The sequence below is a fragment of the Sander lucioperca genome, chromosome 20, assembly GCF_008315115.2.
Source record: "Sander lucioperca isolate FBNREF2018 chromosome 20, SLUC_FBN_1.2, whole genome shotgun sequence".
NCBI lineage: Eukaryota > Metazoa > Chordata > Actinopteri > Perciformes > Percidae > Sander > Sander lucioperca.
The window spans coordinates 14,630,491-14,752,386 of NC_050192.1; the positions used below are offsets into that span (position 1 = coordinate 14,630,491).

Here is a 121,896-nt window from a genome sequence, read left to right on the forward strand (position 1 = left end):
CACCATGACACTACTAGTAGGGCATTATCGTGTGGAATAAACACCTAGAGAGTTTCAATACACTATTGCAGAGACATGAATACACAGGGACAGAAGCCATAGTCTCGCTTTGCCAGACTATCCACACACTGCGGAGCGGAGGAGGGTCTGGCTACTCCACACAGCATTCCGGGATGGGAGAAAAACGTGCTCTGGTTTTATTGGCATTTCTTTAAACCAATCACAATAGTCACAGGCGGTGCTAAGCTCCGCACGGAGCCGCTGTAAAATAGTTGTGTAAGAGAAAACTCAGATTGGACAAATTATAAAAAAAATGTATGTGTCCCATTCTGACAATCTCTTGGCCAGCAGAGAAGGCCTTGCTGGCCCTGATGACCCACCTCTGGTTTCAACATGTCACGTGTCAGTCTTCAAATAAAGATACCACCATTTCTGGCTGATAACAGACACCATGGTAGACATACTGTACTATATGCTAAGGTCACATGAGGTAGCTGGACCTCATTTTGATAAATGTGGGAAAGGGGAAGTGGTTGGGCTGTGTGTTATCTTATCTATGTACTGTCCAAGCCACTGTCTGTGCCATGTCCTGGGAGTGACAAGCACAGTTGTCTGTGTGGTAGCTGGCAGCAGCCTTGGGCTGTCTCTCTTTACTACAGGGTGAGTTTGATAGAAAGTACAGAGGTTTTAGCTAATTCTCCCCAGGATGTCCCACTACACTGTGAGTTGATATGTACAAAACTGTCTGGAGAGAGAAGAAAATGTTGTAAAGGAAAGTACAGTGTAATTGCACTTAGCTCATAAGCTCGCATTTGGATAAAGAGCAAACCGAAGATATTTGATCACTACAGGCCAGAGACATTTAATTAAATCCTCTAAATGACATATGGGTCAATTTGGCGGCAATAACCCTTGAACATTTTGTTCCAAAATGAGATATCCATTATTTGAAAAAGGTGAAACTTCGTCTTGCCAAACAGTGCACAATGAAATAGTGAAAAAACGTCCATTGACAAAACACTTCTACATGTTGGATTCTCTTTATTTTAGAAACAGTGATTAATGATCTTCCACAAAAGTCTTTCCCCCCTCTAAAATAAATGTATTGCATCTTGGAAATGGACCATTTTCTGCTGCTGCAAAGGCAACATTTCCACTCTGGCCAAACCTTTTCAACATTGGACTTTAGTTTGAACAAGTTGATTGATTGACTCATGGACTCTGGCCAGTGTGTCCTCATTTGAACTGTCTGAATCAGGAAGGCTTCCACTGTGGTGGGAGATAAACTCAGCTCTCTCCAAAACCGCAGCAGGTGGCCTGTGTTTGGGTCGTACACTCGCTCCGTATCAAGTTACTTTCTCATACACATGTTATCAATTAGTATAGATCCTCAGTGTGTTGGAGCCGATTGCTCATAGCTTTCTGTCTTCTTTCTTCCAAACAAAAAGATATGAAGAGAGACAACAACAGAACCTGGCCCGACCTGCAAAAATGCAGTTTACATTTCAGCAGCTTTCGTAATCAATTAGGTGTTGGAATTTTAAATAAACCTGGGAGCGGGTGGTCTAGTTGTTGAAGCTTCATTGGTTGCATCAAAAATGTAATAGCATCTATGACTGCCACGATCATAGATGTCCATTAGTGATGAATTGACTATGCATGAATGTTTACATCCAGGCAAGAGGAACTGTAGGAAATAATGCAAGGCCACAGGTGTAGCACAGTAGAGGAATTCCTGAGAAGTGAGTCAGGCGTCTGAAGACCCTGGAATCTGGCTGGACCCTTCAGAGTGGAAAAAAATCGTCTGTCACTTAGTCTCATTCAGAAATATGTCTGGGACTGGTCCTATGTGAAACACTTGTACAAACACAGACTCTGTCCTTTTATACGTCTTGGCTGTCGGTGGCTGAGAGAGCTGCCTCCGGGGAAGAGTCTCCTTCCAGTCAGTTTCCACTCAGAGGGAACCAAAATACATCCTGACCTGGCTATGGAGACTGTGACATTTCAGACATGTGTGTATGCAAGAGAGACAGATGCACAAGCAGAAAACCAATGTGTAAGCCTTTATTTCAAAAATATAGGTAGTAGTAAAAGACATCAATACCTGACGCGGAAATGAAATAGTGAATGTTGTTTGAGCTCAAACAACTTCTGCTTTGTATAATTGAGATCCTCTTGCATTCCTGTGTGTGGCATTACAATAAAGGAGTTCCTGGTCTACTTAGATATGTGACCACAACTGAAAAATACTCTTCCAAAAACTGTTCCAGGTCAGGTCACTTTCAGTTTCTGTCCTTCCAGAAACCAGAAGTGCACAACAATCAAATCAAATCATCAGTCAACTGCAACATTATGTATCGTGTGTGCAGATGATTATTAAAGGTCGGTGTGCAGCATTGCCTTTACTCTTTTAGGTATTTCATGACTTTGTCAGACATGTCAAAAGTGTTCTAAGGGATCCTTTATTTAGGCGAGCAATATAAGTAGAATAATTGCCTGGATCATCAAACTTAAGCCCCTGATAACCATCTGACATCTGACTTGTCCACACCCAAGTCATTGCAAAGCAAACAGAAGAAATGTCAATTTACTGGTCAAGTGTCAACAAACTTGAACAGCAGAGTCCAACACAGCCTTGGCATTTTCTTCACTGCTAATGCTGCTGTCCACATCATATGTGAGGCGCCCTCTTTAACTTTGCCAGCTTGTCGTTGCTTTGGCACCATCTGTACAAATTCTGGCACATTTTTTTGTTATCGTGCCCCAACTCGTTCTTATTCCCAAACTCATGGTATGGACAAGCCAATTTGCCAAGTTGGCAACACCTGTAGTCTCATCTAGCTGTAGTGGAAAGCACCCGCTCATATCAATGCTTTCTAGCAGCACTTGTTATCTGCCATTTTAATAATCCTAAATAAAACAAAGTGGCACTAAGTCAGCTGTATTTCTGCGTACGGAATAGTTTGTTTGTTCTTTGACACGCATGAGGTGCAACAGAAGTATGCAGTGAATGCATGGAAAACGTTTACCTTGCCTGCCAGCTAGATTCTTGCAATATCACAAGATCACATCGAAATCCATCTTGTAAAGGCAAGGTCACACGTACCATTCACTTCCATTCCATGCGAGCGAAAGGGCGAATAAAACATTTGCTTTTGGTGGCAAAGCAAATTAGTGTGGAGTTTGCTCTCATTGAAAGAACAGCAAAGAATGGCACTGAAGGCTTTTCTTAATAGATTTAAGATAATAGATTATTAATTAATTAATTAATAGATTCATTTCTGTGTATTAAACCATCTGGTGCGTCAGATAAGGGATAAATTGCATTTGAATGAAAAGAAAATAATAGGGGGAGGGGGAACAGAAAAACGATTTGATAATGAAAAAATATATTCCTTATTTGTAATCAAAATGCCCAAATAATAGACTTTACATAACTGGAGGCACTTCACGTACCACCTGTGGTGGTACTGCATATGTACTGTATAACAGTTGGAGAACCGCTGCAGAAGATAAATGAAGCAATTGAGCACTGCAACCCTTAATTTTTTGGAGCCAATTTGCTAATAAAAAGGAGTTGGATTGGCCAAACCTAATACAGGCGTAAATAACGGTCGCACAAATTGTGTTTAATTGCCATTAAATCCAGATGTTGGGTTATGGGAGCATTTGGGGTAACAGGTACTGTAGGGCCTGTAGCCTCGTCAGGAACTCTCTAAATCCCTCAGCTCTCGGCGCTGGTCCTGATACAGCTCATTAAACTGTGATTATGCTGCTCCCAAGGGTTTGGGCCCAGGACTAGCTCATTATTAAGGCAACAGAAAACAGAGCTCGCAGAATGAAACGTAATAATGCCTCCAATCACTATTATTTGCTATACTAGTTTGTCTCAAAACAAAAAGCTTCACATTGAATTTTAAGAAATGCGTGAGCTGATGTTGTGTGTAAAGAAACTTAATTAGAAAAATTGAAAAGGAAACTAAAGCTTTACCTAAGAAAATAAACCTGTGCCATTGGGTGCTACAGGCTATTACCATCAGAATTAGCGGTTGGCTGACCTCACACGCCTTCCAACCACACTGCTTCCGAGCTAATGGTGTGCTCCACCTCTCACATATTGCAGGCAATTACAGGGGATCATGGTAGAGCAGTCAAATTAACCTGACCCCATCAAGAACAGATTTTAAATGCAGGTGTTTGAGAGGAAATGCCAGGGAGGTCCAGTTCTCACATGAGTCTGTTAATCAGCTTCACCACTTGTTGGCAAAAATTACACTCAAAGGCGCTTATTAAGGTAATTTCATACAAAGCTGAACAGTTATTCATTTATACTCAATGTTCTGCCTAAGTTGAGACACCCATGTTAATTCTATATAAACATATCACACTTCCAAATTACCTTGTAAAACTATGTACAGTGCTAGTTGTTAACTCTTATTTGATTGTCTGTCATTGTTATTTATATTATAACTTTTTTGCATTTTGTTGCTCTTTAAAGGAATACTTTTTGGGAAGTACACTTTCTTGCTGAGAATTAGGTGAAAAGAGCAATACCACTGTCAATAGAAGCAACAAAATAAACAAAGAAACAAAATAAAAATAAACACTGAACAAAAATGACATTAAACACAATTGATCTGTTAAAGATGGAAAGACATATATGAGATGTAAAGTATATAGAAGTCACTCAAACACATTACTCCGGCTCTGTTTCTCTACTCTACATGTTGCAGTGAAACCACTTCACTGTTATTAATCATCATCATTTCAACAATCTCTCTCTCTCTCTGTATCTGTACCTCTGTTTACCTACTTCGGCTTTGGTATTTCAGGTAGGCAAAGATTAGAAGTGGTGTCAAGTATTTGGCTCTACGTCTGGTGATGCAACCTCCCTCCCATGTTCTGACAGTCATTAATGAGTGTGCATAATGCAATGACGGAGAGTGTTAAAGCCTCTAATGGAGAGCACCTCCAAATGTATGCCAGAACAAGCATTCTTTGTGAAGAGAGGACAGGATGTTACTGTAATACCTTTGACTGGTGCCAGACTGTGGGGATTGGTGTCGATGATAGTTAAGTGTGGTGGATGCCAGGCTGAATACTAAGACAGTGAATTGACAGACGACCCTGACTGAGGAAACAAGGGCTTTAAACAAATACCAATAAAACCTTGAAAAACCCTCTTTTCAATGGAGATGCTACACTACATTATACATGTAATTACACCCTCTGTAGCTGGTGGCCAGTCATTTGTTGTCTTATCTTTTGTTTTTCTGGCTTTTCATCTCAAACCATCATCTCAAAAAGATTTACATGAATTTAATCTAAAAAGCTAATGCAAGCTAACAAGATAATGAACATGGTCAACCTTATGTTTGCTAAACTTAGTATATTAGTATTGTCATTATGAGTTTTGCTGCCTTAAAGTGGGATCGTATTTACAAGAAGTGTTCACAAGAAGAGTCCGTAAGAATGGTCCCCTTCCCGACCTGAAAATTGAAAAGTTGAAATTAAAATGTTCTGAAAGCTCCAAGTTCATGAGTTGTGATGTGTTTGCTGACATTTTCAGAAATGGCGGAGGCCATAGAAGTTCATTTATGGATGGTAAGTTAATATGTTGTAATGTTAGTCGTATAGAGTTTTTCTTCTTAATTTTATTTTGTCTGAGGAAATTGTTGATATCAGGGGTTGATGCATAGATTGTATAAGTGAAGCCAAAACATCTTGATCACCCCCTGGTGGCTGGCTGCAGTATAGGTCGTCAATCCCGCCCCCTCCATGTTAGCGGATGGGCCATGGACTAAAAAAACAAAGTACACGTCAAATAAATTTTGCCCAAAGATCGTTTCTGTCATTTTAGGCGGTTCTGATCACGCTGATGAAGTGTTCGTGTTTTCGATAAAATTTGATAAAATGTTTTTTATTAGTTATTTGATGCTAAAACAGGGTGAAACGTCATGATTGACAGCCATGATTAATTTTTTTTCTTTGATACCGCGGCTCCACAGCCCAATCACTACAACACAGACTCTGGCTCCAAAATCACTTTTGTACAGTGGGAGGAAGTGTCGTCCCTCTTTATATAGTCTATGGTTGATATTCCCAACAGCCTCTTTTTCCTCTGTCATTACACCTTTGCATTTACTGCATTATGTTACCTGCTCGCTAGCTTGCTAAACTGTCAGCCTCGTTGGCTTCGAGATGCTGACAGTAACGTTAAGGAGGAGTCTTTTGGCGTCCATTTTGCCGTTGCCTTACTGTGGTATTCTCACAATGTAACCACTTGAACGCCAAGCATATCGTGTACACGACTTCCCAACCACAAGCTCACGAGTTCCATTTGAAGGCAGCATATGTTAGCATACTGACGTTAGCATTTAGCTAACCATTTAGTCTCATAGCCCACTAGCATGCCTGTAGACTCTGTCTTGTTCAAAGTAAGAAAACCAAATCCTCAAATTGTATTGAATTAGCCTACTAGCCTTTAGTTAGTTTTATCTAAAATTGCTAAAAAATATATTCACTACATAACCAACTGGTTTATTCTGATTCAGGTGTTCCATCCAAGGACTTCAGTAGGTTACAGTATGACCCCAAATGCAGCATTTCCTGCCTTCTGATTTTCTGTAAATTGATAGTCAGGTCTGCTGATCATTTTCCAGAGTATTTTTATTAATGTATTTCTGCACTACAGCGAGACAGGAAGAGGAGAAAATGGAGGGGCATGACATGGGCCAGATTTAAATCACACACACTGCGGCCACATACCATACATGCCAGCCTGCTTGAGTAACCAGGACACCAGGGCCTTAAAAATAAAAGTTGTTTTTAACTGAGACAGAGTGAAAGAATGAAGGATACTGTAGAGCTGAGATGCAGGACAGAAGCTCTGAGCCGCACTCCACCTCGTTCTGGAGAGAGCTCATGTGTCATGTTCTCCGGGCCTTGACTCAAGTGCTATATGCTGGATGTACACCATGAAAGGGTGGTAACTGTTGTCCTGTTAACAAAACCGAGTCTGTGCACCGGATGTGTTTATTTTAAAATCTCCAGTAATTACTTAACTATGCCTTAAAGATACGCTCGACAGATGAAGAATGCTGTGTGTATATTTAGAGTAAATGGTGGGATAGTTACAGTCAAAACATTATATAGCAGCGCTAATACACCACTGACATTAAAATGAACGGCTTCCTGGCACTAATGTGCTGGAAAGTCATTCAAGGGAGACCTCGCCACTCATTTTCTATTAACATTACACAGAACATTTTCAAATCAACGCTGTTGAGAGCTGCGGTTGGTGTGCCATCGGGTGAGCTTTCAAACAATGGACAGAAGGGGTTTCCGTTGCTTTATGATGTAGAACCTGAGCTGTGGCTGCCTGCCATCCACAGCGTACGGGCCGCAGTTAAGAGGAAGGAGCTGGCATCAAACGCAGAAATGTGAGGGCACACGCTCAGATGCCAAGGCACACACAACACTTTAATCTTCAAAGTAGTTTGATGTTCTTGCTGAAAAGACAAAATAATCTGGTCCTGTGGTGTGTTTTGTCCATTAGAGGCAAGGCCAGGGAGATGACTATAACAGTGAAGATGGCTACATAGACAAAAAAACAAAAATGACAAAAACATTGATGTTCGTTGCAGTTAATCATGAATCTTTATTTTAAAGGAAATCTCAGTAACAAACTAACACTGTACGTAAACAAAACCTAATAGCTAACATTTCTTTTGAAATTTGTGGTGAGACGACTTCCTCTCTCTCTCTCTCTCTCTCTCTCTCTCTCTCTCTCTCTCTCTCTCTCTCTCTCAAATTCAAATGGCTTTATTGGCATGAATGTCAGAAATAACAATTTTGCCAAAGCATCAAGGATAATAATGTGAGAAGAAAAGAAAAAAAGAAAAACAGGAAAGCAACAACAGTATATCAATATACAGTAAAATCGCTAGTGTCAAATGTAAGAAAAAACAAAGACAAAAGCAAACAAACAAACAAAAAACATGAAAAACACATGAAGTAGAGGACTAAATGAAAAGGCAGAGTAAACTGTGGTGAGACGAACTACAGATGTTACGTGTTGTTGTGCTGGTTGTCTCTCAGGCTGTGACATGCACTCACATATTTCGCTGCTTCTACAGTGCTCACACTATTTTCTCCAAGTAGATGTTGCATTTTTGTCTGGTCAGAGAGTGTATCAAAATCTGGGAGTTTTCATTTAATTTTCGTAAAGAACTGAGTTCTGATGTCATTGTATGTGCTACAGTGAAGCAGGAAGTGTTGCTCTGTCTCCACTTGCTCTGTGGACAGAGCTGACACAGCCTGTCTTCCCGGGGCAGCCAGGTCCGTCTGTGGCGGCCGGTTTCCACAGCCAGACTGTGTCCACTCAGCCTGGACCTGCTCAGAGTCTGTGGTCATGTATGGTGCTCAAGTATTCAGCTACTGTGTATTCTCGGTTTGGGGCTAGGTTACAATCCATTTTGCTTTGACGTTTAGTAGTGTCTTTCCAATAGGTCATGTATTTCTGTTTTTGTCTGCAGATGATTTGGTTGGGCCAGATGGTTTGGAGTGTTTGGTGTTTGGTGTCCTGAGGTTCTGGGGGCTGTGAGGCGAGGGAGCTGAGGGACAGGACTAGCTGACTGAGGGGACTTTTCTCTGTTTCTCTCTTGGTATTGTAGTGCTTTGTAGTGGAAACTATGGGGGGTCGCTCAGGTGGTTGTAGAATTTGATGGATTTTTTTTTCAATTGTAATTTGGAGGGGATATTGGCCTAGTTCTGCTTGGCAGGCGTTATTTGGGACGTGTCTTGGTAGGTGTAGAAGCTTTCTACAAAATTCTACATGGAATTTCTCAATTGGGTGATTGTCCCAGTCAGTACATTTTTAATGTCTACTGAGCGGGCCCCATATTTCGCTGCAATACAGAGTGATGGGTTCTATTACTGATTTAAAGATTTTTAACCAAGTTTTAACTGGAATGTCTGTTTTGATATTTCTTTTAATTGCATAAAATGCTCTTCTTGATTTGTCTCTCAGCTCATTCACACCCAATTGAAAACTCTGTCTTTCTCTCTCCCTCTCTCTCTCTCGCACACACACACACACACACACACACACACACACACACACTTGAGGGAAGCTTGTTTTTTTGCAATATTGTCACTGACTTTATCACGGGAGGTCCAGACTTCTGCCATATGCCGAGCCTGGAGGTGCAGGAAGCTGACAGCTCTAAACACTGGGCACATTTGTATCTATCACACGCCGCCTTTTGATACTTGACCCAAAGTGTGTTGACTTAAAAGGCTTGTTGCATTGTCTGTGAAGTTTTTTAAGCATTCAGTAAAGCATTCAATTGAACAGGAGCCAATTACTTTCCACCAGCCACATGTCTGTGTAACCAAACAGCAGCAAGGGTTAGTGGGTTTAGATAGTGTCATTTTTGATTCTTCACTCTATGAATGCACTGTAAAAAAAATACTTCCCAGCACATTCATTTCACATCTTTTAATAAAGTATAAATTTAAAACTGGCCGAGATGTTAATTTTTTCCGTGTGGTCCACAATTGCTCTCAAATCCAGATTGCTTGCATCTTTCCTCTCCACTGGGCTGACATGTGAAGTGGAGGCTCTTCATGTCAAAGTCTCAAAGAATACTGAAAGAAAATTATTTGAACCATATGATGTGAATCAAAAATCAATACATGTTTTTTTCACTCTCTGCACAGCTGTGCATGCTGATTAAAAACACTTTGAACATTTTTAGAGTGATTAAAAACATGAAAGGACTTTTCACTGGAATCTTAAGGTTGAATCTGAAACCCCATCTCTGAGAAGAAGAAAAAAAGTGGAGGCTGCAGAATGTAATGAACAGTAAAGGTTTGAAACAAGGCTACCCTGACAAATATTGTCTTTGGAGGGCAGCCAGATTCTTGTGCCGATGACTCTGTGCCAAAGAGGCAAAACTCATCCAAGCCCAGAGTACTCTCAAGTGGGCCTGAGTGTTGTTTTGGAGTTTGAGGCAAAAAAGAATAGGCCAATGGCTCCCTGTGAAATAAACTATTATAATCCACTCTACACACAAACACATAACAGTCCAGATCTGTGTTTCTTAAAAAATGTACACTAAACAGACACAAGACAGATCAGGCTTTTTTTAATCTTGATAGGCTGTATATGAGTAGTTACTTGTGTTATGTCCGCATGCAGGTAATCCTACTTTAGCCCAAACTCATCTAGCTTGGCTTAGTCATTTATGTTCAGTGTGCTGCCCCATTGTTGCACTATATCCTGGCCTTTGTGTACGCTTCAACTTTCACCAGAAGGGACTTTTTGGGTACTTTGTGTGTGTGTGTGTGTGTGTGTGTGTGTGTGTGTGTGTGTGTGTGTGTGTGTGCGCGCCAGAGTGTCTGGTGGCTTTCATACCATGCATAGTTGCATTTAGAAAGTTCGGGAAGTACCATACTTTTACCAGTGCATGCATACTTTTTTGCTTACTTAAAATGGGAGTCTTGTCTTGTCTGTACCTTTAATCTTCAATTGAATGGTATATAAATCTGAAAGTGATAAGAATACATTCATGAGCTATCCTTTAGATCATAGCCTATTAAAGGAACAGTTTGACATTTTGGGAAATACATGTACCATGATTCGCTTTCTTGCTGAGAGTTGGATGAAAAGATGTCACGTCTGTGTGCTAAATATGTAGCTGGGGCCATCAAACTGAAAGGGGGGAAACGGCTAGCCTGGGTTTGTGGTTTTACAAGGCGTTCTTGGTCAGGAGCAGTGATTTACCTGGAGTCTCCGTTGGCTTCCTGGCAACCTCATGTTGATGACAAGACTCCAAACAGTATAGAATGTGTTAATAAGTGACCTTTAGAGATGCTGGTAGGCAGATTTGTTACCCTTGGAAAGAGCCAGGCTAGCTGTTTTCCCTTTAACAGTCTTCGCACTAAGCTAAGCTAATCAGCTGCTGACCGTAACTTCATATTTAATGTACAGACGTGAGAATGGTATTGATCATTGCAATCTGCAAACTCACGGCAAGACATGTCCCAAAATGTCAAACACTGTTTTGTGGCAGTGTTGTGTTGATAACTATAACTGCAGTAATGTAACTTAATGAACCCATTATAGTAAAAGGTGTGTGTGTGTGTGTGTGTGTGTGTGTGTGTAGTACAGCCCGAGGCCTTTGTCATCTTTCCCATGCCCCACTGTCATACAAGCACACAGTCACGTCTCAAGCTAAGGTATTTCCTCTGTCATTATTATCATTATTAATAATATTTCTTTTCATAGCAACCTGGTAAAGGACCCTTGTGCTCGGCTGCATAGCTTGCATTTTTACACACAAGCTGTTTATACAGCTGCGTATCCTTTGGAGCCCCGTTTGGGCCTAGTTGGGTAACGCAGATGTCTGGGTTCTGCCTGGTGTCATCTGGTAGCTCTGGCTTCCAGCAGAACTCAGCTTGACGTGGATTTCACGGTTGAGGTTGACGGCGGAAGGTAGATATGGTGTCAGAGAGATGAGAAGTGTACAGTGTGGGAAATGCCAGAAGAATAACAGGAGAAACCAGGGAAGAGAGAGGAAAGGAAGACAAAAGAGTGATGAGCTGAGAAAATGAAAGGGGGCATTAGCTAAGAATTGATAGAGGAGAAGAGGGATGTAGGTGTGTAAGGAGGCAGTAAGTGGGTATAGGGAAGCAGAGGCAGTTGCATGGAGGGGAGGAAAAGTTGTAGTAGGGGGAGAGATGAAGGGGTGGATGGTGGGAACTTAGCGTGTGAAACTGTGGGCATTAGGAAGCAGGAAACAGCAGGTCGAGGGGGACACAGTGCAAGTGTTACACTCAGTGTTCTGGTAAAAAAAATAACTCACACATAATAATCATTTTATTACTGACTTGAAAGATGACAGGATTTACTGTATGGTGAGTAAGATTTATAATGCATGCTTGATTGAAAACCATTAAACATGCATGGTATAACTTTCAGAATGCAAGTATCAAAAAAACAGCGACAACTTTGTTAGTACACCAAACCATACTTTAAGATGTGGGTTATTTATCAACAATATTTGCATCATTCCAGCCGAATCAGTTTCCATTCCACTGTAGTCAATCTATAACACTACTCTACAGCCATGCTAGCAGCTCAGGGAGGCTGTACTTAGACACAACAGTGCTCTGAGATACATTCTAATGTCAGCATGCTAACATGTTCACAGTGACAATGCTAACACGCTGATGTTTAGCAGGTAAAATGTTTGCCATGTTCACTAACTTAACTCAGAATCAAGCAAAGAGTTTTGTTGATCCAACCCCTGAGAAGAGCCGGCTTCCAAGAATAAAGAAAAAAAAAGTTATCCAAGTCAGACTCAAGGTCATGACCTCAGTTTAAAGATTGTAATCTATGGGAGGTGCGAAATTATCCTCAAAATGTTTGAAATAATAAATGATAAATTATCAAAATGTACAGTAACGTTGGCTACTTACTTTGGAGATCGCCTATGTAGTTTTATGAAAAATTAAATGATGTAATTTGTGCTTGGGTATAGTTGTGCTTAATGCCAGACACACTACACTGGTGTTGGACTGCAATCTTAGAACCCATCGGCAATTGGTCTGATGACGATTAGGATTCGTATGCTGATATCTATTTATAACAATTACTGTAATCACATGCACGCATGCATGCACGCACGCACGCACACAAAATGTAAACTTTTATGCTAAAACATAAACTTTTCAACCCTTTTAAAGATAAAAACAAATTCTTAACTGCTCTTGACTCATGAACTTTTACATCAGTGAACAAAATAAATTGCCAGAATCGTCACTGATCTGAGAACTGTTCTTCCTCATATTGAAAAGATTATACATTTTGATTGCAAACATATTCGCAGGAGGTTTTTGTTGAGTGAATTAGTCAGTCAATCATCAAGGCTGTGTACAGCTGTATCATGTTGAAAGAGGGTCAAAACTATGAAACATCTGGACAATTACTGCTCTCCAGGCTTTTGAACAACAATCATGTGACTTTGGCACGGAGAGGTCCGTGCCATCTGACTTATCCTACTTGTCTGAGGGTTCCATCTGGATAAAAAAATTACAGAAAAACATGATTATGCTGCATACAGTGCTTAGGAATAGGTAATCAGCATAGGACGCCCTGTTGGCTTCAGCTCTTGTGATTTTCTGACAAAATCCATCAGAATAGTCCAGCAACACCTCAGCTTTCTCTTCTTTTAACTGATTATTTTCTCATATTTTGTCATAATAAAACCCATGCAGGGATCCCTATCACAGCACATACCAACTCTGTCCTTGAACCTTTTAAAATGAGTTTGATTTCCTACCAGACGACAACTGGCCCAGATGAGGAAATGGAGGTTACCGCGACAGACATGTTAAAATGCCATATTGGCCTACTCTTTTTAAAAGTCTATGTACTGTCTGCGGCTCGTAGCCTCGGGCCACGTCAGTCCCTCTCTCCTTGCTGCCTTTCCTGTCTATGCCCCTGCCACTCTTTGATTCAGCTCAGCTGTAATAACAATAAATCAGAGGTTTACAGGTTGTTTAGGGGGGAGGGAAAGGAGTGGAAGGAACGGGGGAGAAGAACTTTATTCCATTTAACCTTCCTTTTTGCCCTCCTTTTTAAGAGAAAAGAGTGTAAAATAAACTACAATGAACATTAAAAGACAATAATAAATATTTCAAACGCAAAAATAAGCAAAATTAAAATTAAAGGAAAGACAACTCATGTTGATGAAGCAGAGTCTGGACGTAGGAGTGTGAGCGGGAAGTTATCCTCCCAGACGAGGGTGCAGTTTTATTAGAGGAGAACGACACACCTAGTACAGTACAGTAGAAGCTCATCCTGTAGGATCCCCCTTAACAGTTTTTTCACAGCCCCATGGGAAAAAATGGCCATGCTATAACCTGCAAGGTGTTGAAAGGGTTGATGATAAATACCAGTGACACAACTATTGTGTTGGCCAAGCGTTGACATTAATGGCTTTGAGAAGTCACGATCCAGGTTGTGTTTCGGTCCATGTTTTTCATTCCCTTGGCCTTTCATGACTCTGATCAACTGCACGCTACCTGGAAGCCCACATTTTTTACTTCCAGATACCCCTGGACTTAAAATTATGAGAGGCCGAGGGAGGCTTTCCCAGAGCTGGTATTTGGTTAGCCTCAAATTGTTAGTTCTGGTAAAGCTGGTTGAATCAACAGAGAATGCACTTTCACATGGCCTTGTGCGATTGGGAGCTTTACCAAAAACGGTTGATAGGAATTTAAACCTCTCCAGGGAGGAGGAATCAAACGTGGTGTAAAGGTGTGATTTGTCCTAATCAAACAGATGCAACCAAGCTAACACTTGAGTGAAGGAGATGCCAATTAGTCTGTAGACACTCAAGACGTCTGTGGTACACATGTGCGTGTACCACAGGTGTGCAGGGCCTTTTAACTCTCAGTAGATTCGATTTTCTTATATCCTGTGTAGTAATCAAATGTGAAAATGTTTATGTTTTATTCACATCCTTACGCTTAGTTTGCCACTAAGTTGACACTATATGCTTATTATCCAACTACTTATCTACTTATCCTTATCCATGTATGATTTCATGTTCATATTAGGTACAAACAAATATAGATGTCTCATTCAGTATGTGTGTGAGAATGTTGTGCAAACAAATGCTGTTGTGATGTGGTGTTTATTTTGCAGTTACTGATTTGGCTTTCAAACTCAGCAAGAAATACATATGTAAATATATATATGATTTATGTACATTAAAATGTACATCAAGAATACACTTTTAGGAGAATAAGTAACTAACAAGATGTTTACTTCAGATATCCTCGCAATGTTTAAACCTTTGTTGGTAGTCCACTAGGGGGCAGTGAATTCAAGTCTGTCTGCCTACTGGTGCACAGTAACATGAGGTCAAGTGAAAAGGCCTCCACTTACTATTTGAAGACAAGTTACATAACATCTACTCCACAACACATGAGGATAATGTGGAATAAAGGAAGTTCTTTACTCATTTGTATGTATTTGTAGCCATGATGAGGATTGGATTGATATATGTTTGTGTTGTAAATGTCTGCAGTCAGACAGGCCTATTTATCTAACATTGTGTCATCTCTGCAAACAGAAGCTCTGAACTGAACCCAGCCTCAGTCATAGTGCAACACTGAATTTAAATAGGCCACCCCTTCTGTGTGTGTGTGTGTGTGTGTGCGTAGAACTGGAGTCATGTTTGGGTTGAAAATGTGTTACAAAAGTCTGAGAATATCCAGGAAACTCACATCAAACTTGTTCTCTTTTATAACAGTTTTGCATCTCAATGTGAATTAAAAAGACAGCCCACAACTTTGAGCTTGGACTTGTTTTTCACGTCACAACAAAAAAAGTGCAGGATCAAAACATCTCTCTCTTTCTCCCACTCTGTCTTGCCACAGACAGTTAACGTTTTACTCCTTCTCTTCTCACAGAATCCCAAAACAATTCATCCCATAAAATCCAGACTCGGTTTGCCATATGTGAAAATGTATGGCTCCCACGGGTGCCCTGAAGGAAAATTACTGGCTGCAAGACAGCGATAGAAGATCCTTGTTTTCTTGCTTTCCTCTCTGGAAAAAAAGTGTGCATGTACTCAGTAGGACTGGATGTAGTTTGGCTATGGCTGGGTGGTGCTAGTCAGGCCTCGTTATCCATTGTGTCCTTCAGACGGTAAACCTGTCAGAATCGGGGAAGCATGTCACACTGTTCCTGCCAATCGTGACTACATGTCTTTCAGGACATGTTAAAAATGCTTCTTTTTCAAACTGGGAAGTGGATGCTTGAGAGAAACACCATTTTACACTTTTATTATTGAATATTTCCTAAACTGTAAAGTATAAAACTTCATTGGAGCTAAACATCCATCAGTTTGTCCTTTTGGTTACATTAGATATGGGTCGGTGGAAATACTGCAAACACGGCTCAGAAAAGAAGTTTAAGTAATCTATAGTAATCTTGACTGATGACGCTGCATTATGGGATAATCTTTTTAGCTCTGTTAGCTGTCTCATGCTATTTTAAAAGCTCTCACACTGTTCTGGTTGCCAGGCCTCTTTTATACCTCATGGTGGTAATTGGCCCTAATATGAGCCACCTTTGTAGCAGTAATTAGGTTCCTTCAGAGTAAAAGTCCTAATCCACTTAGATCACATTATAGGTGCAGTGTCCGTACATTCAGTATGACAGGTATTTAGTTACTTTTCAGTTTATGAAGTGTTTTTCAAAAAAGAACAGAGAGAGAAGAAGAAAGTCTAAGAGTGACTTTTGACTCTTGTTTGATTGTTGCACTGTGTGCCATCTGTCTGTCATTCAGCCCGAGGCAGCCTGACATCACTAACTCAATACTTGTCCTGTTCTACTGAATCATTTCAGTCAGTACGCTGGAAGTAAATATAGAGTTATTTCCCCTTCAGATAGTGAGCTCATACAAGAAAAAGGTCATTTGATTTCACACTTTGTTCTAATATTGTTTTTACCATATGCAGAGTGAAACCATACTGTGACTAACTTAAAAGTGTTACTTTCTTCACCACAAAACAAAGAAAAAAAGAAACCAGAAGTAAAGGGTGCAGGCTTATTGCTATTATCTGTGTTCATCATTCAACAGTTTTCGCATCTGAGGTTGTAATCTTGGCATTTTTTTTTTCACAGCAATGTAATGGAAAGAAACATTTACAAACTCATAACTTGCACATTTGCATGTTTTCTATACACTGTATGGAAGCACAAGCATTTATGATGTGAACACATATACAATACAAACAGGCATGCACACTTCAGTGAGCCATTCAAACTCAGCTGTAATTGATCACCACTGTCATTTGTTATTAAAGTTTTGTTCTCTGGGAGGTCAAAGTTCAAGGGAGCAGTTGGATGTGGTGGGTGTAGATTTCACATATCATTGACGGGGATGTTTGAGCATTTGGACTTATGGGACAGTTGATGTTCTGTTGTTACCAGTGACAAGGAAGTGTCAATAGTGTACATGCATTTACTACAATTAAATAATTGGAATAGAAAAATGTGTTTTCAATGCAATATTTACCCACATATGTTAACTGTCAGCTGTGTACATTTACAACTGGAGCTTATATATGTTAATCATAGGCATTATCAAAGGGACTTAATGGAGACTTAAGCATTATTTTTCTTGTCACTATTGCTGTTATGTTCAGCTCATTTGCAAACAATGTCTTCACAACACGTGCAAATCTCAGGCTTCAATTTTGTTCTCTAGTGGAAAATGTGAATGTTCAAAATGATGGGAAACTTTTACTACACCAACATGTAAACTTTGAAGAAACTAATTGTGTGTCATTATGCCTGCTACATTGCTCTGTTACTCCTCTGTGTTTATTTAACTGAAAGCAAACCCCAAAAGCTCGACTCTAATTGTGTGGTTGGTTTATTTTATTTGTATGAAGCAGCGATATGTTCCTCCAAGCTTTGGATCATGTTCTGTGATATCTCCCCATGCACCACTTTGTGCACTGACTACTTAGCATGTCTCTGTGTAAAACATTTGGATCACAAAGTAGTATTGTTTTTCCATTTGAGCCAACCCACCAATGCCCTCTCTTGCCATAAATTCCTGGTCTAACATTTGGATCTGAGTGGTAATACGTGCTACCACATTTATGTTTATAATATAGGTCAGTCCATATTGCATTTGAACATGTGCCATATGCTTCAAATTGTTCAACCAGCTTGTTGTGACCAAGCTGAACCATGAAAATGAAATGGTCCGTGTATCAACAAGTAGGCCGCAAGCATGCTGGGCCTGCAAACAAGCACACATACACGCATCACCTGTGTCTGTTTATTGTCATGCAGGGACTGGCATGATGGCATGGGTTTTGGTTCTGCAGTTGGGATGAGTGCTGAAAGACAGTCTCTTTTTATCTAACCGAGAGAGGGGCGATGTGGCAAACCTGGATTTCATAAGCGGCCCCACTCTCTGACTCAGACCGTTAGTGTGTGGTAAGGCTGCATGTCTGTAGGGAAGAGGCAGAAAGAGGAGTGATCGTGTGGTATGACCAGCAAGCAAAGCATGGAGGAACCCAATGACCTCAAAATCCCTCTTCTTCTATTCAAGCTTCTGCCATTTCTTTCACCACGTCTGTCATGTACCCACTTTTAATAATAGACTAGAGAATGTGAGTCATGTGTTAAGAAGCATAAATACAGGATGTATGTATGTGTGTTTGTGGTGTGCATGTATAATAATAATAATAATAATAATAATAACTTTTATTCATATAGCGCCTTTCAAGAAACCCAAGGACACTTTACAGAATAACTGTGGCTAAGCTAAAGGAGACTGTAGGCTGTGGTAAACAGGTGGTGTTTCAGGATTTTTTTTTTAAATGTTCAGGGATGTAGCATTTCGGATATCTGCAGGGAGGGTGTTCCAGAGGGATGGGGCTGCAACACTAAAGGTTCTGTCGCCAAAGGTACAGAGTCTGGTGTGGGGAATGGAGAGCAGGCCAGCGTCTGAGGACCGCATGATCAGGTGATGTAGAAAGGGCTGGTCAGGACAAGTTGAATGATGCAATCGCTCCACACACTTCTGTCTCTTTTTGGCTTTTCTAACCCAACTTTTCTGTCATTATATTTGAAAACCAGCTGTGAAGTAATTCACATCATTCTCATCTAATAAATCTACGTTATGCTGCGAGGGATTCTACCTAAAACCAACTGATGAAATCTTTACATTCTACGCGGGTTAGGGTTTTACGGTTTTCAATGTTGTGCGTGTTGGAGGGCCTGAAGTTGACAGTTATAGTTCCTCATTATTCAGACCTCAGCCGTGGTTTCACAGCCCTGTGCGGTTTGCTACACCAGACAGCAGTTATCAACAGTCTATCTCTCTCTGTGTCACAAATCCCCCCCCCACCCACTCTCTGTCGTGCAAACACAGCCCACTCAAGACGCAAACAATATTAAATGTTATCTTGGGTATTTATATATTTTATGTGAAATATTTGCAGATGCATGGGTTAAAATTTGTCAGGTTATCAGCAGTGCTTTGTCCGCTAAATTTATTAGCAGGCCACAGAACAACAAAATTCAAATGCCAAGGTTTCAGTTTAAGTAAAAAAAAATCATCATTATCAGTTCTTTGGGCAACATAGGTTATAAATCTGTCACAGCTGTGCTAAGTCACTCCTCTCTGGCCCTGTCCAGTGTGCAACTCATTAATGGCTGTCTTTGATCATCGCTCTGTGTGTACTCTACATGCTTGTGTGTGTATGCAAACAGTGTGTCCCAAATTCACGCTGTACATTCTAAATATACACTATTATTGGCTAATCTTCATGGTAAAATGTTTTTGCAATTAGCATACATGAAATTAATGCACTTTGCTGTTTTGTGCTGTCAGGAAATGTTACAAGACTTGCTGACCAACATTGATCAGGCTGCAACTTTGGAGAGCTACTGCCAATTTCACATTTATCAATGCACCAAACCAAAAACAAAGATGCAATAACATATTTTTTGTTTTCCAAGATCCTCCCGGCGCAGTCTCACCACTGTCCATGATTTGTCTTAATTATTTCCAGATGCTGTGAGTTTCTTTTCCATTTCTGTTGTGCATTGCATTTTAGAACAATAGTGTCCATCAACAGCACATTCAAAAATCAAGTTAGTTCACTTTGCATTCTGACATCTTTAAAAGTGTCCTATGGAGTTTTCTTGTTAACAAAGGAAAGTTATGTTTATACTCTTTTTTTTTTTATTTTACCAAAGTGCGTTGTGGGCGTCCTTGATGTCGAATGCATTTTCTCTCTTATAAAACCATGTATAGCATAGTCTAAATACTGCATTGTTTACATCTGTGTTTGCATGCTATCAGTTTTCTTCTTCACTGCCTTTATTGGCACATTGCTACACTTCTTTGCAAGTTTCCCCCACCAACTGTTGATCAGGGTTGAAACCATGGCAGTGATGCATGTTGTGTTACCGGTGTGTGTTGCCGATACTAGTGGCCAAAAACTCCACATATACCTTAAAGTAGACTTCAAGAGGCACGCCACACATTTTATACATTGAGATTAGTTTACTTAGCACAAGGAGTACTACTCAAAGACAGTTGTATAATGTCTTCTGTGGCTCTGGAAGGAGCTTTCTAAAATCTGAAAAAAGAACTCTTTCAGAATATCAAAACATTTCAGATTGGGCTTGTTACATTTTTAACAGTATAAGTCTATGACAAAAACTAGGGGTGTGGATTTTGAAAGATCTGGACATTTTCCAGACAAGTGGGGTCTAAGGAAATATGCAGTTGAATTGCATTATGGTAATGATCCACCATTTTAAGGATTAAAGATCAGGATATCTGAGCCTCTCAAGTCCCCCAACTTTAAGAAAGTTAAAAACTAAATCACTGGGGTCCCCCTTAACTATGTTTTTCTTTAACCTTCGCACCCGGCATGTTTGTTATTGTGTCTAACCAAGTCTTGCTCAAGGAGAAGTCTCGTTCCGAAATCTTGTGTGGCCTCTTCCACATTGTCGAAATCAGCTAAATATTCAGCCATGACATTGAACATCTTTTAGATAACATCAAGCTATGCTTTCTGTTCTCCAATGCAAAAATTCTTCCTGGGACTCCTCTCTCCAACTTTCACTCACGTTTCCACTGTTGTCCGGCAACAAGTCACCTCTTGCGAGATGACTCGTTCTGAAATCTTGTGAGAGGTGAATTGAAAAACAAGCACTTTTAGTGGACTTACAATGACGGTGTGTAATTGCCCCATAGGATTACAGCGCTCTCGCTCAATTTAAAAAAAATGGTTCGACACATTAGTAACTTAGGCACAAAAACTTTAAGAGACCTCAAAGAGTTTCCCTTTAAGAGGGATACGGTGAAAGGGAAGGCAAGCGGGATGAATGGTTTGTGGCAGACAGCTTAATCATAAACATGTTCTTTAGAACATAAAAGAAAGAAAGAAAGAAAAACAGACAGACACACATATAGACAGATAGACAGAAAGAAAATAAATAAAGTAACAAAAACAGCAAAACAATCACTAACATAAGTCAGAGGGACATATTTTGTGACTTGACTGTGTCGTGTCCCTGGGTGCACACCAAGGACAGCGGCAACTGCGCTCAGATGTGCGGGAGGCCTGGCAGTGTTCAAACTCTGTAGCTTTGCATCATGTCTCACGAGAGATGAGAGGATGCAGAGTCTGGCCAGAGGTCAAAGGCCAAGATTGCGCTCTCTCTGAGCTCTGATCGAATTACAGACGTCTGAACCCACTGACACATCGGCGTGTGATGAAAGGCTTTGCTGACTCATTTCAAACCCCAAGGAGAGGTTATTTATTTGTCAATGTCAGGCTTTTAAAATTAGAACAAAGAGAAGAAGGAGGAAGAGGACATCAGTGAGGCTCATATTTGCTCGTGAGTCATGCAAGGAGTTGTGGAAACAGCATGTTAGTGCTTCTGCCTTTTCTTGTGGTTGATAGCATAAGTATTGTCTGTGATACAATATTTCCATGAAGCATCACATAATTAAACAGTATTTTAATTTCATTTTAGTAACAACGGTGGCATTAAAAGGATTTTGTGAACATGCAGATGAAAAATTGTAGGCACCTATCTGTTCTGCGTTAACATTTTACACCATCAAAGTAACACAAGACACGCCTGCAATATGAGACAAGATTACTGAGCTGCTTGTTATTTGGCCCGGGTCAAGAACTCTCACTTTCATCTGCCTTCACCCGTCCACACTTTCATTCCTACAGATCCTTCTATTGTCTGTAACTGCCGTTTGTCATGTACATCACACCTGACCCCGACACCCGTTGACCCTGCTGGTCTTTTGAAAGAGACACACCGGTGACAGATAGATGACTTTTTCTGAGACTGTGGTCAATTCCTACAACTGCCTGATAACCCCACAGGGCCAAAACCAGTTCCTGACAGTGAGCATTCTAAACATTCCTGCAGCAGGAATGTTCAGTTTTCAGACTTTAGGGGATATAGTGACATCAGCATGCATCATATCCTGGTAGCAGAAACAAAGTCTCCTCCTTAGGGGGTCTTTTGAAGTCCAAAAAATGCAGGAAGTTTCTGAGCAAAGGTCATTGTGATGATGCATCGTACCTGAGCTGTTGATGTATGTAATGGTTTCTGTGGCCTCTTATCTGAAACAGTTTACCTTTGCTTTCAAGTAAAAACTTCTGTTGCAAATTGACCTGTTAAAACCCTCCCCGAAACAGTTATTGTCCAATCATAGCTTAGCAACCATTACTAGGCTCAGGAGGCCTATCAAGCATAGGATTTTTCTACATGCTGAAGCAACGTGCATTAGTACAGTGTAAGAATGAAATTCGCTGTTTAAAGAGTTTGTAGTGTCTAAGGAATGGATTACAGCGTGTTTGTTCTAAAGTAGGGCGTAATCATTAGCATTTCCAGCTTACTACCTACAGCAAAACAAGGTTATTATAGAAGGGTCTGATCTTACATTTTTCATTATCATATTTAGCTCTAGCCACAAAGCTAACTTTAGCTTTATTAGCTAGCTAGCTACAGCTGATAAAAAAATGCCAGTGGCAGTTGCCGGCAAAATGGATGGTCGCTAAGGGGAGCGAGGATTAGCGAATGGTCAATTAAGACATTTGAACAAATTGTGACACAGAGACAGTCAATGGCAATAAATAACTACAAAATCTGTTTTAATAATGTTAAAATAGAAGTTCAGATGTTTATTGAACCAAAATTGTCATATTGTGTTTTCTTTACATTTTTTCTTCTTGCAAAAAGACAAAGCAATGGTGTGACATAACCACTTCCCACACACACACACACACACACACACACACACACACACACACACACACACACACACACACACTCATTCACCTACACATAGAAATATAATGTTGTCCCTAAATCCCCCCCCCCTAATTCAATGGCTTTCACACATCAAACCCAGACATGGTTTTGTAACACTATAATGCTTTAGGACAGGAAGGTGTCTGTTTTAATAGCTCTTAGCTGATCAAGTGATGAGATGGTGAAAAGCTCAGTCAGCACCTTGGTGAGTGAGGTTGAGAAAAAGGAAGTTTTATCTGACACCTAAGAGTAAAGAGAGAAAAACACTGCAGGGATGATTTAAAGTAAGAGACACGTGTCTATGTTGTTGTATCATTTTTCTACTTTTTGAAGTGTTTGTCTTCAATTAATATCACCACTTTCTGTTATCCAAAGGTATCTATTTCGATCTGCTCCAAGTCATTTAACCGGGGCAGATGTTCGTCAACCTATTATTAGTCTAGACTATGATTCAATCAGTGGAGTAATGACACACACACACACACACACACACACACACACACACACACACACACACACACACACACACACACACACATACACACTTTTAACAGAGGTGGAGCAGCTCCATCATGGCAGGTTCAGACACATAAAGCAATATGCTGATTGTCAGTCAAAGGGGGGAGAAGAGGGAGATTTAGGGTGTGGCAGGGAGAGACTGGCTGAGACACGGGGATGTCTGTACAATCCTTGGAGCAATTATTTTTCTCTTCGCTGACTCCGTTTTATCGAGTCTTGTGTGACTTTCTCGCTTTTCTTTCTCTTTCTCTCTCTAAGTTCTCCATTGGTGACCCAGCCCAGCTTGTCTTCCCGTAATAAGTTTTGTTTTATATCTTTTACATATAGGTCCTTTAGGATTTAAAATCGTAAATATCATATTTACAATTCGAAATCGGGGAGACTCCGATCCATCGGTAACAAAATGATTCTGTCTGTGAACCCCTCAAACTAAGATCATTTGGGCAGATCATTTGTTCAGACCAGCCTCGAATTGGGAACATCCCGGCAATTTTCGGGAAGTGCGACTCTAGTCTTGTATTGCCAGACCTATCTCCACAGCCCTGTGTCAGCACTGGAGAAGGCTGGGTCTGGCTACACCACCTAACAATTCAGGGATAGAGGAAAAAAAACTCTGGTTTGTATTTCTTTAAACCAATTACATTCGTCTTGGGTGGCGCTAAGCTCCCGATGCAGCGACGGTGCCCCTTGCAAAAAAGATAGCCTGATGCGCCAGATGTCAGTCCCAGCAATGTACATTCGGTGAGCCAGAATAGTCTGAATCAGCCCAGTAATCTGCCAATTTTCCTCTAGTGTGGGGCCATCATAACTCAGTAGCACTTTATGACTTTGGTGATGTAACAAATGCTATGCTTTGGTGTCATTTTAAGCTAAAAAATATGACAAAATCTAAATTTAACACAACAAATGTAGCGTTTTGTTATGGTATAATATTTGTATGTACATGTAGTGTTGTAGGAGACAATGCTATCTTCGCTTCAGTAATGAATTCATGTTTACTATGTTCACTAACAATTCTTGCCAACGCACCTGATATAATATTTGGATGTGCATAACATCCCCGTACTTCACATTACACATTAGGAGGAACAACTTCAGAACAGCAACACTAGATTCCGTCATTTTTAGCTGTTGATGCTCATTTCTGCATGCCCCACCTCAGTACATCAGCTACTGTCGTTATCACCCACCAGTCATACGGACAATTAGTCATTCAGCAGTGCAACTAAACAGTTAATTAGAGACCGAATCAGTCAGCAGCAAGGGAGCTGCTCAGTCTGTCAGGCAATGTTTAATGTTCATAATATCCCTGTTGGTTAGGTTTCAATTTTCACTTTGTCTTGACTCTTAAGACTTTTTCGCTAAATTAAATCATTTTGCAGCTTTTTTGTTTGGATGCAGCTACAATTTGGGAACAGATTCTTTGAGATGTCAACATGAAGCAAAAACAGAGCTCTGCAGTCTCATATTGCTTTGAAAACTCACATTTAGAGCAGATTGCCAGACTTCTTTTATAACTGTCAAAAATTATCATTTAGTTAGGTTTTCCATGAGGTGTTTCAAGCATCTGTCATCTGTTGAAACGTCAAGTCAGTTCATCACTCAGCCAGTCCACAAGGGAAGGGATTCATTCCTAAATTTGATATCTGTTTATAAAGCTCTCTCACAAACTGACTGCTGCAATATTACTGTGTAATATTTTGGTGACTGTCAATAATAAAGTACTTTAATTTGAAAGGATATAATCATCTTCAATGTGGTGAGTATTCTACATGTGGTGACAATGTGCATGCAAAACAGATGCACAGTGTGTTGCAGTCACACTGACTTGTCCGGCAGCCAGCCAGGCACTCAGTCCGTGTTCCTCATCTCCAGTCCTCACCCCTCAGGGACAGTGGCTGGCAGGACGCCCTGTGTTTTTGTCTCAGACACGCTATGCCTGTCTGCCTTTCACGGTTCCTCTCGCTGCAGTTTTCCCGCCTCAGCCAATCACGGTGCGGCTCAGGTCGCCACAGAGGCCAGACAGGGCGGTGTCCCCTCTGAGGCACGCAGGCGGAGTGGGAGAGGAGCTCACGTGAGACCTGTTTATTTGTCAGCGGAGAGATAGAGAGAGGGAAAGATAAAGGAAAATGAAAGAGAGGGAGAAAAAGAGAAAGAGAAAGAGAGGGAGAAATAGAAAGAAAGAGAAATAGAGCATACCTGTGAAATGAAGTTGAGAACATTTCATTTGGCGGGAAAGCAGAAATGGAGAGGAGGAGGGATACAGGGAGGGGAGCAGAGGGGAGTAAAGGGAGGAGGAGGGAAGTAACACACAGCAATGGACTCTGCTTTTGTGCTATAGACATTTCCACTCAGCTGTTAGTCATTGCTTTGGCTCATAAGCTGCACACATTACTCGACATGACCAATTACTTTATCCAACCAGTGACTTTATTTGATTATACTGGTTGGCCTTTCTGACTTTTAAGGAAAATCTGGTGATTCAATTACATTGTTCAGTTTTCCAAGATAGATGATATACCTTTTGGAGGAGAGGGGGGGGCAATTCCAGCCATGAATTTTAAGGTATCCATCCCTGATCAAAGTTTCTCTTACTTCTCTATGTCTAAAATTTGAAACAATACACATAACTTCCTATAAACCTAGATGCTGTTCAATAAAATACACAGTTGTGGGTAGGCTATATAAGGAGGACTGATTTCTTAACCTGTTCTGCCCTTCTTCAGGTTAAGAGTCAGTCAACAGTTTCCCGCCTGCATTTAAATTTACTACGACAGGTGTTACAAATTAGGGCAATCAACTTGAGAGGCCACTCCAAGAAAGACCTGAAAAAACATGTCTACGTAATCAAGCAACTGAGTTTTTTTTTGGTACATTTTGAAACAAGAACAATGTATGAATGCATAAATGACACATTAATGACGTATTGATGCATATATAGATAATACATATTAGGTTTCTACTACATTGATGACAGTGACCTGTGACCTCTGTAACCACATTGTAGTTGATATTTGTATTCACTGAATGTGTAGGGGATTGATGTTGGTTGTATAGCTTCATGCTCTGCCAGCAGCACCTGTCTTGTTTCCATTTGTGTCAGTATACACCTCTTGAGAACCACATAAAGAACGAGTAGCACATGTTGACCTTTTTGAAGAAATGTAAATCTGAAAAAAATCTTTGTGAATGACTTTTAATTTCCTTCAAAGTGGAAAGAGATGCAACAATTTCAAATAAAATATGACTTATTTTTTTAATAAAAAAAACTTGTGCCAGCAACTGTCCAAACAGCCAGTGCAATCCAGAAAACAACTTCAAGAGCCAGAAAACAGATTTTCATTGAAAAATAAAGCTTGCCAAGCTCCACATTGCTGTTATAAATCAGCCTCAGCATACATGTCCTGTGTGGATAATATCCCAACTGTCTTTGCAGCGGCTCCCCTGCCCCTGTTTTCTCTGCTCAGAGTCTTGGTCAACCTCCAACCCTTTTCACTGGCTCCCTTCACATTTCCATCACTATCACTTCGCCATTTGGATCTGCTGCGGGCCTCATTTCTCTCTTTCCCATCCAAGAGGTCAATATGTGGTCATACAGTGATAATTGAAAAAATGTGGGATGAAATGAAGGCAAATCGTATAAATATTGTGAAAACACAGAGGAAGAGCGGCCTCTTTTGATGACAAATTGACCAGCTGAGTGTTATTTTTTTTTACTCACATTGCTAAAAACAAAACAAATGATGTTGTTCCCCTTTTTTAATAAAGCAGCCAAACTCTATTGGTTATTACATCAGCAGCATTGTACTGCAATTGAAATTACTTCACTCACTTTGAAGGTTTCCCTAAGCCAACTTGGATGCCAAAAGAAAAAAAGCCTAGTTTTCTTCACCCATCTGTGACCCAGGTCTGATGTCTTTTCCATGTTTAGCCTTTAATGCATATATCACATAAAGTTCATTGCTGCTTCTGTAGAAAGCCAGACATCAAGGCATGGCACAGTCATTTTCATTGGCTTCCATTGATTAAACTAACCATCAGTGCTGGTTCCTTTGCTGACAGAGAGGCCTAGGTCTTTCTAAGTGCCTCTTTAATGAGTTGGTAGACTCTAAATTACTGATTTACTATCTAACTACCTCATTTATGCTGTAATCTTCCATCACTATTCTTTCTTTTTATTGTGTACCTTGACTACAAACAAAAGTGCAGTACGATCTTAAAAGGCCATTAACTAAGATTTTATTCCCCTGTATAAAGGACCATATATATGTAGAAGTACGTTAAGTTCGTTAATCAGTGCCAGGATCTCAAGCATTATTTTTCCAGGTGCTGCTGGCTATGTGCTGCTTTTAAAAATGTACGAGTACAGTCTGTTCTCTCTGTTTACGAACTAAATAACCCCACCCACAGGGACACACCCAATCAACCAGCCAGGCAAAACATTTACGATAAAAGCATAATGAGTCTCGATCTTAAACCTGAAATAATACAAAGAGAAAGTACTGTGGAAGTGTAGCTTTTTTGTTTTTGTCAGTTAATGTACTTAAGTATTTCAATTTCCATTCTGCTACCTTAAAACTACTACTACTGCTACTACTACTACTACTGATTCTTCTACTTCACTACATTTCAGACGGCAGTAGTTCTCCACTACATTTATTTGACGCCTACTGTTGTTAGTTACGTTGCAGGTTAAAATTTTACAAAAAACATACGATTCATTTATAGAATGTTTAAGTTTTATAAATTCAACTAAATGAGAGTATATAAAGTAGTTTAAATTAGCTCAACCTTGACCAGCAACAACATTTAAATGTTTCTTACATATTTATGCATCAGCAAATAATGTTAGAAATGTTAGAATAAAGCATAATGTTATGATATATAGGCCTAATAATGCAACAGCTGTTTAGCTGCATAATTAATACTTGTGATATTAGTACATTTAGGAGATAATACTTTTGTATTGGAGTAGTTTTGCCTTAAAGTATTACTGCTTTTACTTACACTAAGTAAAGGATCTGAATACTTCTTCCACCACTGGTAACAGATTACTTATCTTAGATTATTATTTAGAAAACGTGTTATATAAGTGTGGGCAGCTCATTCTAATGGGAAAACAGATACCCTTATTATACTATCTTGTTACATCATTACAGTAACATCGTCAAAAATGTAAATCTAGCATGAAAAGGTGGCCTGAAGTGTTCTGGCATGCCCTTAGCATCAGCTTTACCATCACCATAACGATGAGATAATCAAATAAACTTCATCTACAGCATTCTTCTGCGGTGATTAATGTGATCTTGTGACGTTCACCTGCTGCTGTTAATTTACTGACAGTGCATATGATACATTTTTCATTGTTGGGCGTGGACGATATGAACTCTACTTACCAACTCATGTTTACTATTAACACAGACAAAACACCACCACGATACAAATCAAACTAATCTTTATCTGAGTTATGTCTTGCAAAACAACACATTAAAGCAAAGCCAATGCATGTTGTTGTCTTGTCAAACAAGAGTCATGTTGTGTGGCAATGATACAGTAGATTAATGTAATGCAGGCGTGTGCACAACACACACCCATCTCTTTCTGTCAGTGTACAAGAGCAACACACCTTCTTCTAACATATGTTTAATCCCATAATGGTCTCTTATGGGAACTACAAATATTTGCTCACGCAATCTCTATAAGTACCAGAATATTCTTTTTCCACTTTAGGCCTGCGTACAGAGCGTGCAGCCAGCGTTGGAAAAGCTTTCAAATGGAATTATATTAGCCACCTGTTCCTGATCCGGAGGCATTAATAGACGAGTGGAAGTCGCGTGTGTTGCCTGCGGTTCAGACATGGTAAAGACATAGACAGAGACGTATACCCCTCTCCTCGGGCACATAAAACAGAGACGAGTCTTGGCACGACAGAGAGGGGGAGAGGGGAGGAGGGGAGGATGTGTGTGATGGTGAGAGTCTTGAAGTAAAAGAAAGCATATAGAATACAAAGTATAGATGATGAGTGAGGGAGGAAGGTTTTTTTTAAAATCTGTTGAGGTCATTCAGACAAAACAGAGAAGAAGTTTGTCAGCCTAGTAGTAGATGACTTTGATATCAGTACTTGAATACAAAAAATGTAGGTAATATTCCCTTGCATCAGTTCCTTTTGACTGTGTTAAAAAACTGTATTAACTAGGTGTGGTAAAGTCCTTCTCCTTACCTCTCCCTCCGTCTCTCTGTCCCTTTGTGTGTTCTGAGTGAGAGGTAATTGGTTTTTCAAATGTCCAGCTTGAGAGTTGTTAGCCAAAGATCACTGCAAGACATGGTATGAATAGTTGCCTAACTTAAATGATAAAACTGATGTTATTATATACTTCCTTATTGTCAGCAAATGCCATGAAAACATGAAATGAACACATTAGTCTGCATTCTTTTAATACTTTCTGACTTCTCTCACTTGACACACTGCCCATTTATTCCCAACATGTAAGTCTTCAAAAACAGGTCATAAAAAAGGCTCAGTAAATTCCTAAAACAGCTGGGCACTGTACGTTTTAGCAAACATAACTCAGACAAGAGTACATTTTGCATTTGGTGGGGACTATTTTCAGCTGCGGATTAATACACATTTGATGCCTTAGTGAGTATTTACTACAGCAGAATGAAGGTTTGTGGGACTGAAAAAATAAACTCCATGTCCATGTTTATTGTAATGACGGAACATGTCACCCAGTGCAACAGTGTGGCTCATTGATGTGTTTTTAACAGTTTTTGGACAACAATGGAGTGCTATGAGCACAGAGGAATACACTATATTAGGCTTTGGCTACTTGTTGGTAGGATCAATTCATTGGTTTAATTAGATTTGCTGACAACAAGAAAAACACAGAATATTAGCAGACTATACTTTAACCCTAGGGGATGCACACATACTAATACAATGCATGTGTACCATGCATTCTAGAGTTACAGCTATACTGTCAAAGCTGTTCTGTTCTCTTGTACATCAACAACACTGTAGCCACAAGTGATAAACTACTTTAATTGTGCTTTCTCATCTCTGTTAATTGCTTTTTGGTAAAAAAAAACAAACAGGACAAAGGCTCTTGGTTAAAACCTCTGGCGCTCCACCCAGTGGATTGTACGGTCAAGAAGCCACGGACGGGTATAATAACAAATGACAGGCCTTGTCCAAAATGGCTTCCTCAGCTCACCTCTCCTTTGTAATTATCTGGACTGAAATTAAGTAATAAAAATTAAATGAAATTATTTCGAAGTCTGGCATATATTTTTTACGAGATTTGAGTATGTTTTTATTGTTTATTTATTGTACACATACAGTTTCAAGTAAAAAAGGTGTGGCTTTTATCCTAGGCTGGACATATGTTGTGGCTTCAGCTGCTAACTGGCCACTTCCTCCTTATTTATGACAAACTAACCACTGTTGCGATTTTCAGGAAAATTCAAGAATTGCTGAAGCTTCCAATAATAATAAAAAAAGAAGAAGATAAATGAGCCCAGATGAGTCAGAATTCAAAGAGGAGTGTTTTCTTTACCTGATGACCTCACCACAGCGTAGTAGGCAAAGAGGGCACAGATCTGTGTGTGGACTTGTGTGCACCACAGCAGTGTTTGCTCACGGTTATTTCTTCAAGCTGAGTTTCGGTGACATCATTTATCAAACAGGACTTTTGCTTGCTCAGACTGCAGAACTGAGACACACCAAGTCTTGTGTTTGGTTAGTTTATCGCCTGCTGGTTGGTATTTGCGACAGGATGAGTTCTCTTCCCATCTTAAGTTAAATGCTGCAGGCTACAGACTTATGACTTCCTTGTGTGTGTGTGTGTGTGTGTGTGTGTGTGTGTGTGTGTGTGTGTGTGTGTGTGTGTGTGTGCATTTATTTAAGCTGTTCTAGGGTTATGGTTACCTTTAGGGTTTTCTGTGACTACACTTTTACACTTTTTTGGGCATATTTTGGTTCAGTAAAGGATTTCTTGTCATTTTTCATTTTCATGCAAGTTTTTTTTCTTCTATTTTATCTTTTTAAATTCAATTTATTTAATTATCAATTATTGGAGTCACATGGTGTATGGTCAGCTTTGTCAGAACTGTCTGAAATGTATGTATAGAGTATGACAACTTATAGGCCATTGTACACAATGATGATCAATGGTAAAATTAATTGAATCATCATTAATTGAATAACTGTTACAATTATTGTATAATTATAACACTACTACACATGCACAACAGGAACATTATTTTCTGAAGCCCTAGGCTCTGTATGGGAGCTAATTGGAATTTGACCCAGGGTACGAAGTGTAGTCCAGGTACATGTGCACACCTGGGGGTGTATAAATGGTGCAAGTATCTATTATCATACTAAATTATCAGTGGGTGTGTTAAGTGTTGCTGACAGTCATGGCTAATCATATTGGCTCCTATGATACCCTTTAACAATAGTGCTCTCACCACCCTGAAGGTTTGTAATGAAGGAGTTATTATGTGAGATACATCTGCAAATGTACAAAACAGAAGCACAAATATAGTGCCATGGTCAAATGATTATTCTTTTCTATTCACATTTTTAAATTCCTGGGGGGGGTCAACATGTTTTTTCATGAGCAGTTTAATGATCCATTAAATAATATATTGTCGATTTTAAATAACAATGTTGTACATTAATAAAATAAAAGGTGCAGTGTTTTGCAGTTTTTTTTTAACTTCATTGTGCCGGACCGACAGAAAGAGCAGCATTAATTCTGGTCTACTACATCATGTGTAGTGCATGCTGAGTCACTGGACTACCAAAGAGGCATAGGTGAGAAAAAAAAACCCACAGCTCAGAAAAAGTTGCACTAAACACATGAAAATAAACCCTAAATGATTAGTTTTAAAATGTATGTGCAGATTAAACATAAATGTTTATCTACGGACGCCCCTGTGGAGAAAAACTGTAGAAAAAAACATTGTGTGCTTTTCTCAGCTTTCTCAGCTCAGTTTTGATTGCAGTGCAAACATGAATTACTGCAGGTTTGTGAATTTTGCAACATAACCCGCCTCTTCAAAAAACGTGTGCTAAAAATCAGCTGGACCAGTTGAAAAGGGCAACAGTGGAAAGGCAAACCCTATATAATATTTTACAGAATTTCCTCTTTTTTTACCTACATGCAGAGTGTGGCAGGTGTTGGGCAGCGGTGCAGGCCACCCTGGCTACAGAATACAAAGTGTGAAGTGTAAACTCGCTCTCTTGGGAAAGGCTGCTGCATAACCTCATCAGCGCTGATGAGTGATTGAGTACATAAGCCTGCTCACAAGCCACATCTCAAACAAGCCTGCACGTATACATGTGTACATGAGTGAGACGCCATTCATTCTGAGTAACCCTGCTCACACCCTATTGAGCTGTCACGGTGCAACCATTGAAGTTACGCTCGATGGTGCGCCACCTTAACCCTAAACATAACCATTGCCGCGATGCCTGGAAGGCGACGTTGGGGGCTAAAAACACCAAACACCCTGAAGTTACGCTATAATCTTTATCATAATAGTCTTTTTTTTTTTTTTTTTTTTACAGTAATTGGTGTGCTGCTAACACTCACCGAAACACACACACACACACACACACACACACTTACATACTGATACATAAAGTAAATATACACACTCGCACACACATGCACATCCTCTGCATACAAACACTGACATGCGCACACACTACACAATGCCATCCACCAAATATACCCACGTGCGCTGTTCTTTCCTGTGACCTCAGCTGTGAGTTCATTCTTCCTCTCACACACATGGAGCCCTGGCACCGTCTCAGCTCTCGGCTTCTCTGCTACTATCAGCACATTTTTAATTGCCTGGCTTTAGAATATAACAGCCTCTGTGATGACAGCACACTTGTTTATTTTTATATGCAACCATAAAGGTCCCAATAGCCCGGACCATATAAGGCATATATATGATGTCTTTCCCCCACAAGCCCATTTTTATATTTAGCAGTGTGCAAACAAAGTGTACTTTGGAGTAACTAAGGAGTTTTCTTGGGGAAAGTGACTGTCAAAAGCAGGGGAAATTATGTTATGTAGAATAGCAAACTTGACCTCTGATCATATATGCGATGTCAGTGGACTCAAGTTACTGAATAAAGGTTAATGTGCTCTCACTGTCGGGTTTTTGCGTTTCTGTTTGGCTTGAATAAACAGAATACACCACAATATTGTGAATATTACCATGGAAGCAGAGCTGAGTGAGACAAATGGGATGAGATGAATAAATGCCTAAGTCTCACATTATCCCAGAGTTATGGACATTTAATATCATAAAGATTAAAAAAATCTAGAGAAAAAATGTGCAAAGAGGAAGAGAGGTGTAATAGCCTGAATACATACTATACTGCCTGTGGACACTCTTGTCATCACAACTGACTGGGTTCAAACAATAGATACATGTGATTAACCAACTAAACTACATCCTCCTTATTACCACTGCACAGTTTTACAACAACCCGGTCACACAAGTAGAGTCTCATCAGAGTGGTAAAGGTTATAAAGCCAAATCCTCGCCCTATTTTGTTCCATTGTCATGAATTAATTGTTGATCTTGACATGTCTCATAATGAAACTTAACAAGCTGTCACATTTCATTGCAGAAGAATCTCACTGCCCTGTCTGGCACAACTAGATAAGCCTGCACCCCATTCAACTTTTGTACAGTGCTTAGTAATGTTACAAACATAGCAACCAAAGCTGATGCCAACATGGCCTTTGCAAATAGTAGTGTTGGGTTGTGTTTGCAGCTTATTTCTGATTCCCTCAAGTGGCCAAACAAATTAGGTCATGCAAGTTTAAGGTTAGGGATCGCAGTTGGAGTAAAAAAAATAAAAGGGCAGACCACTTTTGGCACTGGCACTGAACGTTGGCTTTGCATGTAAATCATGAGTTACGGAATCATGCAATATGGGCTTACTGGGCTGCTTTTAAGCCTCCTAAGCCTACATAGACAAAGAAACCTGGACACATTTTTATATTTTGCCAATTCTGAGCTTATTCCTTCAGTCAGTATCAACATCACATGATTCAGAGAACCTACCCTTTCTTTCTGGTGCAGTGTAAAGTCACCATCATACTTTGGAACAAAAAACGGTCAGTGAAAAAAAAATGGTGTTATGTTGAATAACTCTATAGTCAACCCGGACATTTTAGTTTTTTAAATGTGAAAAGTTGTACTTAGGTGTTTTGGAGCTCCATGTGATGTTTAGTGCAAGTACACCTATTTTGGTCAATATCACCTCTGACAGTAAATATCATTATAAGTGTTATGTATCATTGGAAAATAGACAACCCAATATGTCGATATATGCAAGACTGCAGTTGTTTACCCCTTTAAAAAACTATTTTTTTTATTCTTCACTGCAAAAACTAAAAACACACACAAGTATAGCGTAGCATCGATGCTGGGCTTTTAACTGCTGGATGTGCTGGTTTTCCTGATGTTATGATGAGATCTACACACAAGTTTCAGTGGTGAAATCAACAGAAATCAACCTACTGACATCTGGTAAGATGGCCATTTAAGTCATGCGTTAGAAATGAAACCTGTTCATAGCTACTTGCGCCCAAGAGGTGTGGACGGCAGAGGGTGTGTCAGCTGATGGCTGGAAAATGAAAAATAGCCGTCAAACCATTTATGACAAAGAAAATGCAGAAGTTCTTGTCTGTCACGTTGGCTCTGTAACTTGACAAGTGTTTTTTTTTTCATTTCCTCTTATACCCCTCCCTTTCCCTCCCTCTCAAGATATCAGAAGTTTTCATCTAGAAAAGTCCCTTGGCCCAGCCCTAAAACGAAATTCCTCTCTTCTATTAATCATCATACTTAAAATAGCTGTGTCATCCCAATGTGTGTGACAGCAATGTAGCACATTTATGGTAATTCAGACCCACCTTTATTCTTGATTCTGTATAAATAACACACTATTCTGTACACAGCACAATTTGAAAAATTTAAAAAGAGTGAATCAGTGTCACCAAAATTTTCTTTGTGCAGACGATCATGCATATAAACAGATATTTTCCCACAACACAGCTGAGACGCATCCACACCTTAAGTTTCAAGAGGTATGAATAATGTTTGATGTACTCTGATTGGGAAAATCCTTTGGCAAGCAGCAGTATGACAAATAATCAGAGCTACATTTTAAGAACTTGTCTAGTTTATTCCTGTTCATACTGCACTGGGCCAAGAACGGTTTAGCCAAAGGGTAATGTGAGCAAAGTTCGCTGCTCTAGTTTCTAGCTTGTGGTGGCATGCCAACGTCTCAAGCTCTGAGGTAATCTTTGACCATTATCTTGCATGTGTTTACAAGCACAGTATACACACTATAGTACGTCACTTTGTGTGTTATCAGTGTGCATTCAATCATACCTCAAACACACACATATATATATATATATATATATATATATATATATATATGCAGGATATATAAAATGCTATAGGCTGGTATGACCAGCTGAAACAAAATGCCATTAGTGAAAACAGAACCGGTATGATGGCCATGTCATACCTGTAGACATTAGACCTGTTCACAGGTGTGACCCTCCCAGAGGAATGTCAGAGGGTGTGTTACATCAGCTGATGGCCTTTTAAAAATAATACAGCTATCACACCTTTTTAACAAAGGAAATATGCCAGGGAGTAGTTTCTTGTCCGCCCCACTGCACCTGTCATTTAGCAAAGTTATTTTTCCTTTCCTTTCCTTTGGTATCAATCCTTTTGTGATAAACTTGTAAGTCATGTGTGCGTGTAAATGTTTCTATGATAAGATATGATGCTGTGATAATGTTGGTGTAAGTCAAAGGAAAAATACCACTTATGCAACAATAAATATGTATACTGGATAGGTTGAACATCTGAAAATTCAAATCTGTGCAGCTTCTATGACAAATATTCTAGCTGGAGACACAGGCCACTGCTGAATAATTGAGGAAAGAGCTTCTTGAAATGACTGTTACACAGATGTGGCTTCGACATCCCACAGCACACACAACCGTGTTTTTTATCATAGAATAGGCAACTCCTCAGTGCACAAAACACTCAGCCATGATAGCTTGAGTATCGCTGTTGGTTTTAAATTTGGGAAAAGTGTAGACTAGTGGTAAGACTGACTCTCTACGACCCACTACTGTGCAGTGCACTGTGGCAGGTTCAGGGAATCCTACTCCTTTATGTAATTTCACTGGCCTCCATGTACGTAAAAAGGGTGTGGGTCGAAATACCAACTTTTTCCTCTGCATTGTTGTCCTTGTGGCTTGTGTAAAATATATATAGCAGAAATGCTAGCAGAGATGACTCAATTTAGTCATGGTGTTAGGGGAAACTGTGACTCAAAATGCTTACTTTTTGTCTGTTTCCTGGCCTATGCATACAAGTACACATATTTTACCAAAGAAATTAAACCTGCACATTATTGATGATTATTGGTAAAAAGTTGTTTTCCCATTCTGCATCATTCCTATACTGTGTGGAGTATTAGTAGTTCCAGGCACCCTGTGTCTAAAATGCACTCACAGCACAGCAGTGATGCAGAAGCAGGACAGTTAGCCAGGCTAAATGCAGACCACAAAATAGTGGATGGATAGTTTGGGAGCAGTGGAAGGATGGTCTACCAACTGAATGACAGTCAATTTACATTATCACACTAAACTCTCGGCCTCCTGTTGACTTGACAAATCAACCTGGACTTCATAACTACCACTCACACAGGAAGAGAGAGAAAAAGAACACGAGAGAGAGAGAGAGAGAGAGAGAGAGAGAGAGGAACGGCGTGCGACGTGAGGAGTGCTCCCTATACTTAGTGAGCTTCTGGCGTTTTAATGGGCCTGACGTAGTTCCATGCTGCGGTCTGAGGTCTCTCCACCAGCATCTATTTTCCCTTACAAACTAAGAGTTGGAAAAAAGCATGAAGCATTTAAGCAGGCTAAAAATGTATCTGATGGCAACCACCGTTGGCTGAAAATAGCCCTAGAAGGGTATTATTATCATTAATGAGGGATAAATTTGTCGGCTGACTTACCCCGGAGTCATGAGCACTTAAAATTTATTCTGGAGTTTGCCCTTTTTTTGGCCGTTTTGGCAAAGCTGAGCTATCAAGTCTGTCTGAGGAATGGATGGTCTCCGGCTGATTTATACTCATAAAGTCAGCTTCCCCTGTAGAGCAGAAAAGATCTTGCTGAGTAAAGATCAACTATAGCTCCTTTTAGATTTAGCTGACATAGAATAAGAGTCTCAGTGTGTTGCTTTAATGACCATGGGGACTGTGTTGCATGTTTAACCTATTAACTTCAAATCTACAAATGTTCTACATTTCTCCTGACCTTTTTCCAATGCAAACAATGTGTTTTTATTGGTTTCCAGACTGCCATTGTTTTCAGTTTATGCAAGTATACTATGAAGGACACTATATTTGTTTGTGAAAGTCAATTCATCACAGAACACTTCTTGAAGACTTCTTTTTAAAAGAAAGTATTTGCATCCCTTCCTTCTTTTTTTCCTGTCATAAAAACGCATGTGAAAAAGACAAAAATTCTACATGCTAGCAGGTACAGCGGTGCTTTATGCAAAATGCTAACGTCAGCATGCTAACATGCTCAAAATGACAATGCTTACATGCTAACATGTTTAGCCGGTATAATGTTCATCATGTTCATCATCTTACTTTAGCATGTTAGCATGCGGACATTTAGCACTAACCACAACGGACAGCTGAGGTTAATGAGAATGTCATTAGTTTTGCAGGTATTTGATAATCAACCAAAATAAATTAATATTGTGAACCTGGTTACACTAAAGAAAAAGTCAGGGGCTCACCAAGTCATTAGGATACATTGTCTAAGAATATTGCACCAAATGTGCCAATCCATCTTGTAGATGCTCCTGCTATTGGTGCTATAGGAAATGTCTGTAATGGAGATAATTCAGTCTGCACCAAAGCGGTTGACCGACTGACATTGCCATCCACAATGCAGTTAGCATAGCTAAAAAGTTTAGCATAAAAGATAGACTGACCCTCTGGTTTTCTCCTGACTTGGCAGTACTCTTTAAGGAGAGGAATACAGCCTGGGTGGTGACCACACAGGGGATCCAACCCACTGGTTAGCATTTAGGCATTTAAGGAACAAATGTACAACTGAAGTCAAAGCTGCCAAGTCAGGATACGACTTGAACTTACTCACTTGTTCCCTCTCAGACCGGCCAAATTCTGGAAAGCAGTCAAATTCAATAGAAATAAATCCACCATCCCTTTACCTCCAAGTAATCTAATTGCAGTTTAGCATTAAGTCAGAGGGATATTGGCTTTCAACAGACATACATAATGTGGAAATTAGCTCATTTGGTTCCTCTGAATAAAGGTGGTTGTAGTAGTGACAAAAACAATTTCCAAGTTGTTCTGTCAATCTAAAGTCTCTCCACTCATTTTACCACACCAGCTGTTACAAAAAAACTACTGGTTTACACAATAAGAAACATTTATTCTGCCTCATTCATAGATTTATCAAAATCTTTGCTGATCATTATTTACTTTTAAAAAGACTATACGCTATCAACTACTTAAGTGATTGCTGACATTCAATACGTTTACATGCACACCAATATTCCACTATTATTCTGAATGACAATATTCCGAATTTGATACAAGTCATGTAAACAGCATATTCCGGTTGGATATTCCGAATAAGGCCTTTTTCTGAATATAGCATTTTCCGACATGACATGACATGTGGGATATTCCGGTATTATTCGGGTTTTAGAAGCATTCTTTGGACATGTATACAGCGCATTCGGAATCTTTGCAGATTCCATCACATGCTCTCTTAAATGTTGTGGATATTAGAGCACACAAATGCACAAACGCATACATCTAATTTATAAGGCAGTAGCTTTGTTATCTGGTAAAGTTGCACACATTACTTTTTGTTGTGTTTATTGTACAGTATTAGCCATAGTGAAAAAGATGTGAAACTTCTATAATTATTTGACATCTTTTAGCAAGTGTGCTTCCAATCATAATCTTGGCTACTTTGGCAAAATGATTGTGATGTTAAAATTCACTAACACCTTTATTCTGCACAGGATATCCATGTTTATGTGTTCCTTAAATTGTACCATGGGGTTCATGATGATGCATTAACCCTGTATGAACCAGGCTGAGAGAGATAAAGGAGGTGTGACGAGAGAGTAAGAACAGAAAGAAAGAGATAAAGAGAAGTATGATGAGGTATCGTGTTCCTAATGACCAGGCGTGGAGTAGTGGAATACTCTGCAGTTCATGTTCAGGAAGGGAGGGATGGTGTATGTGTGTGCGTACGGGGGAGTTACAGTAGATAGAGGCAGTTGGGTGAGGTAACAGAGAGAATGGGGGAGGAAGGCAGAGTAAAGTGCAGAGGAGCAAGGGAGGACAGACAGAGAGTGTGAGGGAATAATCTTATCTTGGCTTGTGTATCACAGTGGCGTGCTATGCACACGGGGGAGGTGGAGTTTTTTTATCGTAAGCCAGAAATAGTCAAGCTGACTCCTATGCTGTGTTTTATATGTGAAGTAAACAGCTTTTTTTTTAAACTGGCGTTTGTATGACACAGGTTTAGATGGATACCATTCCATCAGCTGTGGAGAAAATTTAACTGTGCTATCAGGTCTTATGCAAGTCTTAATGAGAAATTAAAGCAGCAATACTTTTTGGGCCACTTGGGGGCAGCGTAACAAGCCATAAACACTATATTAATATATCATCGCCTCATTAAGTTGTTGTGGCAAAAATGTTAGCAAACAGAGCAAAATTGTCATTCAAGTTACTGGCCACCTATATCCTTGACGTTACACTTCCAGGATTGCTTCGTTGCCGACGGAAATTCTGTCGGATTTCACTCATTTAGTGTTTAGTATTTAGGTATATCTGTTGCCTTGGGCTTTCTTTGTGTTGGCATTTTAAACTCCGTTCGATTTATGAGGACTATGGTTAACCTTTTCTCAGATCTCTGCAGGGTAAATCAAGACAGCTAGCTAGACTATCTGTCAGATCTGAGTTTTCTGTTGCACGACTAAAACAACCTTTGAGTCTATGTAAAGTTCCTTCCCGAGGCTATTTTGCAGCGGCACTGTTGCTCCATGCGCAGCCCAAGACGATTGTGATTGGTAATTGGCAGAAATGCCAATAAACCAGATCACATTTTTCTCCCATCGCGGAATGCTGTGTGGACTAGTCAGACCCTCCTCTGCAGCACCGTAGAGGAAGGTCTGGCAATGCGAGACTAGGTAACCACCAACTTCTGAGGGAAATATCAGTCTCTTTAGCTGCTAAATGCTCCATCATGTTTAGCAGCTAGTTGCTAATTTTTTATGTCTGTCCTCGCTACAATGGGTTTATTTAAGTTTTTTTTCCCCACTGAAAACAGGCTGGAAACTACACTGATGAGGGCAGTGAGAGTGAACCAAAACAGTGAGCGGAAAGACGCAAAAAAAATGTCCAGAGCAGAAGGGGAACTGCAGAGTATGATCATTTTCTGTGGGCTCTACGAGCGACTACTTTCACATTGTTGATAAAAAATATTGATTGGTACATGATATGTCACTAACACAATTCTGTACACTTTTAATTGTCTTGCATTAAGCAAGTATAAAGCGAAATCTCATTTTGTTTAAAGTGATCCCACTGGTAGGTTTACTTCCCTAATTTTTAAAAACACGAGTTTAACATTTGAAGTGATTTATTGCACATGAAGTGTTGTAGAATCTATGTCTTGGATTGGTTCACAGGAGTTTCAGCATCACCATGGGACATCGGTATGTAGAAGACATACAGAAAGGACAAATGTTTCCATTTGAGCCATTTCTGCACACATTCAGGGCAAAAGCAGATGATGAGGCTTGACGGTTATGTTTTTTTAATTTTTTTTATCACAAACAAGTGAGAATGGATGAGTCCATGTCATAAAAGTGGGCGGAGGGTCAGTTAATAGTATGGCTCTATTCTACAAGTGTTGTGCTGCACAGTATAAAATTATGTAGTGATTACTCTAAGTATTTTGAGAATTTTGACTGTTTCAGAAATGTGCCTAAACAAACACGAAAAAGAGAAGATGTCATTAAAAGGAACCCACATTTAAATGAACACTACAGGGAAGTCATACTTCCACCCAGTTAAAGAGTTATTGTAAAACAGTTATCTATTTTGTTCCTCGATCTTTAACTCTCTAAATACCAGCTGGGAGGAGGCTGGCATTTTTAAAGCAGATCAACCTTGGATCAAAACATTCATAAAATATATAAATAAGTAATAAGGTCATCTGTGTACATGATATCTCTGACAGAGGAACATTGCTACTGAGGGCTGAACACACCCCAAACGTTTGACTGTAATGCAGATTTGATTACCATCTGCATGTCTTGATTTATGGGTATTACTGTAAACTTTACACCTCTAGTCTGCACGCAAGACCAGGTAAAATATATTTTTATGCAGCATATACCTCATGGTCACAGCTTTGTCAGAAGCTTTATGCACATTCAAATGAGCAAATAGTATATGCTAAGAAGCAATGGCACACCCATTCACAGTACCAATACATGCACTGTCTGTCTCTATGAGGCTATGATTACACCTCTGAAGAACTGTTTTTCAGTACTGACTCTCTGCTACAACTTATCTATAACATACATCTTCTCGAGGCATGCAAGGAAAAACACTGGCACAGATTCCAGTAGTGGTTTACCCTTCCGGACAGACTTTTACAGGTTGGAAAAGTGCATCTATCTGTTTTGAAATGTCCCCTGTCTGCAGAGCAGAGCAGGCAACGTGCCAACCGTGCACCCTGTGCACCTGTGTCTCCGCCCAGCAGTTTTAAAGTGGAATAGAATAATGTGTTTGTGTGCATGTTTTCTCTCATTTTAAGTTACAAAATTCTAGATTCTTGATTCCACATATGCAAAGCTAAAAATAAAGTTAATAATACTTTATTTACCATGAGCAGGATGAAAAATGCATAAAAATGAAATGCTGATACACTTAAACACATATAACCCCATTATAACAAAATGTACACTGATTCAATATATTTCAATAGTTGGATTAGAATACTTTGATGCAGCAAGCAGGAGTTTTGGAAGAAACTATTTGAACCGATGACCTATGTCTTTGTGTTGATTCCACAGAGGTTAATAAAAATAATGTAGTAATTGTGAAATAGGTCGCCAGTTGCTACACAGAGGGAAGAGGAGGACAAAACAGGATCTGCAATAGTGAGTTCCACATTTTAATGACTAGACTGGCACAGCATTTTTGTGTGTGTGTGTGTGTGTGTGTGTGTGTGTGTGTGTGTGTGTGTGTGTGTGTGTGTGTGTGTGTGCATGCATGTGCGTGCATGTGTGTGCATGTGTGGTGAAGTTAAGCACAGCCCCACCCTTGTCGTAGTAAAATCACACATCATTATGCAGCAACCCAAACAAAAACCCAACTGCTGCAGCAAAGCTGCGGCGGCAAGATGACAATGTGTGCTACATTATCAGCTTTCACATCTTGTCGAGCTTTTACCCAAGAAAATGTTGACTACTGTTACATTTTAAAGCCAGTTTGGGTCATTTTTATACTTTCTGTCACTTTGTAATTTAATAGCTGACACCGTTTAGATACAGAGAAGGGTTTTGAATGAAGAGTGACAAGAAGACAGTGGTAAGAGTGATAGAGAAAATGCTTGAATGTTGAACATATTGTGTGGAGCGTATGTGAGTGCCAGCACTTTCTCTATTATTAATCAGCCATATGTGGCCGCTCAGTATGGAAAATATCCTGACGTTTGTTTGGCAGGAATCAAATACCTTGCATGTCTCCCATGTGTAAAATCCACTGTATACTGCCCATCCAAAGAATGGCAAGAAACTTGAAACTTTGGGTATCCATTGCATTTTAATTTCAGGTTGAAGTGTGCATCTCAATGAGATGTACACTTCAACCTGAAACTTGTTTCAACTCTCATATCAGCGAGTGCCTTTTGTCATGTGCCTGTGCGATCACCTTAAATTACTTTTATCATGCACCTTTGGGAGACCTAGAGCGAAGAAAATCTTGTCCTCATGTCTGAGCAGCTGTCAAACAGTTAATGACAGAAAGAAAAATCCCCACTTCACTCTCAAAGCTGGATATTATCTAAACCAGTCCCACCTTACTTTGTGGCTCTCTCTCCACATTAGGCTCCATTTAATCTCTTTAAGAAGGCCCTAATTAGATTAGTGGACTTTATTAGTTGCCCTAAAAAACAGATGGGGAAAGGTAGATAGACAAATATATATGGAGAGAACAACATGTTGTCACTCTTTGATCTGTCTCGCCTGTGAAATATGCTGCCTGTTCCCTCCAAATGCCCTTCATCACCCAACATTAATTCTTACACACACACACACACACACACACACACACACACACACACACACACACACACAGTGCATTTCACTATCTTTGTGGGCACCCATCATTGACATAATGCATTCCCTAGCCCCTTACCCTAACCTTAACCATCACAACTAAATGCCTAACCTTAACCCTTACCCTCACCCTAACCATAACCTAATTCTATCCCTAATCCTAAAACCAAGTCTTAACCCTCAAACAGCCCTTTAAAGTTGTGGGGTCCACCATTTTGGCCCCACAAAGCTGTCCAGACCCCACAAGTATACTGGACTCCCGGTTTTTGGACCCCACGAATATAGTTAAACAAGAACAAACACACACACACACACACACACACACACACACACACACACACACTTTTGCCCTCAGGGTTCAGTGCAGTGAGCAAGCGAACCAGCGCCTGTCTTTCATATTGCCTTTCCAAAAGCAAATGAGAGAAGTGGAGGCCAAGAGAGACATAGGGAGAAATTACGAGACCAGCTCCCGACATTCCTTCCAATTTAATGGCCGCTGTAGTATGTCCTGTTTTGACAAGGAATGAATTTGGGCCCCAATACTCTCCACAATTTCCTTCCAGCAGATGACTTATGGTGGTTGGAGCGTATGAGGGGTTCACTTCCAAAAATGTGAGGGTGTCAGTTTTGGGTTTGAAACATTACCTGAAGCTCATCAGTCATCTCTAGAATTTCTGACCATCCAATGCTCATTTTGTCAAGCAATCATCAACATGTGGTAAATTAGTTTCAATGACTATTTATTCAATTGATGAATAACATGGTCATTTCGGCGTGAATCTCATCACAGGCTGATAAACAGTCCAGTTCCACTGTTGTTTGAGTTGTAAGTTAAAAATAGATGGAAAATAAAGAAGATTCATGTTTATTCACTGTTTGTTCATTTAGTGCACGGCATGTTCCATCTGTTGTTGTTCATTTTTCCTTGTTTGACCCTGGATGAATATTCTTGTCAGTTTAGGATAGAGGCCTTGTTTGTGTTCTTATCCTTGTTTTCTGCATTTAGCTTAGCTTAATTAAGTCCCCAAAATACAAATGTCCAAATAAAAACTATGTATTTTACATAACAAACAGAGCACACATTGGATTTAATAGTAAAGCCAATGTGAAATGTATGAATTATGACATCTACATGGCTTGTAAAACTTGGATACTACAAGTTATCTGATTTATTTTACATAAAGCAGCTATAATCAATATTTTCAAAATAACAATGGATCAAACGACTATGTATAATGTGAAAGGGGTTGCTTGTAGTGATGAACCCAATGAGGGAAAACCATCCATGCGGTTCTGCGGCTCTTCGGACCTCTATGGATTTTCCAGCCTGCAATTTCACTGTTTTGATTCATTCTCACGGCTCTCATAGTGTCGTTTTCGGCCGCAGGAGGCAGCTGTTTTCAGTCAAAAATTTCGAAAAACCCGCTGTATACTACCTACTTAGTATCAAACAGCAGACATACAAAGTTAGTGAGCTGGTGAACTTAGTGGAGCATATAGCAGCTATAAAGCCAAATATTTCCCTCAGGAGATGAAGGAAACCAAAACAGTCTAAAGGAGAGTGAACATTGGACTTCAAATGAAATGCTAATGTTGTTCCGTGTCTGCTCAATGGGTTAGCCAGCTGTTTGCTAACACCTTTGCCACAACAACTTTGTGAAGTGATACTATGTCCTGTTTAGAGCTTGTTCCACTGCCCAAGCGTAGCCAAAGAAATCTGTTATTGCTGCTTTAATTTTAAGGGAAAGATGCCCTGTGGAGTTTTCTTGTAAACAAACAAAAGTGTTTACACACATGTTAAATGCATTTCCTTCCTCATAAGACATTTGCAAAACTCCTTTTTATAAGTATTTTACAGCCATGTTTGTTTGCTAGCAGTATTTTTTGTCTCTTTACTGGCGCATTGCTGCATATGTTGGCGTGTTACCGCCACTGGTTGATCAGTGGAATAGTGAAATTATCATATTGTTGAAAATGTCATATCTTTTTCCCTTCTAACAGGAACCCAACAACTAATCTAGTCACTTTTTAATAATTTAATACATACAGGTTACAGACGTCACATACACATAGAAAGATTATCTATCACACAATCTCTTTTTTTCTACAGAGATGTGATCATTGCTACCATACAGATTACTCTTCAATCTGACACTTTTGCTCAAGTGCCATGACATCTCTGCAGTGTTCACATGTGACAGTCTGGATTGAGTTTCCTGCTTAACAAAGCATGCACAGCCCTGATTAGATCTCCACTTATATCTCTCTCCAGCTACCTTCGCTACGGCCCACTGACTGCACTCCTGATGGGAGGAAGAAAAACAGTTTGACCGCTGACCTTGCGCTACTCCAATACCTTTGAAGTGGACCAGTAATCCGCCCAGAGGTGGATAGGTTTTTTAACAACACTGGACATTAGAGAGAGCAGTGATAAAACCACTCCTTCCCTTTATGGATTTGCCTAGATGAGAAAATGGCCTCCCTCAGGGCTAATAGCATGAGGAAAAGGGGGTTTCATGAGAAATGTCCCAGATGACTGACCATCAGTTACCTAAAGGCATTTGTGCTCCTGCATTCTGGAGTGTTCACATTTTGTGGCTTGTTTCAGTAAAATCTTGGACTACATTTTAAATACACCTTCCAAATTATCCCTGAAAGAAATGTCAACTCGAGGGAATGCCATTTAATACATTTAATGTAGATATGGCCAGTCTCATGAGGTAAATGCAAGTTAATTATTTACTATTACATTAGGCGATTGACGCACAGGCCTTACCTGCAACTGATTAGATGTTTCTAGTCAGGAAAGATGTCTCATGTCACCTTTGTGTTTTATGGCTTGCATGCATTATCACATGCATTACTCTACAGTTAGCAGGAATGTGTGTGTGCGTCTCTGAGCACATGCTAGGAGAGGATTGTTATCCAATATTTACGCAGTGCCCTTTGGTGTGATGGCAAAATGCAGGAAAACACAAATTACAGAAACAGATGGTTCAGTTAATCACACATAAACATGACAAGACAAACTATGATTATTTGTTCTTCTAAGGATATTTGGTGCAAGTACAAATGAGTGTTCTGTGGTGTCAGCTTGCTATAGGTTTTTCGTGAGGAGGGGCGTGGCTGCTGTGTAAATCTGTGTGTGTGCTGTGGTGGTAAAAAATGATGATGTGGGCCGTATGGTTTTATCAGACTCTGGAGAAGTGTGTAAATGTAAGATAACTGCACGAGGCACAGAAACTCCAGTAGTGGAGCACAATAACATAGAGAGCTGAAACCGATAACAGCAAAATCAAATTCATGGTTTCCTTGCAGTGGTTCGCTGTAGCTCATGTGTTTGATTTAGAGGCTGCTGCTGCCAAACACACCAGTCATCCCTCTCTTTCTGTAGTAATGACACAAGTTGTGTGTGAAAGCCCAGACATTCCTGCAGTTGTGTGTTAGGATTTCTCTATTTCTTTTGCTGCCTTTTCTTTCTGTCTCTGTGTCTAACTCCTCTCCATTTATCTCCCTTTCTCTGACCAGTAAAAATCGGTGGTTTCAGCCATTTGCTCTGTTAGCTCTCCTTTCTTTCCCTTTCCTTCTTCTATCCATTTGTGGGCCAGAGAGAGAAAACTGCCAGCACTGTGTGTGTGTGTGTGTGTGTGTGTGTGTGTGTGTGTGTGTGTGTTTGCCCTTGGGATGTGACTCAGTGTGCAATCTAAGACAGCCCCCTATCATAATGACTGCTCATTACCTACCATGCTCTCATATAAAGATATATTTATACACCCGAGGACATAACCTCATCGCTCATCTACATAACAATTATGGCTGATTTTATAGGCCTCTTTGGAGCCATAAAGGAAGCTCAGAATTCACTCAGTTGCAGAAATGGCCTGGGTGAGAGACAAGTTGGGAAATTAACAACAGCCACTAGTTATATTGTTGCTGTGGCCTGTGAGTTTGTGAGTTTGTGTACCAATATTTTTGGTAGATAGATACATAGATCAGTCATTGGTCCTGGTGTATTTTGTGCGGTTAGTTGGTAGAATAGCAGTAAAACTTTAAAGTCCCCCTCCACTCAAAAAGGTTTTTTTCTGAGGATTATGTCCCCTAAAATGTCTGAACTTGACTATACTGACTTGTATCTGTGCGAGGTTTGTCACTAGATACATGTTTTCACATTCCTCTCCTGAAGAGGGAGTTGTTTGTGCAATTCCCTGAAATCTGAGATTCAAACTTGAATATCCTTAATCCGTAAACCACCAACCATCGCTGTCTATTAGTCTGTCTATTAGGCGAAAGCCAGCAAAGAAACGTGAAACCTCCAGCGCAGAGCGGACTGTCAGTACAGAGAGCGAAAACACACTGTCATCTAACAAGCTATCAAACAACATAAACAAATAAAAGCTCACGGGCTCCTCGGTACAACTGCCCCGCCATTATTCTGTCTGAACCCGGCGTGAGGCTCAAACATGTTGGTCCATGGCGGAATCTCTCCGATGTTTCTAGCCATCTTGATGCAAAACCCCTAACCCTAAACACCAACACTGAAATCTAGCATGTGAAATAACCCAAACAGATAATCAACTATAACTGGTTAACACAATCTACCCTTTGGGTTCCTCTAGCCAACAGTTAACTAGCTAGGACGACAACTCCCCTGATATCAACAGATTTACTTCCCAAGACTTCACTGCGGTAGAAATGAGGTTCTTATACATCTATCAAAATAAAAAAAACACATCAATGAGCCACACTGTTGCACTGGGATCGGACATGTTTTTTAATGACCATGAACATGGGCACTGTAGCTTATTTGGAGCCAGTCTCACATGGAAATATTCACAAACTCATCAAAACAGTAGCTGAAAATAGTACCTAACAAATGCATTATTTTTTTAGTTTACTAGTTTGCTAGTAGCCAAGGAGGACACAGAGGACACAGAGGATTAAAAAAACATAATGGAGTCTTCAGAAGAGGTCATTATCTTCAATTTCAATTTCTGCGCGTCGCCGGACGACACAAATTTCTAAACATAGCCATGCTGAGAAACACAAAGAGTTTTGTGGAGCTGATAGTCTTAATTAGCTTTGTATCAACTCATTTGGCAATGGCTTGAATGTAGCGGACATTCATTAATATAAAGTAGTTACGCACTAAAGCTTTCATTTTTAAATGATAGTAAATATTTGGAACCTGTTTTAAAGATTTATGTCTTCTGTAGGAGTGAATGGGCTTGGAGGTGAGAACCACAGACAGGCTGGGTAAGTCTGAGAGTAAGGATTACAGACTATCAAATTGTTGGTTTTGGTCTTTTGGTGGGATATGTTGACAATACAAAAATAAAGAATATTGCCAGCCTTATCCTTTAAGCAAGGAAAAGTTGTCTATAATCATTGTGGCCACCACACATTAGGTGAGTGACAGCTGTAACCGCATATGACCGGCTTACTTATAGTATAGTAGTAAGTAAGCCTTCCTCTAGACAAAAAACAACAGGCCCTTTGCGCAAATCTTGGACACACTGAATACAGAAAAGAGAGAGCAGTTCTTCTGAACAGTGAGAAGTGTAAATATAATTTAAAAGATACTAAAACATCATCAGTGTTGCTTTAATCTTGACCAGTATAAACACAGCTCAGGTTACGATTACAAAAATACATATGCAAGTTTGCACACATCACTTAGGCTATGATCCAAAGCCATTTTAAATGCAAAAGATAGCTTCAAATGTTTGCAACTACTTGAATGACTATCACAGTTGTTCAACAAACAATGCAAGCCAAACAGCTGAAACACTTTTACCTTAACGTTTATTCAAGACTGAAAAATTCACCCTAAAACATAAAATTGAACTAAAACAATTATTGAAAGTAGCGCACCTTTCTTATACTGTAGATGCAAGTAAAATTATTGCATGTAGACCATTTATAGAATTTAGTTAGACTAAGAATTGTCATTGTTATTAATATGCACACAAGCTGGCTTTTGCAGAAGGGTGCTTTTTAAACCTTGGTAGCTGAAAGTAGAAGGAAAAACAGAGGTCTAATAAATTGCATGATAAATCAACATTGCACAGATGTGATACTGTGATGCAGAATGTGTAAATAGTGCAAGGACATTAAGGAAATGAAGATATGGGGAGTTTCACTCGAAACTGAGCCTAAATTTGTTATATAGAGTTTATTTGATTTAGGATAAATGAAAAGGCGAACTTGCTTGAATAGTTTGCTGCCATTTATACCTGAACTTTAAACTTGCCAAAAATAGCATGGAGTTAGATTTTTCGTCCATCTAAAGTACCAAAGTACATTTGCTTACGTGTGATAGCTAGAGCTTAATTACAGTTAATGATCGACCAATACAGCCACATTACAGCTTATCACAGCCTAAATGCATTATCATCAATCATAAAAAAAGGAGGGCCATGCTTTTGGATCAGGCTCAAATGCACACAGGTATGTCTTGTTGATTTCACTGTGTTGACAGATGGTTAATGTCCAGAAGGGAGAAAGGCAGCTGGTGCTGACCATGCTGATTTGCTTCCCCTGATAGTGATATAATATCATACAATTCTTACTGAAAACATCTGTTTTTTAAGCTTTTTTTCCTTCAAGGAACCAGCCAAATGTAAAGTCTCAAATATATAGTTAACTCTTTAACTGTATTAAAAGATTAGAAATGAGTAAAATATTTGTTTATTTGTGAGAAAAAGTTCTTGGTTCAGTGGTTTTCCTTTCAACAGTGATGTACTGGATGTGACATTTGACTTGTGGTTTAGCAGGAGACAGACATGTTTTCTGTTCAAACTCGCCGCTCTCGCCTCTCTCGCACACACACATGCACACACGCGCACACACGCGCGCACACACACACACACACACACACACACACACACACACACACACACACACACACACACACACACACAGACACCACACACACAGACACACACACTCGCGCGCTTCACCAGTGCGTGGGTGCAAGTTTTGCTCTCGTTTGATCTGATGTATGCCAAAATTCGTCAGATGGAACCCTTTGCATGTGTTGCATGGTTCAAAATGTTAGTCTCTAACTACAAAACAGAAAAAGAGTTGCTTCAAGAGTGAAAGTGTGTGGGAAGTAATAGCTTTAGGCCATGTGTGTGTGTATGTGAAAGTGCATGGGCCTGGTAAATGTGTGGGCCATCAGTGACCCTGATAACACAGAAATTCTGAAAAAAACATCTATGAGTGTGCAGACGTCTGTCTTCATTCTTTCTCTCTGTATTTCTCTCACACCCTCAGAAAACTTTATATCTGTCTGTCCATCTCTCAACATGCAGTAATGCTTCTCATGGCACACAGTGAGGAACAAGGGTTTCCAAGATTGTGCTATAACTCAAATGTTGCAAGTTTAATTCCTGCAACAGCCAGACTCACTTATCAGATGAAAGGCATCAGATACAGTAAAAAAAAAAAAAACACACCTCTGACTCCCACTTCACTAGCAAGGACCACACCACAACATTATGTTGTTTAAATATTTAATAAATTCTTGATTATGTTGAATGTGAACATGGGAATAGATGGGGGTGAGATTGAAAAGGGGATGTCGTTTGCTTGGTTGGTCCAGGAGGATGTACTGGAACCCGTGTGGAGTGAGACTCAGTGTGGGGTTCCGTCTCAGGTGCTTTCACCCGAGCAGATTTTGGACACCCGGTGTCTAGAATGAGAAATGAGAGTGGTATGCACCGGGTTGAGTAGGAAGGGATGATGGAAGAGGGGATGAAGGAATGAGGTATGGGGAAGGTTGAGGTATCGAAGTGAAAGTGTGGGTGAGTTGAGAAGTCGGGGACAAACAGCACTTAGTAGGTTGGCGAGGAATATAAAAGCTCATCAGGTGATTAGAGGTGTGGTTGAGGCGTGGCCCTGCTCCTGAACCTAAGTTAATTCATTAACTTCATCTCTCACCTGCTACGTTTAATTATTCATATTTGTATTATTATTGAGAGAATAGCCTACAATACCTATTTTCAACTAATGCTCAAGGACTAATGCTCATCTTCTCCCTCAGCAAAATGCTGACACAAATCAATAGCAGCATGGAGCTGAAGCTGCAGATAGATTTTTTAACATCTGTAAATCATCTATCTTTGTAAACTGAGACTGCTAGGATAAATGTGGGCAGTGGAAGTGAACGGGATGCGCTTCCCTCTTGCTGAACTGGACTCCCAACTGTGGTTGTGGTTGCACTAGGCAGCTCCCAGGCCTGAGTGTGGGTTGTGTTTGTGCATGTTTAACTACTCCTCCAAACTGAAAGTTGGAGAGTATTCTTGGGTCGGTTTTACTGTTCAAGGGAGTGACAAAGACTTCCAAAAACAAAAGAGGCCAAAAAGGGGGTAAAGTAGCTTAGCATCAACATTTTTTTGAGATATGGTCTGGTTTTTAGAGATAAATCCACCTTACCATCATGTTTACAGTGTAGTTTAACTACTGTGGATATGTGGTCAAAGATTATGGTCAAAGTTTGCCCTTATTCAGTAAAATATCTCAACAACTATTGAATGGCTTGGCACAAAATTGACTAGCTCCCCCATGAGGTTCACATTTGTGGTTTTACATAAAATTGCCTCAACAACTATTGGATGGATTGCCACGGAACTGTGCACAAACATTCATGTCCTCAGGATTAATTCATCACAATGTTGGTGATCCCTGACTCTTCATCTAGCACCATCATCAAAGTTTCAATTTGTCCAATATTTTGGTTTATGACATTAAGTGCTGTGACTAAGTACAGCCTTACAGAGCTGCTAGCATGGTTAGCCTTGAAATGATATGATGAAGGTTAAGAGTGTTACAATATGTGGTTAAGTTCCACAGCTAGAAATACAGAGAGGAGGTGAATTCAAAAACAGTTTTTCATTAAGTTCCAGCTGCTTCTAAGAGTTTATGGCCTTCTCCCACTAGGGTTTCAGTAGATTTGTTGGTCAGCTAGGGTCATGCATTTATATCCACAGTCAAAACACACACACACACACACACACACACACACACACACACTGGTGTCAACTGCAGGGCTGTGTCTCAAACCGCCTACTTGCACACTTCAAACGCTTAGTTGTAAGTATATAGTGTAGATAATGCAAAAAGTCAGTGCACTGAAAGTACCCGGATGACCCCCTAAAAACGGTCAAAAAGTTCAATGTGGAACGATGAACCCTACTCGCACTAAAAGGGCGCCATCTTGACTACAAAGTGGAAGGGAGCCCTTGACCGGCAGCTGATTGGACGAATGCGTCATGTGGGTCTGGCTGCTCGAAAATTTCAAACAGATGGCGGCTGTCCTGTCATGGCAGCTCAGACGGAATACGATCTTGTATTTTACGAAAATAGTTCACCGAAACATGTTTCTGAAAACATTTTAAGCGAGAAATAGGCCATACCGTTGCTGAATCTGTCTTCATTTTAGATCGACAAAGGTCAGTTTAAAAGATTTTCGTCAGATTTTGAGAGGCGGCAAGCTGAGCCGGCTGCTCCTCATTTGCATACAGGAAAGCGGGCTGGAAAATCACATTCACATGTGTTGCGTTCGTCCGGTAAGTGTTTTAATATAAGTGTTCATTTTGGGACAATACTAACTATCGAAAGTGGGCACTACAGCAGTAAGTGGTCAGTGCACATTAGCAGTGTACTGACGGAAGTATGCGGAATGAGACACAGCCCAGGGCAAGTTGGTCTTCCCTGGAAGAGGTCAACTCTCTGGGGTAAGCAAATGACTTGCCAGCAGTTCAGATTCAGGACATCCCCCACCCTGAAACTACAGCCTTTCACCTACCCTGCCCTTGAGTGAAAACCTCAGTATGTTCGCATGTATAAAAACCAACGGAAAGAAACATGGAGGCGAAAGTGTATGGTGTCCTGCCCCTGGTGAGCCACAGCATCTCTCTCAACCTTTTTCTTGCTCATTCACGCCTTCTAAGTCACATGAGCCTTGACATTCAGCACAGACGCTCTAATATCCAGTCTCTGCCATACAAACTTATACCACCTCAGCAAATGCTTTGATGACGGTCACATGCTAAACGTCTCTCTTAATACAATGTGCTATACATTAGGCACAGCAGGGCGGCCCAGTAAAACCTGTCCTATCTGCAGGTTTCATCCCATCAACAGCAGTGTGTTCCAGGAAAATGGAAGGGGTAAAGGTTACATGCAAGGCCATGGTTATGGTAATGGTCTGCTAAGCCTAACAAAGAAGTCTGAATTTGTATGCAGTCAGAGGAAGTTCTTCATGGGAGCCTGAACTCATAGCTGAAATGACCTATGCTCACTGAAAAGGACCACGGACAAGATGCTCAAACTTTAAAGTCGATTCATCCTATCGACTACAGTAAGGAAGTGCAGTCTACTTTTTCATTTCTGTAGAAGACTTTCCAAAGCATACTACATATGATTACCGTAGCACAGTAATGTAATCTAAATCTAATATAAAAGCACCACTGTACCCAGGTGCAGCCTCACCGGATACTAGCATAGCAGCTAGCATTGCTGTTATGTGAGAAATAATCTAAATAGATATATGCATGGGAGTGCAGATTCTGTAGGCAACAGGACAAGATTTTGGAATCGGAAGCGTTCTGGTTTCCGTTTATAGACACGTTTGGAGTCCGTGTGGAGCAAGAGGCAAGAAGCAGACGCAATGGCCGAAATGCAGACTCAGGACTCATTGGCTGACGACAGCATTTTATTTATCTGCATTCATATGCAGATCTGCTTATAGAGATGTCATTTCTCAATTCCAACTCCATTCTTGCGTCTCAAGTTGCTAATCCGACCTAGCACATGGAAGAGAAAGTCTTGGCTAAACCAGAACCCCCCAAAATATTGGCCGTTGACCACAGAGACTAAATCATCATCAGACCAATATGCACTGGGTTCAGAGATTTTGTGAGAAATTACTAAATTCAAATGATTATTTTTACATTCTTGTTCATTGTTTCTCCTCTGGGTTTGGTTTTATGACAACATCAATTGTGACTAAAGGCGCTGACACACCAACCTGATTATCGGCCGTCAGGCAGTCTGGCGAGGTCGGTGACTCAAGTCTGTTTGGTGTGTTCCGTGCCATTGTCAGTCGGAGGAGCCGTCGGCGTTCATTTGGGCCGATTTGACTTGCTGAATCGGCCAGTGGGCAGTCGGACTCAATAACCAATTACCGGAAATGATGAGCGGGATGAGTGTGACGAACGCCTCTCAAAATCTGACGAAAATCGTTTATGGTCGGTTTAGAAATTCGGGAGAAGCCAGACCCATGTGACGCGTTCGTCCAATCAGCTGCCGGTTTTCATTTTTTGGGCGACAATACAGATTAGCGCCACCTGCTGTTATGGAGACGTATTACGTCTTACGCACGCACAAAACGTACACTCAAGTCAGCGTCGCTTCGGTGTGTTCCGAGGCAGGCAGTCCGACTGCCTTTTCTGCCGACTTTCGGCAGTCGGGTTGGTGTGTCAGAGGCTTAAGATGTTTTCAGCAGTCGACTGTCAAGTCTTAGAGGTTGGAAAGTTGTTGAACACACCAACAAGGAGAGGCTTCAAACAGTCTAGTCATTGTGATGGATTTTCTGTCTCAAGTGAGTTCTACGTTGCAGTAATTTCATTTTCACATTATGCTGATGTGAAACTAAAGGCTTTGGACTTGGACAATGGTTGGTAGTAATATGAAAGTAATTTGAAGTGACACCAAAAAAAACACACAAAACACAAAAAGCCTATAGTCAAAAGCTGCTGAGATGACTCAACTATGAAATGATGAACTGAATAAAATATGACAACTTTTGTGAAAAGAGAAGCAAACTGTTCATATGTCCTGATATTTTTGACTCAAAAAAACATGCCACATTTGTTGCCAAATTTGTGAGCCTCCCTGACCCTCTTTTAGAAGAAAACAATCTCCCTGCAGCCTTCAAGGATTCAGTCTTAACATTTGCCCCCACAGTGGGTTGTGACCCAAACTCACCCAATCACAGCAACAATCACACACATTAGAGGAGTTTGCTCTGCCCTCACCCTGACCTGCGAGTGCTGATACTTCCTATAGCCACACATCTGTCCTCAGGTCAAACATTACTCACCGCCAAACAACCCTCAGTTAGGGGTCAACTGTTCAGAGATCATCCACGGTCAGATTTCATTTCAAAGCTGTTTATTTTTTTGCAAGTTGCAAACACTCTGCCTGTCAACAATAGCCTGTCAAATAGGCCTATAGTTATATCTTACCTAAGCCAAAGAAGTGTGGAGGTCAGTGAATCACACTTTTTACTTAGACAAATACATGCTCACATACACTAATCTACATGAAATGTTTGCACACACACACACACACACACACACACACACACACACACACACACAACAGCATGCAAACACACATGTACAATTAGATAATCTAGGTAATGATTAGAGGAAAATTCTCCCTTATTGCATTCCAGAATGGATTTCGCAATGCTATAGGTGAGGGCAATTTTTTTTTTAAATCCTATTACTGCCTCAGCACACACACACAATAAATGCAAACACACACTTGGGAGTAACGTGGCTGTCTGGCTGTCTGAGGCTCGCGTGCCATCTCCCAGCTGCCTGATGTATACGGGGGGAAAGACATGGCCCTGGGTTATTAGTTAGAGCAAGAGTCACCTCAGCAGCTGATTGTTGCCGTATTTCAACAGAGTTGTTCCTCACAGACAGACGTCATCGAACCCTCAGGGCCAGATGAAATAAATCAAAGGCATGTGACCCGCAAAAGGGATGGAAGAGGGGCTGCGATGGTGTGTTAATGTGTGTGTGTGTGTGTGTGTGTGTGTGGGGGGGGGGGGTATTTTGTATTTCTAAGTAGTTGCTCAGAGTTTGCAGTCATATAGTCTATATCCACAACGTTCCACATCTGGGATTTCGCCGATTTCCGTTTCCTTCCGCTTTCTTTTTTGTAGCATTTTAAACTCCGGTGGATTTATGACTATGGTTAACTGTTCCTCAGATCTCTGCATGGCAAATTGAGACAGCTAGCTAGACTATCTGTCCAATCTGAGTTTTCTCTTGCACAATTATTTCGCAGCGCCTCCATGCGGACCTTAGCGCCGTCCATGACGATTGTGATTGGTTTAAAGAAATGCCAATAAACCAGAGCACGTTTTTCTCCCATCCTGGAATCATTGACATATATAAAATGGACCAACAGATCCCGTTGCTCTGGACGGAGACCTGTGAAGGATATTAGATGCACTTTTCTGGTGATGGCTGAGCGTTACTGCGCAGCCTCCAACTGAGAGAGACGACGTAAATGTGACGTGAGCAACCTGTCTGAAAGTTGTAAGTCTTCTGGTAGCTGTGCCAAGAGAAATCTCAATCATTCAGAATCTTGCAGAGACAGAGAGCGTAGGTATATGTAAGGAGATAACATAGGCACAGGCTAATTATTGCTAACTAAAATGCTAGTTAACATTAGTAATTAAACTTAAACAGCTAATGTGAGTCGAAACTGCCTGCAAGCTTCTCCTGTACTGTTCGGTAATTTCTCTACTGTGCGACAGTAAGTCCCGTGGTTATGACACAATCATTAGCCTATTTTTACAAAAACGTCTGCTACGGAGCCATAACGTGAGGTACAAGGTAATGGAGCCTTTTATACATTGTCGTGTTTCTTTAGAAATAAACAATGGACAAATAGAGTCTTTAAACTCTTCAGATGTAAAGTTATTCGCTGTCAAAGTGGCGCCAAAATGAATGGCAGTCAATGGAATGCTAACGGGAGGTGATGGCTTGTTAGCATCAAAATGGCACCATAGGAGGTACGCGTTCCAAGGAGAAGCTTACCCCCTTGCCTGGAATGCTGTGTGGACTAGCCAGATCCTCCTCCGCAGCGTGTGGATGGTCTAGCAAAGCGAGACTAGCAGTCGTATCAAACCACACTTGCGGTTACCTCCTCTAACCACAGGTGTCGCCAAATCAACCAGAACTGAAAACTTCAGGATGACAAATTTAATTTCGCTATTAAATGCTAAACACTATCAAACTGCACAGAAAACTCACAGTACTTTTATTTTCTATAAAGACATCAGTTTTTTGCTTCTCTTCACTTTATCAAAGGGCATTTGTATGCATTGGTAGAGAAGATAACAGGCCTGCACCGTGTTGGTGACCCCTGCTGCAAGGCAAACTAAACACTCCAGTGCTGTAGCAGCAGGCTAGCCAGCATCTGAGGCCACACAGCCTGGCCGCATGAGTCACACAGTCCCAAGCAAAACCTAAAAGTGTAAAAACTTCACATTGGCAGATTAGTTTGTTTACATCCTGCACTGGACGTGATTTGGCCAGGCTACAAGAGCCAAGACAGCCAAAAAGGCAGACTTCTTTTTCCTCCCTTTAACTTAATCCTTCACTGCCTCTTTCCTTCTTTTTCTTTCTTCCCTCCAAACTATCTCCACTTCATCTCTCCCTCTCTCACTGCTGCCAAGAGCACATGACCATGAGGCAGAGTGAAGCGGAAAAATAAAGCAGCCTTGCCCTTGTAAAAATTTTAATTAAGTAAAAATAAAAAAAAATAAAAAATAAAAAAAAATCAGACAAATTATTAACAACACCAAACAGATGGGGAAGTTGTATTTCCAGAATAAAAACAAGACATTAGTAAAAAGAAAAAAAAAACACTCCTTTTCCCTCCAACAGTTTGCCAAATATGAGCTCATTTTTTGTAGGCCCTCTGCTGAATATCTATTCATAGCGTCAGCTCCAAGATGTCAGACTTTTATGACCCATTTCTCCTCTCGTTATCTGCAGCAACATTTAGAGGCCTGCTTATTTAACGCTGGAAATATGGAAGTGTTTTCCTGACTTGGAAGCAAACTTAGGACGGCTCACAGTGAACCGGTGTGTACGGGGAACTGATTAAACTCTTCATAGCCTACTTCTCAATAGAAGAATAGAAGAATAGAAGTAGTTAAAGTCAACATGTGGCTGCGGCTTTGTGTACATGTGTCTTTTTTACACCAAGCTAGAGCATAATGATGAACAGGGTCAGTCTAGGGTAACAACCCACACACTTTATCTGGAGTGGTTTTGAGGTCATGCCTGGCTCAGCTCTCTGAAAGTGCTAATGTCATATCTGCATCATGGCATACTACAAGAGTTACTGCCTCTCTTCCTGCACCACCTTGAGGTCAAAGGTGAAAAACCTTTCTCTCTGAAAGGTTTCTCCCTCTCTAAATCAAGAGCTGCGTTCTACTACTGTTTGTGAAACCTTTATATCCTCCCACAATGTCAGTGGTTCATCTTAACATTCACGTATCATGGCAGAACTCCCCAAAGCTGGCGCTAAAGGGAACTGCAACAGGTTCATGAGCTGACAGTACCTAACAAAGTAAGTGATGCCCTCTGCACAGGTGATTTGCGTTCTTGCCAAATGCACAACAACCAATCAGGGAGACGTCAATCATGTGTGTACATGCCCACGGAGTCCTGAGAAGAGATCTATTCAGGTCAACTAAGTGAAAACACCTGTGTGTTGGCGAACCAGTAGGCTGTTTAAAATAGTATCTTAAATTCTGAATTAAGGATTAATACAGACATTTCACATAGTGAGAAGTTATAATTTGTTTTCCACACAGCTTTTGTTCTTCAATCTTTTTAACACTCCCAATTACCTCAAAAATATATTCTGAGCTCCGATTCTGCTTGGACTGTTGATGTTTGCCTTCACGTGGACACCAATCAGCACAGTGTGATTGTAACCACCTGAAATTCCTGGGCCCCATCAGGCCCAAACAGCCTGATCCTAATCTGAGAAGCTGGACCTCATGGTCACATTATGTTTTCGAAAAGATAATTTATCACAAACATATGTTGGTGCTACCAAACAAAAAAAAAAATTAACTTTTTGTAATATTACTCCTCTATGCTAGTTGCATCTTTCTGGGCAGTCGGCTGTTTTGACTTTATAATACTGCTTTTTGCTTCATGTATTGTTTTCATTATACTGTAGAGGAAATTGGCATTTCAACAATCAGAACTTACCATCACTTACAACAAACATAAGCTAAATGTCACAAGTCAGTTAAACGCATAAAGGACTTACCGTGAAAGGCTTATTTCACTAGATAAATGAGGGTCATAATTTGTTCATTGAATGTACTCTACATGCCATGTTGTATGTATCTTGACTGGGGTGATAGAATGGAAATGTATTCAGAAGCTTTCCATTTAACATTTTGTTTATTTGGTTCTCAGGGTTAGTGTACATGCTGTAGTATTAGGCTTGTTTTAATCACTTTTTGAATAAAGTTAGACATTTAAATAAAAATAAAGATTTTTTACAGTGATTGAAATTGGCATATGCATACTTCTAAATGCATATCAATGTTGTGCTATGTGTATGAGTAATTTCGTACATAGGTTATGATTTATTTGCATGACTGTTGGCTTCAGTGTAGTGTGCTTACCTTACCGTTGCTTTTGAAACAATAAATCATGTATGAGATGATTACTGCACATGTAGGCCTCCTCAGTTGACAAGTAGCTTTTTATGTCTTGACTGAATTTGACTGAATTTAGACTTTTTTTTTTATGGCATGAAAGAGAGGTTGGAGTCGATCAAAATTCTAACTTTCTGAAGGAATAGACATTTTGGGAAGTATGCTCAAAGTTTTTTGAGAGGATTAATACCACTCTTATGTCTGTGCTTAAATATGAAGTTACTGCCTGCAGGATTTTAGCTTATATATTAGCTTAGCATAAAGACATGGGGCAACCTGGGTTCATCCAAAGGTAACAAGATCTGCCTACCGACACCTCTAATGGTCTAATTGATGTGGTCACAAATTATCTAAATTTGGTTGGAGTTGCATTTTTAATTCGGGAATTATGTTAATGCCGAACAGGCTACGCCTTTAATTGCAGATGAAACAAGGCATAAGAAAAATTCTCTGCTCATTCATATTTTATTCGACGCATTTTGGAGAATGATGAATTAGTGGTGAAAAATTGTTTTGCAAAAAATGTAAAAGGCCATAACTATGTTGGGTTGGAATGGGCACGGTCTACAGTGATCAATTTTTCTTGAACCAAACTTTCCTTGAAAAAAGAATTGTGCTTCGTCTTTTCCCAGATCAGTTATGACATACATGTGCTTTATAAAATGCCACATGGTGGCGCTGTTGTGTCCAAATCAGCACAAAAAAAACGAATGATGATTTGTTTCCACTAAATTTGATTGAAATCTATTAAGCAGTACACAAAACAAAGACACAGGACCAAGTTCGGACAGACACACAAACGAACAGGATTAAAGTGGAAATGATAAGCTACTTAATGGATTTTCTTTGTGACAACACATATTTGCACTACTTTTCAAGACATCATTATGTCAGTGCTGACTTTTAAACAATTTTAAAGGTTCTATATTGTAAAAAGTGAGATTTCCATGTCCTTCTGATTATAAAGCTGGTCGCGGTGCTTTATAAATACTTCAATCAAAGCGCTCAATCGACAGAGAAATGCATACAGGCCATATTCAGAAACGGTGCCTTTAAACCAGCACTTTGGTAGGGTTGTGATGTCACAACTATACTATATATATATATATATATATATATATATATATATATGTATATGTATATATATATATATATATATATATATATATATATATATATATGTATATATATATATATATATATATATATATATATATGTATATGTATATATATATACATATATGTATATATATATATATATATATATATATATATATATATATATATAGGTAGGATGTGCCACTACAGTGCCGTTACCATCATTCCCCGGCTGCAATGATGGTGCAGAGACTCTGAGAGCCAGATGCAGAAGATCCAGAAACACTACAGTAAATAATCAGAGCAGACTGGACTTTTTGGGAGTGGGCCTTAAAGAGACAGGCGCTAAAACGGATCGTTTCAGACAGAGGATGAATGGTATGAGAAAAATAGTGTTTTTTCAAAATTAAAACATGTAAACATGTTCTAGTAGAAACCCAAAATATAAGTAGGAACCTGAAAATGAGCATAATATGGGACATTTCTTTTGAACACAAGAAATGTCAAATGACAGCATAATGTTATGCTTTCATTTGACATTTCTTGTGTTCAAAAGTAACAAACGTATTTTGTCAAAAAAGAGAACACCAATGTGTTAAAAGTGTTGCAATCCTCTCTCAAAGGCCATGAGCTCACTAGTAATTACTGCAGACGCACACACAGCCAGTATGAGATATTATAGAAATAGCTTTCTCTCTCACTCACTCACTCTGCATTTGACTCCTACACGCTGGTATCAACAGGAAAGAGGCAGCCAATGAAACTAATTGGGTGGTGTGTGTTTTATGAAAAGAACAGCCTGTACTGTCCCGGGCTCCCTCCCACAACTCTCTGACTGGCTGGCTCCTAAGTGGTCTGCTTTCCTTCTCTCTGCTGTGATTGGAGCCAGGGAAAGCCAATAACTAAAAACTTTTTTTCCCCTTTTTTCCTGAGGACGTACCCTTGTTGTTTTCAACTTTGGAGGCAGAGCTGGACTGAGACGATCCAGCACAGTCACAGCCTGCACTCACAATCACAGCCTGCTCTCTGGTGTTGTGTCTGCACTCAAAATGTAGCCTGCATGGTGTGCTGGATAATAGTCCAATAACACAAATTATATTATTTGATTATACCAAATACTACTGGTCCAGCTGCAACTCCATAGCAAATATGGAGAATATGGAGAGATTATATTTGCAAATTATGGGATTATGTTATAGAAATGCTTAGGTAGTTAGGGTCCTACAGAAATAATCTCTTAATATTTTCAAAACTTTTACATATTATAAAAGGTCAGTAAAACCTTATTTATGTTATTTATTAATGGTTATACTGTTGATAAGTTATGGTATAATTACTGATCCTATCGCTGCTGTGTGCTGTGTCATTCCTCAGACTGAAGAACTCATTAAACCTTTGAAATAACAGGTTGTATCTCCATCAGGTCATGGTGTAATTATCACTGAGATCAGTCTGCCAGTTTACATGGGCAGATCACTTAAAAGCTTAAGTGTTTAAGGGTGGAGTGGTTGTGTGCTTTGCAATTAAATATAGTAAGCACATGCATTTATTACACCAGCGTTGCTTTTTAATCAAACTGCAGATTGAAGAAGAGAAAAAAATACAAAACACACAGGATATGAAATCGATTATTAGGCTCAGTTTTGCAACAGTTTATTTATCTTAAAAATTAAAATATATATTTACAAAAATTGTCGCTTTTAATTGTCGCATACACCCACAACAAAAAGCTCAACATAAATAAGTTAGTATAATTTTTTCAGTGTTTTTGAAAAAAAAGGTACACTACAAAGTTTTACACCAAATGAGGCAGTGTCACTTAATTTTCTGCCCTCAAAAAATGAGAAATCAACAATAGTGCAATTACATGTTCCACATGAATTCAACACCACAAAGACAAATCTTTGATTCACATATTTGCATAATAAAGTAGCCCAGTGCAATAACATATTTTATCTATGTTAACCTGGACTACACCGATTATTACAAGGGGCGGATTATGTGACCTAAAAGCCACTAAAAGATAAACTCACCTAATTTAAAAAATAAAAGCTAACTCTTAGGATTATTAGCAAATACTGTTACAATTTGGTTGGATATTGCTCAGCAGTTTAGCTCCCACCCCTCCCCTCACCCCGAGAACAAAAAAGGTTCAAACTTTGGCAAAAACAAAACGAAAAATAAAATTAGGAAAAAAATAACATTGTAAGAAAAAATGGGGGAAAGAAGGAGACTATATTTGCATGTAAACTTTATCTGTCATGGTGGTTCCCAGTTAGATGGACCCTCATCTTACAGTGTGGCCATCAGGGCCTTCAAAAACAAGATTTATAACACTGGAACAAATAAAGCCAAAGAAAAAGTTATGACATTTTGTTTCCACACAACCCTGACTTTTGATATCTGCATTTTTTAAACTTACATCAATTACCTGAATAATGACACAATATGACCACTTTAACAAAATAATATTTCTGTTGGAAATTGCACTGCAACTTCCCGAGTCAAAGTCACACACTTATTCAAAAACATTTAACAAAAAGGTATGAAAAGCATAATATGCTTTTTTGTATGTGCTACATCTGAAACATAGGTAGTAGATAAAAAAAATGAGCAAATATCCATTTGCACAATGCTACATTGTCTGCTGCTTCTGAGGCAATTTAATTGAAATGAGTGCCAAAACTTGATAGTGTACATAATCAGTGCTTGTGCAGCCTCTCCTCCTCCCTTCTTTAGGAAAAGGCTGCTTTTTTTATATTTTCTCTCCCATCCGTCAGGTGATGAGAAAGGCTACAGTATTCCACCAGCAACAGGTCTCCCCGCTCTGTGGGACACGAAGAGGAAACTGGCTGTTGAATGGTGCAATTGAAAAAGCAGTTGCTCATGCTTGATATCCCTCATGCAGACACACACACACACACACACACACACACACACACACACACACACAGTGAACAGTTATAGCACGAAGGGTTGTCAAAGATAAAAGGAAAAAACAACATGCAAGTTTGAAGGGCTGATGACGTGTTGCTGTGTGCATGACATAAATGTGTGTTTACAACTGTTACTGATGCTGATGATACACAAGTAGCCTACACACAACTCTATTGGCGCCCAATAGGCCTTTAAAAGCCGATTGTTAGTATTTTACACATTGAAAACCTTTACGTTATTACCAATTCAAATAACAATTAAATAGTGAGATGATGATTTCTAACCTGGCACTGCTTTTCACTCCACCTCCGCGCTCTTCTCTGACCTGCTGGGTCTCTCCTCCGCGGCTTTTACCGCCTGACTTCCTGCACCGTCCGAGTGGTCTTCATCATCATCTTCGTCGGTATGCGACCTTTTCCTCTGACACTCGCTGGAGCAGAGACCTGGCAGACAAAAAAAAAGTTGTCAGGGTGTTGGTGTGTAGAGCTGCACGTCCACTTTAAAAAAAAAATAAAAAAAATAAAAGGCACCTGACATCCTCGGCAGCCTGGAGATTTATTTTACTACCGAGAATAGCCCGAGTTAGAAAAAAATGTGCAAACTAAAATCGAATTAATAAGCACGAGTTTGATCCCATAAACATGCGCATTACATTGCCACACTCATTAATAAGATATTAAATTACGTTAACATCTGTAGGCCTAAAGAAAGATTTTTCCAGCACACTTTTGTTTGGGGGATCAACCGATCGTGGCCAAGGTTGATCCCCCGGACACAACTGTTGCTTAGCGCCTCTGCATTGCGGCACAGCGAAACAAAACTGCGTGGCAGCCTTAATAAGTCTAGGTAAATCACCTGAAGTTTCTGAACGTCTTTTTCTCGAACCATCTCTGCGTGGTTGATCCGACTGGCGCTCACTCCTCGTCTCGGCATCCTGCCGGTTGTTATCGCCGGGGAAGTCCTCATCTCGCTGGGGCCGCTGGCTCCCGTGAGGCTGTCGGACATAAAACTCCGGTGCGTTGCGGTCCTCCTGCCAGACGTAATTGAGCGGAGCGAGCGGTCTCTCGTTGACGGGATCGAAATTGTACTTCTCCGTGAAACCCTGCACATCTTCCTGTATCGAAGCCGTCACATTCCTTTGTATCTCCGCTGGGTCAGGTCTGCCGAAAAGGTTTCTGCGGACCGAAGGTCTGACGTTGTCTGGCTGCCGCGCATCCACCCTCTCCAATGTCGGGCTCGCATTAGAAAGGCGAACATCTGACATTTTGTTGCACATATGACAAGGGGCAAAAACAAAACAAACAACAACCAAACCCTTTTAAACTTCTATTTCCAAGTAGTATTCCTTTAAAAATGCAAAGTCACAGGGATGATGCGTGCATACTCCGCGCCTATCATCCGAAACGCGTAAGCGCAAAAATGGAATAAAGCGTCTCCAAGGGCGCGGGGGGGGGAGGGGGGGGGGTTTAAAAGAGCCACTCCTGTCAAGTCCGTAGTAAAGCTGATGAAAACAACAAGTCAAGTCATAACAGCCAACATGGCGTTAGAGTGAGCAATGAGTGAAGAAGAAAAGTTGACATCAAGGACTATTTAAACAGAGAAGGCGATTCATTGGTCTGCGCACTAGGACCGCCCATTGAGCTCTCTTAAAGTCGAACAGAGGCAACAACAACACAGAGCTGGAATGGATCAACTCCACACATGAATATGGTCCAATTAATCGGTTTGATTGGTTAAATACGTAAAGAGCAAAAGAGGCTGTGGTCATAATGGAGTGTATTATTTAGCTTTATCTTTCCATTAGTGCTTTTTTCCAGCAGGCATTAGGTTAAACATTAACTAAACACCTACAGGTCAAAGATATCATTTGATCTCATTAACTGTCATTTCTATCTCTGTGTGCAGGCACTGTAGATGCCCTGAATAAAAAGTGTGATAAGAAAACAAGTAGGTAGGACAACAAGGCGTACTAGGCTGAGTTCTTGCTCCAGGCTGGTAATACTATCACAGGAATCAATCAAATGATCGTTTGACTGCTGACAGATCTCATTGCTTGATCTGATTTGGTGTCACATAAATGATTTAGGCACCCTTGATTCAATCAGAGTAAATCCATTCAGTTACAGCGTCAAGGCTATTGAAGGACAATGAGACACTGAAATGAGGTTTTATGCAGGAAAACAACAAAAAATCCACAAATCTGCCTCCTGGCATCCGATGACATCAGCTCTTGAGCAGAAAGCCTTCCGTCATTGTTGGCACGGTGCTTATCGCTGTCAGACTTTGCCACTGGTGCCACAGAGGTGGTTTGTGTGCTTCACTGGTTGTAATTGCTTTTGTGTGCTTGAAATTTAAATACCAAGGAAACAGCAAGTGGTGCAGTTTTAAAATATAAATAAAAAAAGACCTTGAAATACAAACAGAAATACAAACAGAAATACAAACAGTGGGCAGGGGGGGGGGTTCTGTTTGCATCTTAAAAATTCCTGACTTACAATTTTATTTGATGTTCATGCCAATACTTAAGTTATTGAATTTATTTTCTGTACATCCCAGGGCTCCATAGGAATCCTGGAGTAATTAAAGTAATGCATCTGCAATAGTAAGCATTCCTTGTGCCCAGAAGTTCACTACGTCCTAACTTAAACCCAAGCGAATGTCGCACTGCATTCCTCTTCAGCATTTGCCAGTAAAAAAACCAATGGGCCTGCCTGCCTTAAAGACCATGCTGTTTCAATTAGCCCTCGAAACGTCCAACATCTCGTGATGAATACAGCGAGGCCATCTGTTATATCGATGTTATCGCCGGGAATCACACTTAATCCATAATGTGTTTATGCTGCTGCAAACTGTGCACGATGTTGTACAGAGTGATCCCCAAGATGAAAACATTTTTGATCAAAATGATGAAGAGCAAGTGAGAAAGGGGGCAAGAGAACATTTTGTTTGGGTCAGATACAGTAAAATGTGTATTTTGAAAATGGGAGTAACTGTTAAACACTGTGTGTAACCGAGTGGGATGATGCAACTGCAGCAGATTCTGTCACTAAAACGAACATTAGTTTAAACAAGATTAAACAGTCACAAAACAGAGAAAGGTCACTGTACGTATCTTCTTTTCTTTTTTTTTTTTTTAATAGTTTAAAATAACAGAAAAGTCAACAGTGCCCCCTCTGACCATAGACGCAGAGATCAGATGGATAACAGTGATGCGTCATGTCAACAATAACGTGTCTATAGTTAGAGATAATCAGTCATAAATGTTAATGTTAACATATGCTGCTGAAAAGTGATAACATGTGTTTTCTTATAATAAAAAAAGGGGGGGGGGGTCATTAAAACATTGCAGTTGCAACAGGCATCATTTATCAAGTGCAAGAATACATTGTAGGTAACTTATTAATTTCTTAACATTGCAAGAGCAGTGGAGACATGAATCTTGTTTTTTAAATCAGCCCAGCAACTGGTCTTGGGAAATGCTATTACCTCCACATCTTCTTTTGAGTTGTACATACTAATAATAATAGTGTTAAAACAGTTAGTAAAAAGCCCAGAATAGTTGCTGAATTGGGCTGAACAAGCAATGGGCAAAAATTGACCATCATGGTTTAAGAATTAGAAATAAGGGGGGCGCCCGGATTGCTCTGTTGGTAGATCAGGCGCCCATATATAGAGGTTTACTCCTCGACGCAGCGGGCCCAGGTTCGACTCCGATCTGCGGGCCTTTGCTGCATGTCATTCCCCCTCTCTCTTCCCTTTCATGTCTTCAGCTGTCCTGTCAAAAATAAAGGCCTAAAATGCCCCAAAAATAATCTTTAAAAAATAATAAGCGATAAGATATGTTTTTTTTTTTCTAACAGAAAATTCAGAGCAACTGCAGGGCAACTATGCACATACAGTACATGACTTCAGAATTTTAATTGGGAGCCATTTTTAATTGCTGCAAACCAGCAGCGTTGATCCTGAGCCTGTAAACACAATCCATCAGGGGTCCAGCAACACTAGTCACACCCGTTCTAGTAAACTCTCTGGAAACAAAAACAAAACAAATAACACCCTGAAAGCTAATACGACAGCCTGACCTTACTAAGCATAACCTAGTATTTTACTGATGTGTAGAGTTAATTTCCCACCTAAATAAAACACATTGCTAATTAAGTACAGGATGTTCCAATTTTTCATATGGAGTTTGGTTCAGTAGGAGTTTGATAAAAGAGTGCTGGTAAAGCACCTTGGCACATTTGGGACTCTTTAAATCACCAATCAAACATTTCTCTTCTATTGGTGAGAATGCTATGGACCTCTTGTTGGATGTCACGAGACGGCAGCCTTGGAGCTCTGCTTCTTCTTGGCCAGCTCGGCCTGAATTTGACGGGGGAACTGGTCCAAGTGCTTGCTCACACACTGCATGCAAAACCTCTTGGTGTAGAAAAGGCTGCAGTCCTGCGTGAAGAGAAAGCAGAGCTCAGCATTACTGCTCTATTTTTACATAAGTACTGGATATGTTTTGTCACAATTATTCCAAGATGGAAAGACTATATGTTTGTGAAACTGGATCATTAAGTTCAAGGGCATCAGAGTAATAAAGTCCACTCAGCACATATAGAGGCCACATGATGGCAAAGGAAAACAGAACAGGAAAAACCACAGATGTTTGTTTTATCGCCAGTGACCAATAGGGTCAAGTCATGTCAAGTGGAAAACTGTCACAGGAGCACAGCTTGGTTTTCAATGGACATGCAGTTGATGAGCACGCTGCTAAATTACTTTTTATCTGTGCATCTGGCATTAATGGATTTGATAACCTGAATTACATAATCAATTCAATTTAAAGACGTCTTACCGATCCAACACAGACACACATGCTGCACACGCTGCAGGTAGAGCCTAAAACAAGGAACTTTTCCTTGTCCGGACTAAAGGGGTCCTGAGTCACAAAACACTCCTCAAGCAACCTGGTGGACGACAGAAATGCACATATAAATTGATATATAACTAGATATAAGACAGAGGTGTTCTTAAAACAGTAACGTGCATATCACTGTTAATTTCGCTGTGTCTAACGGTGGGTTGGCATTAACTTTACATGCAGTCACGTAACGTAGCAGCTAACAACATGAGCTTTAGCATAGCTAGCTCCATAGCTCGAACCGAAGCACTTTGCTTAATGTTCACTTACACAATGGCTCTGGTGTTTGGTGGTTTCTGGCCGACGTAAGTAAAGGGACTGCTTAAACCACACAACTGGCATGTAAATGTTTTTTGACGGGTCTCGCTCGTAGTTTTCTCCATCTTTCAAAGCAGAGGAGCATAATAGTTACTTCCTGGTTTTCATATCGTATCCAACCATCAAGTTGTTTCATGAAGTTTTAGCGCCACCTATTGGACTGGGGATGCAGAAGTATTAGGATGCTTCAAACGAATGTATGTGGAAATATATTTGTATAGAAAATAATAGTTTAGTGAACCAGCCACAATTATAAACATGGCTTATTTTTGATAGTAAAAAATAATCCTTAGATAACGTTTACAGCAGGTAGGCTACTTCAACGTGTAAGCACAGGTGTAATTAATTACAGTAATGGCTTGCTGGGACAATTAATGTTACATGGAACAAAGCTATCATTAACATTATTAGTTCCACCTGTGCTTTTCCTGCATGACAACTCAAAATATAGGCCTATGCAGCGAAAAGCTATTAAGCTTATTTATTTCAACAGTGGGGTCTAAATCAGATGAACAGATATCATTAGGCAGGTAAATAAGTCAGGGTATTACAAATAAAAGTTCAATATATTAGTTTATTTTAAACTTCCACAACACATAAATCCTTTTATTGAAACAGCAAATGCTTTTTTTTTTTTTTTTTTTTTAAATTGTACACTACTGTACATGATAAAAAAATATAAACAGTTTCAATAATACAGTACAGCAAATGAGGCAATCACCTCCTCTTTTTGATGCCCGTTTTACTGCATGCAGATACATACATCCCGTTCACTGTGGTCACCACATTCTTCTATTATATTTACAAAATAAAACATAAACCAGCTTATCATCAGGTTGTGTTTGCGATCAAAATATTAACTGGCCAATAATGTGTCTTAACAGCAGGATTTGTACAAAACAAATTCTGAAAAAATAGGTTGGGCAGCTATCATGTTGTGTTGGTATTTATCAGTAGGGTAAAGTACTAAAATTAATATATGACACATAAAATTACAATGATGGCTGCTTACAGCAGAAGTATGGTATTTTTTTTAGGTCATTGCCTGTTAAAAATGCACTATTGTTCATGATTTATGAGTGTGAGAACATTCCCTGATCCAACACTAAAAAGTTAAACTTGTTCCTACTTGGAAAAAAAGTCTAACTAGACTTTGTTATGAGGTGAATGTATAAAGTGTGGTTAAAATATGAGCTGAGGCATTGAAACGTTATGGCACTTGGTGAATACTAAGTTTCTTCAACCATTAAGCTCAAAAAGGAGATGTGGCACAACTAGTACACACTGAAAGGACATGATAATTATATTAACTAAATCCAAGTGACTTAAATTAACATATCATGTGCAGTAAATATCCAAAATATTAGGAATATGCCTGGTATTTAGTTGTAGTGCCTATATTGCAGATTAAAAATGTTATAACTTCTATGCTTCTTTTACCACAATTCAACTTGTTCACAGGAAAAAATTAATATTGAGCATCAGTGCACTCATGCCTGCAGCAGTCACGTCCTGGTAGCTTTTATGTGTGCACCCATTTTAAATGCTAGGCACATTTGCATAGCCTTCTCCCTATTCACCTTTTGTTCAGTGTGTAGAGTAAAAGCAGGCATCCAGAACCCACTCCATAGCATTTGGGTGCTCCAAGTTAAAAATCAATGCATTTAAAAAAATATATCTCGACACATCTATGGTGTAAGATCAAAAACTTTGTTCCCCTCTGTGTCCCCTTTCATGGAAGCAGGCACGCCACCTACAAGAGCTGCCTTTCCCCCCTAAAATAATTTCATTATGTTTGGTTCCAGTAAAAAGACACAGAGTCTTAACGCAAACACTGCAGATCACAGCAGTGTGCACCCATAGAAGCTGCACATTAAGCAAATTACAGTACATTGATATGCTTGATAGTTTAAGTAAATATGTGTAGACACCTGTTTAGAGTGGCATACATACATTTTCTAATACATGTCCCTGTTCATGATCATGTGCCATCTTCTCAGTACATGTCTCTGTATATCTCTTGCAGGAGTGGGTGCAGCGACGTGTCCTCTGATGTCTCGATTTCCTGCACCAACTGAGCGTGCTCGGTGACCAGCTCTCGGAGGTCGGCCAGTTTCTGTAGCAGTCTGGGAAAGAGGAAGGTGTCATCCGGGTGATTGGCCAGCAGGTGGAGCCGTAGTGCCTGAACGATGCTTTCCTGCAGCTGCTCCACTAGAGGCACCTCCACCAGGCCTGGGCGATCTGGAGGGAAGGGGAGGATTCAGTTTCTTGCGAATGTTCTCTCTTTGGTCACTTTTGAATATAATTAAATATAATTGTCGGTTACCTCCGCAGCAGATAATGGCTGCCACAAAAAGGGCCAGGTCACTGTCGTCCAGCTCCAGGGAGTTGAAGCGTGCGGCAAACTGGAATTTGGGCTCCATCATGTCGCTAAATGGCCGCCGGAGGCTCTTGAGGAACTCTCGGGTGATGAAGCCTCCACCACGGGCCACCAGGAGGCCGTCTTTGTTCATGCAGGAGGCCAGGAGCGTGAAGAGGGCTTCGTAAACACCGTACTTTAAGAGAGTCACCTAAACGGGTAGGTAAGAAGGCCACAGCATGACTCAGATGTGCTTCTAAACATCAGTGTTTTTGTGTCTGTAACTGTTTTTTTCTTCTTCTTTTTTTCTTACATAGAATCCCAACAGAAACACATCCTCTTTTATTCAAGTTAGGCCAAATCTTTCTTCCCCACTTTTCACATGGACTGACAGGAAGACAAATGACAGATAAAGCACCCCTAAACCCACCTGATCATTCAGATTCAGGCTCTGGAAACCCGGCACCGCCTTGGCGAACTCCGTCAGCTCGGTGACGGTCTCCACCGAGGTGCTCTGGCAGCAGTGGAAGAGCCGGGCTTCAGCCTCCCTCTGCTGGAGCTCCCTACACCCCACAGCCGGAACCACCGCCCCTGCTTGAAGGCTGCTCTCGGGCTCCGGACAGTCATCGTTTACCATATGTGCCGCAAACGTTCTTTCTGCCAGCTGGAACGTCTCCATGTCGTGAATGATGAAAGGCTGCGGAGAAAGACAGAGGAGAGGATGCTGGTAGGTGAGGATATTTTTTATTCTGTAGATACAGAATAAAGAATATCATTTTTTTTTCTTTACCGGCTTGCTGGTCTTTCCGGTGAGTATGACCCGAGCTTTCGCCTTGTTCATGTTGAAGTTTTTCATGTAGGCTTCGTGGATCTGTCCGACCAGAAACTTGTGGTCGGCCAGCATGGGGCTTGCCACCTCTTTCTCCACCATCTTGCTTTCTGCCTTTAGCTTTAGCTTCTCCGCCTGAGGCATCCGACCAAACCGAATAGCTGGTGCATAGAAACAATTATCATTAGCAACCGCTAGACGCGTTTTCAAACGGTTGGTGTGTTATTTTACAATAAAAAAAAAACTACATACAGAGACATCAGACATATCCTCCACAGGGTTTCTGCGGGTTTCAACAAGTAACATTTAAGACTTTTTAAGACCTTTATGAATGAAATTTAAGACCTATATCACAACATAAAAGTACAACGAAATGCAGAGTCACAAAAGTACTTGCAAAGTAAATAAAATTATTGAAATTGAATAAAAGTGACAGAGTAATAATCTGTACATATACTGCAAATTATATTTGGATGAGCGAAAGAAAGAACTACAACACCACAGAATAAAAACAAAACTTTCAATGAGCATTAGAGGTAGCGTTACATGGACGTAGGAAAATTTAAGTTTATTAATATAAGTAATTATTTAAGACCTAGAACACAATCCTTTTGCAAATCTAAGACTTTATAAGGCTTAGAATTTTGACTTGAAATTTAAGACTTTTTTGGACTTTTAAGACCCCGCGGAAACCCTGCTCTTACAGCAAACGTGTGTGTGCAGACACACACAAGTATTCGCCCACAACAGATCTGGTGTGTTATGTTCTCTTTCCTCTCTTCTGAGGACATGTCGTCCTCCTCTCAGGTTTCTGACACTGTTCTGTCTGCAGTGGGAGGCCATCGTAACAAACCCAATGACCCCTCAGCAGTCAGTGCAGATGACGGGCCAGATGTGGAGCTATATGGGCCTGTGTTTTCTCAATGTCAAGCAGGCTCCGGCAGGACGTTGTTCTATAAAAACCCAGTCAGTGTAAAGCATGTTGATTTGGAGCCAAAACACATTAGGACATTAACTGCTGTTGTTGAGAACACATACCATGGTGTTGACTGAGGACGTGGTGAGCAGAGTTTTATGTAACTGCATTCATGATGCTTACTTGCAAGTTCTGCCATTGCTATTACAGTATTGTATTGGATGCTATGATTTCAGTAATTGAGCTTTAAAGCTGGACTGTTTTGAAAGATGATGCAACACACAAACTCGTACAAATGTATTAAAAGTTGAATTCATGCTCATAAAGCAATAAAACGCACTCTTGCTCAGATGACTGTAGTACAGTTTGCAGTTTTTATGCTACAGCTTAACTGGTCTGGTATGACCATTAGCTTATTGTGGCTAATGCTAGCTAACGTTAACCAACTTTAGCTAGATAATGCTGTGTAACTGATCTTAGCGAGTCTGTTTATTGTCTTTATGACTCTTCTCTGCCTGTACTAATGTTACACTAGATTTATCATTGTCCTCCGCTGGACAACTATCCTATAGTTGTCACTAGTGGCTGTTATTTAGCAATAGTTGCAGCTTTAAGCTTTAAACTATGTTGGAGGTTTCAGGCCTTACCGTTGTGGGACATGCCCACAGAGAGGCACTTGTGGAATCGGCAGTACTGGCACTTGTTGCGGTTCTTCTTTTGGATTTTGCAGTTGTGTTCACACTTATCATACTCCAGCTTCAGCCGGATGGTCCTTCTGAAGAAACCCTGGTTGAGACAGAATGGCACATTGCTAGAGCTATCAATTTGATTTGAAGATCATATGATCTGATTTGAGTACACTAAAAGCCCACAAAAACACTTTCCGGGTACTTCAGCCCATATGAAAATCAGTTAACTTTCTTGAACTCTTATTTTACGAAGCATGAGTGCCAAGGCTGTGTTCACACTATATGTCAGATACCTATATCTGCAGTACCTATTTGCCTTGGTCCAGACCTTTGAATCTGGCCAAGTACCTTATAATACTGTACATGCATTGTTCATGTTAAGCCCTGGTAGGACCAGTGTTATATTACATTTTGGATTGGACTGTGCAGTGGAACTACATCTATATTTAAAGAGAGATGTGCTTCAAGGTGTATAGTAAACTCTGCTCTTTCTAAAGAAGAACCCTGATTGGACAACCCTCTGACACACACTGAGATACAGGGCAGTGAGCCAACGCATTGCTAACAGATGTCACACATGTGCCGAAACATATGATCCTTTGACGCACATTCACACACAACTATGTGCATGACTGAAATTTCAGTCATGACATTCCTTATCCCTCACTGTCGAAAGGGGAATATGGATTTTCTGGTGATATATCTAGAGCCACGTGGTCACGCAATATGTCAGCCATCATCTTACAAAAAGTCTTGTCTGCCTTTATGTCGAAGACACATTGTTATTATGGGTTATTATGTGTCAGGCATCACTTTTTGTGGTATTTTTAACCAAAAAAAGAGATCTAGTTTTGTGAGCAAAACTGCGTGCAATCTTCATAAAAACAGAGGGGAGAAATGTGAAGTTCCAGGCATATGAGAGTCATCAAAAATACATTACAAAACAACAGAACTGCGCAAGGAGGTAAAAACAGATGTGTATGTTTACAGCAAGCATGTCTTTGCATGTCTGTGTACAGACACAACCCGTGCTTTGCGGTGATATTTAGCAGTGAGTAACAAGACTAAAGACGTAAGCAAAGAGATGTATTGTGCAACGCTTCCTTAAGAGCAAATGTCTGAGTGAAACCAAAAGAAAAGTTGATCATCAGCATCTTTGTGGCACACCTATTCAAACTAACATCCACCTATTGGGCAGGTAGAGGTGTTGTGATTAACCTTCCCATTGCTGCTCTAAACGTCCCATACAAATGACATACCATCATCACCGCAGACTTAATCCCTCGCACCATAGCATCTCAGCACATTCCATTCACATTCCCACTATTGAGTGCTCCTCTCTTTAAAAGTGAGGCGTTGAAAGTGATATGCAGAGCCTGTCGAGCATGCAAACCGTAAACTGTGACTGCTACATATCACAAGTCACATCTTTCCATGATGGCGCAATATCATCAGTCAGAGAATTTAGGAACAGAGTGCTGTCAAAATACACCTCTCACATGTCCAGTGTCCAACAGTTTCATAGTCATCATGTCCCTACTTTAGAATAGCAGCCATCTGACACGAGTGCTGACATGACTAGCCTTAGACATGTGGGTCATAGACCAGAGCCCTGGGGGGAGCTGGCTAGTTTTGCAGCACTCACATACAGATGTGCATTGTGCAACTGACAGAACAAAAAGGGAAACTGTCCAAAAAGTGTCCATCTCTAGTGTCCGATTTATAAATTAGAGTAAAATTGAAGGCACAGTGCCAGTCCAGAGGAGTGAAAAGCAGGGTAAAAGAAATTATTGTGGAAGCAATAGAAAGAAGAAAACACCTCTGGCAACTCTGTCCAACTTCTAAGTGTGACTGGTACCACAACGCTCTGGATTTTTTGATCCTTGTGTAGTTGTTGTTGCATGAGACAAACACAATTTTGAGGTGGAGCTGTTGCTGATTGGAGAAAACTTTAAAGCAGGCAAGGTCAAAAGTTTAAAAAGTAATGCATTAATACCAAACAAAACCTCAGATAAGCAGCCACACCACCTGGAGTAAGCCAGGGGAGCCCTCTTTCCAGGAATGGACCACGGAGTTGGCAAAAGTTGCTTCATACGAAAACATTTCTTTCAACTCTAAGGATCGGACTGAGAAATATGTGGCGAAATGGACAGACTACTTGCAATATATTGCTACTGTGGACAGATCTAGATTAAGATTGTGATGCCTATTATTGTAAGACTATACATTTGATCCATGAGTGTTTTTCTATTTTCTTTTTCTTTTGTTTCATTTTATTATCTGATTTCCATTGTGATTTGTTTTGGTTTAATGTATTTAAAAAAAAATCATTAATAGGGAATATATGTACAGATGTCAGTTGAACTGTTGACTAGAATTTAACAATGTTGTACAGAAACTCAATAAAATACTAACTATAAAAAAGATATGCAGCAACAACACGCCGTCGTCTTAGAGAGGAAGGAGACTAGGGCTGCAACTAACGATTATTTTCATAGTCGATTAATCTGTAGATTTTTTTCTCGATTAATCGATTAGTTGTTTGGTCTATAAAATGTCAGAAAATGGTGAAAAATGTGGATCAGTGTTTCCCAAAAGCCCAAGATGACGTCCTCAAATGTCTCGTTTTGTCCACAACTCAAAGATATTCAGTTTACTGTCACAGAGGAGAGAAGAAACTAGAACATATTCACATTTAAGAGGCTGGGATCAGAGAATTTTGACTTTCGACTAATCGATTAATCGATTATCAACATAGTTGCCGATTAATTTAAGAGTTGACAATTAATCGATTAATCTTTGCAGCTCTATATGAGACTACAACCTCACGTGACTTGACAAACAATACAGTGATGATCCTTAATGCTTTTAATACACTCAGTGGTCTCAGTTACAAACTGTTCTCATTGTCACTGTCTTCTATTATTGTGCTCTCTAAAATCTCTCCCGTAGAGCTAATACAGGCCTGACTGATTTACCTTCATGATTATTTGACCTTTTCAAAATGCAAACCAAATTACTCTTATCATCAAATTCCAAAGATGACTCCGTAAGAAGGTGACGTTTAGCATTAATGCCAGCTGTAGCTCCATGTCAACTGTGTGTGTGTGTGTGTGTGTGTGTGTGTGTGTGCGTGCGTGCATGCGTCAAATAGGTACAGATACTGCTTTCCATGTTTGTTGTGTATTACATGTGTGATCGTGCAGGTTCACATGCACAGCGGAGCGCTGTTGTTAAGTGATTGTCATGTGTGTATGTGTGTGTATTAACGTCACTCAGTTGGGCTCGGTGCCAAGCGGGGCAGAGGTGACAAGTAAGTCAACGAAGGCCATCATGTCCCCCACCTCACATGACCCGGCTACGTGTCTCAGAAACTTTCCACTGGCCTCCAGGTCAGGCGCCTCTGCATGCCGAGCTTTGTGTGCGTTTGGGTGTGCGTGCGTTGGTGCAGGCATGTATGTGTACACGTCAACACAGACACAGACACACACACAGACACAGACACACACACACACACACACACACACACACACAAATTTGCTTTTGCAGCACATGGCATCAATCTTGATGATTGGGATTGTATCTGTCTTTATGTTTACATACATATCTTTGTATGTCCTTTCTTACTTTGATATGTAGCAGTATGTCAATACATACAACATGTACTCTTAACTGCACTACGCCTGCGTTTAGTCCCACATCTCTCACCTTGCAGCCCTCACAGGCATGCACCCCGTAGTGGAAGCCTGAGGCCTTGTCTGAGCACACCCGGCACTCTAGGTTGAGGGGGCTGAAGCTCTCCTCTGGGCCCGGCGCTGCTCCACACACCCCCGATGATGGGCTGGAGGCCGGGGTCAAGGTGTCTGCAGCAACACAACAAAGCAGAAAAGAGACAACAGCAAGTTAAAGTATTTCACTGGGCTACCCACTGTTTGAACAAAACGAAATTCAGACATCATGTTTTCCCCAAGCTTGCTGGTCAGATGACAGACACAGATACAGACTAGTATTAGGAAAATAATCTATAATGTTATATATATATATATATATATATATATATATATTTTTTTTTTTTTTTTACAGCATTATAATGTGGATTGAAAACTAATCGGAACAATATTGGTATAAAAACAGATTAACCATCACAGTGATGGTAAAAGCAAGATATCTATTAAATAAATCTGAATGAATCCATCTGTTTTTCCTTGACAGAAACTTTAAGTTCACATCATACACTCCTGCAGACTTTCAGTTGATGTGTCTCCAAAAAATGACAGGAGGCATGGGCCATTTTTTTCAAGTGCTGCTCAGGAATTTGGAGACAAACACATCATGGAGGAGACAGAGAATTGTATCTAATCTTCTGTTATCAGACACACAGTGTTTTACACAGGCCTTTTTAGTGAGTGTACATGTGGAAGAGTGGAGCCAAAAGGTCAGTGTGTTGTACCTTTTTAACATGACTGTTCATGTACCCTGTGATAATTTCTTCCAACCACGAGGCTAACTCCTACTCACCCAGAGCGATGGAGCTCTCAGACCCCGAGCCAGTGCTCTGGTACACCGGAAAATCAAATCCCAACGTGTCGTCTTCTATAGACTGAGAGATGTCTTGAAGATCCGCCATCAGGTCTCCACACAGCGGACTGTCCAGCAGGGAATCCCCAAGTGGGGACGGGGGGCTAAAGAGATCCCCTGCCATGATGGAGATCAAGCTGAACCTGGGAGGAACAACCCCTTACTCACTAGACTGTGATAAGAGGGGAGACAATGGGTGATAAGCAGACTCGAAATCCTGAGGCAGTTTGGATTGGTTGAGAGTTTCAAAACGCCCAGCTCTGGAAAAACCTCTAGTTAGTTTTTCGATTGGGTAGATTGTGTTTTTTTTTGTTTAGTACAACAAAAACCTGTTGCCAAAACATGTGAAAACTGATCTTTTTAAATCAGTCTCCAGTGTGGATAAATCTGAAAATACCAGCCTCACATTTTAGTACGGATTAGGGGGGATATGATGATTTATGCCAGACAGGTTAAGTTTGTCTGATTTAGCCTTACCATTAATCCCATGAATATCACTGACTGTAGACCATTTTGGGCAATGTTTCAAATCAATGAGAAGGACTGCTTTATGGCAATATTGGATTTTGGATTTGATATTCATGATTTTTGCACCAATGTGATCTACTATCTATATTTTTTCAGGGATTTCATTTAATGTCTTGTTTTTTTTTTTTTAATAGTTTGTCAATTGATTTTGCTTTTGTAAAATTATAACGTGTCATCTCTTTTTTTTTTTTTTAACTCTTTCGTGAACAAGCCATGTAACTAATAAATACTTTTTGTATCCTTTGCACACATTTAAAGATCCCAAACCCTTTTTCTTCAAGAGCACCAGGAGTGGGTGCATCCCGAGATTGATCTTTTTGGTTGTAGGTCGACCATGTTTCAGATAAAACATGAACAAACCTCAAATGTCAACAACAACAAAGCCAGATCTGTTACGCAGTTGTGACAGATATAACTAATGCCAGAGGTACGTTTATAACGTCAAAGTGCTCGTTTATTAAGTGAACCATGCCCAGAAAGTCAACAGTGGTGCTTTAATCACAGATTAAATTCTAACCTGTCCAGCCAAAGTACACTTAGCTCACACTGCAGCTTGTTACAAAACTCTGACTCTGATTTATTGACCAATTGTGATGCCTAGGCCTGCACGATTCGGGGAAAAATATGAATCCCGATTTGTTTTGCTTAGAATTGATATCACGATTCTTTGCCACGATTTTTTTTCTCACAAAGTGTAATGTTTATTGCACACATGAACCATGACAAAACAAAACTAATTGGCAGTACCAAACAGAGTTTTTTTGGCACCAATAGCACATTGCGCATCACCACAAGCCTGTAAACACAGAAGCTTCAGTGAATAAATAAAATAAAGTACATACCGGCCATTTAAGTACAGCGGGCTACCAAAAATAGTGGCATATAACAGATTGAACTAAATATGGCCCTGATACAGGCTTTATCTGAACTCCTTGAACATGTCTTTACATAATTAAAACATGTCAATGTCAAATGCTTTCAATAAATTAATTAATTAATAATTTAATTTAAAAATGTAATCGCGAACAGGGGTAAATCGAGATCGCGATTTTATAACGATTTATCGTGCAGGCCTAGTGATGCCCCAGAGACTTAAAGGAGACTCAGCGAGTACATACTGTGCATCACAGCTTTAAGTCACTTTCTCTCTGTTGCATTACTAAAAATAAACTATCTATCTATTCCACTGCCTGTCAGTGATCTCAGAGTGGATCTTTAAAGTATGTGTGGGAGGGAGTTTGGTGGAGCTCCCAGCTGCTCCCAGCAGGGTAAAGGACATCTGTTTGAGCCATCCCACAACATCACAGCAACAATGCTCATGTTCTGTAACGCCCCCGCAAACTTCCAGTAATTCATCACGCCAGATGTTGCTGTTGTTGTTCCATAGATTACAGACTACAGATAACAACTTTATGAAGCATACCGCCTGTAAAACCACAATGTATTAGTAATGATGTGACACAACACGTAGGATGAAGGCAGAAAAACATAGCCTGGCTCCGTCCTCCTCCGTATTTCTGCTAAATTTTCATTTTCCTTCAGTACTACGTCTGGGTTTGCGGTATAGTCTTGGGTTTTCTCCGGCCAAATCTTTACCGGTCCAATCAGCGAACAGAGGGAGTGGCTGAGAACGATGACGTTGAGGTTGTGCGTTAGTTTGAGTTGTAGTTCCGTAATGGCAACGGAGAAAGATGCGAACGAAGCCATTCGGTCCGTTGTGGCAACGCTGCCGAATATCCAGAAGTTAAAGCTCAAGTAAGAACAGTCTTTGCTGAGTTTTGTTGGTGGCCATGATGTTGTGGCCCTCCTCCCCACGGGGTTCGGGAAAAGTTTGATTTTCCAGCTCGCTCCGTTAGTGGTGAAGGAGTTAGCTTAGCTAAGGCGAACGCTAGCGATGCTAAGCCGACGTCACGACCAAACGTTAGCGATTGATTCAATTGAGTACCCGCCTTCAAGGAAGTTAACACATATCAATGGAAAGTGGTCAGACTCTCTGTACAAATGAAATGTACCAGTCTGGTAGGACCAGGCTAAGAAAAACAGGGATCTGCTTTTCAAAAAGATGAAATTTCGTGGCTGGGTTGGCTCAGTGGGTAGAGCAGGCGCACATATAAATAGAGGTTGATGCCTCGACACAGAGGTCCAGGGTTCGAGTCCGACCTATGACGATTTCCTGCATGTCTTCCCCCTCTCTCTCACCTAGCTGTCCTGTCCATTAAAGGCCAAAAAAGAATCTTAAAAAAAAAGATGGAATATCTTACATTATTACAATAACATTTGATCTGTGTTCTAATATTAACACAGTTATACCATCTAGGCAGGAATCCTGATTTGATGACATGATTTGATCTAGTTTACAGAGATTTAGCTGTTGGGGCTAGGGCTGGGTACCGAACTTCTCAGACTGAATTACCTCCATAGTACAGAGTATCGAAAAATGTCTTGTCATTCAATACCAAATATCAATACCTAAGAAATTAATCTTGTCAGTGTCAAGTCAAGTAGAACTTTATTTGTCCCCAAAGGGGTGTCAGTGAGCCAATAAGCATGCTTCTACCAAGATCTAATAATGCTGGTGATTGGCTGTCTACACGTCGTAGAGGCATGCAGGAAAAACTCATTACGCACAGAGACGGTGCTCACGTGTGTCTTGTTGTATTTTGATAGGCTTGACTACGGTGTGCATTACATAGATGTAAAGGGGCTGAAAAAAAAAGTATTTGTACTGTAGTGTTGTAATATTTTCTGTTGAAATGATTTCTATAAAATTGGTATCAAAAAAAGTATTGTTCAGGAACTGGTATCAAAGTCACATTATCAGTATTGAAGCTCAGCGTAAATTCTTTTAGGAAGACTTCTAATAACTTCAATCACCTCTCTCTCTTCCTAAAACTATTCAGCTGTTTAGAGGCGTTCACTTCTCAGTAAACCAACCAGAATTGGCCACGAAATTCATGATCCAATCACAGCATGACATCCTGCTTTAAATGTCTTCTCTCCTTGCCATCAGCTGTCTTTTCAGGCAAACGTGCAACCCTCCTCCTCCCCTTCATCATCAACCACGGCACCCTGAGTCCCCTCCCGACAGACAGCTTCTTCGTTCGGTCTTCGGGTTCCTTCTCCACCATCACCAGTGTCTAGGCTCCATCAGAGGGATATGTCTTGGCTTCTCTACCCCTTTAAAAAAATATTTTATACCGATGGAGTCTAATCTCCAAAGACTCTGTACATTTCATATTATGCATATGTACAATAAATCTTTGCATATCTGCAACGAAGTCTCTCCTGAATGAATTGGTACTGTATCAAAAATCTTTGAACGATACCCAGCCCTAGTTGGGCCCATCACAGAGCTCATGTGAGATCAATGTAAAATCTCAGTTTACACAGCTGCATACATCTGTAAGACCAGCAAGGAAGAACCATCAGCGAATGACATTGTGCAACTTTTAACTTTCACTGTTGAGAACTCTAACTTTACAAAAACTAATGGTTTGACTAATGGTTGAACGCAACAATTAGGTAATACGTTCTCTTTATCTGTGCATACAGAGCACGCAGTGAGGACATGACTCATCAAAGCGTGCTTGTTCTTGTTTATTTGTGTAGTCTTTGGGTTGCAGAACATTAGGGGACGGGTCCAGACAGCTTGCCAAAGCTGCGTAAAAGGGGAAATCTGTGAGTGAGTGTAAAAAGATGTAGGCTCCTACCTACAGTATATTGTGCACCGTAATAGAGTGTGCATAAAATAGCTGTTATGAACTTCATATGGAGTAATTTATTTAAAATATTTGGGTTGGATCCAAAATAATGTAGCATCTGATCCCAACACACCATTCCCAGATCTAAATTTTGACGATTTTACAGGTTTTTTTGTGTGAATTCTGTGTGAATTTGTGTGTCCAGACCTGCACTCTTGCATAACTGAATGTGGAGCTGTAACGATTAGTCCATTAATCAATTTGTTTTTTTGAAAGAAAATTAATCAGCGACTATTTTGATGCTCGTTTAAAGTAATTTTTTAAATAAAAATGCCAAACATTTCATTGTTCCAGGGCCTCGAATTAGATAATTTGCTGGTTTACTTGCAGTAAATTGAATATTTGGGTGTTTTGGACTGTTGGTCAGACTAATGGACATTTTCCCACTGTTTTCTGATGTTTTATACACCAAACAATCAATGGATTAATCTAGAGAATAATCTTCACATTACAGACAATAACTAATGAAAATAATCATCAGTTGTGGCCCTAACTGAATGACAAAACTAGCACTGACGTAAGTTCTGTTGCCTCTGTTCCCCTTTAGTTATTGAAAAGATTCAACAAGTGAATATGATGACGGTGACAGCTTTCTAATGGTCTGTAAATGAGCCTTTTTCATTCATATAATATAGCCTTGCTGCAACCAGGTCCACAACTCACTCTTAACTGAGTTGTTGACTTTTTCCCCCCCTTTCGTAGATGTCTCCGGCCCAGCCCACGTTTCCCCAATCACCTCAGAGGACATTGTGTCTTAATTCCCAGAGGAACTATAATCCCAGACAGCGGGGCTCTATCTTTAGGTCACAGGAGAAGAGGAAACAGTAACTGCACTGAGAGCAGTCAGCTCTCAGCACTCAACAAAAGCATGTCAACAGTTGACAGCGGGGATACAACAGACCCACAATCAAAACAAAACATATATCCCCTTAAACCCTCTGTCAGTACCCCTGAATCAGGATCAGCTGTTTCTAAGACGTTAATGTCTCTGCAACAAGGTCATCCATGTGCCACACTGACCAAAAATCAGGTAGGCTACAGAGGAAACCAACTTCCACATCTTGATCCAGACAGGTTCTGCACTCACAGAAGGTCAGGTTTACTTGTCACTGTGCTGCACAGACAGACAAGGAAATGGAAATCTATTGTGGATTGAAAGAGGAAGTTTTTTTGGCCAACATAAAGATATTTTCCTTTCATTAGAATGAAGCATTTCTCGACACCATGTGGGTGTGTGAGGTTTATTAGAAAAGCAGGTGCAGGACTTGTCAGGAAGTGTAAATGGAGCTCACTCGCAACATACAATAAGACTCTCAGAACAATTGCATTCATTCTTCCCTATGCCGGAGCAAGACGCCGGCAGCTATATGACAGTTGTCTTTTAAGAAAGCCCAATCCACTTATGCAACTATTTCTTTCTGCTCAGGTGTCATAAAACTGTACTGAACAATAAGTTTGTTAAATCTCCGACAGGCAAGTACGCTTAATGACAATTACATGACAGTGTTTAAATAAAGCTTATGAATTACCTCAGCGGCTGCTATCCGAAGCATTTCCAGATGCTGCTGCCGGGATGGTCGCCTCGGTCGCGGGACGCTCAGAGCTCAGAGCCCGCTCGGCTCTGCTAAAAACCTTGATGCGTCGTCTCCCTGCGTGCTGTCAAACCTCCGCTCATCCTCTGCAGGAAATAACGTAGCGACTGACGGCGCCACGGCGCCACGGCGTGCACACCTCCTGACACACCTATGGTTTCAACCAATAGGCACGCGTGGATTTGAAAACGGACCACCCCGCGGTTTTTTTTTTTTTTTTGGCCGGATGCAATCACTTCCCGGTGGCTCGGGACGTCACGGGCATAGGTCACGGGTCGGTGTGGAACCCGGGACGGTGTGGAACGTGCTTTCACGTCCGTGATCTCATCATTAACTAGTCAATAAAAGACAGAAATGTCAATATAACACAAGCCCCTGGCTTGATTGGCTCTATGTCAAAGCAGCAGTAAAATCAATGTCTCCTAAATCATGTATAATGGAGCCACTGTGAATCACTCAATGTAATTAAACGCCACCATCATATATTAGGATATAGAGTATATTGACGCTCAACGTTTTTTCATAATAAAATGTTAAACAACATGTTGGCCTTTAGGCTGCCTGTTGAATATTAAACATAATATATATGTAGTATGTATATGTACATATGCAGTAGTGCAGTACATTCTCTCAAGTAGGCTACTGCACTTACATTTGAGGTACTTGTAGGCTACTTTACTTGAGTGAATCAATTTTATGCCATTTTATACTAGTACTTTACATTTCAGGGGTTAAATATTGCACATTTTACTTCACTACAATACATTTAATTAACTGATTTAATCACTGTTACAGATTAAGATTTTCCTCACAAACCAGAGCTCATAAAATATGCTGCACTGTTATACAGTATCTCACAAAAGTGAGTACACCCCTCACATTTTAGTAAATATTTCATTATATCTTTTAATGGGACAACACTGAAGAAATTACACTTTGCTACAATGTAAAGTATTAAGTGTACAGCTTGTATAACAGTGTAAATGTGCTGTCCCCTCAAAATAACCGCTGGCAACAAAAGTGAGTACACCCCTACGTTAAATTCCCATAGAGGCAGGCAGATTTTTATTTTTAAAGGCCAGTTATTTCATGGATCCAGGATACTATGCATCCTGATAAAGTTCCCTTGGCCTTTGGAATTAAAATAGCCCCACATCATCACATACCCTTCACCATACCTAGAGATTGGCATGGGGTACTTTCAATAAAATCATCTCTCAATGCAAATCAAACCAGCTATTAGGCTAACCGACATAAAACCATGCCAATTTCTAGGTATAGTAAAGGGTATGTGATGATGTGGGGCTATTTTAATTCCAAAGGCCTTGAGTACTTCCTCCATCACTGCATATACTCGTACATATGTCGTGTACTGTATGTTATAGTATATCAATGACAATGAAACTGGTATAAATATATGTAACTGAATCTTGTGCACACATTGAAAATATTGATTTTACTTTTCCAGATGTTTTCATATGGTAAATGCAAATTGTAACACATATGGGTTAAATATAAGTGTAAAATTGAAAAGTAGGTTACTGTATTGTTCAGCAATCAAGAGTGTTAGTTGGTCAGGTTACGGTGTGGTCCTAGACTTTGCCTGTAACTCCTGATTTCATCAGCATTCAACAATATAATATTATGTGCACATTAATATGGACATGCTCCGCACAATGCAATAGCCTATGAGTCATGTTATCCTATTAGTAGACTAAGTATCAGGTGCATTTCCTAACTTTCCTTTTCAGCTAGGCAAAATCAACATCTTAAAAACCTTTCTCTGGCAAATTTGCTTCTCTTCTTTACATTTACCTTTATTATTTGTATAGTTTACCCAAAATGTATATGGGATCACAACATAACGGTATTTACCTGTAGCTTTCTTTACAAAATGAACATGTAACCTCAGTGAATGTATATTATGACACGTTTTGAATGAGCATTGCCGGTATCATCCCCTTTGTGTATAGGTTAGTACAGATTGATTTTTCTCTGTTCAATAGTCTTTATAACTTCATAGCCTTCTGTAAAATAAAGTGTGGACTGCCAACATCCCAAGTTAAGCACAACGTGGGATATCTAGCGCCATCTACTGTGTGTGGGTGCTCAGCAGGGAAACACACACACACACGCGCTAATGTTTTCTTAATTAGAGACAAGTCTCCACACTACAGAGCTCAATTAAGTGAAATACACTGTGTGAACCAGATATCAACTTCTGGGATGCAACATGAAAACCATCACAACCTATGACTACTCTGAAGTGTGTAACAGAATGCTAGACATTTGTCAGTGTCTAGCTCAAATAAAATGGACTGTATGCTTTGAATTTAGTTGATTCAAATCATTTCTGGGAATTTATTTTCTCTTTGATCCAGTAAATCATCATATTTCATGAAAAAAATTAAAGTACAAAGACAAAGACAAACTTTAGAACATTCTTCTAAATAGATAGAGACAGTACATGTCTACATGTTGAAGCCTAAACTACAGAGGAGTTTAAGATTCATATTTTGAAATGAGTTCATTACAAGGTTTACAGAATAAGGCAATATTTCAAGAATCAAGTCCATCAACTAGGTATTTAGTAGTGCACCTCAGTGCTCAGTAGACACTGAAAAGATCAGACTGCAGTCATTTGTTCTTATATTCTTTCTTATCCAGTCTTTATTTATTAATGAAACAGTACAAAGTTAAATTACTTATTTGCTTTCTAATCACATCATTTCTAAAGCCAACTGCCTTTTCCATGCTATCTACACAGCACGAGTTACACTTCACAGTTAAAGTAATGAATGTTGCTATGAAATGCATATTGCGATTTAACATCACTCACCCATTTGAAATCAAATGCTAGCTTTTTGTTGTGCTCAGTGAATGGGAGTCTGTCAGTCAGGTGGCAAAGACGTGTGTGCTCCTATGACGTATTGCTGCCCTCCAGGGAAGGCAGTAGGTTGTATAGTTAGCTCCTGATGGGGTAAAATCACAACCCTGAAACCACACAACCTACTACCTCACCCTGTACGAACACCATTAATCACTTATCACCTAGGTGGGCAGGAAGAACATGTGGATCTGAAGGTGTGTACACATCTGGTCACTGTGTAAATGAAGACACAACTACTGTGTTGCTATTACGTCAATACAGCAAGATAAGTGATGATAACATTAGAGTTAAAATGATAGATAAGAGTAAAACCATTACTCAAATATCAGCTAACGGAGGCATTTTGTTAAAGCATTTGCAATTATAATAAGCATATTTAAAGTAACAGACTCCTAAACTTACATTTCAATAACCAAAAAAAACCTACAAAAATTCCAGATATTATCTATATTTCAGAAAAACACTCGATGTCAGGTAATCAAAGCAGATAGCCTACACACTGACTGTACACTACAAGATATGAGGAAAATCTTCCACACAAGTTGCAGTACCTATTTTATACCTATATTACACTTATAATATATAACATCTCCAACATTGCTCTCTTATTTAACAGCATCCTATTACATATACACACACATATATATATATATACACACACACACACAAAAGAATTTGCAGTGGTGAAGCTGTATTTTCCTTTGTGACAATGCCGATGATGATAATGATGATGCCGCCATCACAGTCGCTTCAGGAAAGACAGTAAGTTGTATAGTCATCTGACAGCTTGGGAATGACCCTAAAACTATACAACCTACTACCTCACCCCAAAGGACAGTAGGTCTCTGCAGGTGTCTCTCATGTCACACGGTTGATGGTCGACCTGAGGAAACACAAACTCACAACGACAAAAGGCCCTTCTAACACAAGTTAATGTAATAAAAAAATACCTACTCTGTTTTGAGGGCGGAAATATGAAATACATATCTGCTGATGAAGACTGTGGGCTGCAGTTGAAAGCTCAGAGAACGCTACTAAGTAGCTCTTTGAGTTGAGATCATCTTGTCAAGAATAAACCTACATGCTTATGCACTATAACTGTATTATTGTATGATATATTTTGTAAGTAGATATGTTATTCATTTTAAACACACATGGGACTCAGGAGAATTTTAATAACTTTCAAAGTAACTGAAGAAATAAAATAATAATACTAGGGCTGTCAAAATAACGCGTTAATTTCGATTAATTAATCTGAGAAAAAATAACGCAGATTAATCCATTCCATATTGACGTTTGACCCGGAGCCGTTCTAGCCACCATTGGACTGTAAAATGAAGGAGGGAGACGAGAATGTGCTGCCTGGATCATTAACTGGAACATTTACTTGTAAAAATCTTCTTCCTGCCAACCCTGGCTACCGAAATCTGGTGCCACTGATATGTCTGCGCTTCTCTCTGATGCTCTGAAACAGACGATACACAAACATCGCTGCATGTGATGCTAGTTAACACTATACTCGACAGCAGCTAACGTTAGCCTACCGCTAGCTAGTAGCTGGATTAAACACGGTTACAATGCTGACAGCTAACGCTAAACGGTGTAAAGTTTGACTGTGTTTTACTGTAGAGGATTCAACACCGGTATGTAACAATCTGCAGCTACCGTCGGAAAAACAACACAGACCAGTTCAATGAAACTGGTAAACTACAGCCTCGTGGTGCATTTGAAGTTTTTGTAAATGTCCTTTTCCCATCTGGTGGTTGTTTTTGTCGTTCAAAAGCAATTTACTAGTGAAATAAGTTATTGTTATTGTTATACATTATTGTTAAATAATTTCATTTTGACCATATGGCTTTAGCAATAAATAAGCCGTTCTTTAATGTCACCAACTGTTGTTTAGTACCCTTTTTTTAATTTTCTTTTTTTACTTTCTTAAAAAGTATCGGTTCAGGCACCTTTAATTATGTATGCGATTAATTTCGATTAATTAATCACAGAATATGTAATTAATTAGATAAAAAATTTTAATCGATTGACAGCCCTAAATAATACATTTGATTTTTTATTAAAATCATAGTCTTTCTTTTTAGCTAAACACTAAGGCTTTACCAACTCAAATCTCTATCACAATGATTTTGTGAGGATGTGATGTGTCCCTGCTAGCATGAAGATTAGAATGAATTAAACTGCTGAAGTACATTTTAATTAACTTCTTTTTAAATGTTCAGTTGTTTTTTAAAACCATTTAAGACTGTTTTTCACTGGATAATCTATATACAAAATAACTTTTTTTTCATTAGTCCTAACCTGACATCATTTCTTTGTGCCTTAATTGTTGTGAATCAAAGAATGCTTTCAGAATACTTCCTGAATGTTACTTATGCTTGACAGGTCACCTCCTCTCTGCAGCTTCAGGTCTGCGCGGTTTATCGGCTCGCCTCCTCTCAGGTTTCCTCAGCCTGATGGAGACAAATGAGAGGAGAGAGTGAGCTGCTGCTGTCTTGACATGAGAATGAGACATGAGAATCACTTAACAACAGCGCTCCGCAGTGCATGTGAACCTGCACGGTCACACATGTAATACACAACAAACATGGAAAGCAGTATCTGTACCTATTTCACTCACACACACACACACACACACACACACACACACACACACACACACACACACACGATGCTATGTACCCCACAATGAACCCTGGCTCCTAAGATGAATGGGGTTCCCACACCTCTCCCAAGGAGTGCAGACAGAGAATAAACTACACCACTAACTTACGTAAAACTGGTCAGATAAATCACAGGAAATCACATGAGCATAAATCTGTATGTCTGTATGACCCGTTGTGCTTGTTTCAGGGAGTTTCCTGAGTGAGGCCGCGGCTCTGCTGCGGTTTCCCCTCGAGCTGGAGAGTGATGGGGGAGACGTGAGGAAGCAAGGTGGGGTCGAACTTATAAAAGTGAGTCACTCCCTTAACTCCTTGCACGCACGCACCAGTTTGCGGCTGTTTTATTGCAGGTTGGTTATCCCATAAATGCCACACACATCTCTACACGAGCTACATAATGTCAAAGCCTGTAAAGTCTCAGGTTTACACGGGGCAAGCAAATCCATTCATGCAAATTACAGAAAACATATTTTCTCGTTCACCTCTGGTGGTATCTCGTCACACAGATAGTTATTTATGCAGATTGAGAAATATTTGGGATTTCTACCTCCATCCTAACACAATGGAGGTGAACTGGATTTAATTTCTGGTGCACAAAGTATTTGAAAAATAACATGTTAAAAAAATTTGACAGCAACACATCTTTTTTTCTTTTTACAGAAAGAGTGCCACTGTTCCTCTGGATAATCCACTGACCTCACTGTGAACTGCTTTAACTGGAACGTCTTTCTCCCAAAGAAATAGTCCCAAAAAAATCTATCGACAGCTCGTTATGTGGATTATTAAGAGTTATATACGTTACAGGTTTCACTGCTGTGAGCACTACAAACTAAAAAGGCCTTTCTCACAGTCGACATTTTTGACTTGTCATCGTAGGAAATGCACAGGTGTTACTAATTTCGAATGATGAAATCAAAGCAGCTGCATAGAATTCAGCCATCACTGATATTATTATTTACACCTGTGGCTTTTCCCACTGTAACAAGTCAAAATGTCCTCTGTGAAAAAGGTCCATTCCGTACTCCTACATTGTACTGGGGTGGCTAGAAACTACTAGAGATAAGCCAGAAATTATGTTTTTGTTTTTCGTGTTTTTTTTATAGCTCGTATGCACTTACACACTAACAGTGTTAAATTAATCCTGTATATTTTGCTGTGTATCTTGTAACTTTTTAAATTTATTAAAATAACTTTAAAAACTATATTATAAATAAAATGTTTTCAGAGAGTATTATCATATGAAAACACTCCAAAAACACCTGTTTTAACTAATGAGAGGTGTAACTCAGGAACACCCTATAGCCATGAACTCAACTTTCCAAAAGAACACTCGTCAAACGTTTTGGACACATGGTGGCATAAACTGCAAAACTGTGTTAAACTGTCAAGAATGATCCTTCAAATCATTTGAGATTAAGCGCTCAACTCTTTGAAGTGAGTGAACCCTGTTTGCCTGGAGCATTGGCATAAAACTGTCAAATCAACAAATATAAATCAAAATAAATTGGGATTTTTTTCTTGTCATTTTAACTTTTATGTCATGGGACAAATTAATCAGCACATTTATCTTATTTTACTGTTCTCAAAACGGAAAAAGTAAAACAATATAAATACATTTGAGTGCCGCTCTCTCCCTGTGGAGGTGTCCTGTCCTCTGCCTGCAGTTGACCAGAACCACCAACAGGTGTCATGTCTCCCCAAGTACCCAGGAGGAGTGTGTGCAGAGCCGAGGGCTCCCGTGACAATGAGGCCTTTGTGCAGTTCCGGGTGCCAGCCGGTGTGCCCTCGTGTACTGTTTCTCTCTAATCTTCATTTGACCTTTAGGCTGACGGCTTTTCTTTCCTATTTTTCCCCGACTAATTTCCTTTGAGGAGATTATCTTTGAACTGCACCAGAGACTTACTGATTCAAATGACATGACACACACAACGCACCAGAGCCGGGTTTTGATGGGACGCGTCACTCGCTGCCACAGTCGCTGTTGTGTGCTGGGAACAATATGAGTCGGATTGCGTTCAATAAACTAACAACAAACTGTTAATTGTGTTGTGTGCCTGCAGGATGCATGATCCCAGCTCCAAACCTGACCGAAATTATTTGGACTTTCACTTTCAGCAGTGTGGTGGCATGCGCACACACACACACACACACACACACACACACACACACACATTCAAGGACTTTGTGTTGCTGAACCCTTAGATATTGAAATGTTAGATTTTCCCACAAACTTTTGTTCCTGCTTCATTTAAATTCTCCCTGCAAAGCTAAACCCTACGACTGACACACACACACACACACACACACACACACACACACACACACACACACACAGTTATACGCACCATTGGGTGTGTGTGTGTGTATGTGTATATATATATATATATATATATATATTTACTATAATGTATTTAAAAATATAGAAAGTGAAAAAAACATTGAAACCAACCTTGACATTGAGGTCTGACCAGGAAAATAAAGTCATTCCCAGATAATGAGCCTGCAATTGAAAGAGAAAAACAGACGTAAATATAGTTATACTTACACATATCCAAATGAACACACACACACACGCAAAATACTGTGCAGATATATTCACAAAACACACACACACACACACACACACACACACACACACACACACACACACACACACACACACACACACACACACACACACCAAGGTGTCCATGTAGCCCTCAGGTCATAAACCTGCCAAGCAGCTACTTGACTGTATCATTAAGGCTGATGTGACATATGTTAGAGTGATCATGGCTCAGAATACTGCAGCCGAATTTAGACTGGAAAATCAGTATTATCATACTGTATACTGGCCAGTGTTGAAGAAGCTTAAGATTAATCTCTCAGGGAAGCATACGCTCCAGAAAGTTACCAGTGGGAATTATATTACTGTATGTTATTTACTACAAATAAAGCATGTATTTAGATTTTCTGTAATTAGCCTTTTTTTGTAATCCAATTGTAGTTTCTAAAAATAATGTGCTGACATTTTCAAAAATGCTTAATATAAAAATAAAAAATAAAAGAGGCAATAATGGAAGAAATAAACAAGCATCAAATAATTTTTTTTTTTATAGTTAAAATTTTAACTATACTATGCAACTCACTCACTCACTAACACACACAATGCAATGTTAAAGCGAATGTCATTTTATATAAATATATATTGTATATATTACGCACATATTTTTCCACGAAAAAGAAAACAACTAATCTAACAGCGTAGTGTATTATACAATGATATAAAAATAAATATTAAAATAGATCCCTTATTTAATTTAACACACACACACACACACACACACACACACACACACACAAGGACTTTGTGTTGCTGAATCCTTAGATATTGAAATTTTAGATTTTCCCACGAACTTTTGTTTCTGCTTCATTTAAATTCTCCCTGCAAAGCTAAACCCTACGACTGACACCCCCCCACCCCACCCACAAAAAAAATCTGGAGGTGTAACTGAAATGTAACCAAAGTAAAACACCCCAAATACGTCTCATTCCTCACTTACCTTCCTGTTTGCTGCTTAACAAATTAAAAGCTGCTTTCTATGCCAAATTACTGAAGCGCTAGCAATAAAGATAGCTGTGTCTCACTCCATCTTAAAAATTGACATGATCATCATAGCTGTGAGTGCTCTGAATAATAATCTATATTTGTCTGTGTGCCTTTTAAAATGTGTCCTTTTCACTGCAAGTGTGTGTGCCTCTGTATTATACTCAAAAGCACCTATGTGTGTTTGAGTGAGACTGTGTGGCCATCCGTAGTGTGTGCATTGTGCGTGTGTTTGTGTGTGTGTGAATGCTCAGAGGAGGAGACTGTGCCCTGCACTCCTTGGGAGAGGCGTGGGAACCCCATTCATGTTAAAAGCCAGGGTTCATTGTGGGGTACGTAGCACCAAATGTGTCTGGGGGTTTGCCTGTGTGTGTGTGTGTGTGTGTGTGTGTGTGTGTGTGTGTGTGTGTGTGTGTGTGTGCGCGCAATTGTGCATAAACACGTCCTGTGTGTCTTATTCACGATGTAGTGTGATGGTCTTTATGTTAGCTTTCACATTACCTTCAGTTTTGCTGTTCTCTAACATTCTGTAACAACCAATATCAATTCCTGTATAAATCTGTCTCGCTGATTAAATATTAAGGCAAAATCTCACTATCACTTTTTTCATTAAAAAACACAATGCAGGGGTCCTCAGTGGTTTATCATTTTCAATTTAAAGGTGAGGCCATTTTAAGCACAGGAAATCCTTTAAAAAAAATAGTTGTATAAAATCTCGCAATAAACTGACTTACTGCCAGTTTTGCGTAGAAATATGTATTTTGTCAAAACGGGTTTGTTTTTTTGCGTCTCAAGTAAACTGTATGTCTTTCCTGTATGACATAAATGCCCATGTCAGAAGGAATTTTAAAACATGTTTAATGTTTTTCAAAAGTGAATTAAACGATTGACAGGTTCCAAGTTATTAATAGTGTATTAAAGCATGTTTCTCCCCTTTGCCCTCCAGGGCGTTTGATTGTGAAGAGCAGCACAACTCGCCGCAAATATCTGCAAATATTACCTTTTATTTCTATGTGTGTTAGCTAGATGAATAAAGTAGAAAGGAAAGAAATAGAAAAGAGCAGGAAAAATATTTTTTTTTAAAAACAATTACATCCTTCATTTGATTCTGCTGCAGTTTTTACTGCTGCATCTTATTAGCCGATGGGGTTCAGCAATGACGTGTTCCTTCTCCAAATGCTGATGTACTAGCTCATAATTTCCCGGGCTGAAGGTCTCAGAAGAAGGGTTCGGAATGCGGCAAGCGAAGTCGGGGTTTCCTGCTGGCTTTACAGTGATGGCGGAGCTCGCGGCAGGCGCGCCAGGCCCTGTAGTACGAGAGTGGCAGATCTATGTCTGTCAAACGTAGGACGTAGGTGGGATGACTGGAGTTTTCTGTGATGACTCACGCTGCCTCCACTCCTACCTATTGGTCATCGTAGACTCTGATGTGCCTTGAGGTGTTCAACATTAAGCCATATCAACAGGCAATGTGGAAAGAAATTTAAATTAGCGCTAATTCAAAAAACTGATTCATGGGCGATAATTAAAAGATGCCTTAGTAGAAGGCATCAGTGAGGGGTGTGGCATATTGAGTTTTTTAATTATGTGGAAAATATGATATAATACAGACAAAATTAGTGTTGGTATTCTTCCTGAGGGATAAAGCAGGTGTGTTACTAATATTAAAGACAATTCAACTTTTATTAATTCTTACACCACCCAAATACGTGTATGTAAGTTACATAGCTTTGGATTTAATTGCGTCTTCAAACGGCTTAATCGAATAAGAGAAATGTCTACAGCTTAATTCCCTGAAGCATTTTTCTTGTTTATGTAAAGGAAATGAAAAAGAAAATGAAAACGTACGCTTTATTTGAGCCACATTAGTTACAAAGCACAATAACAGGTATGTCTAAAAGGCCTGTTCGAGCTGTATCGAAGCTACATGTGGCCACGTGTCAGCAATGACCCGTTTTCAAATGTTAAACCTATTACAAACCAGGAACCTTGCACATATTCACTAAGATGAGGTTTTAATGAGAAAACTTAATGTGAGAATCGCTGTTAATAGTTTTCTAATAGATGACCAGGAGAGAAAAGGGGAGAGAGACACAGAGAGAGAGAGAGAGAGAGAGAGAGAGAGAGAGAGAGAGAGAGAGAGAGAGAGAGATAGCGATAGAGAGAGAGGGGGGGAGCGTTGTGGTGGGGCTCGGCCTTGTGTAGCAGGCCTTGTCTGGCCCTCGGCCCAACATTACAGCACTAGTCCCTCTCTGCTCCCTCCAAAACCGTCTCTCTTTCACATACACAAAAGGCCGACCTGGACTGCAAAACTGCAGGTAAGAACGCACCAGAAGAGAGTAGCTCAGTTCCGTCTGAAATTCAAAGCTCATGCCACGTTACCCCCCTGGTTTGCCTATATTTAGTTAAGCCTCCTCTCTCTGGATAGTAATGTAGCCCTGAAGAAAACAACACCCAGACTTTACACACAAAAGTCGCTGTGGCGTTTGTCTCATAGAAACACATACACAGGCATAAATGCATACACACACTTACCTCCACACCCACACACACTCTTTGACTTACCCACTGAGACTTTGAAGGCAACTGGCACAAACATCAGTCATCAGCTATCTGGGGTAAAGCGCCGAAATCTCCGGCGTTCATTGTGCTGGATCCCTCTGTGGCTGCACACAGTATGTCCACATATCCTCTCTGTAGAGAAGGGCAGAGAAGGGGCTCCGTTTCAGTCACACAGCTCTGCACTCCCTGCAAGGAGTAGGCGGGCATGCCAACGAGAGACCCATTCAGAGTCCCAGAAAGTGCCAGCCTCCCTGTCTGCCTCAACGCCTTGTCTATATGTCTGTCTGCCCCTCTGTCTGGGTTTTACCCTGTCAATCTGGCCACCTTACCCCAAACCCTTCTCTAAGTCTCGGGTAAGCTGCCTATCCTCAGATAACCGCTTTCTTATATTTACAAACCGGCTCCCCTCGCTCTCTCCTGTCTGCCACCTCCTAGTCTGAGACTGTCAGGGCCCGCCACAATAAGGAGGCCATGTGGGTTTCCCATGGAGTCGCGTGTTCCTCCCGTCTGGCAGTTAACAAGACTTTGAATGAGGAATGTTAGCAAACAGAGCCGCTGAATGTCGAGTGAATGCTAAGCCAGGCAGCCAGTCAGATCGCAGCACTGGCCCGGGCATATGAATAATGCAAAAGACTCAAGAGGAGAGGAGGAAAGGCTCCACCTCCCACTGCCCCTTCCAAACTCCACCCGCCCCTCCCTCTTTTCCCTGCTCGAAACTCAAATGCCTTCACGGGAGCAAGAGAGCAGAGGGGGGAGAGAGAGGATTCAAGATCTCCGTTGCTACTCACTCACGCAATACAAAAAAGAGAGAGAAGAATAGTTACACATGCACACACATGTCATTCCTACAAATCAGTTCTTGAAACATGCCACTTTTTTCCTTTCGTTTGGAACTATCTCACTCTTTTTTGGCTTTTTGTGTCTTTTGTTTGGAATTGGCACCTGTCCCAGAAAAAGCCCCGTTCCTGCTCCGCCCTCCTGCTCCCCTTTCACTGGAGACTGCCCACGAGAGAGAGAGGGAGAGAGAGAGAGAGAGAGAGAGAGAGAGAGAGAGAGAGAGAGAGAGAGAGAGAGAGAGCGAGAGAGAGAGCCTGAGGAAGAGAGGGTGGGGCAGAAAACCCAAAAGAGGGAGAGGTTTAGAGATGGAAAGGGTGAGGAAGGAGGAGGGCAAAGAAGATAAGAACACAGGAAAATACATGAGAAATCATCTGCTGAAATCAAAATACATGCACAGGTAACATAAAAAGCAAAAAAAACTGCTGTCTTCGTCCTCAGCTTCAGAGCAGAATCACGAGAAAAGGAAGCATGGCGAGCAACCAAGAAGCACGTGCTCGAAAAAAGCCTTTGCAGCGCGGTAGCGCATAAACCAAAACTACTGATTCTACATAGTCCAGTGTAACTCTATTGACAACAACACAGAAGCAGCAAAAACTGACCAAAGGCATGTGATCAGTGCCCACGAAGTGAAGAAAACGGGTGTCCCGAAAAATGTATTTGCAAATGGCGCAGCAATGTCGAAGTACGAGTAAAGCAAAGCCACTTGTTGCATGATATTGAGGATCTCAGATCTTGCAGAGAGAAGCGAGTGCAGGCAGAGGGTTAAAATCCTGGGACTGGGAGTAGTAAAAAATCCCTCCCTCTTTTGGCACAGGCTAGCTAAAGGGGAGGGCCCGCCTGTAGAAATAGCAGCAGAGTGTTTTTCCCCTCTTTTTTTCCAGAGCTGCAGCGTCCCAGTCTACCCTCTTGCATGTGGCCGGGACCCAGGGAGAGAGGAGGAGGAGAGCGATAGATAGAAAAAGAAGCAAGAGCCGAGAGGGGAGGGGGCGAGAGAGGGAGGGGAGAAGAGCTGTGAGTGGAGGAGAAAGGGCTCAGCTGATGATGAAACAGGGACGTGTGGGAGTGTGTGCACACTACGCATTTGCATCACTGGTCCGACACGACGTGCGCATGCATGAGGCGGGGGTCGGTGGGGGGGGGCACTTCTCCTTAGGAGGAGAGTCACAGCAAACACACACTCACAAATGATTAAAGGATTCTTGGACAACTTGCAACAGCTAACTTTAAGATTCATTGGAAAGATTAACGATTTATCTTTTCATTTCAGAGCTGTTGCTGCTTTGAGTTGTATATCAGACATTTGTCTTTAACATGTCCTTCATTACAAAACATCCAGGGGGCAACAGAAGCAATGGCGTTCCCCTAATAAAGGCCAAAAAAGAAAGTCTGGCATTATCACTGATGAATATCGTCTTGATTATTTTTCTCGACCACAAACATGTTAATGAGTTGAAAAGCTACATTGACTGTTTTGGCACGCAATTATAGTCACCTAGGTGTGCCTGCAATGCCATGATTGCAACAGTGAACCATGCTGTAAAATCCTGGAATATTTACTGCAGTGCGCCCGCCATGTGCCATTACTAGGCCACCCTTGCCTTGCTGCTATCTGCAGCAGCAGCGGTCCTGTGTGCGAATAAGGAAAGGAGAAATGTCGGGCAGTAACCGAACGATAAAATGGACTCTGCTGATGACTCGTGTCCTGCTCCCTCCTTCCCCCCCTCTGCCTCCCCTTCAGTGTCCACCCTATTCTGTCTCCCACCCTTTCTTGTCCTTTCAGTAGCACTGTTATAGCCTACAGTAATAAACAGCCCTGTTCTGAACAGCTAGTGTTAATTTAAGCCTGCAAGGAGGATCCTTTTTATATTTTTTGTGCCAGATACCACCCCTGCTGGCTTTCTCTTTCTCCCTGTCTCGTGCACACCTACCAATCTCTGTATCAGCCTGCTGAAGGTTATTCACACCCGTCCGGTTTCCACCCGACTTCCCTCCACGAAAACTCTGTGGCCAAAATGCTGTAATGCCCCTTAACTGTTTGCAACAGATTCCCCCATGGCAGAAAAACAACTTCCTCTCTTTTGGACTTCATTCCCCTCCCCTCCGGTCTTCTCTTCCCCAAAAGAAACCTAGAACTCAGCACAGGCAAATTTTTCCCCCTCCTTTCTCCCCAAAGTAGCAGCCACACAAAAGAGAGAGGAAAAAGGGAAAACTGTCAAAAAAACGACAGATCACACATCATGGAGCACAGCTAGCTGATTTCAATCTGTCTTTATAGCTCATGCAGAGTGTAAAGAGGAATTGCCAGCATTAAAACAAATAATGGTGGGGAAACCCTTTTACATTCCACCGTTTTCTCATATGTGTGTTTTTTACCGTGGAGAAGAAGGCGAAAACAAGAGCAAGTATGAGCGATAAAACAGCAAACTAATATGGCCGCTTGGTTAGTTGCAGTCTCTCCTTCCTCCTCACTCTCTCCTGGAGGCTGACAGAAAAGGCGTTACGCTGCTGTGTGTTTCCACCGGAGAGAGAAAGAGAGAGAGAGAGAGACAGAGAGTGAGTGCACTTGTCTTGCCTAACTCTCCTCAGCCTCAAATGCACCATTCACATATCAAAAACACACAATGTACGAACGCAAAACCTTGAGAAAAATGAGCAAAAAATTAGTGAGACAAAAATCGGGTTACTACAGGGGTTTAACACAGGTAACCCATGATTTCACTGCACTTTGTCAAGATATATAAATTACTTGTGTCCCTTGATGAGAAAAACGGATCGAGCACCAAACATTCATTAGATTGACCCTGTGACGTCACATCTCGCCACGTCTTTGAACCAATCGCACTGGCTGCAGGCATAAAACGCCACCACAACTGCATGCTGAATATTAATCAAACAATAGTGTAAACAAATACATGTTTCATCAGATTTCAAGAGACCCTTAGTCCTCCTTATCAATCTAAGACACCGTTTCTCCTAGTCAGTTGTTTACCATCTAACATGTGGCAGGAATTCAAAAAACTTGGCAGAGCCTGTTGCACCGTACGTCGCAGAGAGTTCACTTGAGGATACGACTCTGGTTTTGGCTCAGCTGCCAACTTCTGACACTGTAGCCCTCTGCGCGGCCTCGCCCCTGCAGGAGCGGCCTGCGTAATGCTGCCATTGATGAAACTCCAATATTAACAACTTCATTTATGGCACCTCCAAGAGTCCACAACCACAATTTTTTCATCAACCCCCATCACCCCCAGGTTAAATCCCAGCAGTGCTCTGCCTTTACATTTATTGTAAGTGTGTAAAAGCATATTGCCTTGTTGATATGGCACAGAATGTCTCAATCAAAATGAGTTATGATTATGAGCTGAAACAATGGAGTTGTTGATTCAATGCTCTTATCAGACCCCAGGCGTCTTCACATCCTTATGAATCATCCCATGGATCCACTGCAACAAACAGGACCAATTAACATATACAGATCACATTAATAGCGCACGCACGCACGCACGCACGCACGCACACACACACACACACACACACACACACACACACACACACACACACACACACACACACACACACACACACACACACACACACACACACACACACACACACACACACACACACCTCAGTGCAGTACTGCCCTGGGACAAACAGTACTTGAGAAAAATATGAGCCAAGATATTGTTAATACTCAGTGGTAAAAAACATACAGCATAAATACAGAAAAACCATAACATGAATTGTAATTAAATAACAAATTATTTGTTTTTATAGGAAGTTGAACAGATAAGCTAACAAGCAGCTCTCTCTTAAAGGAAATGTATCATTAGCAAAGCAAAAAAAACATTGTGATCCATTTCTGCACCAAAAATGCTATTTCTTCAATGTATTCATTCTAGCTTTAAGTCAGCAGCTAATAAAATGCAGTTAAATAAGTAGAACCACCTGGTAATGCCAGTAAAGAGAGATGTGACCCTCTCTGCGGTAGCTACTTCTGTGAATACATGACTTATTGCATTTAAAATGCCAAAGTTCGGGTCTTTTTTTACAAGCTTAAGAGGTTGTCCTGAATGGTAATAACTCAGACGTATAACCCTAGCTGTATTTACACCTTATAAGTTACAGTCATCTATACGTTCACACTCCGGCGAACACACGAACGAACACACACACACACACACACACTTACACTTCCTCTACTCTTCGGTGACCGATGCGGCACGCCCGCTCCCTCTACAAGGTGGTCTAGCGAGGGGCCCCTCGGCAGCACGCGCCTCGACAACTTCTCTATTACAGCCGTGACCCCTAAGGTCAGTCTCTGAAGGGTTCTGAACAAAGGCCACGACCCCGCGGTCAGAAGTGTAACGCCGGGGGCAGGCCGGGGCCCCACGGCAAAGGGAGCGTGCTGTTTGCTTTGAAAGGTAAGGATCACTAACACAGAGGCCTAATAAGGATTAAGGGGCCATCCCCTTTGGGAAGTCACTCTGGGGCCTCATACATCAGTCTCTATTAACCTCCATGACCCCCGGTGGCCATTATGGGGCAGCGGGTCACAGTCACTCACGCTGCAGAGCTGTGAAACCCAACGACGTAGTCAACCTTTTACATGGGTGTTGCTGATTAGAGGGACAAATTGTTCTAAGAGTTAACGCCTTGTCACATAGGACACAGTTCTTCTTTTGAGGAGTTTTTCCTTTCCAGGCAGCTTTCATCTCATTGCAGTAGTTGGCAGATTTCAGTTTGTAATAAGGATACTTTAAGGTAATTAGCCATTAGGTTATCTGTCTCAGTAATGAATCAAAAGCCTGACAGTCTTTAAAATAAATAAATGTCAACTGAAAATCAAGTGAAAGCAATAGAATTTATTTTATGCACTCTGATAAAGAACCAGAGAGAGTTTGGTAAAACTTTGACAGAAGCAGGTGAGCAATAACCGAGAGGATAAAATCACAAAATGGAGGACAGGAGGAGACAACATGGCGGCCCGAGTGATGCAGTCACTCACACACTGCTTATAACTTGCCAAATCGCTACAAAAAGAATGTATGTTATACAACATATCTCTATACTGTAGACAAAAAAAGTTATTTTTTAACAAATGCCAAAACAGAAAGCTACACTGACTTGAATGTAGAAGATAGATATAAATTCCTTTAGCCACTTTGGGACCAAATAGATACAAAGGTTAACCCTCTGCAGTCTGTCTAGGATAAGGTCTTCTTTTTATTCAATTTAATTAGTTCACATCATATTTCAGGATTTCTTCTTTTTGCTCAAAAGATGTTAGGGACAAATAAAGTATTTAAATTGTTTCAAAGTTCAGAATAAGTATGAAATATAATTATTTCATGCCAGAATGAGAGCGAAAAAAAGAGTTTGAACTAGTATAGCATTTCTTTCTCTCATATAATTGACATAAGGTGAATACAAGCCAATACATTTATTTGAAAACCAAATATACACATCATATATATGCATAAATACTAATCTAAATAAAGGCCACATTGTGAATAACTGGTAATGTAATGTGAGCCCGTTCAATCAGCATTCAGTGCAGTAAAAAAGGAGGCAAATGTTTCAGTGAGGGATCAAAATGGGGTTTTTTTTTCAGCTCTGGATACATTTTAAAAACTCTGAATGCATTTATGAATTCATTTAAAAATTGGCTCGACAGAATATAGGACTTTGTTTAAAAGAAAAAGTTAAAAAATGACATGATGTGACATAATAAGAGATTAGGTTAGATTTTAAATAGGGACCCCAGCAAAAGGACAGACTTTTATTCTGAAAAGATTCTGTATATTTCAATAACAAAATGATAATTTAGTTTTTCCTGCATTCTGCCGGAAAGACTTTCGTAATAAATTTAACTTTGAAATCTTTTCATAAACTGAACTCTGGGAAGTAATATGGCAACGTTTAAAATGTAATGTACTTATTTTTAAGCAAAGCTTCATCATGATGAAATGATTTAAATTATAATTATTGAATAACAATTACGAAATGACAATTTTATAAACTACTCAAGCTGCAGTTTCATTTGGAAAAATGAATTAGAATTTTCTCTCTGTTTGTGCAATTAAAAATGTGATTGAGAAGGCTTTTCACCAGGATGTCACATTCTTACGAAACTTTAAATGGCTTAAGAAAGGTGGGATAATATGAATACATTATTGTTTTCAAATAAGTGGCTACCTGTGTACAAAATCATTTGAGTTTCAGACTTTTCAGACATTTTGAACGTGTAATTCAAAGATCATCATTTTCAAATGCAACTATCATGACTGCAAATTGCATCTATCTTATACATTTTTTATTATTTCACATTTGAAACTGACTATTAAATACATTATACATTTTCATCACTCTATAAAAATGATTATTAAAACTTGTATATTACAAATGCACAAGAGGGTAAAGCAGCTGACTGAAGCTTTAAATAAACAAAGTGGTGAAAGCCTACAAGGTCAAAAAAAAAACCTTCAAGTGTTTTTCGAACACCAGTTCACATTTATCAACGGCACTAACTCAGCACTTTGATTCAAATGTATTCCTCTGATAATCATTAAGCCACTCACCTCTAAAAACCGAGCTTCTCTGCGTGGAGGAAGCCCTTTCGGCAGCAGAGCAGAGCAAAGGTTGGAAAATAGGAGAGACGAAATCGACCTGCGCTCGTGAGAGACAAGTGTCCTACACAGATTTTAAAACAGCCTAACCAACAATAAATCCCAAACAAGCAGCACTTTGACAGCTTCACCATCTTTTTTTGCAGCTCTTCTCACATTAAAGTAAAGGCAGTGCTTTGGGAGAATCATTGTCCTACTTTTAGTTAACCATGACACTCCCCTCTCTAGGTCACTTTGCAATTGCCAGGTTTTTTTTTTTTTTTTTTAAAGAAAAGGTTTGGTTTTTAATTTCACAGAATACACTGCCCATTTGAGGACATTCGAAAAACGAAAATATAACAAAGAAACGCCACTCTGATCCTTAGCAAACAGGGCTTTCCCCCCTGTGATTTCTAATAAATGCGTGGAGCATGGCAAAATTAAATTTACAACAAACCTAATGCTGCAATTCTTGCTACTTTGGTCTTATTCAAGCTCGCATTAAATAGATTTTTATTATGAGGCATCGAAATATTCTTCAATGCTAGATGACACAGGAAAACTTCTCTGAATGCAAAGTCAAGTGCTCTCAAGGCTGCAACATTTCAGGTCAAACATTTGTGTCATTTTTGATCACACTGTTACTCTGGAGTAACTCGTTATTACAGTAATAATGCAAATTATAAACTGCAGACATGCTAACAAGATAAATTAAAAATATATTATAGACACATTTTGGGATATTTGAAACTTACCCCTCCTCTCCCCTCCTCCCAACACAAACACACACATACACACCTCTCCTGATTCCCAGCTAATTGCTGCTCACATTTCGGGGTCCATCCCGCATTAATAAATAATTATCTTTGCAGCTCTTATCAAACATCAGCTTACATGCAGTTCTCTGGCATTCTCAGAGTGGTGCCACCTCTTAAAGGGTTCGGACCTGCTGTTGGTTCTAGTTTAATGCCACGTCACAGAGCCACTGCAGCGTAGATGGGCCTGCGTGACCTAGCTCGGCCCAGATAGAAGCTCTTCACACCCCAGCCCCCATCAGGACCGTACACACACATTTCATACGAGGAAGGTGGTGCCATGTGAACCCATGTTTTATTTTACCTGCAACGTATCTGTCCTTCCTGTTATTTCCCTCTGTTCTTTTCTTATTTCCAAAAATTCAGGCATTTATCTGACTGTCAATTCAGCTGACTAAGGGAACTCAGGAACACTACAAATAGAGTGTTTGTTTGATTTCATATCGAGCATGAGTGCCCGCACGCACACACACACACACACACACACACACACACACACACATACACAAAACATTCCCAGACAGAGAAAGAGAGAGAGTGTGTGTGTGTGTGTGTGTGTGTGTGTGTGTGTGTACTGTATGTTTGTGTGTGATTGCGACTTAATGATCTACTCGAGGACATCCACGTAGCACACTCAAATTGAAAAATGAAGATTGGTAATAGGTCGGAGCGTCTCCTAACTGCCACAGCTGCCGAGTCTTGATGCTAGTGATTTATCTTTAATTGGATTTTACAGAGGGGTCTCCCAGTGGGATTCGGCGGTCTCATTTCTGAACTGTCCCTACAACCTTATGCAGAATGTACAGACAAATAAGCAAAGTGGGCCTGGCAGTAAACAGAATTATTGTTTTGGAAATCTATACAGCCGCACAGAAAATATTTATCTGCATATTTTTACATATATTTAATGTGAAAACACTGAACACTTTTTCCCCCCTATTCATGGCTGACCTCGATATTAACCCCAAATCATTGTTAAAAATGAAGCCCTGATCCAGTTCTTCAAACAATGTATTGCATTCATTTTGCTTAAAGTACGAGTCTATAAATATTACACTACATTAATTAAATATATTTTCTAAGGGAACTACTACTGAACGAAATGTCCACAGAAATACCAAACAAGTAAATCACTAATACACCACTAGCTCTTACTTTAAAAAAAAAGTGTTGTTTTTTTCCCCTCAAAGTACTAACCCACGATGGTGTCTACTGCAGTGTGCAGTCTAGTGAGAGGGAAAAAGAGACGCTGGCTCTCAGGGGTTAAGATGCTAGCAGTCATGTGCCTGTCGGCTGCAACAAAAGCCTGCCTATGTAGGGTGCATACAGATGGAGCGAGCTCCTTTGTGTGCAGCGTTTCACACGTCGCAGCCTAGGAACTGCCAGGTCTGGCACTCTGGGCCTGGCTACAGGCCTAACTAGCAGCTTGTAACACCTGACGCTGGGCTCTCACTTTGCTTTTTTTTTTTTTTTTTGCTTGGGACGCAAGTGCAGCAGGTTTTGATAAGATAATGGAATAGAAGTCCAAACAGAGGGTCACACAGCTCAACACAAACAATCGCTACAAAATACAGCAGAGCACAGCGCTGTAGCCAGGCGAGCTCAAATCAGCATGATAGGAGCAATTGTAAGCATGTCTCCCACTCAGGTCTGTCACAAAATATTACATTTTTCCCTCCTCTGCTGTCTGTCAAATATCCCTGTAAAAATGCTCTTCAATATAAATACAACCAGTCCAAGTTTTAATCACGAGTACAGTTGTGCATGATGTGTACATAGTTTTGTATCCTACTATATACACCGTGTCTGTGTGTGTCTGTATATTCTGCTATATTTATGCTATGTGCGCCAAGTCTCTAAGGCAAGTCCCATATAGTGTACATATTGTTGTACACAGTGATTAAACTAGCTAATGCCTTGAACAAGCTTTAACATGGGTGCACAGACCGTCACAAGCAAGAAACCCATGGGTTTGAAAATGTTTTTTTCTATAGAAATGATTTGTCTGCCCTCAAATCTGCAAAAAAAATCCCTTTCTGTATACATATATTTGGTGTGCAGGGCATTCATACAGTAAGCACTTCCTATCTGTGTATAAGCCAAAACTTTTTCTTAAGGTTTACATGGTCAATTTAATATTTTCAATAATGCACGTTTATTTCATTGAGAAGGATTACACAAATGTGAATTCTGCTATCGATGCAAACAAATCCAGAGACAAAATGAGGTGTTGCAAAATGAGGTGTTGCAAAATAAAATCCATACTGCTACGCCTGCATTTAAAGCAACAAAGATTTGACCTTGAATAGGGCATTAAGTTTCATTCTGCACTACATGTATATATTATATATATGTATATATTACATACAAATAACTCTGCAGTGCAAGGTCACAGTGATAAATTATATATAATTTTGTGTCACACTGTTTGCTGAAGATTACATTTTGATGTAAATAGAAAAAATGATAAAAGGCTGAAGGTGATTGTTTGATATTATTGTACTCCTCGCAATCATAAAAATAGAAGTCTGACACTACAGTTTTGTACTGTAGTATACTATAGTATATTCACTCGAGATGAGGTGGAAGCTCTTAACCAAAGTGATTCAGCAGGTGGGGGGTTTGCTTCCTTGCCTGAGGACCCTTCAGCAGCACACCTGGCTGCTATGAGAATGCAGCCTTTGACATTTTAAACGAAGGACAATCTCCCTGAGCATTAGGGCACCCTGCTGCCCTGACTGCACTTAAAAACCCACATAATATGGATAGAAATGCTGTGGACCAGTATTATTCTATTATTTCAAGTGCATAGCCCGCTGCTTGCAGTAAGTCAACTTTAAAAAAAACAAAAAAAAACGTACTTAAGTATTTAGTCAATACAAAATTACTTGTTCACTGTGCTGTTAGTTTTAGATTGTGAAAGCCCAAACCCAGCCACATGAGTGACAGAAACAACGCTCCGAAGAAACCTTCAGGTTAGAACCATAAAAAGTCAATTCTGCTATCCATCCAAAAATCACAATACATTTTTAATGAGATGTTATTCTGCTCTCTTTGGATATATATATATATAGGCTTGCTGGTACAAAAACAACAGTTTTACAACGTTAGGACGAAAAGTAGGTATAATGGTTTTCCTAAAAGCACTTTCGCACAAATTATCAAGCTAGTAATTAGACATATGAAATTGTTTGAACGTGCTTAGAAGCTCTTATAGAGCTAATAACATATTAGAAACATAACTGAAAAATTTTCTGTCTTAGCAGTCACTGCATTGAAAAAATACAGGTTAGCAAAGTTAGCACTTATTTTAAAAGATATGTGCACTGCTAGCCCTAAGTTAGTTTGACATATTTAAGCTAACAGCTTCCTTTAATTTTCAATAGTAATGCTAACAATGCTACAAAGTTTTTTGTTTGCTTCTAAATACAAAACAGAAGACTTTTTACTCCCCGATGTGTCCATCTCCTAGAGAAGAGAATTAACAAACTAAAAGCTCTTCAAGTACACATTTATAAATGGCACAATGGTCATTTATCCTGCCATCACACTTGTGTTGAAACCGGTGAGGTGCAATTAGCTCCCACATATCGGCACGTATTGTTCTTCCCCATGTTACACATTTTATTAAGAGTGTAAATACTCCAGGATCGGGAAATTGAACTCTGCAGTTCTGCAGACACAAATGTGCAGGTATGTAATGTATGTGTAAAAGTCTCTTTCTTTTACACACACACACACACACACACACACACACACACACAAACCCTCTTTGTCAATCAAACAAACTACTGCTTTAAATGTATGTCAATTAAACCTTTGTCAGCACAGTCTGAAGAGTATTACATCCTATTTTCTGACCCTGCAATTACATATACATGCACACATGTATACAAACCACATGCTTGAGTTACATACTACCAGGACAAGTCGGCCAGGCGCCTGACAACCACAGCGATGGAGGAGACGTGACGGAGGGAGGTAAAAAAAGGTACCCTGGCGTGTTAGTTTTCTGCCAGGGAGTCCCTATTGACCTGATAAACCTTTGTGACTGGAACAAATGCAAATGGCGCTGACTTGTTCACAAAAAATACTAAAGGCCTATTCAAATGAGGCCCCGGGCCACAATGCAGCAGTGGCCGAGCCCTCTGTGTAGGCACGACAGCCCCCAGTCACAGAGAGAAGTGAGAAGTGAGAAGAGAGAGAGAGAGAGAGAGAGAGAGAGAGAGAGAGAGAGAGAGAGAGAGCGAGAGAGACACAGACAGACAGACAGACAGACAGACAGACAGACAGATTATTTTAGCCATTGCACAGTTCAATCTGGTTGTCTGGTGGAGAACAACCATCCACTCTCATTACTTCTCCTTGGTGAACACAGACACACACTAAAGATAAAGTTACCTTAAACCTCTGTAATAATGTAGGCCTTCTTGCAAACAATGTTCCACTGCTATGAACTTTACCTCATAATTACCTTGTATGTAATACTTTGCAATTGGGCGCCAGCAGATCTGACTGTTCCTGTTATAAAGCATGACACCAGCCTTGCTTGATAATCAGACACTGCTTTATCCAACTTGGCTTTCACAGAGATACTCAGTGCGTTCCTATGGCTAATATCTTATCCTACTTTTTAATTCTGTCCATGGGGTATAGAAAAGGAAATGAAGAAAGGGACCAGGTGGAAAAGAGAGAGGAGACGGGTGTGGAGGGGTGAGGGGGAACAAGTAACCCCAATAGATAGATTTTGTGTCAATGTCAAAAAACTAAAAAGTGAGAAAGGTGTTTACATGCCACAGAAATGGAAGAAAGCCAGACAACCCAACTGAGGTTTTTAATAATCAGAGTATGAGCTATTGAAACTGAGATATGAGATTTGTATGCGTCAACCCACAACTGGGTTAACTGGGTTACAAAAACAAAATTCTTCTGCATGTAAACGTAGTCACTGGTGCTAAAAATGAATGCAGTCAAGGCACTGTGGGAGGCTCTGGGATGAAAATATCTATTAAAATGCCAAACAAACTACCTTCAAATTAAATTTGACATGTATGTACAAGTATGTGTGGGGCAGAGGCTCAGTTCTGTGCTCACTTGACTGTAAATGTGACACAAGGATGCTGTTTCAGTAAAACACAAATCTTCATCCGATACTAAAATAATAAGCATTTTTTAACAGTATACAGCACAATAGGCCCTTGAAGGTCAAGGAGGGCTTTCTTGTTCCATCTCCTCTCTCCAAATAAGATATTAGTTGGAGCCCGAAGATGGCTCTCACCAGCACATCTGGACAACACCTGATCTGAGGCATGCTGTCTGCTGGACCTCCACTAAACTGGTGGTCTATCAAATGAAGGGTTTTATTTCAAAAGCAGGGTGTATTAAGAGGTAAACCAACTGTCCTAAGTCACTTTATCTGAATCCAATACACTGTAAATGTGTAGAAACTAAATGCATATTATTAATTTGATGGACAAAAATATTACATTTTATTTTTCTGATAATGACTTGCAGCTTCCTCAAAAATTAACACCTCGACCTTTCAAGTTTTTTATATTTCTCTGACTCAACTGACGCTAAATTGTTTCTTTTGTAATTGGCTTAATGACTTATAATAATAATGACTCTTGTCTAGGTTCACCTGATTATATTTTGGAAAATTTATTTAATATTGTCGAAATGCAGTATTGAACTGCCTAAAGCACCAACCTCCATGTGTCACAATGTCATCCAATTCCTAGTCTCACATATTCTTTGTATGTTTTTTTCTCCTGCCTTGTACAAATTCTCCTGTCGTTTTGAGATCCGAGATAGTCCCACCTACCCTGCAGTAGCCCATTTCCGCCATACCCCATCATCTGACCTCCCCTGCCCACCTGCCCACCTGTTACCACATCCCCATCAGCCCAGTAACATATAATGTACACCGGCCCACTTCCATTCATTTCCAGGCAGATCGTTTACTGAGCTTCTGCCTTAGCGTTTCAGCCACTTTCTCCACCTGGGTTTTGCCTGTTATAACCCCCTGCCTGGCTTTTGGACTTCTGCTCTCTAGCCTGTTCCCATATTGGGTAATATTGGAACACACAGCAAAAACTATATTTTGGTAGTTTTCACTTGTGCCTGTGTGGTACTTTTTTATTATACAAGTCTCAGAGCCAGGCTTTACAGTATGATCACGCCCATAAAAACCCAGTCGACTCCAATTCTCCGATTCATTGTGGGGGGCATGAAGGATATATCTGCCTATCATGAGCGTAGGGCTGCAAAATTAATTGAATAATAATCGCAATTAGAATTTTGGCTTCCCACAATTAAATTAAATGCATGCTCCGCTCATGGAAAACTCGGCTGCATATGAAATCAAGCGCTTCCTAAACTAATGGCATGACTCGGGAAAGACTCAGCCAGCGCCATGCCAGCAGTGGCATTACGTACAGCCATTTGCTTTGTTTACCTTCATTAAATCATCTGAAAACAGGCTGTTACAGTATACCCATACAAACTTTATCTCTACTCGGGTAGAAAATTATTTTGGTTTAATTAAAGGCATTACTTTTTAAGGATTCTATTATTCTACAGTACTGAAAAAACAAATATCTGAATCCCAAAATTGAAAACCGAATACCAACCCAACAAACAAATATCAATTAGTCGAATATTAGGGTCCAGCCCTACTTATTTTGATGCAAAAGTGTGTACATTAGCAGGAATGTAGCACAACATGGTAAAAGCAGTGCTCTGTTTATTAAATGTGAAGGTGCAATACAAATATTGTGTCCCTTTATTATTTATCGTAATCTAAGGCGGGTTCGCCACCCGATCCTCCGACTCCAGCAACAACTGCCCCCAATGGCATGCTTCCTATGCTTCATGCCCAGCTAATACTGCCTGACCAGACCCATCCGATTTCAGTGTTTGTCTACGCCCCTAGAACAGCCCTTTAAAGTTAGCGCCCTTGATAGATACCTCTTCTGCTCAGTGACTCATAGAACTTCCCCGGTCCGCCTGGCCACGTCAGGTTCTCATCATGAAACCCTCACCTTTCACCTGATAGACGCACCTCAACCTCCTGTCATTCTGGGTTTTTTTTGTCTGACCAATGTTCCCGCAGTTTTCCAAGCCCTAGTAAATGACCTGCTTCGGGACATACTGAACAAGTTTGCATTTGTATATTTGGATGACATCCTGATCTTTTCCAAGACCACACAAGAGCATGTGCAACATGTGCATGTGTCCATCAAAGACTGCTGGAGAACCAGTCTGCTGAGGAGCCTTCACGGAGTTACAGCTCCAAGAATGTAAAGCTATATTTCTCAGTCCCGCCAGTTCAAGTCCTAGGACGTTCTGCTGAGCTAGTGGAGATCCTCCCTACCTCCATCACAGAGGCAGTCTCCTGGGGAATCGAACAAAAGAACATTCAGCTTCCAGTGGTTGTCTTGCTATTCACCTTTTTGTCCCAGCTCACCTATGCTTGCAGGTCCTCCAGTTGAAATGTTGTCTGTTATCAGGCCACCAAAAGTCATATTGGTACAGGCAGTACAGCTGGTGACTCAAAACACAACCTTGGAGTGCTCCGGTGTTAAGGATGACAGTGAAAGTCCTCCTGACGTCATGCTCAAAAAGGGAGATAGGTGTGACAGGTGCACCCACCCATTCATTAACCTCTGCTTCAGCTGTTTTAGCTTGTTGGCTGTCGATGGCCTCAAAGAGAGCATAAAATGTGTTTAGCTCACTTGCTATAGACGCTTGAGCAAGGAGGAGGGGGTGGGGCTCTGTCATAGTTCTTACACCTTGCTTTTGGGGTTGCCCTCCTGAAATTGTCCCTTTTTGCCTCCTTTACTGCTCTTCTCACATTGTAGGCTGATGCATAGAGCGCCAACCGTCACCAAAAATCTGCTTACAGAACTAGTGTGTAGGATTTAATGGCATCTAGCAGTGAGGTTGCAGATTGCAACCAACTGAATACCCCTACTGTCACCCATCACCCATCCCTTTCCAAACGCGTAGTAGAACCTACGGCGGCCTTCATATAATCTAAAAACGCGAAAGGCCCTCTCTAGAACCGGCGTTTGGTAGTCCGTTCTGGGCTACTGTAGAAACACGTGAACACGGCGGAGGACTCACTCAAGATATAGATATGAAGGGCTCATTCTAGGTTAATGAAAACACAATTCTTAATTCCAGGTGATTATACACTAAAGAAAACATAATTCTGAATATATTCCATTTCTGCCAATAAATCCCCCTAAATCCTACACACTAGTCCTTTAAATATTAGTTAAGAAATGTATCATGGTACAGACAAACACAACATAAAGAGCAGCTTTTATGCTGACAAAACAGAACAAATTCTGCTTTTTTTTCTTGAGTAAAAACTTTTCATCTAAAGTTCTGGCAACTTATTTTGACATGTAAATATTAAGCTGAGATATGTTAGTAGTACGTACATTTATTTATTTTTCATTTTAAGTGGTAGGCTTTTCAAGAAAAGTAAGCTGATCCCACATCCTGCAGTGGGTCAGTTGGCCATGCTGTATGTAGAGGGACACCTGCAGAGGTCACACATGAGCTAAAACTCTGCATGGAGAAGGGCAGAGGAAGTGGAGAGGGAAGAGAAACACCAGAGAGAGACAAAGAGATGACAGACCAGACTTTTACGAACAGCATTTACAGATAGTTTGTATGGACTGTCAAAGCTTGTTTTGTGGGCCTGAGCAGTTTGCTATATAGAACAATACAATGAGTGCAGCAGGTTTAAGTAAAAGTAGATTTCTTCATTTTCTACTTATATATCCCAATACCTTTGTCTTTTCTGCTTTATTTGCTAGTAACTATTAGGTAGAGACACAAAAACACTGAAAATACATTGAGCTATTCTGTACTACTGAAGCCGTTTTATTTTACAGTACATTTTCTGTACTTTTCACTCCTCTACATTTATCTGTCTGCCAAAGCTACTAGTTACTTTAACACTTGAGGGTTTACATGCAAAACATATTGTTTATATATCACAGGTGGATACATTGCTAAACTTTTATCTACCCAACACTACAAGTCATTAGATGTAGTGCAACCTGTATCAGCTACAACAATAAAGGAAATAGTATAAACTGTTGTGAGATATGCAAAAGCTCTTCATTTTATGTAATGGTGGGGCCTTAAAAAGACAGCATCCTAAGGTTATTGAATATTTTATTTAATACAAGCATTACATACTGTATTAAATATACATACTTAATTTAATGATTAAATAAGGTAGTGTCTCCAAACTTACCTCAATTATAACTTGTCTCCTGCTAGTTGTACTACAGCACTTACTTTAAAAAAATCAGCATATGCCTATTTCTGAAAATATTTTCATATCTCTTTTCAGTGTTGTAGTTTGTAGACGGTCCCTAAGCACTCGTCTTGCCATCTCAACACCGGAACTAAACAGAGCTGAATTAGCAAAACTTTTATGCATTTCTTTCACATCTACTGCAGTCAGATTCACTGTGTTCACTCAGAAGGAATCACTTCACATGGGTAGGCATTTGTAATGACATTTCGAACATGTTAAGAGGCTAAAAGCACAGTTTCAGTCTCCTGGGTGCTAACGCTAGCAGGAGGATAACACGGTGAAGGCAACACCAATTGTTTTCGTTTTTCTCGCTACTGACAGCACTCCAAATTTACAAACAACAGAGCTACGTGTTGAAATCGACCAGAATTCTCCTTTAACTTTTCTTCCAGCATTTTAAAGCTTAGGGATGACTAAATCTGTCCCTATTGAATAACATTTTAGTTATTCACTGGACTATTCACTCAAAACCACATGTTCAAATAGCATAGGCTACATTCTATGACAACAACATACGTAAATCTGATTTACGAGGAGTCAAAGATGTCACCTTGTTAGAATCAAGTTCATGGAAGAAATCAAAATCCAAAAATGATCACACAACTATTTTTTTCTAGTCTCCTTACATAAAATCCACTATTGTCATATCCCCCTAACTCTCCTACATAATTATGACATTCCAAAACTAAAGCCAGGCATCGTTCTCCTTCACTGGGAAAATCTAAGTGCTGATGGTGTTGCTGGACAAACTGCGGCTCATCACTCAAATCTCATTCTGCTCATTATGGGCCGTTAAAAATATATTTGATTGTATTGAAACATTAGGAGAAGATTGTCTTTTTGAGCACATCTTATTTTATGTCTTGTCACTCACAGTTTCACAAGAGCTGGGGAAGAACGCCCATTGTGCATTCAATTTTTGAGTGCGTTCTGCTTTGAAACTCGACAGATATTAAGAATTTCTTATTTTCTAGATTGAGTTTCAATTTCAATTTTATTCTTCAAACATCATTCTATAACCAGGTTAGTCCCTTTGCCAAATGTTTATGGGTTAAAGTATTGCACTATACATAAAAAATGATTAGTATTAAACAAAGAAAAAATAATAGGTGCAACGCTGCAACAATTTGAAGGCATAAGGCCGCATAATACATTAGCTTTGACCCTTCTGCCTATCAAGTATGAATCCTAAAATTCATTGAATCCCACTCAGTAGGATTGTGACCAAAACCACTTAAGTTGATATTGTAAGCAACCCAATATTTTTGTATTTGACTATGTTTCTGTACACAGGCCGAGGGGATATTTGTGTGTGTTAGCCTTGTGCTCACCTGTATTGCAGTATTTGAAGTCTTGTGGATCCACGTCTACTTGTGTCCTCACTTGCCCTGCACAGAAAACACAAGACGCAGAAAAAGACTCAAATGACAAATTAAAAGTGTGGAACGCCACGCTCCCTTGTTTCGAACTGCACTGTGAAAAATGATCGAGATCAGTGATTGATTAGGATGTGTGGCGCTCCGTTTTGTTGCGCGTTGTTCTCACACAGTGTGCCAGGAGAAGCTGAGCACAGGACATTCTGGAACATTTCTGCTGTTACATGTCAGTGCTGTTGGGCAGAGCTCCAGCTCAGATTTATTCATTCTTTTCAACCATAAGTTTGGTTTGTAATTACATAAAAAATCATTAGCATTCATTAATCATTAATAATACTTGTGTTTTTTATATGTACAAAAATATCAAAGAGACTTTATTTTCATGAAGTACAATGATGAGGTGAATCGAGGTAAAAGCTCATACTATTCTATGCTTTCCTTCATTAAACAAGCACAATAAAGGAGATGCATGTGAAAACAAACATCAAAGTTGGAACAACTGAGATGCAGGTTGTGCAAACAAGAGCAGCCATTCAACACTAAAATGTGTCCATTCAGACTGTACAATAATAAACACTTTACTGATTTAGGAAGGTCAAAGCAAAAAGTCAGTTGCAGCCTCGGACCTGAAGCTGCTGGAGCTCTGCGTCAGGATCAAGAACATCTGGGCAAGGTGGAGGCTTAAGTGGATATGTTCTCAGAGCAAATCAGCCCTTCTGCTATTTTGATACAAACTTCTATATACACACACACCAAGTAAAGGGAAGAAAAAGGGCAATGCATTATTCCATGAACAGTTCAGTTCATTAAAAACTAGAGTGGATCTCCATTGTTCTTATTTCTGTCGTGCAGCAGCAGCAGTGTGTCCTACTACATTCAAGTTCAATCTTGCAGACACACAAGTCAAACAGTTAAAGAGGCTGAGAAGGCGGTTTCAGTTAGAATATTATAGAACTGATTTCATTCCTAAAAATCCCCTTTTACTGCAATTTGTACACAAAACCTTGAAAATGAGATGATCTACAATTTAGGTCATGCCGTTTCAACATTTCTAGCATTTGCCTTGGCCTGCATTTGATTCTTGGAACGAGTGTCATCCAACATGAAATGTGTCTGAGAACAAATTCAAACTCAGCAACCTTAACCAAATAAATCCATTTGACGTTTACATCCAAAACATGATCGCAGTTTGGGATATCAGTTGCATTGCGGCTGCCACAGGAAATCTACTTAAATATTTGAGCCATTTATCTCTCACCCAGAAGGATTATCAGTTATTTTTAGCTTGTGTTCTTTCCTTATTATCATAGCTTTAAATAATACAAGGGATTCAGAATCCTTAACTGTACCTCAAAACTGGCCTTGATAAAGCCAGTGGTACAGTTTGTGTTGGTGTTTTATATTTTTGTTTTGTCACCTCCTAAGTACATAACGAGGGCAGCCTCTTTTTGCTGTGGGTATGTTCAAACTAAACCTGAAGAACCTGCACTGTTCCCCACAGAGCCCTGCTTCATTTGCTTTTCGTCTCTCCTTTCCTACCCCATCTTCTCACATGAACTCTACATAAACCCGCCGATTCCCCCAGAACGCTGCTGTCTATCCGACATCAGTACAACTAGACATAAAACAAAAAAGTGAGAAAAAAAAAACTGAAATAGACAATATGGTATAGAGAATGAAGAGAGGGAGAGGGAGGGAATGAGAGAGAGAGAGCGAGAGGAGGCCAGATTGCAGAGGGTTGAATCAATGCAGCGGCCTGGTCCCTTTTTTTCATCTCCCCTCTCTTTTTTTCATTTTTTTTTCTCTCTCTCAAATGATTCACAGTGGAAAGAAAGGGCCTTTTCCTTGTCCTCAGTTGAACTCCACATCAGCTTCCTGTTAGAAAAGCAAGGAGGAAACACCCAGAGCAACACACGCGTGCGCACATACACACTCAAATACACACAGTGGAAGGCCTTCACTAGTGGATTCTTTGCAGCAAAAGAAATTAGGTCAAACACTTAAATGCCCTGCACTGAGATGCACAGAGATTTTAAACGTGAAGTGTTTGGTGGGGACAGCAAAGGCATACCGGGGCAACAAACATGAATGCAAACAAACGCTAGTTGCACTTGAAAATACATACAAGCTACACGTTATACTGTCATCTCATGGCTTGCAACATTATTACTACCAAAAAAAGAAGATGAAATAATCGATCAGACGCCCACTGCTCCTATTGTTAATATACCATCCATCTGTGCAGCTTAGAACATGACAAGGTGGCTCAGACACACAATAAAATAAATGATGTGTATTTAAAAAAAAAAAAGGCTCAGAAAACCACCTTTAAAGTCCCTTCACAGGCAGAAACTAACGCACTATGTGCATGCATTCTCAAAAACGCAAGACGACCTGATGAGTAAAGTCTCAGTGAGCCTCTACAATACCGCTCAGGACAGGATGGGACAGCACAGCACGCCACATTGCAGCATCAGCCGTGCACAATGAAAATCCCCGCCCCGCCAACTCCACGGCCGCCCACCCTCTGACCTGAAATGCCCTTAAAGAAACAACACACCATATCACCATCACATCCAATCAACTATTCATAGAAAGGCTGGATTGCACTCGGCCTGATCTTGCCGTTTAGGGTTTCAATCAATTGCGTGAGATATGAGAGAGCGAGATGGAGAGTGGGAGGGAGAATGAAGCTGTTCGGAAAGCAAATAAGAGAAAATCTGGGTGAATCCAAGCCTCCTCTCCTCTCCATATTGGCCACTGCCAGTATGGCCCACAACAGAGCTCTGAGCTACAGGGTAAATCAGACGATAATCACGCCAATTTTCATTCTGTCGCCATGTGCTTGCGCCCGTCCCACTGACTCACAGTGGTGAAATGAGCCCCAGTCCATTGTCTGAGGGCCACCTGTGTTTCTCCTCCATTTTCTGGCACAATGACATTTTCCTGTTTATAGCGGTGACTGGGCTTTATAAACATGCAAAATCAGTTATTAATACGTCTCATTAAAAGACTGTTTGCGACCAACGACTGCGGCCAAAAGGTCATTCGGACCCTGTTCATATTTTGGCTTCTGACAGCTCTGTTCCTCTTTCCAATGAAAGATACATGGAGGGGGAGAGAATGTGGTAGTAGCACAACACCATATTTCTGTCAGCCACCACAGAACTTTTCTCAGGAAACACCACTGCGTTGCAATTTCGACTGACACTCCAGTATGAGTAGAATCTTTCCCGGCAGGTCGGGCCAGCCTGCAGACAAAGCTTTGAGAGCGCGCACACACACACACACACACACACACACACACACACACACACAAACATCAAGCAAAATACATATGTGCACGATGCCAGAGATGATCTGAAAGGAGGAACAACCCCTTAAGAAAAACGAATGAAGTGTGGTGTGCGTGCCACATTTAAACTTTTGACTTGTGCTGAGCTGAAGGTGCTGTAGGTAAAAGTTATCCTTGGCATGAACGACATCTGTGGCATGATCTGAGACCTCTAAGCTAAAAAGAGTCAATGTCTGAATCTCACAAAAAACATGGGGATATGTTGAAATGGGCTGTAAAGCAGGACACGCACAATTTAAATCTTGCATTTTCACGCAATGTAAACAATAATGTGATACTATTGCAAAGTACGCTAATAGTCTTTCTACTATCTTGCATTTTGCTTTAGTTGCTCAGAGAAAGATGATGGTCCAGATTGGGTTTTTTTAAATGTGCTATTTTAACAATGAATAATCTATAGCCACAAGAAGAAAAGATTTAGGCCACACATCGAACTTTTACATGAACCTTAAAAACAACTTGTTTCTGTTCTGTTCTCTAATGCAAACATCTATATGTCCTACTGTACCTTATGAATGTGCAGCTCCTGTTATGACTGTTCAAGCACACACACTCACATATAACGCCAAATAAATATTATCACATAGGCTATATCCACGCTTTAATTCCTCTAAGCAATTTAAGTTTCTATCTTTAATCTTCACTGTACACCTGAGAAACAGTGAGGGAGCCCACACAGGACTTTTAGCCATTAAAAATACATTCAGCTAATTCTGATATAGCTCTTCTCAGATTTCAATGAATTCATTTCATCAAAAACTTCTCTCAGGAAAACCACAGTGAAACATTAGGGGAAACCGCACAGCTCTACCATATGTTCTCGTGTCTTACATACACTGATTATCTCAGGGCGAACAGCTCGGGAGACGCCGCTTTTCTAATTAAATGCACATTTTACTGAAATCCTGTAAATTGCTCACTCGGAGAGCGGTGGTGTTTTCCGCTGGATTGACGTGATCTGCCCGGCTGCCTATCTCTGCATGCATCGGGGACAACAAAGGAAAAGATTATGCCTCTCTGCGAAGGGAAACTAGGGCACTAAGCGACCTCGTTCCTTGTATTGCGAGGGAGAATTTACAGTCTGGCGACCATGTCTCGTCTTCACGTAAAGACTGGGAGGTGTTTGAGACTTGTTCGCAAATTTACATACAATTATGTTAAGCTGTTAAACTGTTATTCCGAAAGCGGTTGTTTTTAGCACCCTGGGAACTTCCCCCCCAAGGACTGTGGATCGGTTCAGTCATAACAGTGTCAATATCCACTGACCCAGTCTGGGGGAAATATATCTAGCTTATAGCTGTAGGTTTACGCTCAAAAAGTCGATGTTCGTTGTCATTTTTACGCACTTTACGCAAATGCAAACCTCTTAAAATCGCCTTACAAAGAGAAAATGGTAAATTCAAGACTACGCACCGACAGGTCTCGAGTTCAAGTTGGATGGTATCTTCCTCCGGGGTGTCCAACTCCAAGTCGGCGGGCTTTATATCTTCTATACGGTGGCTCGTCGTCTCTGGGAACCAAAAAAAACGGAAATAAAAAAGCACAAAGCCATAGCTTATTTGTAGGCTGAGAAGTAGAAAACAAATCGTCATGTTGAATGTGCTAGGAGACAGTCTCCGTGAGCGGCTACCGGGCCACGAAAGAGTTGTCCCCCCCTCTCTGTGTCTCTCCGCAGCCATCCAGCTCGGTTCAGTGGGGGCACAGGCTGCAGACTGCGGCGCGCGTCCTTCGCCGCCGATGAACCAGATGTGTCAAGTTCAGCTGAGGTGAAGCCTCGTTATACAACCGGACTGGGTGTGCAGCGACATGCGCTATCGGGCTGCTATTTAATGGCTCCTAAAGGAAAAAAGAAAAGGCACACCACATTAAAATATCTATAAAAACCAGGCTGTGTTGAGATGATTATTAAGGGCTACCTCACTTCCCCCTCCTCCTCTGCCCCATCCGCGGATCTAAAAAGCACTATTTGCTTTAGTGAATTTACCTGATGTAAGCCTTATGTATGAGACATTTTCACTGTCATACACTTTACTGTGGGCTGAAAATAGCCGCGAAATTATAAATAACACTTCATTATCACACGGGACTATTAACAGAATAACACTTTTATTTACACAATTCCAATAAAGTAAGACAAGGTCACTTTAATGTCACTATTTTAGTGTCGTACGCAAACTTCAACTCCATCTTGGATTAGTTTAGACACAAAATGTCGTTTTCTTCGTTCGTAAAATCCCTCACCTATGTCTAACAGCAATGTAAGCTTGCCACATGCTTTAGTTATAAATTCTTATTCATATTAAAGTATTTCAAGCAAGCAGCAGGCGTCGTGTTAAAGAAAATTAACAATAACCAAGTAGGCTAATAGGCTAGTTAATACCTTAAATGTGGCTGTATCACCCTCCAACAATGCACAAAGAGCACCGATAACAGAAATAAACACATTCAAACATGGCTAAATTACTCTCTCATGCTACCTATAGTTTTAGCTCTAAAACTAGGCCTACTTGTTTTTATTTTTATGCTAGCTAACAAAACAGTCACACGTAATTTAAAGCTGCATTTCTCACACCTGTTTGCCTGCGTTAATTGGCTTGATTCGGTTTCGTCCCCTCTGTAAGTTAATGAAGATCTAGCTATCCAGTTAGACACCACAGGTGACTTGAAGACAAGCCCAGACTTGTTACCCGATTTGCCTCACAGACACTTTATTGATTAATCAGCTGTGGAGATGAGGCAAGACGAAGCTGTTAAAGGACCATTCTGTCATTCAAAAAGTTATTAAAAAATGATCCCCAATAACAAAACATGGCTACAAGAGCTACATTTAATCTCTTAAACAGTTTAATATGAGTCTTAATTTAAGTAGATGACAATACACCATGGACTTCAAATTGGCAATATTGTATTTGCTATTGAAAAAAAATATCTGTAAGGGAATGA

General features: G+C 40.3%; 3 protein-coding genes and 3 long non-coding RNA genes across 11 annotated transcripts; 2 read left to right on the plus strand and 4 right to left on the minus strand.

Moving 5' to 3' along the window:
* Positions 1-63,115: 63,115 nt before the first annotated feature.
* Positions 63,116-66,006, minus strand: LOC116039819 (cyclin-dependent kinase inhibitor 1B-like). Of its 2 annotated transcripts, none has more exons than XM_031284885.2 (3): positions 65,301-66,006; positions 64,718-64,879; positions 63,116-64,323 (listed from the first exon to the last, which is right to left on the minus strand). In XM_031284885.2, the coding sequence occupies exons 1-2, from the start codon at positions 65,707-65,709 to the stop codon at positions 64,731-64,733; spliced, it is 558 nt and encodes a 185-aa protein (XP_031140745.1). In that variant the 5' UTR covers positions 65,710-66,006; the 3' UTR covers positions 63,116-64,323; positions 64,718-64,730. The 2 variants fall into 2 exon arrangements, with proteins under 2 accessions (XP_031140745.1, XP_031140744.1); XM_031284884.2 differs by having other exon boundaries at positions 64,718-64,876; positions 65,289-66,006.
* A 1,869-nt stretch (positions 66,007-67,875) lies between these two features.
* cdpf1 (cysteine rich DPF motif domain containing 1) lies at positions 67,876-69,970 on the minus strand. Its single transcript, XM_031284928.2, has 3 exons — positions 69,613-69,970; positions 69,277-69,388; positions 67,876-68,876 (listed from the first exon to the last, which is right to left on the minus strand). Exons 1-3 carry the CDS (start codon positions 69,723-69,725, stop codon positions 68,748-68,750), a joined length of 354 nt encoding a protein of 117 aa, XP_031140788.1. The 5' UTR covers positions 69,726-69,970; the 3' UTR covers positions 67,876-68,747.
* Positions 69,971-70,285: 315 nt separating this feature from the next.
* On the minus strand, positions 70,286-85,025 carry pparaa (peroxisome proliferator-activated receptor alpha a). Of its 2 annotated transcripts, XM_031284793.2 has the most exons (8): positions 84,850-85,025; positions 78,972-79,203; positions 78,162-78,316; positions 74,412-74,550; positions 72,810-73,009; positions 72,450-72,716; positions 71,987-72,230; positions 70,286-71,901 (listed from the first exon to the last, which is right to left on the minus strand). In XM_031284793.2, exons 2-8 carry the CDS (start codon positions 79,153-79,155, stop codon positions 71,657-71,659), a joined length of 1,434 nt encoding a protein of 477 aa, XP_031140653.1. In that variant the 5' UTR covers positions 79,156-79,203; positions 84,850-85,025; the 3' UTR covers positions 70,286-71,656. The 2 variants fall into 2 exon arrangements, with proteins under 2 accessions (XP_031140653.1, XP_035851884.1); XM_035995991.1 differs by lacking the exon at positions 84,850-85,025 and having other exon boundaries at positions 74,412-74,575; positions 78,972-79,175.
* LOC118493974 lies at positions 72,108-72,609 on the plus strand. The gene is made up of 2 exons (XR_004896030.1): positions 72,108-72,242; positions 72,337-72,609. It is a non-coding gene; the product is annotated as an uncharacterized LOC118493974 (long non-coding RNA).
* On the plus strand, positions 72,624-74,115 carry LOC118493975. Its single transcript, XR_004896031.1, has 2 exons — positions 72,624-72,750; positions 73,656-74,115. It is a non-coding gene; the product is annotated as an uncharacterized LOC118493975 (long non-coding RNA).
* A 4,767-nt stretch (positions 85,026-89,792) lies between the features above and the next one.
* Positions 89,793-121,668, minus strand: LOC118494014. Of its 4 annotated transcripts, none has more exons than XR_004896087.1 (6): positions 121,526-121,668; positions 120,584-120,789; positions 120,367-120,463; positions 115,554-115,610; positions 92,924-96,754; positions 89,793-90,264 (listed from the first exon to the last, which is right to left on the minus strand). It is a non-coding gene; the product is annotated as an uncharacterized LOC118494014 (long non-coding RNA). The 4 variants fall into 4 exon arrangements; XR_004896085.1 differs by having other exon boundaries at positions 92,924-92,974; positions 96,626-96,754; positions 120,367-120,789; XR_004896086.1 differs by having other exon boundaries at positions 92,924-95,367; positions 96,626-96,754; positions 120,367-120,789.
* Between the last annotated feature and the right edge of the window lie 228 nt (positions 121,669-121,896).

Bases quoted from the DNA above. Each gene is read 5' to 3' on its own strand.
- LOC116039819 (XM_031284884.2), bottom strand. From the start codon at position 65,709: ATGTGCAACAAAATGTCAGATGTTCGCCTTTCTAATGCGAGCCCGACA. The intron at 64,877-65,288 runs GTGATTTACCTA...TTTGTCTGCCAG, and splicing joins AAGACGTTCAGAAACTTCAG to GTCTCTGCTCCAGCGAGTGT.
- cdpf1 (XM_031284928.2), bottom strand. From the start codon at position 69,725: ATGGAGAAAACTACGAGCGAGACCCGTCAAAAAACATTTACATGCCAG. The intron at 69,389-69,612 runs GTAAGTGAACAT...GTCGTCCACCAG, and splicing joins CCAAACACCAGAGCCATTGT to GTTGCTTGAGGAGTGTTTTG. The intron at 68,877-69,276 runs GTAAGACGTCTT...CTCTTCACGCAG, and splicing joins TGTGTGTCTGTGTTGGATCG to GACTGCAGCCTTTTCTACAC.
- pparaa (XM_031284793.2), bottom strand. From the start codon at position 79,155: ATGGCAGGGGATCTCTTTAGCCCCCCGTCCCCACTTGGGGATTCCCTG. The intron at 74,551-78,161 runs GTGAGAGATGTG...TGTCTCAACCAG, and splicing joins ATGCCTGTGAGGGCTGCAAG to GGTTTCTTCAGAAGGACCAT. The intron at 73,010-74,411 runs GTAAGGCCTGAA...TCTATGCACCAG, and splicing joins TGTGGGCATGTCCCACAACG to CTATTCGGTTTGGTCGGATG.